Source organism: Panthera tigris, chromosome D1 (assembly GCF_018350195.1).
Source record: "Panthera tigris isolate Pti1 chromosome D1, P.tigris_Pti1_mat1.1, whole genome shotgun sequence".
In the NCBI taxonomy this organism is placed as follows: Eukaryota; Metazoa; Chordata; class Mammalia; order Carnivora; family Felidae; genus Panthera; species Panthera tigris.
The window spans coordinates 109,307,550-109,415,887 of NC_056669.1; the positions used below are offsets into that span (position 1 = coordinate 109,307,550).

The 108,338-nt window shown below is 59.4% G+C and overlaps 12 protein-coding genes across 21 annotated transcripts; 5 read left to right on the plus strand and 7 right to left on the minus strand.

Annotated features, from left to right (window-relative positions):
• Positions 1–3,011: 3,011 nt before the first annotated feature.
• POLD4 (DNA polymerase delta 4, accessory subunit) lies at positions 3,012–4,778 on the minus strand. The gene is made up of 4 exons (XM_007095348.3): positions 4,484–4,778; positions 4,143–4,232; positions 3,852–3,963; positions 3,012–3,484 (listed from the first exon to the last, which is right to left on the minus strand). The coding sequence occupies exons 1-4, from the start codon at positions 4,578–4,580 to the stop codon at positions 3,460–3,462; spliced, it is 324 nt and encodes a 107-aa protein (XP_007095410.1). The 5' UTR covers positions 4,581–4,778; the 3' UTR covers positions 3,012–3,459.
• A 7,273-nt stretch (positions 4,779–12,051) lies between these two features.
• Positions 12,052–21,998, minus strand: CLCF1 (cardiotrophin like cytokine factor 1). Of its 2 annotated transcripts, none has more exons than XM_042958521.1 (3): positions 21,346–21,998; positions 15,412–15,578; positions 12,052–13,570 (listed from the first exon to the last, which is right to left on the minus strand). In XM_042958521.1, the coding sequence occupies exons 1-3, from the start codon at positions 21,359–21,361 to the stop codon at positions 13,076–13,078; spliced, it is 678 nt and encodes a 225-aa protein (XP_042814455.1). In that variant the 5' UTR covers positions 21,362–21,998; the 3' UTR covers positions 12,052–13,075. The 2 variants fall into 2 exon arrangements, with proteins under 2 accessions (XP_042814455.1, XP_042814456.1); XM_042958522.1 differs by lacking the exon at positions 21,346–21,998 and adding an exon at positions 18,576–18,933.
• Positions 21,999–33,172: 11,174 nt separating this feature from the next.
• On the plus strand, positions 33,173–38,884 carry RAD9A (RAD9 checkpoint clamp component A). 2 transcript variants are annotated; one of them, XM_042957965.1, is made up of 11 exons: positions 33,173–33,382; positions 33,469–33,539; positions 33,945–34,073; positions 34,501–34,615; positions 34,696–34,795; positions 36,381–36,490; positions 36,606–36,715; positions 36,795–36,859; positions 36,951–37,073; positions 37,839–38,043; positions 38,133–38,884. In XM_042957965.1, exons 1-11 carry the CDS (start codon positions 33,349–33,351, stop codon positions 38,226–38,228), a joined length of 1,158 nt encoding a protein of 385 aa, XP_042813899.1. In that variant the 5' UTR covers positions 33,173–33,348; the 3' UTR covers positions 38,229–38,884. The 2 variants fall into 2 exon arrangements, with proteins under 2 accessions (XP_042813899.1, XP_042813900.1); XM_042957966.1 differs by lacking the exons at positions 33,173–33,382; positions 33,469–33,539 and having other exon boundaries at positions 33,548–34,073; positions 34,322–34,615; positions 36,381–36,486.
• Positions 38,862–42,128, minus strand: PPP1CA (protein phosphatase 1 catalytic subunit alpha). Its single transcript, XM_042957967.1, has 7 exons — positions 41,987–42,128; positions 41,310–41,441; positions 40,927–41,157; positions 40,236–40,340; positions 39,614–39,837; positions 39,396–39,530; positions 38,862–39,321 (listed from the first exon to the last, which is right to left on the minus strand). The coding sequence occupies exons 1-7, from the start codon at positions 42,039–42,041 to the stop codon at positions 39,211–39,213; spliced, it is 993 nt and encodes a 330-aa protein (XP_042813901.1). The 5' UTR covers positions 42,042–42,128; the 3' UTR covers positions 38,862–39,210.
• Positions 40,322–49,182, plus strand: TBC1D10C (TBC1 domain family member 10C). 3 transcript variants are annotated; one of them, XM_042957964.1, is made up of 10 exons: positions 40,322–40,560; positions 43,452–43,630; positions 44,362–44,461; positions 44,661–44,768; positions 44,857–44,963; positions 45,164–45,278; positions 45,899–45,964; positions 46,099–46,288; positions 48,043–48,197; positions 48,499–49,182. In XM_042957964.1, the coding sequence occupies exons 1-10, from the start codon at positions 40,426–40,428 to the stop codon at positions 48,844–48,846; spliced, it is 1,503 nt and encodes a 500-aa protein (XP_042813898.1). In that variant the 5' UTR covers positions 40,322–40,425; the 3' UTR covers positions 48,847–49,182. The 3 variants fall into 3 exon arrangements, with proteins under 3 accessions (XP_042813898.1, XP_015398957.2, XP_015398956.2); XM_015543471.2 differs by lacking the exon at positions 40,322–40,560 and adding an exon at positions 43,107–43,166; XM_015543470.2 differs by lacking the exon at positions 40,322–40,560 and adding an exon at positions 43,150–43,184.
• Positions 49,183–55,669: 6,487 nt separating this feature from the next.
• CARNS1 (carnosine synthase 1) lies at positions 55,670–63,006 on the plus strand. Its single transcript, XM_042959088.1, has 8 exons — positions 55,670–55,994; positions 56,775–56,864; positions 57,115–57,602; positions 57,835–58,009; positions 58,099–58,184; positions 58,886–59,117; positions 59,204–59,484; positions 60,800–63,006. The coding sequence occupies exons 1-8, from the start codon at positions 55,670–55,672 to the stop codon at positions 62,024–62,026; spliced, it is 2,904 nt and encodes a 967-aa protein (XP_042815022.1). The 3' UTR covers positions 62,027–63,006.
• Positions 63,007–64,090: 1,084 nt separating this feature from the next.
• Positions 64,091–69,949, plus strand: RPS6KB2 (ribosomal protein S6 kinase B2). Its single transcript, XM_042958694.1, is given in 16 exon segments — positions 64,091–64,264; positions 64,591–64,631; positions 64,735–64,781; positions 64,784–64,854; positions 65,138–65,206; positions 65,726–65,873; positions 66,943–67,000; positions 67,103–67,203; positions 67,328–67,418; positions 67,504–67,594; positions 67,718–67,825; positions 68,544–68,606; positions 68,744–68,821; positions 68,911–69,018; positions 69,123–69,235; positions 69,509–69,949. Coding segments are annotated over 16 exon segments (1,443 nt in total). The 5' UTR covers positions 64,091–64,192; the 3' UTR covers positions 69,693–69,949.
• Positions 69,950–70,038: 89 nt separating this feature from the next.
• LOC122231223 (protein tyrosine phosphatase receptor type C associated protein) lies at positions 70,039–72,269 on the minus strand. Its single transcript, XM_042958695.1, has 2 exons — positions 72,165–72,269; positions 70,039–70,902 (listed from the first exon to the last, which is right to left on the minus strand). Exons 1-2 carry the CDS (start codon positions 72,165–72,167, stop codon positions 70,279–70,281), a joined length of 627 nt encoding a protein of 208 aa, XP_042814629.1. The 5' UTR covers positions 72,168–72,269; the 3' UTR covers positions 70,039–70,278.
• A 380-nt stretch (positions 72,270–72,649) lies between these two features.
• Positions 72,650–79,456, minus strand: CORO1B (coronin 1B). The gene is made up of 12 exons (XM_042959181.1): positions 79,301–79,456; positions 77,850–77,902; positions 76,829–77,031; positions 76,449–76,571; positions 76,214–76,343; positions 75,850–76,031; positions 75,642–75,761; positions 74,871–74,975; positions 74,642–74,787; positions 74,343–74,400; positions 73,297–73,575; positions 72,650–73,113 (listed from the first exon to the last, which is right to left on the minus strand). The coding sequence occupies exons 1-12, from the start codon at positions 79,321–79,323 to the stop codon at positions 72,988–72,990; spliced, it is 1,548 nt and encodes a 515-aa protein (XP_042815115.1). The 5' UTR covers positions 79,324–79,456; the 3' UTR covers positions 72,650–72,987.
• Positions 79,457–82,304: 2,848 nt separating this feature from the next.
• Positions 82,305–83,942, minus strand: GPR152 (G protein-coupled receptor 152). The gene has a single exon (XM_042957482.1). The coding sequence runs from the start codon at positions 83,940–83,942 to the stop codon at positions 82,305–82,307; it is 1,638 nt and encodes a 545-aa protein (XP_042813416.1).
• A 2,557-nt stretch (positions 83,943–86,499) lies between these two features.
• CABP4 (calcium binding protein 4) lies at positions 86,500–89,296 on the plus strand. The gene is made up of 6 exons (XM_007095363.2): positions 86,500–86,862; positions 87,241–87,271; positions 87,355–87,498; positions 88,318–88,427; positions 88,772–88,919; positions 89,031–89,296. Exons 1-6 carry the CDS (start codon positions 86,500–86,502, stop codon positions 89,057–89,059), a joined length of 825 nt encoding a protein of 274 aa, XP_007095425.2. The 3' UTR covers positions 89,060–89,296.
• A 5,552-nt stretch (positions 89,297–94,848) lies between these two features.
• On the minus strand, positions 94,849–99,808 carry TMEM134 (transmembrane protein 134). Of its 6 annotated transcripts, XM_042958675.1 has the most exons (9): positions 99,565–99,800; positions 98,605–98,680; positions 98,037–98,126; positions 97,808–97,884; positions 96,133–96,251; positions 95,771–95,854; positions 95,561–95,605; positions 95,290–95,343; positions 94,849–95,202 (listed from the first exon to the last, which is right to left on the minus strand). In XM_042958675.1, the coding sequence occupies exons 1-9, from the start codon at positions 99,705–99,707 to the stop codon at positions 95,120–95,122; spliced, it is 771 nt and encodes a 256-aa protein (XP_042814609.1). In that variant the 5' UTR covers positions 99,708–99,800; the 3' UTR covers positions 94,849–95,119. The 6 variants fall into 6 exon arrangements, with proteins under 6 accessions (XP_042814609.1, XP_042814610.1, XP_042814611.1 ...); XM_042958676.1 differs by lacking the exon at positions 96,133–96,251 and having other exon boundaries at positions 98,616–98,680; positions 99,565–99,808; XM_042958677.1 differs by lacking the exons at positions 95,771–95,854; positions 96,133–96,251 and having other exon boundaries at positions 98,616–98,680; positions 99,565–99,808.
• Between the last annotated feature and the right edge of the window lie 8,530 nt (positions 99,809–108,338).

The following is a 108,338-nucleotide window of genomic DNA, read 5'->3' on the forward strand; positions in this document are numbered from 1 at the left end:
GGAGGTGTCTCAGGCCACCCCCCAGCTGCGGTAGGGGGTCTTCATTCATTCTGCAGCGGAAGGGGTGAGGTGCTAAAGTGAGGCAGGGACAGCCAATGTAGCGGGAGGCGGCTGTCTGTGTGCTCAGGGTCCCCACAATGAGGGTCCTTTTAAGTGCAGGGCTCTCTCCTTCCTGAAGACTCAGTGTCTATACCACTCCCAATTGCCCCAAAGTAGCCTGTATATTGTTTTCTTAACTTTCCACATGGGTAGATCTCATCTCTCCAACAGCGCCCTCAGCACCCAGGGCGCAGGCCCAGCGGGGTGCGGGTGTTGGGTGACGCGCTGCGGAAGGCAGCCCCAGGTGTGAGTCCGGCCGCGGGGTTTACTGATGGAGTAAGTTGCTTTTCTTTCCAGCCTCCTTATCTGTCAACTGTGGCTCATACTTACCTAATGAGAGTGTTTTGAGTCGCTCCAGTCAACTAGATAAGGAATGTGCAGCTTTCAGCTCAGCAGATGGCACGCAGGGCACTTAGTAAACATCAGACCCCCTCCGAGCTACGTGAGGCTCTCAGCAAACGTCGGATTCTCGAATGTTCCCACTGATAACTATACCTTCCCACCTGCATCTACACCCACATCCTTGGCCTCCCTTCCTGTCACGCTGGATGCTCCTACCTGAGGCCAGCCTCTCCCTGGGTACTCGTCCTGGCCCTTGTCGCTTTCACAAAGGCCTCATATGACTGCTGTGTCTGTCTCCTGCGGCATCAGTACCCTCCCCGTTTGCTCACTGTCTTCACTGGGTGATCATGCTGTGGTGTCACTCTCTCTAAAGCCAAAGACAAAACGACACATCGAAACCCCTCCTTTGATCCCACGTGTATTCCTCTGCTCCCTTTCCAGTAAAACTCCCTGAAAGAGTTGGCACACTCCCCTTTCCACTTCTGCCGCCCACTGCAGCACACTCTTACCTGGCATTCGTGGAAACTTCTTGTCTCTGGTGACCTCCGCATGGCCAAGTCCGGCATTCGGCCCTCAGGCTTCATTGTACCAGCCTCTCCAAAGCACCTGAGACCCTGAAATGCCTTCTGTCCAGGCCCCCTGGGCCTGCAACTCCTGATTCTCCTCCGGCCCTGCCGCCCACAGTCTCCTTCCTCGCCTCTAAGCATAGAAGTCCCAGGCCTGTCCTTGGACCACTTCTTGTCTCTTTCTGCAGTCACCGAGGTAACTTTATCCACGCTCAGGGCTTTAAATGCCACCTAAGAAACGTCCTCATTTACATCTCCGATCCAGAGCTCCCCAGAATTCCAGGCTGGCGTATCCACCGCCTACTCCCCAGCTCCGCTGGGGTGTCACCCACTTCAGGCGCGGACTCTTGGTTCCCCAGCACCCCCCACCCCCACCCCTCACACAGCCTTCCCCGTCTCAGTCACGGGAACTCTGGCTTTCCAGACGCTCAGGCCGAGGCCTTTGGAGTTCTCCTTCGCTCCTCTCTCTCTCAAGCCCACAACCGACTGACCTCCCCACCCTGGTCCAAATCTCCGTCACCTCTCTCGAGGCCGACCCCAAAAGCCTGAGCAGTTTTGCCGCCTCTTTTTCCCCCAACCCCACAATCTGTTCTCCGCCAACCGCCAGAGTCACGTTTTCAACACATAAGCTTGATTGTGTCATTTATTGGCTCAAAACCCACCACTGTCTTCCTGTCTCACTCAGAATAAAATCCAGATTCCTTATCTAGGCCTGAGAGGCCCTGTGGGACCGGCCCGCCACCTCTCTGGCCTCATTTCCCTTCGCACTCCCCTGGCACTGCCCTCGCTCCCTCTGCCCTGGCTGCGCCGGCCTCCGTGCTGGTCCAGGACCAGGCTGCAAACTCTCCTGCCTTCGGGAGTGTGCTTGCTGCTCCTTCGCTCCCAAGTACCACGGAGGTGCAAGGCTCATTCCTGTACTTCGCTCAGGTCTCCTCAAATGCCGCCCTGTCAGGGAACTTCCCTGATCAACCTCTCTAAGCACCCCTGGCATTCTTTGACCTCTGACCCTGATGTGGCCTGCCACCGACCACCACGTGGCGTAATATTTGCCTGTGGGTCTTCCTTCATCTCTCGCCACTGACAGCACCCAAGAGGACCTCTAGAGCCCGGCGTACAGAGGATGCTCAGCAAATGGGCAGGGGCACGGGTATGGATGGGTATGGATGGGAAGAGCCTGATGCACGTGGCCTCTCATCTCTGTGCCACCACGGACCTGCTGGCACTGCTGAGCAACTCCGCAGAGCCCTTCTGGGCTTCGGGCTCCTTCTCCGCAAAACGTACCCCGATGGCCCTTTAGGAACTTTAGAGATTATTCATTTAAAGAGCTTGAGGCATGGGCAGCGCCCAGTACAGTGGGGGCTGAGGGGGCCACTTGGGCTGCTCTGTAGGCCTGTCCCCAAGGAGTTATAGTAGTGTGGTGTCTGTCCGCTCAGGATGGAGTGAAGGTAAACACAGTATGAGGAGTACTGACTCCATTCCATCCCAAGGTCCCCTAAGCATTGTTTCTGCTCCACCCAGTTCCCCATCAAAGCCCATCAGATGATGCCCATCTCCAAGCAGGACCTGCAGGCTGGACTTCCCCAAGTGTACTTTGGATCCAGGTGGCCCAGTGTGGGGAAGCAGAGGTGCTTGCTAAGAATGCATAGGTCTGGGCTTTATGATGCGTGGGCCTATGGAGTCCCCTCTGACAAAGGACCCATTTTTGTGAGGTGGGCTACACTGGACAGGCCGGATGGCAGGTCAGGTAGGTCTTCTCTGGCGGCTCTTTGAAGGTGACTAAGGAGTAGTTTCCCTGTACACCACCAGGGGGCGCCAGAGGTCGCTCAGCTCTAATGAGGACTTGCCCCACCATCTATTAAGGCGTCTTTCTTCCATCTCAGATCTAGGATGGGACAACAGAGGGAAAGCATGGTGCCGGCTCTTTCCCACCTCTCAACTTGCTGATTGCTGCCAGCCCAAACAGGGCCACACTGAGGCACTGGAGGTCAAGCTTCCAGACTCTGTTCTTTATTGATAAGCATTAATGAACCCCTTGCCAGTTCTGCCCTCAGATTCCCAGCCTTAAGTGGGGAGTGTGTCTTTGCCTCTTAGACACGTGCCTGAGTCTGGCTTTGTCCAAGGCTGTGCCTCTTTGCCACGCTATTCCCCAGACCACAGCATTTAGGTCAGGGAGGTGTGTAGCAGGCATCTGAAGGGTCATGGTCAGGTCCTGGTCCTCAGAGACCACTCTCCATGTAGGAAGTGCAAACTTCAGCTGTGTTGGCTCCCAGAGGGGGCTCCAGGAGCCTGCTGGTTAGATGGAAGGCTGAGCCTCAGAGACCTCCAGATTCAGCCTCTTTCCTCTTCACAGCCAAACACTCTCATGGCAGAACTGAGCCAAGGGGGCAGCAAACTGGCTCCCGCTTGTGTCCTGAGGTCCTGGGATCGCAGGCAGGAGGCCTCGGGTGGTGCCTCAAAGGGGATAGACATGCCAGAGGCTGTGCAAGGGGAGGGGGAGGGAAAAATCAGAGCGAGTCAGTTAAGTCCTTGATCTGATTTCACCAGCCCCAATTCTTGGTCATGGCCTATAGTCCTTGGCCAAGCCCTCTGTACTAAATAGAGAGTCCCTTGGGCCCTGGGTGCACTCTTCCCCCACCATTAGCTCAGAGCTAAGAAGTATTAAAGCCATCTTCTGCCTTCCTGAGCCAGGCACCCTGTAGAGCCTTCTCACCCGTTCAGCAAAGCCCAAGAGCCTTCACCCATTTCTTCCTCAGGTCAGGGCAGCCCCCACCTGGGGCCAGCAGGCTGCTGGTGCCTGACGAAAACCCTGGCCCCCCTGAAAGCCCTCCCTGGCCTGTCTCTGACCTGTACTGGAAGCGGGGATCTCCAGGGTGGGTCTGCAGCACCTGGCGCACTTCCGGGGGGGGCTCCAAGCCCATCTGCTCGGCCCGATGCCAGCGCTGCAGCCGTGTGATCCCTGCCAGGGTGGGAAGAAGACACTGAGTCCAGGCTAGAGAATGTGTGTGGAGGGGTGTGTTGGGGCCTCCACACCCCCCAGTCTCAGTAGACCCAGGCAGGGGCTTGGCTTGCTTCAGGGATGTGTGGATGACAGGACTGTCTCCAGGATGTGCTCCTGGGGCCTGAGGGGGTTCTCACCTGTGCAGGGCCCATATTGCCAGGCCAGATCAAACTGCCTCAGCAGCTCCAGCTCTGCTTCATCCACGCTCAGAGGCTGGGGCTCTTCCCCTGCAATGACATGCTGCTTCTCAGGCCTGCCCGGGGCCTATGCCCTGCAAGGCCAGCCCCCTGCTGCTCGCTTCACAGCTGTCCCACTGCTCCCCGGCCCTCGCCACCCCTTGGCCTCTGCCGGCCGTTGCCAGGCCTGGACTAGGAAGTAGAGGACATACTGCACTTCCCCTGCCATTGCCCGCGTCCACCCACGTCCTCTCATGCCCCTCGGTGGTGTCCACTGCTCCCGTCCCCCAATCTTTAGAGACCTAGCTCTGGCGCCAGCTCCCCCTTGCTGTGCCCAGCGGGGCCCTCCCTCCTCTTCACTACAGGGTAGGAGTCAGTGATGAGCCGCTTCCGGCCCATGGCGGCCACCCAGGCAGGCAAAGAAGGAGGCGACTGCGAGGAAGGAGACAGGCCAGCGGGCACGAGAGAGACAGCTGCTGAGAGAGAGAGAGTGAGAGAGGGCTGAGGCCAGAGAGCGAGCCTGGGGCCAGCGACAGGCAGACACGGTGACCCAGACTAGCCGAGAGGAAGTCCGCTGGTTCCAGGGAATGACGCCTGTCCCCCACCCCCACAAGCACGCAAACATTAAAGACCTAAACCAATGGCTGGCCACCTCCGCGGGGCGGGGCCCGGCTTCAGCCAATGGCAGGCGGCGCAGGCAGAGGGGGCGGGGCAGCTGCTGCAGCTGTGTTCTGGGGGAGAAGGGGCGAGGCTGGGGTGGGAGACCTGTCAAGATGCCCCAGACGGCACCACCTCCTCCTGCCCCCCCTCCGCCCCATTGGTCTGCAGTGGGTCTCGGGGGACTTAATAGAGCGTTATCCTTAGCCTCTCACTTCCCGTTTGCCCTTCCTAGGCAAATGTTCTTTTCAGCCTCACTAATCCCCGTGGCCGGTTGGTAACTCCCCAGAGTCCAGCTGGAGCCTCCGCTCCCAGCCCTTGTCCCGCAGAGCTCAGTGGGGGCAGGTCTGGAGGTCCGATGAGAGTTTGGGCTAATCCAGCCCCCTCCCTGCTCCCATCCCACCCCCACTGGCCCCAGGAGACCTGGCTGGAAAAGCCCATGGGTTCCAAAGCTCCTTTCTCACAGTCTGTGCCCAAAGACCCTGCCCACTCTTAGTCCAGGCAAGCGTTGGCCTTGTCAACTCTCCCGGAGGCCTGCAGCCTGCCCCATGCCCACCCTACCAGTCAGGAAGATTCCACACTGAGCGGGAGGCCAGAGCGTATTGGTATCCCTAGTTTTTCATCAGTAAAACCTGCCATCTCACTAATATGACAGTATGAGCAGAAAATACCCACACTAAACCAAACACTTATATGGCGCTTACAGTATGCCAAAGTACTGTCCTCAGCATTTCCCCACATATTCGCTCAACTAAAATAGATGTAAAATGATTCTTTTTTTTTTTTAAGATTTTATTTTTTTAAGTAATATCTACCCCCAGCATGGGGCTTGAACTCATGACTCGGAGATCAAGAGTCACATGCCCCACTGACTGAGCCAGCCAGGCGCCCCATAAAATGGTTTTTGAAAGTAGGAAGTGCTGATAGTCACAGCATTGTGGGGCCCCAGTTAAACCACAGGCCGTGCCCTCCCCACCCCTCCCCTCCCAGGAGCGCAGAGGCTAATAGCGGAGGCAAACGGGACGCACAGTTGTCAGTGCGGGGATAAAGTTCCTAACAAGGATAGGGGAGAGGGTGGGTCAGAGATGAGTTGGACCACAGGGCTGCCTTAGCACTGGAAGACCTCCTGGAGGAGGCAGTCTGCTGTAAACAGTGTCTCTCAATTCTCCGCCCATGACCTTTGTCCCTTGGGCTCCTGTCATCGCTGAGTCACCCCTACACCCTCCTCCCCCTCACCAACTTCCTGGCAGCAGGCAACTGCGCTGGTCAGCGGGAGTCTGGGAATCGGCACAGGGACCAGCCCAGCTCTAACTGCCCTCTAGAGATCCATCTAGTTCCTCCTTCCAGGAGAGCTGGGCCTGCTCAAAGGCTTCTGCCTGCCCCCTCTTCCACTGCTCTGGGGTGCGGGTGCGCTGCGTTAGGAGTGAGGTGGGCACAAGAGAGGAAAATGGTCTGCAGAGTGGACCGCCAAAGGGGAGGAGCAGGGACAGGACATGTCTTCAGGGTCCTCCTCCTGCCTGGCTCTCCCCATCCACTTCCTTGAGGAGGGCCGAGTGGGAGTCAGAGCTCGCGAATGCACTGCACAGAGCTGGAGGGCCCTTCCCTGCTTTATTTTCTGGGCTGGGCCTGGCCTAATCCCCCATCTGCCTCGTGGACTAAGTGGGGCCCACACTGAGGGAGACAGGGGCCCTGCTGCACTGGGGAGGGGAGCAGGGAGGCCCTCTCCACCAGGCCCGGGAAGGGCTGAGGTGCGGAGTCCAGTCAGGCACTGAGCACGCCACGGAGGGATCGTGCCCGGGCTCGGTGGGACTGACCACTCTCTCCCCAGGGGGCGTCCCAGAGGTGTGTGGCACCTCACTCCTGAGTCCACAGAGCCCCGAGGGAGTAGGAAGCCATGGGCGGGGCAGACCCCTCCTCATTCCTAGTCCTTCCCACCCCTGAAAGCTGATAGCCGTGGGGCCCTGCCACCGCCCAGGGAGCGTGAAATGAGGTGTGCCGCTGGGAGGCCACAGTGGCTCCTACTGCCGCCCGAGCCCATTTCCCTCTCTCCTCTGGCACCCTGGCCGGCTCTGTGGGCACTGTCTGGGCCGTCCCCACCAGCCACCCCCGGCTCTGCCTGGCCCAGGCCCTGCTAGCCTCTCTCACCCAGCCTGGCCTGTAGCTTTCCCCCATCAAGGCAATCAGCTCAAGTGCAGGCACCCTAGGATTGTTTTTCTGGCCTGGAGTCAAGGGAACTCTCCGCAGATAGCATCGCCCTCCTGTCCTAGTCATGTAGTAGTGGGACCGAGCTCCAAGGCTCAAAGGAGCTGCCACCCAGGAGCTTTGGAGCCATCCCTGTCCAACTGGCATCCTTCTGTAACTCGGCCTACCCACCCAACAGGTCTTGTCCTTCTTCCTTCCCTTCCTGTCTGCCCCCATCTCCTTTCTTCCTGGAACCCCTGGCCCTACTCAAGCAGCCTCCCAGCCTATCCCCCAAACTGCTGTTGTGCGACCTATCACAATTTGGGCTTCAGGCTGGAGGGCCAGGCCAGAGGTCTGAGTTAGGAGCTGAGTTCTCCCTCCTTCAGGGAGGTTCCTGAGACCCAGGAGCCTGTTTCCGGGTCAGCTCTGACCCCCAGAGGATGGTTATGGGACTGGCAGGAGTGGCCGATGCATCTCAGCCTGGGAACACTCAAGGGCCTTGCTTGAGGCCAAGACCAAAGTCTTGGGGGAACCCAAGGGAAAAGGAGAGCGAAGACCGGAACAGGAGCCCAGCACCTTCCTGAAGGCTGAGGCCCACTGTCTACTGCTCCGAGGGGAAGGGGATTAGGCCTGGCTTAGCTCAGACAATGTGGCAGGGTGGGGGGGGCCTCAGCACTGCGCAGGTGCCCTAGGAGCCCCTTCTCCCTCCCCTAGTGGGGCTCACAGTGGGGCTCGTCTTGGAGAGAGTCAGCTAGAGCCGGGAAGGTGGGGGCAGGTATAGAGAAGCAGCTGCCTGGGGCCCAGCAGACTGTGGGTGTAGCCTGCTCTCCTTCCCTCTCCCCGGCATCCCCTTCCTCAGGCCCTCAGGCCCTCAGGCCCTGCCACCCACCCGGAGCTAGAGATTCTGGGCAGCCAGACTCGTATCCCTGGCCCCCCCACCCACATGCCCACACACCATGGGCCCCATTCCCCACCCTGTGGACCAGAATTCTTTCAGGCAACTCCTCCTAGTCCATCATGACCCTCCCAGACACCCCACCTCTCCCGGCTCCAGGTTCTCTGGCCTTGTGGGCTTTGAGGGGCAGGAGCCTGATGGAAGGCAAAGGTCCCCCTGCATCTGGGTTTTTCTGCCACTGGCTGGCTTTTCTGCTATGTCCCAACCGTCCCCTCGGAGCCTTCTCCCATTACTGCCCCTGTCACCTTGGCCAGCTGGCCCTGGAGAAATTCTGGGAACAGTTGAAAAGGGATCCTTCTGGCCATTTCTCACCTTGGCCACCAGGTGTCAGACTTTGTCTAGCTGGGAGGAAGGTCCTAGTTCGTTTCCACCCGGTTGGCCAGGCCTTAGAGGTCAAGGCAAGTTGGGGAGGGGCCTAGAGGTGACCTCTGCACTAGGGAGGCTAGAAGACCCTGAAGGTTGAGAGGAAGGGCTGGAACTCTGGTTCTAAAGCTCACAGCTACTTCCTCATTGTCCCCACCCCCACCCCACTGACAAGGGCTTTGTCTACTGCTGGGAACTGGGGAACCAGGCTGAGTCAGGGAGCTCAAGAACTGAAGGGACAAAGGCAGGGACAGTTGTGGCTCCAGAGAAGAAGGGGGAGCTGAGAGGGAACCACCCATCAGAGCACTCAGTCAGGGGCCCGGATCACTGGCCCTTACCCTCTAGGTTAAGGGGAACAAGGGCCTCCCTTGGCCCTTCCCCATTCGGGGTGGCTGTGGCAAGTGGGCGAATGTGTGCGCGTGTCTGTAAGACGAGCACTTGAATGAGTCTCTTCACATACTGCGAGGGCCCTGAGTCCTGGATGTTGGGTCAGTCTTTGCAAAGGCAGGAAGCTGGCAAGGCGTCACCGCCCTTTGGCCACCCTCCACCTCTTCCACACCCACTCCCACCCCTGCCCCCGAAGTTGCCTCTCCCGAGGGACCGTTCGCCAACTCGTGCCCATCCTCGCACACACGGGTGCGTTTCCAGATACCCAAGAGGATGCTGAGCTTCCTAATCCGCTCTGTGCTGTCTGGATGGAGAGGATGGGGAGGAGAGCTTCTCTCCTTCCCTCCTACTCTCCCTAGCCTTCCTGGGACAGAAGGACTTCCAGAGATAATGTCCTCCTTCCCATGGCACCGCAGGCCCCAGGCATTCCAGGTTTTTAAGCTGACCTCTGCGTACCTGGGCCCCTGACGCTAAGGCCACACTTAAGAGGTGGAACCTGAGTAACCGACACAGACTCACCACCGGTCCCGGAGCAGTGGTGGGTGGAGAACCAACAACGGGCTCATAGAAGAGCCTGATGACTTGTCATTTACCAAGAGCCACCTGCTCACGGTCCGAAGCTCCAAAACCCAAAGGACGGGCTCCTACCCCGACACCATCAGTCACCATCGGTAGGGGGCTATCTGGGGGAGAGTTCAAGAATTCAGACTCTGAGATGCCCTTTCCGGCTCAGCTGCCCCCTGTGTCCGCCTCCCCCACCTTACTCTTTATGACGCCCCCTCTGTGTCCTCAGCCGGGCGAACTTGTGTGCTTGCCCGCCCTTCCCCGGTTGCTCTCCTCCTCTGTTTCCATCTGCTGCAGGCCCGGCTCTGAGACCCCGCGTGTGCTGCAGCTCCCGGCCACTCAGAAGCACCGTTTCTAGCTCTCTGGAGTCTCTCGACCCTCGAGTCTCTGCCATTCCTGCCCCGTCAGTCCTCGGCCTTGGGAAGTGCCCTCTTTTCACCCTGTCCTCTCCTCCTGCCATCCCCGGCTTGCTAGGGGGTGTCACAATCCACGACAGAGATGTGTGTGCTGGTGTCGCCTGGCTCCGTGTGGTGTCCAGCGGCCCTTTTGATTCCCTTCCTCTGCTTGTCCGTCTCCATTCTTCTCCAGCTGCCACCCCTCCCGCAGCCATTTCACGTTCACATCTCTTCCGTTTAAAAACAACAGCAGACCAACCAACCACACAAAAAACCTTCCTTGATCCTGCCACCAAATGCCTGAGAGAATACATTCACCCCTTTTCCTTCTTTCTCACCCCCTCCTTTCATCTCACGGTTGGAGTCTACCTCCCAAATGCTCCCGCAAAGGTCACCCGTGACCTCCCAGTTTCCCAGTGGGTTTCCCCCAAATTCTTCTCTTAGCGCTTCTGGGGCATCTGACACTATTGATCAGCTGCCTCCCTAAAACTCTCTTCTCTTGGCTTCTCATACACTATTGTCTTGACTCTCTTTAAATCAGCTTATATTAAATTATCAAGTACTTTAGTTCGGTGCAGGGCATTGTGCTAAAATGCTAGAGGGATGCAAAGATGAATAAATTGTGCAACGTGCCCTCGAGATGCTCTCTGCTTCCAAGGGAGACAGACACACTGAACTGACCCTTGCCCTGCCCTTGTCCATACCCTACCCTGAGAGTCTGTGCAGAAGCACCTACTGTGTGTTGGGCACTGGAAGGACAGCGGTGGCTGCAGACACCATTGCCTCCCTGAGAGGGCTTGCAGACCGGCACCCTCGCTGAAGGGACGCAATCGCTCCTTCCCTGACTTCCAAGTATTTTGCCTGTGTCTTTCCACAGCTGATCCAATTCTGCCTTGGATTCTAGCATTTGGAGCTAGGGAGGGCGGGGGGAGTCCCAGTCCCTTCTCTAGAGTGTTTTGTTCGACACACTAACTGAACACTTTCCGTGGGCTTGAGCCTGAACTGGGATAGAGAGGTGGGGAAAACTCAGAGTCTGCCCCTAAGAAACACACAGTACAGTGGTATGGGATATACCTTCCTTCTCCCTGTATTCTGCATAGCCCCCTTGTTTGCTGCCTTGCACATTACAGGCTGCTAGGTTTTGCTGCGATGTGGAGACAGCCCGGATGCCCTCTCCTCCCTCTCTTGTTAGGCAGAAAGCAGGCCTGCAGGATATCTAGACGGGGTCCGGGCAGATATGTCCGCCTGAAGGGCCCGGACCCCTTGGCGGGGCATGTTCCCTCCCACTTGGGCCAGGTGACTCTGGGACATTCAGCAGGACCTGGCTCGCCCACAAGCAAGTCCAATAGCTCATGCACCTACACTCACGCACCTGTCAGTAGTTTCAGGTCAGCTGGTCTTCTCTTCCCAGAGAGATCGCAGGCTCCATAAGGGCAGGAGCCAAGGCGGGTCTCAGACTTCTGCTGGGTTTCCTACTCCAGTCGGCGCAGTGATGGGCAGATCTTTGCAAGGTTCGTCAACTGATTGACGTCACCATCATTTGTTACTTCCTGTGCTTAGGGCACTGTCTCGCGGAGGCCCTGGCGAAATACCTCTGTGTTACCTGGGAGCCGTTAGCCCCCTAGCTCACCCAGTGGCTCTTCACGAGAGTGTCAGTGCAGGCCAGTCTGTCACAAATAACTGGCGATCAGATCACTATTCGCTGTGGCTGCGGCTGCGGCCGGGCACCTTACCTTTATTGTCTCTCTCATCCTTCAAACAGTCTTAGAAGGGTATTTAATTATCCCCATTTCACAGATGGGGAAATCGGAGAATAGAGAGCTTTAAGTAATTTGTCCAAGGTCACTCAGCTAGGAGGCCGTGAGGCTGGGCTTGGAGCTGAGGTCATCCCTGAATCACATCTGTACCATTCGCTTTGCAGACCAGTATGAGTTTTTCTCTTACCCACCCGCCCTCCCCCCCCACCTGCTGTCGTACACTGAAAAGAGTCTACAAGAAGGGAGTAGAGTCACGCCTGACACTTGTGACGTGGCCACAGTCAGTCACGCTCCCTAGGAGATGAAGGGTATTGAGAAGGGAAGGGTCACTGCCAGGGGCCACCACAGGTGGGGGTCCCGGGGAAGCTGAGGGCCGGCCGCGCGTGGCTGACCAGGGGCGCAGGTGGACAGCTTCGCAGGGAGACAGACCTACGAGACCTTTAAAGTAATCCAGAGAGGGGAGGGGGGCTGAGCAAAGGCCGGGAGGGGGAAGACACGCGGCCAGACAAGACGTTGGAAGGACTAAAGGGACGCACCGTGGGTGGAGGAACAGAGTGTGCTGTGGGCACCACGCTCCGTGGACAGGGCAGAGCCTCTTCCCCAAGCTCTTTGCCTCTCCGAGCTCTGCCCTGGACTGCCAGGCTCCAAGCCACCAGGCACGCGGGGGCCCAGGAGGGGAAGCACCAGGCCAAGCAAAGAGATGAAGTCCTGGGGCAAGCATTTTATTTGTTAATACAAGAATAGAAATTCTGCAATAAATATCATCTAATAAATAACATCTCCAAATAAATAAATATTAATACAACAAACTTAGAGTCATGAGTGGGTGAGGCTGGGGGGCAGGGCCTGGGGGAGCTGCCCCCCGCACCCCGAAATGCTACTGCAATGTAAACTTTCAGGAAACCCTGTGGCTGTGGCTATGGTTGCCCTCCCCAGCCTGGGCAACCCACAGATACCCTGGAAAGGGGGTGGAGAGGAGGCACCATGATGCCGGCAAGAAGATGCAAGGCAAGGTCCTTTTGGCTGCCGTCCTGTGCCACCGACTGCCTTGGTGAGCCGTGGGTCCGCTCTGTCCCTGCCCCTATGCTTTTAGCATGACCTCCAATGCAGATCCCACCTCTTCCGCTTTTAAATCCCGTTTCTTCCCGTTTGGACTTGCCACCGTGTGTGTGTGTTTCCTGAATTGGATGTACTGGGCTATTTGGGGATAGGGGAACAACGCCCATCCAAGGAGAGTGGGGCAGCCAAAGGGCTCCCCCCGCCCCAGAAAGGCACATGCTGCGGTGGCCCCCCTCCCTGCCTGCGGGCATGCTTCCTGGAAGTGCCGCGCGCGAGGGGCCTGTGGGCGCCGGCAAGTGCCGGGCAGGAAGCAGGAAGCTGTGGGAGCCTTTGCACCAACTGGAACCACTGCGGCCCCCGGGAGCGCTCCTCCCTGTGGAAGAGACCTGCAGGCCTTCGGAAAGCGGGGAGGGGATAGGCCCTGTGGATCATGCCCTCTTCCGAGTCCGGAGAGGGCCAGAGGCCCATGGCTTCTGTCTCCTGGCTCAACAGATGTTGGCATACGGGTTTCTCCCTCCCAGAGTGGGAGCAGGATTTGAGGGAGGAGAGGAGAGAGGAGGCGGTAAAGGTCAGAGATCAGAAGCCATGGGCTTCCAGGTGCAGGGTGACCGCCGCCGGCGGGGGCTGCGTCTTCTTCTTGAGCCGGTTGAAATCCTTGGCCGAGCGCCACAGCCAGGTCTGCAGCTCCTTCAGCAGCCAGAAGTCGTCCATCTTCTGGAGGAAGTCGCTGTGGGCAGGGCCGGGGGCCCGGGTGGGCTCGGTTCCGGGCAGAGGCTGGGGCAGCGGGTAGCCCAGAGCTGCCATGACGCCCGCGATGCTGCCCAGCAGGCCCTGAAGGCTGGTGCAGAAGTGGGCCAGGCTGCGGCGCAGCTCGGCCGTGGCAGCCTGGCGGTCGAGGCCACGCAAGTAGCAGAGAAGGTGGCTATAGGCCTCATAGTTCTGGGTCAGCCGCAGTTTGTCATTGAGGCTCCGCCACACATCCAAGTTGACAGTGGCCCTGGGCAGGGTCTCTGCCCCCAGCCGAGGTGGGTTGAAGTCAGGCTCGTTGAAAGGGGGGCCCAGGTAGTTCAGCTGCGAAAAGGAGAGGGCGATGGAGGAGGAGGAGGAGGAGGAGGAGGAGGAGGAGGAGGAGGAGGAGGAGGGGGGCCACCGGGAGATAACCTGCTCCCAAAGCTCCTATTTCCTGTGTCCCCTGACACTGGCCCCATCTCCTCGCTAGGCCTCTCTGTGCGAGGGCCTCCCCTAAGTTTCTCCAGGGATGTCATCTGCATGGAGGTGGCGGTTGAGGCAGTGGGGGTTGATGAGAGGTGTAGGAAGAGAAAAACACGCAGGAGATGCTCGGGGAGGACGCAAGCCTTGGGAGCGTGCCCACCACGGGGCAGAGCAGAGAGGAAGAGGAGCCGGAAGGACCCAGGTGGCCAGGCCGCAGAGGTGGAAGGTGGACCAGAAGAGTGCAGAGCCAAGAAGAGGAGTTCGAGAAGGCAGGAGTGCTCGACAGTGTGGCTGCAAAACAGAGAGCAAGGGGAATGGGCCTTAGAAAACTCTGTTGGGTTTGGCGAAAAGGAGGTGCCTGCCGACCTTGGGGAGAGCCGTTTCAGTGGCCTGGAGGCCAGATTGCAGGGGGTTAAGGAGTGAGTGGGTGGAGAGGAAGCGGAGGCAGAGGGTGTAGACCACTCCTTCGAGAAATTTGGCAGGGAAGGCCAGGAGAGAAAAAGGGTCGGGAGCTAGAGGGGGTAGCAGAGTCAGGCAAAGGTTTTTGGCCAGGGAGGGAAAAGCGGGTGGGAGGGCAGAGGGGCCCGTGGGAATCAGAGCTCCATTTGCCTCCCAACACGCTTGGTCCCACCAGCAGAAGGGCAGGGGGCAGATGGTACTCACTAAGCAGCAAGTCCCCCCAAGGAAGAGCTCCTAGGAGCAGGGCTGCAGAAGGAAGAAACTGAGGCAGTCTCAAGAGTTGGGCAGGAGGAAGGGTATAGGAGGCAGTCTAGGGAAGAGGACAGAGCTTTGCCAACCCTCAAGGGAGAGGCCTGGGGCCCAGGGAAAGGGCTGAGGGGGACGTTTCAGCCGGAGAGAAAGGGAGAAGAGAGGGGCGAGGCCTGGGATAGGCAAGGGCCCAGGGGGAGGTTCACACGCTGACAAGCGCAGAGACAAACTAATTTCCTCGGTGTATCCTGGGGCTGGAGCCAGCTCCCCCGCCACCCTCCTCCCCTTTCTTTCCCTGGCTCCAGAGTAGGGTCTGGGATGTGGAAGAGGAACACGGGAAGAGGGGGCCGGTTCCCCACGGTCCTCGGCGACTCTGACCCTCTTTCCTTCTCTCCTGGGCTCTCTGAACACCTCCGGACTGCCCCCAAATCCTCATGGCACAACTTCCATCCACACCCTGAACCTCCTGCCACTACTGGCCTATCTTCCCCGCAGCCCCCTTCCCCCAAGTCCCCCCTAGGAGGCCCAGCTAGGATGGGAGAGGCAGACAGAAGGGAGGCCCATGGGTCCAGAGCAGCAGGGCCCCAGGTCCGGGGCAGAGGCGAGCTGGAACACAGGCATGGGAGGTGGGGCCCCTCCATCCCCACCCAGCCCCGCCCGTGCAAGAGACACCACAACACGGTGTAAACAGAAGAGACTTCCCCGGCCCCCAGGGGGAGGCGGGCGGCTGGGCCGGCAGCCAGTGGGGCAGTGGGCCAAGGCGGGTGCGAGGCCTGCCCACATGCCTAGTCCTGGGGCCAGGGATGGGAAGGAGGGGGGCACCTCAGAGGGAAGGGTAGGAGATAGGCCAGACATGGGGACCGTTTGGAACCAAAGGGCCCCCTGGTGACCACCGCTCACCGGGACCCCTCCACCGTTCTGTCTCTCTTCCACCCTCTTCTCTCCTCGTTCTTTGCCAGTTCCCAGACCTTTCAGCTGCCCTGGATACTCACGTAGGTCCCAGCCAAGCTGCGGAGTTGGTGTTCCAGGTAGCGGGTGAGGTCGTAGGTTTTCTGGATGGAGGGGCCAGGCCCTGGGTCCCCCGTGCGGTTGAGGGCTGGCACTGCCGGGAGGTGCCAGAGCACAGCACACAGGCAAGCTAGCATCCCCCACGAGTCCCCTGCGGGCAGGAGGGGCAAGAAACATGAGGGCGGGCCCAGGCCCCGTGGAGGATGCCCAGCTGGCAGCCCCTCAGGTGTCTGTCCCCACCTTGGGCCGGGCGCAGGGTTGGTGAGGGTGGGCCGCCAGATGGGAGGCAGGGGGGATGGAGGAGGGGAGCGTTCCTGGCCTGGGTGTGTGTGTGTGTGTATGGAGGCATCTATGTGTTTGAGGACGAGAACTTGGCCTCTGTGTGTGTATCTACCAGTATATATCGGAAAGCATATTTGTGTGTCAGCTAAGAAAGAGCCAGTATACGTATGCCGATGCGTATGTGTGTGTACGTGGAGGGACGGGGCCAGGCCTAGGGACTCTGAATCCAGACCCTCTGCAGTTTAGGGAGCCAAAGGGTGGGAAACAGCACATGTCTCTCTGCCAGCTGCCAGCAGTCAGCCCCGGGAAAGGCACGAGAGAGGCCGCCCTGAGATGAGTCCACACAGAGAGCCATAGGAGGCAAGGGGTAGGGTTAGATCACGCGGGTCAGGCTGAAGGACAGAGGGCTGGCTCATGCAGTCAGTGGTGGGTACATTCTTGAACGGGATTCCTGGGTGTGGAGCTGCGGGGTGGAGGTCTGCCCCATTCTTATCTAGGAGGTTGGATGGGGAAAAGTTTGGCCTGACTGAGGTCTTCTGATGAACCTACAGTAAAGAGGGTCGGGGTGGGGGATGTGAAAGAGAGAAAGAGGGGGAATATGATGTATCTGATGGGTTTGGCTTGTCAGCTGATGGTGCTGGAGAGTTTGGACATCCTGGGACACCAGAGGCCAGGGGCTGATAATGTGAAGATACCCATAGGCAGTTGGGAAACATGATTTTCCCAGCTTTCAGGTGTGGGCCAAGGTAAAGAGCACTAGGCCAGGAGTCAGTGGGCACCGGGACTGGGTAAAGGCAATTAGGGTTAGGATAGGGCAAGGCTATAATTGGTATGGGGCTAGGTTAGGTTTAAGGACTGGGTTACTTTTAAAGTTTCAGGTTAGTTTATTGGGATTTGGCTGACTGAGTGTGGTTGAGGTTTGAGTCCAGCTGGGGGATGTGGTGAGGTCTGGACAGGCACAGGGTTGGCTGGGGCTAAGGTTTATTAATGTGTTGATTTAGATGTCAGATGGGGTAATGCACGGCCTGTCACTAAGAGTAGGGCTGGTTTGGGTTTTAAGCTTGGGTAGGTGTTGAGCTATGAGTCGTTTCTTCCACTTTCTATTTTCGACTTTCAAATTTTTATCATGACATATGTTGCTGTGATAGTTAGAAATGAGTTGGATACGGGTTTGACAGTTTGACTGTACTGAGTTAGGGGGAGTTTGGAGTTCGTCATAACGCTGGGTCAAGGTTTTGGAGAGGGCTTAAGACTCAAACTGTACAGAATGCCTCTCACAGAGTGTAGGGGTCAGGTGGGGACTTCCGCAGCGGCCCAGGCCATCAGTCTAGACTCACTAAGATGCGTGGTGGCTGGCAACTTTACTGATAGAGCAGGGGAGTGGGTCGGGCGGGGGGAACACCAGTCTCAGAGACCCTGCTCTTAGGGACGAGGGACTTGGTCTGAGTGCATGGGTGCGTGCGTGCGTTAGGACAGAGCGCGGTGTCAGGCACATGACTGCTCCCCTGTCCTTGTCCGCATCTGCAGCCCCTGGCTTCCCTCCTGGTGCTTCTTTCCTCGTTCGGCCTTTTCCTGCTGACTCTGTGTTCCTTTCTATTTACTCTTCCTCATATTCCAAGACAACTCCAGGCCCTTCTCTGCACGAAGCCTGGGGCTACCTTTAGCCTGGATATCTGGCAGAGTCACCTCCAAGATCCTAAGGGTACAATATGGGGTGTTTTGGAGGTGGAGACCTGCCGAGGCGAGCGGCAGCCCTTCCAGGCTTGAGGTAGCTTTCGGGACTGAGCCTGGCCTCACTCACAGTTAGCAGCAATGCTGAGGGTCCCAGCTGAAGCCCACATTGGGAGCTGGGCTCACCTCTTTCCCCGACCTTGCTTTGGTCAGCCTTTCGGTCCATAGTTCTGGGACTGAGTTTTGCCTCTGCTGTGGTGGGGGGGGGGGGGCGGGGGGGGGGCGGGGGGGGGACACCAGGTCAGGAACCCAGCTCTGGGCCTTGTTTTCCCCTCCTCTTCTGGGCCCTGTGGCACATCCCTGGGGAGAACTGGCTCCCTACACAGGGACAGCAGGGGGAGAAGCCTTTGGATAAACAAGAACTAAGTCATCTGGGCAGAAAAACGGCTCATGAAATTAACCAGACGAGGCCGGTGTTTCCAGGAATATTTCAGTTCTGAGGTAACTGTGTCACTGCAGGCGGGGAAGGGGGGGCAGGGGAAGTTGCAGAAAGATCGGACTGACCGGCCCATGGAGAGAACCAGTAAGAAGGAAGGGGTCTCAGGTATCTAGAGGGAGAAGAGGCTAGGAAGGAGAAGGAGACAGGGCTCTAGTCTCTGTTACGACGGCTTCCACTCTGGGCAAGATGTCCCCATATCTCAGGCGGCAAACTGATGGCCATCTGGGGCAGAGAACACCTGTGGCTTAGTTGTGAGCCCCGGAACTCAGTGAGGCTTGGGCTCACCTGCGTCCCTAGGAGGGAGCATTAGGTGGGCATCGTGGAGCCCTCTCCCATCCTTCTCTCCAGGCTCCTGGTGTGCAGGTGGACGGGCCCCCTCCCCCAGTCCTGGCCCCTAGCCCAGCCCCCCGCCCCAGCTCTGCCTCTGGCTGCTGCCCACTGTTGTTTACATCCCGGCTTCCCTTGTGTTTATAAATCCGGCTGAGCACGTGAGGAGCTAATGAGTGCAGCTCACAGCTCACGTTTCCTGCTGGAGCCCCCCGCCCCCCCATCTTGGCCCCCCGCCCCAGCGGCCCCTAATTCCATCCAGATCCCTGGGCCCTGGGAACCTAGGCCCCCCTCATGAACACACACACACACACACTCAGCCCACGCAAGCGCACGGCCACCCTGACACGGCTGCACGGGCAGGCATACCAGGGTCCACGTGTCCTTAGCCAGCTGCCCCTCGATCCCTGGACTGTGTCCTCCAGGCTGAACTCCTCCGGCAAGGGTCGGGGGCTCGGCAGGGCACACGTGCAGGGTGGCCAGGGTGAGTCAGACAATTGTCCAGGAGACTCTGCACCTGGGATGCCCTCAGGCCAGACCAGGGCCAGCTTCCTGGCGACCTTGGAGGGATGTGTTGAGGGGAATTGGGGGAAGGAAGTGGTTTAGGGGGTGGTGTGTCCGCTGTAGTGTGAGATCCAGGCACTGAGACTGTAGGCAATGACCCTCAGGGGCTCCTCCTGACCTGCCTCCTCAGGGAAAGGCCCACGGAAATAGCCCATCTTTCCTTGTCCTCTGGCTGGCTGCCCTTCCCTCCGTCTTCTCTCCCCTTCGTCCTCTCTTTGGTTCCCTGTGCCCCAGGCCACTGAGAAGTGGCTTAGTGAGCGAGTCCACATAGGCCCAGAAGTCCGGAGACCTAGCTTTGCCACAACCCATGACTGGGCTCGCAGGAAAGGGCTGTGCTGTGCACGCTAAGGTCCCTCTCAGCCCAACTGCGTGGGGTTCCACCTCTGCTGTCATCTTCAGCAGCCCCCTCCCTGCCCTTCTCTTCCAGCCTAAATGACAGAAGAAGAAACTGAGGCCCAGGGAAAGAAGCAGGCCAGTGGGCCAGCTGCCCTGCCTTGTGAAGTCAGTACCGACAGAGGAGCTGGGCTGTCGCCGAGTGAGGGGGTTCTGGACCGGGCTCCAAGAGGACCCCAGTTGTTCCCAAGGGGCGCAGGATGAAGCCAGGGGAGCTAGGCGAGGCAGCCGCCGGAGAGCCAGGCAGGGGGACCCAGTGAAGGAAACAGTCCCGGCCGGCGTGTGGGTTGAAAGGGTGTTGTTATTCAGAGGCGTGGGAGGGGCTGGGAGGGAGCGGGCAGGAGCCAGGGTGTGAATAGGCAGGTGGGATTGTGGGGAGGAATGTGAAGTGTCACCAATAAAGTAGCTGGTGTGGCTGGGTGGTGTGCACAAGTGTGAACGGGGCAGGAGTGCAGGGCTCCGTGGAGGGGAGAGGGAGCCATTAGACCAGTCTGGAAGAGAGATGGGGGGGGGGGGCTGCTAGGTGACAGTTGCTGCCATCTGCCTGTTTCCTCCTCAGGTTGAGTGCGGGGCTCAGGGCAGTGAGGGTGCCAGAGCCAAACTGCGGGGTGGGGGGTGTCCGGTCTCTCAGAGGAATGCATCCCTGTGTCCCCAGGGAAGGGCAGTGTGTGCTCCAAGCCGGAAAGGGGGTCTGTGGGGATTGTGAAAGCCGGGAGATGTCAGCTGGTCAAGGTCAGGATCAGAGTGCCTGACAGAGGTGTGGGTCCGGCGTCCTCACCCACAACCTTTCTCCAAGGCTGGGGACTTCCAGCTTCCCCTCCCGTCCCCGGCAGCTCCCTCCTACCCCAGCGGGGAGGGCCGGGCCGGGCACCGGACGAAACCGGGACGGGGTCCTCTGGGACTGGGGATCTGGGGGGAGGGCTTCTGGAGCGCCGTGTGGAGTAACTGGGAAGGACGGTGGAAAGAGATGGGGCTCTGGCGAGGCGGGGGGAACCCGGGGTTCCCCCCGAGGGGCTCGGCCCGAGAACTCGGCGGCGGCGGCCGCTCGCTGGCCCTCCCCCTCGGCGGTGACCTCTCGCTCCCGGCCCCCTCCCCGCGGCGGCGGCGCCTTCCCCCTGTGTGGCCTCGGCGCCCCCGGCCCCGCCCCCGGCCCGCTCCCGCCCGGTCGCTCCCTTCCCGGCGGCGGGGGCGGGGGCGGGGTCCGGGGCGCCGGGCTTCGGGCTCGGCCGGGCCGCTGCCCTTTCCCGCGCGTCAACTCCCCGCCCTGCCCGTCCGCCCTCCCGCGGGCCGCCGGGGCCGAGCGGCCGCCGCCGCCGCCGCTCCCCGGCCGGTGACGGGCTTTCTCCTGCCCGGTCCGGCCGGGCTGCGCCCGTCCCCCGCACTAATCACTCCCAGGCCACGGCGGGCCGGGCCGGGGTTGGGGGGGGGGGGCTCGCTGCCTCCGCCGCCGCCGCCCGCCCCGCCGCCCGGGCCCTACCTGCCGCCGGCTCCCCGGCCGCGGGCAGCATGGTGGGCTCCGGCCGCGCAGCGCGCAGCGAGGAAGCCGCGAGTCCCGCAGCCCGGCCCGGCCCAACCAGGCTCGGCTCTGCCCTCCGCCCTCCTCTCTCCTCTCGCCCGCCCTCCTTCCCGCCCTCCCCTCCCCGGCGGGCCGGGGAGGGAGCGCGGCGGGCCCGAGGTGTCGGCCTCCCCTCGCCTCCCGCCGGCCCGGGCTCGGGCTCCCCGCCCTTCTCCCCTCTTCCTCCCCGGCCCCCTCCTCCCCGCGCGCCGCGTCTCCCTCCCGCAGCCCCGCTCCCCGCCTGGGACTCGCTCTCCCCGACTTTTCGCGCGGGGCTCTTTCCGCCGAGATTCCCGGCACCCCGCCTCGCTGGGGCTCCAGGTTGCCGGCTCCCGGGGTCAGCGGGTCGCGCGGGCTCCCGCCGCGCTCCCGGCCACCTCCTGGCCCCGGCGAGCGGACTTCAGGAATGCCGCGTCCCCGCCCGGCCCCTCTCGAGGGCGCCCGGCCGTGCCTCTCCCCCCCCCACCCCCACCCCCCCCCCCCCCCAGCCCGAGCCCTGCTGGCGGGGGTAGCTGCCGGCTCCCCCGCCCGGCCCCGGCTCGGGGCTCCCGGGGGGAAGCACGGGAACCGGATCTCGCGGCTCCCGGGCGGGGGCGGGGGCCGGGGCCTCGGACGCCAGGCTCCTACCTGCTCGGAGGTCCATGGGGCTGGGGGCCGGGCCGGCCGGGCGCGGCTCCTCTCCCGGAGGCTGGCGGAGTGGGAGGGCGAGCCGCGGCTCCGGCGAAGCTTTAATAATCCCATCCGCCAGGCCCACTCGCAGGTTTTTTTCGCTCGGTTTCGGATTTTTTTTTTTTTTCGGTGTGGGACATTCTGCAAACTTTTTTTTTTTTTTTTCTGACGTGTAAAGCTGTAACCACAAATTGTAGCGGCCCTCCCCGGGGTGGGGGGAGGAGGGGGGAGGAGGGAAGGGAGGGCTTCTGGGGCTCCTCTCCCTCCCACAACACCGAGGGGGGGTGAGGTGAGGCGAGGCTGCGGCGGTACCACCCTGGGCCTCCTGGGGGAGGGGGCGGGGAGGGCATCAGTCCGCCGGCAGACTCCCCGAGCCGGGGGGAGCGGGCCGCCCTCTCCTTTTCTTCTCCGACGGCGTCGACCTGGGGTGCGGGGTCCCTGCTCTCACCCTACCTCGGACTCCTCATCTCTAACCTTCCCTCTCCTCCCCCTCCCCCTGAGTAAATGCAATGACACATTCTCCCAAATGCCAGCGAGCTGGCCTCGTAGCAAGTGATGGTGTTTTTCCTGCTGCCCTTTGTCTGAGCTGACCGCCCCCCTGGCCTATTGTCCCGCCGCCAGTCCCATTTCCAAAAGCTGGGGCTGAGTGAGGCGCTGGGGTTGGGGCAGGTGACTAACGGCCTCACAATGCCCCCCGGGGCGGGGGGAGGGAGAGGGCACCCCGGGCCCACTGCCCAGCTCCGAGGAGAGTAGAGGGCCCTTGGCCGAGGGTTTTTCTCTCAGGTTCACTAGGTTCTTCGTTCTTCCCAGCGGCCGGGAGAGCGCACAGGGGTGGGGGAATTGTAGTTCATTAATCAGCACGAGGCACCGGACCAGTTTCAACACCAGAGGCTGCATGGGTGACTCAGCGGGAATGCTCCCATTCAAGGCGATGGACAGACCCAGAGTCCCCATTTGTGAAACGCTTCCCCATAAAGACTTTTGGCTTTCTCTCGCCTTCGGGGTTTGGGGTCGTTGGTGTTGTGGAGTGCGCTCCCTCCTTCCTTCCCCAGGCCTGGGTTGGGACTTGCTTTGTGGGATACCTGGGGGACCCTTAAGCCTAGACCCTCTCAGGAGGGTCTCCTTCCTGCCCCCTTCCTCCCCCCGCCCCCCGCCCCCGACGGAGAGCTGCCCGGGAGAGTGCAGAGGAAACAGCTCTCCCCGTCTGGGGCTTCCAGACCTCTCCTTTTGGTGACTTCTTGGGGGACAGTCATTTGGTCCCCAAGGCTTGAGTACTCTAGATCCAGACCACCAATTAGACCATTTGGTAATAAGTTGCTTCTGTCCTTTATTTGTTTTCTCAAAGTGGGAGAGGTGGTGGTGGGCCAACCCTGGAAGGTGATTCCTCCCCGCGCCCCCCAACAGCATCAGATTTTTCAGTCCACGACTCCTGCCCCGTGTCCGCGTCCCTGAAGAAAGGAGGGTGCCCCGCCAGCCCTGCCACAGCCCCTCCAGCCTGCGCGTCAGAGCAGGCGGCACGGTCAGGACCAGCGCTAGGTCCCCAGGGCGGCTCTTCCCTTTTCTGCACTGTGTGGACTGAGGTGGGGGGGTGGGGGGGTGGGGAAGAAGTTTGTTTTCAATTACCTCACTGGAGTGGGACAGACTTTGTTGTTGGGTTGTTTTTTTTTTTTTTTTTTTTTTTTTCCTCCTTTCTTTTTTCTTTCTAAACAAGGAGAAAAAGAGCTGGGAAAGGGGAGCTGGCTGGGGGTTGGGGGCAGGGGGCTTTCCGGGGCATCGGTAGCAGCTTTCAGGAAACCTGTCTTGGGGGGTGTCCTTCTGAAAAGTGCTCAGGGCCTCCCTCTCCCCCCACCCTCCCCCCCACCTCAGCCAGAACTCTGCAGTTTCAATGACATTCTTGGCGGGTGAGCCCTGAGATCTTTTGATGCCCACGCCAAGGTCAAGAAGGCAGATGTCCAGTGGGTGACTGGCACTGAGGCCGGCCATGAGGTCCTCAAGCAGCCTCCCTTTCAGAAGGAGGGAGCCACGCACGGTGGGGAAGTGGGGCGTGCAATCCGTCCTCCCCTCGTTTGTAGCCTGCTCCTTGTGGAGAGTGTCTGCACAGACAATGTGGTTTGGATTTGGCTGAGCCCCCTCAGCACCTTATAAAGCACCTTGCTGAGTCAGGGAGAAAGCAGCCCCCGCTGGGGAGAGGAGGAGGGGGCCGGGAGAGAAAGGGAAAAGAGGGAGAGGGGAGCTGAAGGAGGGAGGTGGGGGGCTGAGAGAAGGGAAGGGCAGAAAAGTAAATGGGTGGGAGTAGGAAGGAGGGAGGAGGCAGGAGCCCAGGGAGGAAGGGGAACAGACTGCACCCCCATCCCACCACACGCCCGGCAAATACTCGCCTCGGGAGGCCAGAAAACATTGCCCTGCAGTAGCTGAGGGCCTGTGGCCCCGAAACGGGGACCCAGGCCAAGGGGGGGCAGGGACAACTGGCTTCACACACAGCCACCCCCCCCCACCCACCCAGCTTGTTATGGTGACACTGCACGCTGGAGAAGTCGCCTTCTCCCTCTGCCTCTTGTCTAGACTTGCATCCCTGCCCTCTCCCCTCAACCAGGGGGTGGCCAAGCCCCCCCCCCCCATCTTCCCCACTGCCAAGGGGAAAATCAGCTCCATCTCCAAGCTGCCAGTGCCCCTCTGCCGTGTCTGGGCAAAGGCAGGAGGCTGGGAGCTGCCAGGTGGGTTGGGGTGGGGGCTGGAACAAAGACCTTGCCTTTCTGCCGCCCAATCCTAAATAGGGTGGGCTGTGGGAATTGGGGGAGAGAAGGAAGAAAGGAGAGGCAGAGCGTGATAGCTCCCCCTCCAGGATTTCTGTGGCGTGGGGGCACAGGGGGCTGCCCTCTGATTTCCAGTTGGGGCTGTCAACTTCCCACTCCCCCGTGGCTCTCAGACGGGATTCTTGTTCTGGGACTGCCGGTGAGGGCAGGGCAGAGGTTACAGGAGACTCCTGCCCCCTGAGCCCCAGAGCCATCTGTCTTGGTACACGGTGTGCAAGAAGTTTCCGAAACCCTGCTGGGTGCTAGGCGCTACGGAGACAGAAGAGGGAAGGAAAACCCACCGCTGCCTTTGAGAATTTCATGGTCTGGTGACAAGGGGCACTCATTTACACTGAGAGATCAGAGGATGGAAAGGGCAGGAGAGCTCTGGGAGGAGGTGGAGCTTCAGGGTGGGAAATACAGCTGGAGCCACAGGAAAATGCACCGAGGGAGCACTGGCCCTGGCCCACGGGGCTCCCTGCTCTGTGGAGAGTCAAGCGGGGAGTCAGGACGAGGGGCTTCCAACTGGCCAGCGGCATGGCCTCTCGTGGAATGGGGTATGACCCCTTGTGCCCTCCTCCCCAACAGGATGGTGGGAGATCGGGGAGCTCATGAGGAGGACACTGCTTTGCTGCCTCTCTGGCCTTCCAGTCTCCAGGCCTCATCCACAGGGAGTGGCAGGCCAGACCCCAAGGGATGTGGCTGGGAGGGGGGCGGGTCTGGCACGGGGCGGGGGGGGGGGGGGGGGATGCTTCAGCTGCCCTCCAAGGGGGTGGGGTGAGTCAGTTTGGGCTCAGGGACAGGCTAGACCTCTCCCTCTCACCTTCCCTCCCTACTCCCATAGCTGGTACCCCCAGGAAAGGCATTCCAGAAGCCCCCCAAATCCCATGTCCCACACAGCTGCAGAAAATTGGCACTGAAGGGGTCCTGGGCCCCAAGGATGTCGTGGATTCCTGAACTAGGGAAGCCTCTGATCCAGTCCCCTCCTGATGGGTCGGCAGGAATGAGAGTGTTGGCGAAGCCCACAGAGGTAAGTGAGGACACTCACTAATTCATTCATGTGTTGACCAAACATGTCCTGAGTACACAGACAGGAGCCCCACGGGGCCATGGGGATGAGGGGTGGAGGCTGACCTGTGTGCTGGCAGGAGAGGCAGGGGCCTGCCAGTGCCTGCTGCAATGCCTGGCATTTCTTGGTGACACTTTTACTCCTTTTAGGACTCTAAGGCTTAACTAATGACAATAGTTTAAACATACTGAGCTCTCACCACGTGTTGGGTCCTGTGCTAAGGTTTTTCGTGGACGAGACCGTTTGATTCTTGCTGTAACCCCAGAAAACAGGAGCTGTGATTTACCCATTTTGTATGTGAGGTCCCTGAGGCTTGGAAAGATGAAGTCACTTGTCTCAGGTCACACAAGTGGCGGAACCAGGACTGGCACCCAGCACTGTCTGCCCTTTGAATTACACCATTCAGATGCCAACATGGGGCACGCCGAGAGGGGAAGGGGCTGGGTGCTGGGAGCGGGCTCCAGAGGCACCAGGACTAGCCAGTGCCCCCTGGCTATGAGGTTATCTAAGCTGGGGCCAGCCTGCCGCTACGGGACACTAAGATGTCCCTTTGGACAGAAAGAGAATCTCCCTGTGCCTGGAGCGGGGGACCTGGGCCCTCCTGCTCTCTGCCCACTGCTGACGTGGACTGTGTGGCACGTGGGGGCAGGCACCTGACCTGGACCCTCCCGGGCTGGCGAGAGTCAGCCCCCTGAAAAGCGCTCCAGTCCCCTCAGCTAGAATTGTAGATTCCAGGAGCAGGCGAGTGGGTTTGAATCACGGAATGAGGACCGAACTGCGTGTTAGGTCCCCACCCACCCACAGCCAGGGAGAGGGCTTCCCTGGGCTTCCGAGGGCCCTACTATTTAGCCTGCAAAGTGAGGGCCAGGTAGGCTCAGAGGCTCTGCCTGGGCTGCCGGGGGCTCCCCCGGATCCGCATCCCTGACGGGAGGCCTCCTCTCCATCACCTCGCGCACACGCGCCACTGGCTGCAGGCCTGGGGGCCACCAGCAGGGCTGTGCACTTTCCCTTTCCCTCCAGTGGGCACGAGCCCAGAGGGCCCTGCCTCACCCTGCGCTGGCGGTGATGTCAGCGGAAACCCCAGGGTGCTGAGGACCTCCTCCTACCTCAGCCACGGCCCTACCCTGCCCTGCATCCTGCACCCACACCTGGACGGGCTCAGCCTCCCAGAGGACACCGCGCCCACCTGCCCCCCGCTTCCCCGTGAAGCTGAGGGGACCGGGCCCTGCTGCCTGCCTCTCCCCTGCCCGACCTAGGCTTCGTCTCCCCATCTGCAAGGATGTCTGGGTGATGAGTGGGTACCGGAAGGCAGGGGCAAAAGGGGTAGCCCCAGATGCTCAACTCCTCCCTTGCCTGCCAGGAGCTTTCCCCGCCATCCTCCCAGGATGTTCCATTGCCCTGGCCAACCCATGCCTCGGGCTCCGTGACTCCGTCTCCCCTGGCAGAGGAGTGGGGTTACCTCTCCCTGGGCTGGAAGATCCTTATCCTGCCCTGCTGAGTCACTGCCGGCTCCTCCCGCTCTGTCCCCTCCCTCCCTACCGGCCTCCCTCCTTCAGACTTCTCCGGCTTTCTCCAGACTGTCTGGGTTCCTCAGGGGCCCCAGGGGTCAGAGGACAGACGGCATCTCCCTGAGATGACTTGGAGTCCCACCCCGAGTGACCGCCACCCCAGCACTGTTGGGACAGTGACAAGGAGTAAGGGCGTCGCTAGCTGTGTGACCTTGGGCAAGTCACTTGGCGTTTCTACACCTCACTTTTCTCCTGCACGGAACAGGGATGATGATAATGGTACCTTCCTCGGAGTAAAAGGACGATTGAGCTAATACATGTCAAATCTCTGGCACTCAGCACTCGATAACGTTGCGTATTATTGTTACCTGCCCCGTCGGGCCCTATCCTCCTGTCTCGGCTAACGACGCCACCTCCCCCTTTCCAGTCCCCATGCCCACATGTCTGCACCTTTTCTGTTCTTTAGACCCTGCTTTCCTCCTGCAGCCTGTCCCCACAACCCCAACGGGATCTGACCGTGTGACGCTGGGCGTAGACCACAGGACACAGATACGAGACTGGAGAGTTGGGCCGTCGGTCGTTCAACCCTCCTCCCACGACGACCAGTTCGGAGCATTGGACTTTGCAACCCCGGGGGGGGCTGCGTGTATTGAGGGAGAGACAGAGGGGGAAGGGTGGACACTCAGGGCACAGGGGGCTCTGAGTGGAGTCAAGGGGTCCGGGCTGTACTGGGCGCGACTCCGTCCGGGCTTCCAGGCCATCTGTCTGCAACACTCGAGTGGTGGTTGGGTCTGTGAGGAGTTCACCCCTCCCCGGCCCCCACAGGCACCTCTCAGAGGTCCCGTCCTTCCCACCAGAGCACCCTGAGCACTCGCCAGCCGCTGCGAAATGCGTGAAGTGACAGAGGGCTCGAGAACTCAAGGCGCACAAAGGGCTGTGGTGCAGAGGAAGGAGAGGGCAGGCAGGGCTTGGAAAGGGGCCGAGGAGGGTCTGGGTGGCAAAGAGGGGAAGCCCACACCTGGCCTGGAAGCCGTGCCTGGGGCTCGGGAGGAGCTGGCACTCAGGCCGGTGGGGCGCAGCCCCCCAACAAACATTCGGGAAGCACCCCCCACATGTGCCCCGAGGAACAGCGTGGACATAGAGAGACCCACACCCTGCCCACCAGGGGCTCCGGGGCTGCTGGGACGGAGGGCCAGATGGCTCCAGAGTCGCCGGGGCCCTGCTCTTAATTAGTGGCCCCCCCCCTGCCCGACCCCGGGTGCCTGAAGTCTCCCCGCGCTCCCCCTGCCCTCTGGTGACCCCATCTCGGCCAGGGAGGACGGCTTCTCGGCCCCCTTCTCCCTGGGTGCGTAGCACCGCGTTGGGCACCCAGCTGGCACCCACAGGCGCTCGCCCAGGGCAGAGCAGCCTGGTCTCTGTTCTGGAAGCCGGGGCTGTACGCGGTGTCTGTCTCCCTCTACTGGTCCCTTAAGGGACAGCCTGGCCAGGACGCTTGGCACAGAGCTGGTGGTGTCCAGGTCTCCCAGGCAGTGGATGGGGAGCACGGAGAGGCGGCGAAGAGGGCCCGGGGACTCGGGCCCGGCTGCCGCCCTCAGGAGCACCGCCGCCTCCTGGGTCTCTGCGGCCCGAAGAAACCGGTCTCCGACAGGGGCCCCCAGGGGTGGTCTGAGGGAGGCCAGGTGGCCTCCCCGATGCCTTCCCCGCAGGCCAGCAGGCCCCTAACAGCCTCCTTCCCCTTCCAACCCGTGAATGGAACTGTCATCCATGGATTTATCTAAACCTTTTGTGCAGCTATTTATATTTCCAGCCGAGACCACATTTTGGAGTAATGAGTTCCATCGGGGTCCTCCCCTGCTGGGTGAAGCACGCTGCCTTTGATTTGTCCTAAACTTACCTCACTCGCGCTCCGAGGGGGCCCTGTAACTCCAGCATGCCAGGTTCTGGTGAACAAGCCGGAGCTTCCCCTCCGCATCCCTGCTGTGGGTTTAAAATTTCCATCCCATCTGCCTTCCACCTCTAGCCTGCAGCCTGAGGAGCCCGGGTCTCCCGCCTGCGCGCGGGGCGACCGGCAGAGCGAGGACAGCCAGCACCTCGTGCCGGCCTCTGGCAGCCTGCCAGGCCAGCGAGGACTCATTCTCCCCACGACGCCGAGGTTCCCGAGGGCCCGGGACTGCGGGGTGGCCCCTGGCGGCAGCCACAGGCTTCCAGCACCGCGCCTCTTTGCGGGGCTGACCTCTGCCTCCTCCGCCGGAGCCCCCTGACCAGTCCCGGGCCTCCAGGCCTTTCTGTGTATTGTTTCTCCGGGGGGGGGGGGCTCTCCTCCCAGGTTCCTAGTGGGATTCACCAGGGCTCCGTCCACGCTGGTTTACAAGAGGTTGAGGGCACACTCCAGAGACGGGGATGGTGAGGCACGACAGTAACAGCGGCAATGCCCACGGCGTGTACCGAGAGCTTTCACGGACGCGGACCGAGTGAACCCTCACACAGCCCTTTGAGGGAAGGACTGGTATTGCCCCTTCCCCCCGATTTCCAGGTGAGACAACTGAGGCTCAGAGGAAAGAAGCGATGTGTCCAGCCCGGGAGCAGTGGAGCCAGATCTGGGCAGACCAGGGCCTAGAATGCCATCAGTCCCCCGAGACAGACAGCCTGTCCTGCAACCTCTCCGAATGCTATACCCTTGTCGTTCAGTACATGCTTTTGTTTGTTTGTTTCGGTTTATTTTGGGAGAGAGTGTGAACAGGGCAGGGGCAGAGAGAGAGAGAGAGAGAGAGAGAGAGAGAGAGAGAGGGAGAGAATCCCAAGTAGGCTCCATACTCAGCGCAGAGCCCAATTCAGGGCTGTCTCACGACCCTGGGATCATGACCTGAGCCAAAATCAAGAGTCAGGAGCTCAACTGACTGAGCCACACAGGAACCCCATCAACAAATAATTATTTAAAAACATGTTTTTAATGTTTATTTCTTTTTGAGAGAGACAGAGAGACAAAGTGCGAGCAGGGGAGGGACAGAGAGACAGGGAGACACAGAATCCGAAGCAGGCCCCAGGCCCCGAGCCGTCAGCACAGAGCCCAACGCGGTGCTCGAACCCACAAACTGTGAGATTATGACCTGAGCCGAAATTGGACGCTTAACCCACTGAGCCACTCAGACGCCCCAACAGATAATTATTTTAAACGTTTGAAATGGTAACCACCTTCCTGCATCCACATCTGCCTTACCACACACATATTCCTACATACTTACATACTTTGGTACCTGTGGGGTGAAGATTAGGAATTTGGGGGTTGAAAGGATCCTGAGAGAGCATCTCGTGCAACCCTCTCATTTTATCAGGGAGGAAGCCGAGGCCCCAAAAAAGGCCTTGACTTGCTGGAGACTGTGAACAGGGCTGGGGCGGTCCCAGGTCTTTTCCGGCACAGACCCCAAACTGCCTTTGGGTTCCTATTCCCCTCCCAACACACGGTGCGCCTCACGGTTGCAAGGCCCTCCACCCCACCCCCCCAGCCCCCTGTGCCTCCTGCTCCATCCGGACCTGACAGGCATCGGTGCCTGTGCCAACTGCAAGCCCAGAGAGGCTGCCTGGTTTCAGACAGGAGAACATCCTTCCAGTCCCGCAGCCTAGGGGGAGCAGGACAGCCAATTACAACTCCTCCCGGAACTGCGGCCAGATGACGGGCCCAGGAAAGCCGAGGGCCCCTTCAGGATCACAACACGTCAAGGTTGGAAGGAACCTCAGTGAGCATCTCACACCGCCAGCCACGTCATACAGATGAAGACACAGCCGCAGAGACAGAGAGGGGCCTTCAAGTCACATAGCGAGTCAGTGGTGAAGCACAGACTAGAGACCCAGGACCCCTGATTCCCAGCTCCAGGCTCCTTTCTGGTCTGAGCCCTTCGGAAGGGTCAGGTGATAACTGACCTCTGGCAGGGTGTGTGTGTGTGTGTGTGTGAGTGAAAAGACTCATTAAGAATCCTAAAGAGGGGTGCCTGACTGGCTCAGTCAGAAGAGCATGCAACACTTGATCTCGAGGTTGTGAGTTCAAGCCCCACGCTGGGCATTGAGATTACTTAAAAAAAAATCCTAAAGACTTTATGTGTGTGGGTGTATGTCTGAAGATTCATTAAACATCCTGAGAGTTTATGTCTCTCTCTCCCTCCCCCAGGCCTTGCACCAAAGACCTCAAGGCCACAGGGCCCTACAGCGTCAGAGGTGTCGGGGCAGAGGCACAACTGTGTGATTATTGTGCCCCCTCCTCGCCTTCCAGGAGCTTTGACATCTGCTCCTGTCCCAGTTGGGCTGCCCAGGCGACAGGTGTGGGGCCACGGCGGAGAGTGTGTGAAGGCTAAGCTGAGTTACACTGGGGTAAAAAGAGAGTGAGGGATATGGAGAGAGGAGGAAAAGGAAGAGAATAGCTAATGCTAGGTTCTTTTGTGGGTTTTATTTTTTGACAGAATGTGGGGGGGGGGGGGGGAAGGGCAGCTACTGTCCAGGGAAGGACGGGACTGTGGGAAGAAGCTGGAAGTTCCATCACAGCACCTTAAGTAGACGTATATGAAATAATGTTGCATTATTTCAAAATGCAAGGCGGGGGGGAGCGGCACAGAGAAGGCCTCTCTGAGGTCGAGCAAGTGCAGCTGAGCCCCAGGAACAGGAGCCAGTATGTGACAAGGGGGACATTTTAGGAAGGTCACTTTGGTGCTGTATGGAGGGTAGACTGGAGAAGACAGGCTGGAGGCAGGGGAGCACTCAGAGAGCTCCCACAGGCATCCAGGTGAGAGAGAATGGTGGCCGGAGCCAGGATGGTGGCCGTGGCCGTGGCCGTGGGTGCCACCCGTTTGGAAGGTGGAGCAGTCAGGGCTTGCCGAAGGACTGTGACGTGGGATGATGGAGACTGGATGACTCCCAGAGGACTGACTTAAATGCCTGGGTAAAGGTGGTGCCCTTTGCACTGATTCCCTTGGGAGGCAAGACCAACCTCCCCCACGGGTGCCTGGGTGGCTCAGTCGGTTAAGCATCCAGCTGGATCTAGGCTCAGCTCATGATCTCACATTTCTTGACCTCCAGCCTCACAAGCGGCTCTGCGCTGACAGAGCGGAGGCTGCTTGGGATTCCCTCTCTCCTTCTCTCACTCTGCCCCTCCTCTTGTCTCTCTCTCTCTCTCTCAAAATAAATAAATAAACTTAAAAAAAAAAACAAAAAAAAAACCTCCGCCAGTGCTCTAGGGAAGACTGGTGAGAAACTGCACCTAGGGCAGGAGAGGGAGAGACAAAGGGGGATCCAGAACCGCAGGCCAGGAGCTGGAGGGCAAGGGGCAGGTAGACAAATAGATTCTTCACTGCAGACAATACCGGAGGGACAAGGCCGAGCCCCGACCCTAAGGAACTCAGCGATGCCCAAGTCCCTTCAGAGCACTAGGAACCCTGGTGCTGTGCCGGCTAGAGCTCAGAAAGTCCCTCCAAGACTTTCTTTCCACTGTGCAGCCTTGCAACCTGGGGCCCAGGGCAAGGGGGGAAACTTCCCTGGCTGCACGGTCTTAGGAGTCTTTTTTTTTTTTTTTTTTTTTAGAGAGAGAAGGTGGGGGGGGAGAGAGAGAAAGAGAGAGATCAGAGAATCTCAAGCAGGCTCCGCCCTGTCAGCGCAGAGCCAGAGGAAAGGCTCAATCTCACAAACCGTGAGATCATGACCCTAGCCAAAATCAAGTCAGACGCTTAACCGACGGAGACACCCAAGCGCCCCTTTGGGGGGGGGTCTTTTAAAAAATGGTCACACAAATGCGACTCTACGCTCGGAAAATGTTTCCAGCGCTCCCCACTGGTGTCCCTCATCATTTGGCAGCCCCCACCCCTCTGCTAGGCTCACGGAGCATTTCCTCCCGCCCCCCGCCCCGACCAGGGGCAAAGCCCACGCACCAATGACCTTTTACTCCCGCTTGCCCCTGCTGGGTACACCCTTCTACCCCTTTCAGCCCCGATAATCTGTTTTTCAAGATCAATGACGGATCCTCCAAGCCAGAACGCACAGCCACCTCCCGACCTCCCACCCTGAGATCCTGAAGCAAATTTAGTCTCTTTAGAACTGGTGGTTGCGGCTTGTGTCCGTGCGGAAGGCCCAGCTTCGACCAGGTATCCAGACGACACCCAGGAAGATCTGTACTAAGCGAGCCAGACGGGCGAGCCCGTACATCTCAGGGCTCCGAGCCCGGTGCTCGCTCCATGGCGGCCGCGGGTGCGCGGCCGCCGAGGCCCAGCCGAGCCGGCCGGCCCGCTGCCCAGGGGCGCGAAAACGCAGGGGCCGGCGCTCCCGGCTCCGGTCCCCGCGCGGCCCGCCTCCCGACCGAGGACTCCGTCACGTGACGGCGGAGCCGGCGAGCGTTTTTCTCACGTGACGGAGGCGCCGGTGTGTGGGCCAATGAGAACGCGGGGCGGGGCTTCCGGGGGGCGGTGCGCGGGAAGGGAACCCCCGGGGGCCCCGCGGCGGCGGCCGAGACCCGGGGACCAGCCGCCTCCCCGGGGTTGGGTAGGGATCCGTTGCGGGCCGGCCGCCAGTCTCAGCTCGGTCGCGGGCCAGGCCCGGCCCCGGTCCTGGGCGCAGCATGAAGTGTCTGGTCGCGGGCGGCAACGTGAAGGGTGAGTTGGGGGCGACCGGTGGGCGGGGGCACGTGGAACCGCGGGAGATGCCAGCCTAACCCCCGTTTCTTTTCTCCTCCCCGCAGTGCTCGGCAAGGCCGTCCATTCCCTGTCCCGTATCGGGGATGAGCTCTACCTGGAGCCCCTGGAAGACGGGGTGAGGGGGTGGGTGGGATTACAGCAGGGAGCCGGTTTCGCCTCCCATCAGGCCAGATGCCCTTGGGCAGATTTGTCTGCTGAGTTTGTTCCCCCCTCCCCCCACCCCGTTGTTGCGGCGTCAGTTCGGGCCCTGTCATCTTCCCTGGTCCCTGAAGTGCCCGGTGGCGGGTGGGGGGTGACTAGGGGAAAAGGCGGAGTATGTAGACCCCTTGCTGTGGGAGCAGTGCCGCCAGGGACTCAGGGAAGGCTTCGGGGAGAAGGCATCCGCTGACGGGACCGAGAGGGAGGATTTCCACAGGTGCCGGCGGAGGACAGTAGGGCAAGTGTGCGACAAAAGCCAGCCAGAGGGCAGGGCCGTCTCTGCCCCCTGACCGCATCCCTTTCCCTGCTCTTCCTGGCCCAGCTCTCTCTCCGGACGGTGAACTCCTCTCGCTCTGCCTATGCCTGCTTCCTCTTTGCCCCACTCTTCTTCCAGCAGTACCAGGCAGCCACCCCTGGTCAGGAAGCCCTGCGCTGTAAGATCTTGATGAAGGTGAGGCCCTTCCCTCATCAGCGGCCCTGTGCCGCTGCCCTGGAACGTGTCTGCTCTGGGACATTCGGTAGATACTGCCTGGGGAGGGAGAGGTACTGCAGGAGCGAGCCGGTGTCAAATGTGGTGAGGGGCACAGTAAAGACCACAGAGCGTAACGGGAGATACGGAGAGGGTGGTTGATTCTGCCGGGGTTTGGAGAGAGTGGTGATATCCAGGTTGGTCCTTGAAAGGTAAGTGGGTCTTTCAAGGCATCCCGGACAGGTGTAACAGCATGAACAAAGGCCCAGAAAGGCGTAAACGTTCTGCACGTTGTGGAGCTCCTTTCCTGCCGTGACAGTGCTGAGCCTGGGATGGCCAGGTCCTCCACGGGACGTGGAAGCTGGTCGGTGGAGGCACAGCACTGAGCCGATGGATTTGCCCCACTCAGTCGTTCCTGGCCGTCTTCCGCTCGCTGGCGACGGTGGAGAAGACTGTGGAGAGATGCTGCATCTCGCTGAATGGCAGGAACAGCCGCCTGGTGGTCCAGCTGCACTGCAGATACGGTGAGCGGGCAGCCGGCTGGCCACGGGGTCCCTGGGGTGGAGGTTAGCAGGACCCACTGAGACCCTGTCTGCCCATCCAGGGGTGAGGAAGACTCACAACCTGTCCTTCCAGGAATGCGAGTCCCTGCAGGCCGTCTTCGACCCAGCCTTGTGCTCCCATGTGCTCCGTGCCCCCGCACGGTGAGTCTGTCGGCTGGCTACAAGCTGAGCCGTGGGTCTTTTTTTCTTCTCTGGAGCTTCAAGAGTCAATTTAAGGAGATGCCTTCTTCATTTTCTCTTCTACATTTGCTGTCGGGGCCTGGTCTGGCTCTTAGGCAGAGGCTGGAATGGAGGAGGGCGGTGCCCCAGGGTCCTCAGGATCTTCAGGAGCCTGTGTTCTCCACCCCAAGGGTCCAGCTTGGCTTTCTGGCCATTCAGACCCATTCTGACTCCTCTTTTAGAAGGCAGGTCTTTGAAGCACCTGGGTGGCTCAGAGTATCCGACTCTTGATGTTGGCTCAGGTCACGATCCCAGGGTCATGGGATCAAGCCTCGTGTTGGGCTCTGTGCTGGGTGTGGCGCCTGCTTGGGATTTTCTCCCTCTCTCTCTGTCCCTCCCTCACTTGCTCTCTCTCTCTCAAAATAAACTTTAAAAAATGTTTAAAAAGAAAGAAAGAAAAAAAGCAAGCAGGCAACCAACCAAGCATGTCTTTGGTTTGCATGTAAATCCTCTCTCTGGCCTGAACAGCCTTGAACGTCCATCTTTAAGCTTTGTGGCTCAGGAGCTCAAAACCCTTCTCTGGTGGGGTCATCCTTCTGGGACCGTGTTCTTTCGAGAGCAGCCTCTTTTCCTATCTGCCTGGACTGTAGATTTGAGGAGTCCGCAGCCCAAGGAAGGAGGCTGGACAGGGAGGTCATGGTCCAGAACGGCTGCCTGAATAAGCAGCCATGGGGGTGGGGCTCTGTTCTGGGAAAATCTGAACACCCAGGGGCAGTGCAGGACCTGGCAGCTGGGGGCTCCAGTGGAGAACACTAGTGTGGAGAGGGGTAGCTCCCCTCCCACCCTCTGCTGGATGCTGCTTGTATTTGAGTAGCCCAAGGTCATGTTCATTTTGGTAGCCATAAGGTGTGGTATCTGAAGTTCCCTTTGAGTCCCTACAGTCTATTTTTCTGAGTTCTGTTGGGATAGTGCGCTCAGGACTCCTTTGGGTAAAGGAAGAGGGAAGGGTATCACCTCTAGTCTGGATTTGGGTGCTATTTTTTTCTTTTAATGAGCAATTGTTTTTCCTTGTTTCGTGGACAATTTCAAATATCTGTAAAAGCAGATGCCCACTCCCGTCTCAGTTGTCTTGAGGCCAATTCCAGACGTTGTCTCGTACGTGAATACTTGTTAACGTGTATTCTAAGAGATGAAGATTTAAGGCCTTTTTCTGAAGGCCGAGTTTATGGATGGCACCGCTGTGGTTTCCCACCCCTCGGTGGGCAGGTGCTGCCTGCCTGGTTCGGCCCATGCAACCAACAGCCCATCCTTCCTGTTACCTCCTCTGGATTCTGCTCTGGTCTGCCCCATCCCTTGCGGTGGACTTTTCTCCAACAGCCCGAGAGCTTTGGATGAGGTAGGAACCAGGTCCCCCTCACCCTGTCCTCCCTCCCAGGGCGTGCTAGGCCTGGCACATGGTAGGTGTCTGTGCGCTAATAACCCGTGCCACAGCTCTGCCTCAGCTCACCAAGAGCGAAGGCCCTGGGCAGGGCTAAGCCTTGGTGTGATGCTGTGCCCTCCTCAACAGGGTCCTGGGGGAGGCTGTTCAGCCCTTCCCCCCCACATTGGCAGAAGTGACGCTGGGCATCGGCTCTGGCCGCAGGGTCATCCTGCGCAGCTACCAGGAGGACGAGGCAGGTGAGGGAGCCAGATGCGGCCTGGGATGACTCAGGGCGGGGGGGTGGGGTGGGGGCAGCCGGGGTAAGAGGGGACAGGGCCCAGAGGCCTGGGTTCCTCCTGCTCCTGCCTCCAGACAGGACTGTCAAAGCCATGGTGACGGAGATGAGCATCGGGGAGGAGGACTTCCAGCAGCTGCAGGCCCGGGAAGGGGTGGCCATCACTTTCTGCCTCAAGGAATTCCGGGTGAGTTTCCCCCCAACACGCTCCCCACCCTGCCCTCCCGGCCCCACCCAGGCTCACCGCTCTGCCTCTCCACCCCCAGGGACTCCTGACTTTCGCAGAGTCCGCAAACTTGTCTCTTAGCATTCACTTCGATGTGCCAGGCAGGTAATTCCCAGCCTCAGGTGTGGGAGGGGAGGCTCTGGGCTGCCGGGAGCTGAAAAGCCCTGACCCGGCCCGGGACCTGTCATCTGCCTAGGCCAGCCATCTTTGCCATCAAGGACTCCCTGCTGGACGGACACTTCGTCCTGGCCACAATGTCCGAGTCGGACCTGCGCTCCCCAGAGCGACACAGGCTGGCGCCTCCGCTCCAGGCTGACAGGTGAGGATGCCCACCCGCCTGCCCACGCCTCCCCACTGCCACCTCTGTACCCTGGCCTGAGCCTGCCGCCCGCGTGCCACCCCCAGCGCACACACTTCCTGTCAGGCCCCAGCCCCTACAGCCCTCACAGCCCCTTCCAGCCCCGCAGGCTCAGCCTTCCCGATCAGCTGTGCTCAGAGATCCCTCCCACCCAGGGAAGTGTCCCCAAGGTCGGGCTGGTTTCCTTCTCTGGCTGAGTCCTCCCCTCTGAGCCTCTTCCCAGGCCAAGGAGGGAACAGGCTGCTGGGAGGCAGGGAGCTGCCTGGGGCTGGGGAAAGCAGGTGGCTGGAAGGGCAGGTGGGATGGGGAGGATGGGCCCAGTGTAGCCGAAACAGAGGAAGTTTAGTCTGGCCCCCCGCCCAGCACGTCCCTGGGCCCCAGTGCTCTCCAGCTCTGTCTCCCGGGAAGGTGGAGGCTTTGGCCCCAGGTGGTCTAGCTCAGAGGATTTGATGCTCCCCTACCCAAACTGAGCTAAACTCACTCCCAGGATGCCTCCCTCAGGCCCTGATCTGAACTCTCATCAAACGGATTCCAGGTCCACTCCCTGCAGGAAGCCTCCACTTAACCACTACGTCTTTTCCCCTCCAACTAAGTGAGAAGGTAGTGAAGCCAAGGGATCATCACTGGTCACAAGGCTTTTACAGCCCCCTCTGAGTCCTCTAAGGAGAGGCCCTGCCTCTGTACCCGATTTTCTCCCTGTTCCTGACACCGTGTTCCTGCCTACAGCACACCCCACCTGGATGACTTTGCCAATGACGACATTGACTCTTACATGATCGCCATGGAAACTACTGCAGACATCGAGGGCTCCCGGGCAGTACCCTCTATGTCCTTTTCACCTGGCCACCAGCCCCCTTCTAGCCCTGGCCCCTACTCAGAGGACAACGACACTGAGCCCAGTATAGAGCCTGGGACTCCCCCCCCCAAGAAGGTAGGGGCTGGAGATGGAGGCAGGGGTGGGTGGGAGGCAAGGAGGGAGCAGCCTCCAGAACTCACCCTGCTTCCTCTGCTCCCTTCCAGTTCCGCTCGCTGTTCTTTGGCTCCGTCCTCGCCCCTGCACGCTCCCCTCCCGGCCCCAGCCCTGTGCTGGCTGAAGATAGTGAGGGTGAAGGCTGAACTGAGAAACAAGGCCATGTCCAGAGGCCCTGGACTAGACGAAGCCACGGCCTCCCCCTTCCCCCAGAGGGCTGATCTCTGCCCTGGTGGGTGGTAAAGGCGGGCTGTGCTGGAGTGGAGCTGGTTGGTCTTGTCCCCACCTCAGACCCCTCCCAGCTGTCTGTGACTAGCCTGGGTCCTGTCTTCTCTCACCAACTCCCAACCAATCATGTCTGTTCCCAGGTTTGGCACTGAGCTGCCACCTGATGGGAGGTCCCTCACCTGTTCCTCCCCGTAGGCCTTCAGGCCAGACTCCTAACTACGTAGCCAGGGTGGACACCTGCCTTCCCTAAGACAAAAGTCACAAAGGGGCTCTTGGCCCCTGCTACTCTCCCGGCTTTGCCAATCATGACGTGTCCCTTCCTTAAAACCCTGGGCACGCCCCTGGGATCCCTTGAGCCGGCAGACTATTTTTCTTGCTTTCTCTATGCTGTCTGGCCCTGGTTTGGAATTCTAAGCCCCTGTGGACCCGAGCCTGTGGCTGGGGTTGCCTTGGCTGGCGCCCCATGCCCAGCAAGCCTGTCCTCCCAAGCGGCTCTGGGCAGAAGGGCTGCCAGGCTCAGTATTTGGGACAAGGGAGACAGAGGCCGTGGCGAGAATCCAGCTTTGACCTTTATTCAAGAGACCAGATGGGTCGCCCCAGGATCTGTCTGCTGGCCCTGAGGCCAAGCGAGGCTGGAAACCCACATCTGGCCCTGCTTTGCCCTGAGCTGCAGCCTCAGCCCCAGGGTCCTGCTTGTCACCACCGCCGGTGCAGGCGGAAGGAGCCCTGGGGGACTGGACGCTGCTATCGATTCATTAAAAAAAAAGAAAAAGAAAAATATACCAAGGCTCCGTGCTCCCCGTGACAGGTGGGCCTGGGGGGAGCCAGCACGAACCCCCCCAACGGCCACATAATTTCTGTACAATCCACCATCTGGGGCAGAGTGCGGGCACGTGGAGGCTATTTCTTGGCTTTGGCGGAGTTGCGGGGTGGGGTGATGGGCCGGCCTCCAGGGTTCAGGCCGCTGAACTGCCCGTATTTCCCCTTGTTCTTGTCAGCGGGCTTGAGGATCTAAAAGAGACAAAGCTGGTCAGGCTCGCGGGCTAAGCCGTGGGGTCACGGGCCCCGTCCTTCCCCATCCCCACCTGGAAGGAGCACATGAGCGTCTCATCCACACTCATCATGGCGCCTGCGTTGTCAAACTCGCCACAGTAGTTGGGAGCTGAGAAGAGTGTCACCAGCTGCCGCTTGGCAAAGAACTCATAGCCGTCTTCCACCACCTGGAGGAGGATGGGGGCAGTTGGCTCAGTAGGTGCTAGCTACCGGGCCCCGGCTCCCCCCCGGCCCAGGGCGGCCAGCCCACCTGGTGCGCCCGGCAGATGAGGTCCAAGTCGTGTTTGTGTAGGAACTTGGCCACTACCTCGGCCCCAAAGGTAAAGGAGACACCACGGTCATTCTCCCCCCAGCCCTGCACGTCCTTGTCAGGGTCAGACCACAGCAGGTCACATAGCAAGCCCTGGTCAGGCACGTCTGTCGGCCGCATGATACGCCGAATCTGCTCCATGGACTGCAGGTCCGGGGACAGGCCTGGGGCGCGTGGGGGGAAGGGGGACACAGGTCACTTTTCTCAAACCAGCCTCGAAGCCCTCCTGCTCCAGAAAGCCTTTGCCGGCCGGTCTCCCCTCACCCACCACCACCTGGCTCTCTCCCAGAGTCCCAGGAGGCCAGGCGGGCAGAAGTCATCGCCTTCTGCCTCTTCAGGTTCCTGCCCTCAAGGACCAAAGAGCTCTCTGAACAAAGGAGACAAAGTACATTCACGATGCCAAGGCCAAAATGGGGGTGAGTGCGACCTAACACCGGGGCGGGGGGCGGGGGGCGGGGGGCTTTCTGGAAGATGCGACATGCAAACCAAGACCCCTGGGATGTGGCCTGGGGCTCTTCCTTCCCAGACATTCCTTCCACACGTGCCTCAGAGCCACCCTCACCTCCGTGGCAGCAGAAGATTTTCTCGTCCACAATGGCAGCAATGGGCAGGCAGTTGAAGCAGTCGGTAAAGGTTTTCCACAGTTTAATGTTGTAGCGCCTCTTGCCTGCCAGGAGGGAGATGCCTCGTGAGGCCCAGCTGCCCCCCACCCGGCACACTTTGTGGGCCGCTCAGACACAGCTGGGGGAAGGATGGAAGGCAAGAGAAGCCCCCTTCCCTGCCCCCCTTCCCCGACTCCACTGCCTACCAGCCGTCCTGGAAGAATTCTAAAGCAGCGGAGTCCACAGGAACCTGAGTTCCAATATGGAACAACCCGCCCCCACCCGGTGAGCAGGGCCAGGCCAAGACTAGGTCTGGTTTATCTCAGCTTCTGGTAGACAGAACCCAGTCCAAATAGGCATCCTAAGTGCTTAATGGATGTACTGGAGGGGAGTGTCCTCAGGCAGGGCCCCACATTAGAATATATACGGTCCTCAGTCAACAGCCATTCACCAGACCCCTCCTGAGTGCCAGGCCCCATGCCAGGAGGGCAGGGTGGAGAGCCATGAACTGACGTGCACCCTTCATAGAGCTCATACTCTGCAGGTACCTGTCACACACTAATACGTCTACTGCCAGGCCAATGTGAGGGTCCCACTGAGTAGCGGAGTCCCTCACGGACTTGGGCAACCCCAGATACTCTGCCTACTCACACTCATCATAGAAGCCATAGATGCGGTTGATGCTGGCACACTCGTGGTTCCCACGGAGCAGGAAGAAGTTCTCCGGGTACTTGATCTTATAGGCCAGCAGCAGGCAGATGGTCTCCAAAGACTGCTTGCCCCGGTCCACGTAGTCCCCCAGGAAGAGGTAGTTGCTCTCTGGAGGGAAGCCGCCGTACTCGAAGAGCCGCAAAAGGTCGTAGTACTGGCCATGGATGTCACCTGTGACCCAGAGAACCTGTTCAGCGCTAGGTGCAGGGGTTACACTTGAACCCAGGACCAAGTCTGGGCTCCAGGGAGGAGCAATCCAAGGACTTGGAGGGGAGGAAGATTCCACTTTCAGAAAGCAAAAGGGGCCTGGGCAGGGGGCTCACCGCAGATCTTGAGGGGTGCCTCCAGCTCCAGAAGAATGGGCTGGCTCAGGAAAATCTCCCGTGATTTGAGGCACAGACCACGGATCTCGTTTTCTGTTAGCTGTACATTCTTTCCAGGCCGCGAGCCCTGCACTGGGGACGGAATGGGGCATCAAGACTCTGGTCCCTCAGGCAGGAGGAAGGTGGACGACGCAAGTGGCCCTATGGGCACATCTGGGGGCTCATGGGCTTTCTGGGCCCCTCCTTGCCCCAGGGGCAGCTGTCGCTGTTGAGCCTCCCAGGACCTCCGCCTCGGGCCTCCCAGGTCGGGACCCCTCCAGGAGGGGGGTCTGCTGTGCCCAGGGGCCTGCCATCCAACACCCCACCCTACGGCGCAGGACCCCTGGGAGGGGTGGAGCTAGGTTTCTCAGGTTTCTTCCTCGCCCCGAGAGCGCAGGTCGACCCGTGCGCCCCGGGCCCAGGAGAGGGGGCTGTCCCCTCGAGCCAGGGGGTCCCTGGAGCCCCCCCCCCCCCAGGGCGCGCTGCGACTGGGGGGCAGCCGCAGCGGCGGGACCTCGCGGCCCGTCCCCGCCCAATCTAAGCTGGCCCTGGGAGGGGCAGGCCCGCCCGCGCACCACTTCCGGGCCAGGCAGGGGGCCCGGGCGCGGCGGGCGCCGACCTCCCCCGCCCCGGCCAACCTTCCAGCAGGCGCCCGATGATAGAGTCCAGGTTGAGCTTCTCGCTGTCGGACATGGCGGCGCCGCCGCTCCGGCCCAGCAGCTCCGGGGCCACTCCTGCCGCCCGCCCTCCCGCTGCCTCCTTCCGGCCTGGCGCTCCTTCCGCCCGCCCCAGCCCGCCCCGGCCTGCCGCCCCGCCTCCTCGGCCTGCCGCCCCGCCCCGCGCGCGCTGCCCCCGCGCTCTAGCGCCCCCGCCGGACGCCGGGAGCAGCGGCCGCGGCGGTCCGGAGGCGGGGCATAGGTGACGGGGCGGGGCGGGGCGGGGCGGGGCGGGGCGTGCGCTGAGTTTGGGTGTGTGTCCAGGACGGAGCCCGGCCAGTGGGGTGGGGCTTGGTGGGGCGGGGTCGAGTCTGGTCCCTCCCCTGACGAATGACCGAGTCCAGTTCCGAGGGTATGGGACCGGAAATACTGTGGAAGTTGTTTTTCTCTATCAAAGGCTGACCAGTCTTTCCCACCCACCCTGGGCGGGAGTGTGGTGTGAGTACGTTAATAACTGTCTCCCCATACACCACGGATTAAGTCCTCAAGGTGCAGAAAAAGAAACTGAGGCTCAGAGATAGCAAGGGGCTGGGCCAAAACCCCAGCTTCACATTCATGGAGGACCTTTACCTCCTGAGTCTTTGTGGCCCCCAGGCAGCTGGCCAGACTCAGACACCCACCGCGTTTTGGTCCACACTGTGGTGCGCGCTATTTTTTTTATGGTCCACACTGTGGTGCGCGCTAAGTTAATATTTTTTTTATAAGTTCCGTCATTGCTTCTTGAGTGCATAATAACACTGCATTACGTGCGTGTCCAAAGCATTACTTTGTAAAGAGCAAAACTATAATAAACCCTAATTCTCACTGGAATCCTGAACTGCTTTATGCGCCGGTAACCTCAAAACTGGAGGTGGCCTGGCCTCTGTACCTCCGGTGGGCCCTGACCCGTCACACCCATGGCGGAAACCTAAGCCTGCCGCCATCCAGCCCACGGGGGCCCACGGAGAGCCCACGGGAAGGGTGGGAGGAGCCCACAGCACTGGGGCAGACCGGAAGAGCCTCGGGGAGGAAGGGGTGACCCCCCCCCACACTCGGGAGGGTAGTGTGGGAGGGGCCCCCAGCGGGTTGCTGTCTGCTACTGAGGAGGAAGTGAGAGGAGGAGGTGAGGTGCAGCAGGGAGGTAAGCTGGGCTGGGGGGGGCAGGGGCAGGGGCTGGGCCTGGGGCTGGGCCTCTATGCAGAGGTCTGGCTTTTCTGCCACTTCAGGGCCCACCCTCCCCTCCCCCAATAAAAGTGGGGACAGAAGGAGCTTGGTGAGATACCCCGAAGCCTCTTCTCTCTGAACCTCACACAGTCAGGTCCTCGGGCTGGGGACCGGCTAGATGGGAGCCCAGGCCCCAGGCCGATCAGGAGTTGCCTCTCACCCTGGCTCTCCCCACATCTTGCAGCCTGTTGTAGCAGGGGTCTGGGGCACCATGGCCCAGGCCCTAGGGGAGGACCTGGTGCAAACTTCAGAGCTGCAGGATGACTCCAGCTCTTTGGGATCTGACTCCGAGCTGAGTGGGCCTGGCCCATATCGCCAGGCTGACCGCTATGGCTTCATTGGGGGCAGCTCAGCAGAGCCAGGGTAAGTGGGGGAGAGATGGGGGGCAGCGGGGTGCTGGGGCTGAGGATGGGGGCTGAGGGATGAATTTTAGAGTGAGGCTCAACCGCGAGGGTCCTGGAGGGTCTGGGGACTCAGCCAGTGTCACCCCTTCTCACACTCCAGGTAGAATCCTAAAGCCAGCGGGGCTGAGACAAGAGTGTCTCTGATCTGTCTCTTTTACCCTGAACCTCCAATGCTTTGCACCTATCCTCAAGGCCAAACATCCTTCCCCTTTTAATCTCTGCCCCAATAATCCCAGAACCTAACCAAAGAACCCACACCTCTTCCCTCACCCTCTCCCGTTCCCAATACACAGACAGGAAAACAAGTGCAGATAGGAACTTGCCCGAGGTCACGCCGGCGACCAAATAGAACTACATTCAAACTCAGGACTCCTGGCTTCTAGTCCGGGGCTCTGTCCACTTAGCTTCTCTTACCCTGGGGGACGGCCAACCAGCCCCTCCCCCAGCACACTCCTACACACCCCCTTCAGCCTCTCCTGCTTCTGCCCACATCAGAGCCACATCCTTTCCTGTCCCCATGACAACGATTGGCAACTCCTGGGTGACAGGTCACCCCCCCCCCCGCCCCAGGGCTCCCCAGAGATCTCCAGGGCCAGGAGCTGAGTTTCCCTGGGTAGCATGAAGGGTGGCAGATGTGGGCTCTAGGTAACAGCTGGCCCACACCTCGACACCTGTGTCATGTGCCCTCAGGCCCGGTCACCCTCCTGCAGACCTTATCCGCCAGCGAGAGATGAAGTGGGTAGAGATGACCTCACACTGGGAGAAAACCATGTCTCGGCGATACAAGAAGGTGAGGGGACGATGGTCCCATTGCCTCTGCCCGTGCCCTGGCAAAATTTACCCCTCCCGCATCCCGGGACCTCCTGCCTTTTTCCCCTACCGCCCAAAGTGACCCTTGCCCCACGACAGGCTGGGGCTTGGGACCTGCCAACAGAAGCAGGAGAGGCTGGCCTAGCTGTTCTAACGGGACCCCTTGGCCTCGCCCACAGGTAAAAATTCAGTGCCGGAAAGGCATCCCCTCGGCTCTGCGGGCCCGGTGCTGGCCTCTGTTGTGCGGGGCCCACGTGTGTCAAAAGAACAGCCCCGACACCTATAAGGTAATAGAGTTGGCAGGGGTCCTGCCTGCCCTTCTCAGAGCCCCTCGCCACTCTGAGCCCTCACCCCCACCTTCCTGTCCACCCACAGGAACTGGCCAAGGCCCCTGGAGACCCGCATTGGATGGAGACCATCAGCAGGGACCTGCACCGCCAGTTCCCTCTGCACGAGATGTTTGTGTCACCTCAGGGTCATGGGTAGGAGGCCAGGGACCCCCAGAGACCTCCGGCCCCACGATCCCCAGGGCACATCGGCCCAGGCCCCCACCTCAGCTTTATATCCTTCCATCTCAGGGGACCCAGTGAGGCCCAGGGGGGCTGAGGCCTGGGGAGGGGCCGCCAGCGGGTGGGGAAGGGGTGCCTGGAGGACTGACCCCTAACGGGGTCTTCTGGTACAGGCAGCAGGGGCTCCTGCAGGTACTCAAGGCCTACACGCTGCATCGGCCCGAACAGGGCTACTGTCAGGCCCAGGGCCCTGTGGCTGCTGTGCTGCTCATGCACCTGCCCCCAGAGGTGAGTGCCCTAGACCCTACCTCAGGGATTCGAGACCCTGACACCCCGACCCCAGTGATCCGTGACCCCCAAACCCAGGAACTCTGGACTCAGGGACCTGGGATCCTTGACTCCCAGATCCTGTGCTAGTGACCTGGGGCCTCATGACCACCAACCTCCGTGACCTTCAAGGCCAACGATCTTGACTCCAGAAACCTGGGACCCTTGGTCCCTGACCCCTGTCCCGGTGATCTGAGAACCTGGATGTCATCACCTTGACTTCACAACTCCTGATTTTGAGCCCCGTGACCATGACTTCTGACCCTTATGACCCCCCACGAACCCAGGACTTGAACTCTGGGAGCCTCCCAACCCTTGACCAGTGAGCCCCAACTCTGTGACTCTGAAAATCGATACTGTGAGCCCTGTGACTTCCACCTTCCTAAACCCATCGTCGGCCTCTACCTGGGCAGTGAGGAGTCTTTCGGTCAGAGCCTGAGTTTAGGCCGCGTTTAGGCTCCAGGCTCCAGAGCCACCCCCGGATGATGCCCAGGCCCTCCCCCGTGCTCTTTTCCCCTGCCCTGTGCTTCCCTCTGTGGTCCCCTCGGGGCGGGCATTCACGGCCTGTGCCCCTCCCGCAGGAGGCCTTCTGGTGCCTGGTGCAGATTTGCGAGGTGTACCTCCCCGGCTACTACGGGCCCCACATGGTGAGAGGCTGGAGGGGGTCGGAGGGCACAGGGGAGGGGCTGGGCAGGCAGGCAGGCAGGCAGGGGCCTAGGGACTGAGAGGGGCAGCCCGGGGTTTGCGAGTCGTGCTGACGGACGGACGGACGTGGCTGCAGGAGGCTGTGCAGCTGGACGCTGAAGTGTTCGCGGCCCTGCTCCGGCGGCTGCTCCCGCGCGTGCACAAGCACCTGCAGCAGGTGGGCGTCGGGCCTCTGCTGTACCTGCCCGAGTGGTTCCTGTGCCTCTTCGCCCGCTCCCTGCCCTTCCCCACGGTGCTGCGCGTCTGGGATGCCTTCCTCAGCGAGGGTGAGTAGGCAGCTGGAGGCGGGGCGTGGCCAGGGCCGGGAGCCTGGGGTGCGCACGGGGACGGGCGCACCAGCCGTGCCTGGCCCCACCTGCCGCTGCCAATCCCGGCCTGGGTGGGGGTGCCAGAGTGTGTTCAGGGTGATGGCGTCGGGTTGGCGCTGGGGTAACGGCGCAGCCCCTGGCTGCACGTCACCAGTGTCATCCCCAGCTTTGCGCCTGTGGTGAGACCCCCCCCTTAGGGAGGGCAGGCTCTGCCTGGAGGCGGGCTGGGGGCAGAGGTGGGGAGATCGATCGCGGCAGTGGAGCTGTTCAGGGACCGGGCTCAGTAGGCACGGCCAGCGGCAGGGACGCGGCCAGTAGGAGCGGAACGGCGCTCATCCCCGGAGCCCACAGGCACTGGGTGCCAGGCACTGCTGTAGACACTGGGATCACCAGCATGAAGGACACCTACATTCTGGTGGGGGGGGGGGGGGCGGGGAGACAGCAGTAACCATATAACAAGATATTTATAGAGGTGCCTGGCTGGCTCCGTCGTAGAGCATGCGACTTTTGATCTCGGGGACGTGAGTTCAAGCCCCATGGTGAGCATAGAGCTTAAAAAAAAAAGAGCAGGTATTTATAGATTGTCCTAAGTGCCACGAAGAAAATAAAACAAGGGATGTGACCGAGTGTTAGGGGCGCAGTGGGAGGAGAGTGCTGTTTTCAAGATGCTTTTGGCCTCTGCATGGGGGGAGGCATAAACTGGCAGGGCCCGTGTGGAGGCCGCGAGGCCAGGAGAGACACTGTCCGCAGGGTCGCGGCTACAGACGACTTGGCGGGCACGGGCGTGGAGAAAGATGAAGCCAGAGAGGTCGGGCCGAGAGTGAGTGGAGTCGGGGCCCAGCTGAGCCGGACGTTTCAGGACGTGGGGGCTCTGCCTCGGGACCCCCATGGGCAACCCACCTGCGTCCTGTTCTGTGCGGGTTGTCTGGCAGTTGCAACTAAAAGCTGGTAGACGTCGATCGGTACATTTATTGAGCACCTGCTGTGTGCCCCATCGGCTCCAGGCCCCCTTGGAGTTCTGGCCGCAGGTGTTCAAGTTGTCACGTACGCGTCACCGCCTCTCCAGCCTCGACCTCTGGGGCCCGGCAGGGCAGGGCTGGATCAGTTGGCTGAGCCCTCTTCCTCCCTCTCCGCTGAGGACAGGACGGGCACTGTGAGGGGCTCCTTTCATCGTGATGGTGACATGACTGGTGGCTCTCATCTCTTTATGAGTCAGAGTTGTCACCGGGCCTCATTGGTCCCCGAGGCTGCCCGGAAGGGATTCTGAGGCCCCGGGAGCAGCCCGAGGTCACACCGGAGTGTGCCTGAGAGCGTGCAGGCGTGTGCGTGTGCCCGTGTGCACTGTGCTCTTGGCTCAGGGGTGAAGAGCTCTGGCTGGAATCTCTCCAGAACAAGAAGGTCACGGGTCTTAACTGGCACCCACTTGGCCCTTCCTCGTAAGGACGAGTTGCTGAGGCCCAGAGAACAGGCTTGGGTGAAGCGGGGGCAGCCCCCGGCTCCTGGCGGGCTGCTTTGCTCCGACGTGTCTGCGGCTGCAGAGACTTACTCATCAGTGCCCCCAGTTGCAGCCCCACCGTCGCTCGTTGCTCCTGGTCTGAGTCAAGGCCGCAGAGCTGCAGGAGGGTGGAAGGAGTGTGGCCAAGAGCAGGTTCGGGTGCAGGACTGAGGAGGGGCGGGGCTGGCCCTGCACTGAGTGAGCCCCTGGCCTGCAGGTGTGAAGGTGCTGTTCCGTGTGGGGCTGACGCTGGTGCGCCTGGCGTTGGGCACCACAGAACAGCGCCTGGCCTGCCCGGGCCTCCTGGAGACGCTCGGTGCCCTACGAGCCATCCCCCCCACCCAGCTGCAGGAGGAGGTCTTCATGTCTCAGGTGGGTGCCCCCTGCCTGCCTTCCACAATGGCCCAGCTCCTGCTGCTCAACTGGGGAAACCGAGTCTCACGGCAGGAAGTCAGAGTGAGACCCCAGAGCTCAGTTCCTGTCCTCTGAGCAGCAGAGAATGTGAAAACCCCAGGCTTCAAGCGGCTTTCTATGGTTCCCTTAGCGAGTCTGGCTGTCAGTCCCTCAGCCCTCAGCCGCTTCCTGGGGCTGGGTCCTGCCCGCCCTGTGGGGACCTGACGGTTTCCTGCCCTCCCCCGGTCCGGGCACACTCAGCGCCAACCGCCCCTCACAGGTGCACAGCGTGGCCCTGTCTGAGCGTGACCTTCAGCGGGAGATCAGGGCCCAGCTGGCCCAGCTGCCTCAGTCAACGTCCGGGCCACCCCCAAGGCCGCAGGCCCGCCTGCCTGGGGCCCAGGCCATCTTCGAGGCCCAGCAGCTGGCAGGAGCGCGGGGAGGCGCCAGACCCGAGGTGCCCCGAATAGTGGTGCAGCCCCCGGAGGAGCCCAGGCCACCACGGCGCAAGCCCCAGACCCGAGGCAAGACTTTCCACGGGCTCCTGACTCGGTCCCGGGGCCCTCCTGTTGAGGGCCCCTCCAGGTCTCATCGAAGCTCCACCTCCTTCCTGGATACCCGATTCTGAAGGTCTCGCTTCTGAGGTACCATGGACTCGGCGTCCCCTAACCCCAAGTGCCCGGTTGCCTGATGCCTGCCCCACAAATGGGCACCGCACTTTACTGCCGGGATTTGGCAAATCAGCTCCCTTCCCGCAGACCCTGTCGGACACAAGGGTGAAGGAAGGTCACACGGTGTGGTTTCAGGGGCCCAGACCTGCCGTTCTCCCGCGGAGCTGTCCCGGTGCTGGGCCCTTGCAAGAATGGAAGCTGAAGGACTGTGGTTGGTTAAGGGCAGCTGGCTGGGCGAGGGGCCCCCGCGGGGCTCCTGGGGAGGCCTAGAATAAAGTCTGACTGAGCAGAAACCTGGCTGGAGTTGGACTGAGTGCTCTCCACCCCCAATTGGAGACCAGCTGCCCCTCCACTCCCACCCTCACCCCCTCACAGCCCGGCCTCTCCTAGACCAGCCCCGGTTTGCGTGCAACAGGATACACTGAGGCTGCCCATTGGCTGATGAAAGGTGGTTGCCAGCAACAGGAGCCAATGGGAAGCCGCCTTGCCCGGCCTCTGGTGGGGGGCGGGGCAGGTAAGGCTCTGGCACCTGTGGAAGGAAGGTTCTCCCAGTGGATGCTGGGCCCAGGAGGGGGCTCTGTCCTCTATTCCTCCCCTCCCCCCCGCCAGGCTGGTTCAGGACCCCCAAGGATGGGGGTACTCTAACCCAAGCCCGCCCCCCACCCATGGTCCTGGTCTGGTCCTCGGAGACAGCTGGGCAAGAACAAAAGCCTACTGTGCCAGGACAAAGGCCCCTTGCCCCCTTCCAAAGCCTTGGCTGCACCCCCTCGGGACTGCCGCCATGGAAACTCCCTCCCACATTCGATAATTGCCCCTGTGGGTGCCTGGGGTGCCTGGGACACGAGCTATCGCCAGGACAACGGGGCCGGTTCCGATGCAGGCTGTGTCCCTACAGTGCCCATTCCCGGGTGCCCTGCCTCCCTGGAGGCCCGCCCCTGCAGGGTGGAGGGTGGAGAGTGGAGGGTGGAGGGTGGCAGGGCATGGTGGGACTCTGGAGTACTGGGACAAAGCATCTGGACTCCTACTTAGATGGTGGAGAATTCAATCTGTTCCTCCCAATGGCTGTGCTGGAACACTGGCCTGGCCACTGGTCAGACCCCTGATTTGGAATGTTCTGGTGACAGGGCCACCAGCTGTAGGTACGCACCTGTTCTTACATATGTTCATATAGTGCTTCTTATGTGCCTGGCCAGGCCCTGGCTCTGGGGCCAACCATCCTGCACCCAAGGAGCCTATGGCCCGGAAGAGAGAACACAGAGGTCCGGATCCAGATCTGCGGAGTTTCCTGGGGGAAACCGAGGCTCAGAAAGGGAGGGAACTTGGTCAAGACCTCGCTGCCCATGGCAGACCCAAGGTTTATCCCTGCCTCCGTACCGGCAGCCATGAACCTGTCCCCCCTATAGCTGGGCACCCACCCAGGTCTGTCCTGGGGGATATTTTCTCTCCTGCTCCCACCCACTCCCTAGCCCTGCCCCAGCCCCTTGGAATGTGGGGCAGCGGCTGGGCCCCTGTGAGTTAAAGAGAGCTTCCAGGGCCTTCCCTTCCTCCTCCCCACCCCACTAAAGTACCTGTCTGTAGCTTAACAATAACCTAGTCATCTGCAGTTCCCAGAATACTTTCTCAGAGCCCCCCCCCCCACACCCCGCAGGTAGCACTGATAGCCTCATTACAAAAGGGGGAAGTGGAGGCTGGCAAAGCTGAGTGCCCAGCCCAAGATCACAGTGAGGGGCAGAGCCACTAGGGTACAGGGCTCAGTGAGTTCTAGACACCTTAGGCTTAAGGCATAGCATGCAGTCTTTGTAGCAGATAGAGTGGGGGGATCTGCTCCTAGAGTCTGCTCGTAAACTCCCTACCCTCCATGGGCTCAGCTCCTCTGCTGGGAGAGTAGGGAAGCAGGAAAGCAGCAATCTCGGCCCTGGGCCCGGGAATCTGTCGTGAGGCTGGGAGGGAGGCCATGGTGACAGTGGGTCCCACTGGCTAGAGACCCTAGGGGCAAATGGTCTCCGTCAGGACTCCTCCAGCTAGGGCTGAGTCACTGTGTTTTCTACTCAGGGAAGCATTTTCTGGGCAGGTGCCATTATCAGCCATCTACGTGGGGAGCCCGAGCCAGGCGGGGTGTGGGGGGCGTCCAACCAGAAGAGAACTAGCTCCCTCCTCATGTAAACCCTTACCTGCGCACGTCATCCTCACAAGACTATGCTAGCCTCTAGGACACCTGCATGCTACTTGGGAAACGATCTGTCTCCTCCAGGCACATGCAGCTCCATGTGGCAGAGGGAAGGTCACCACTGAGCTGGGTACCTTTGTGCAGTGAGCAACCTGCACAACCACACTCAGTAAACCTGGCAGCCCCGGCTCCCGACAAACCTGCTCGGAAGGGGGTTCAGGGAAGGCAAGCCATACTTCTGACAGCACTCAGCCTGCAGGGACTGAAGCTGGGATGGCGCCCGGCGATGTCCATTGGCCTGGGACGGCCCAAGGGACAGGAGTAGGGACCAAGCAAAAAAGTGGAAGGGCAGGGGAGCCTGGCTGGCTCGGTCGGAAGAGCATGTGACTCTTGATCTCGGGGTCATGAGTTTGAGTTCCACATTGGGTGGAGAGATTACTTAAAAATAAATAAATAAACGGGGGCGCCTGGGTGGCTCAGTCTGTTGAGCGGCCGACTTCAGCTCGGGTCACGATCTCATGATTTGTGAGTTTGAGCCCCCATGTCGGGCTTGCTGCTGTCAGCGAGGAGCCTGCTTCAGATCTTCTGTCCCCCCCTCCCCCACTCCTCCCCCACTCCTCCCCCACTTGCCTGCTGTCTCTCAAAATAACCGAACATTTGAAATAAACAAACAAACTTACTCGTGGAAGGCAGTTGGATCCCCGCCAGCCATGGCCCCCATCTTGGGCCGCCACCCACCCCAGGGGTCCCCGCATCCCCACACCGTCCGGAAGCCAAACTTGGGCTCCCTGCAGTCCCCACACAGGAAATGCCCTCTAACCCTCTGAGCCTCGCTTGCCTCATCTGTAAGCGGCAGAGACTCGTAACTGCCACCTCACAGGGTGAAGGGAGATACAGCACGCAAAGCCCTCCGCACGGCACAAAGTCAAGACAGGCTACAGGGGAGCGCTTACCTTCTGCTAGGTGCCCCCTGCCCGGCCAAGCCTGGGCTAACGTTTGCATCATAATCCCCACTCGAGGATGAAAAACCTGAGCCCGCAGAGGCTGCATGGCTTGTGTTGAAAACAAGAGGCTCGGGGTGCCTGGGTGGCTCAGTCGACTTGAGCTCAGGTCATGATCTCGCGGTCTGTGAGTTCGAGCCCCGCGTGGGGCCCTGTGCTGACAGCTCAGAGCCCGGAGCCTGCTTCAGGTTCTGTGTCTCCCTCTGTCTCTGCCCCTCCCCTGCTCACACTCTGTCTCTCTCTCTAAAAAATAAATAAATAAACATTAAAAATTAAAAACAAAAACAAAACAAAAAACCCCCAGAGGCTCAAAATGGAGATGCTTATGCTTAGTCCCACTTTGCCAAACCCAGTCTCAGCTCTCCCAGAAATGAATTTTTTTTTAATGTGTATTTATTTTTGAGAGAGACAACATGTGCACAAGCAGGGGAGAGGTGGAGGGGGGCGTCCCAGAGGATCCGAAAGCAGGCTCCACGCTGACAACCGAAAGCCGAGAGCCTGATGCGGGGCTCCACCTCGAGAACTGCGAGATCATAACCTGAGCCCAAGTCAGACACACAACCGACTGAGCCCCCCGGGCGCCCCTCAGAAATGGATTCTTAAACCAGGATCGGGAATCACCCGTCAGCACTAGTTGGGCAACGTGCTTGATAGACTTCTGCCGTTCCCTAAAGGAAAGTGATCTTACAAGAACCCACTTTTTTTTGCCCAGTGCAACTTCTTTGCCCTTGCTCCCCTCTGCCTATAAGTCTTCCACTCTGCACAGCCTCTCAGAGCTCCTTTCTATCTGCTAGATGGGATGTTGCCAATTTATGCATCGTTGGATAAAGCCAATAGAATATTTCAAATTTACTCGGTTGAGTTTCAGTTTTTAACTCTTGTTAACTGCCAAGGCTCGTGCTCCTTGGTGACATCCGTGCCCCACCCCTGCACCCACCAGTGGGATCACAGTGGAGCTCGGGCTACCCGCGCAGCAAGAGAACGGACTTCTCGAGAAGTTCTTGAGGTGTTCTTCTGTGGGTGCTTGGGTGAGTGCACCCGGGCGTCATGTTGTTTGCCTTGGGGAGACTGGGTGTGACCGCTGGCGTCCAGCAGACTTGGGCGAAGCGGATCCTATACATCCCCCCCCCTTCCCGTGCTCAGATCCACTGGGAACCCCACAGCTTGGGCACCCCTTCCCTCTTGGCCTCTTGCAGGGCAGAGGGTACCCCATGAAACCGGGACTGCCCCGCTCCTGGGGTCATCTTACTGATTGGTGCCTACTCTGGCAGGGGCCAGGAGAGGTGAGGCAGGAACCCCACAGATGTATGGGGACCCCTGCCTAACAGGGGCTTCTGAGACAGTCTGCCCTAGGCCAGAGTGCTCTGGCTGAGACACATTGCCGTGGGCCGGATGCGCTAGGGAGCCCAGGACTCTATCCAAGAGCAGGACTCCAGACTGTGTGCCCCGACTGCTCTCCTGGCCACCCCACCCCCAAAGGCCAAGGGCAGCCCGGCCACCGGTCTCTGCCCTCTCGGGCTTCTCCCTCTCCCTCGGCGCCTCCCTCCCCCTTTCTTCCATCCCTCCTTCATTCCCGGACTTTCTCTCCCTCTGTCCCTCTCTCGGGCTCTCTCTGCCCCTGTCCCGGTTGTGCCTTCTCTTCCCCACAGCCTCGTGTCTGTGACCCTCTCTTCTGACCATCCCGTCCGTTGGCACCTGGCCGGCTGTTCCACTTTGTCCGTCTCTCCCCGGCTCCACCCTGGAGCCCAGGTCTCGGGCTGGGTCGCGGGCGGCGAGGCGGTGGGGGGTGGGGTGCTGGCTGGGGCCCCGCGCCGCCCCCGCCCCGCACTGGGCACTCCCTCCCCTCCCGGGGACTGCTATATAAAGCGGCGCCACCCGCTCCCGCCGTGCTGCCACCGCCGCCGCGCTGCCCGCCAGCCCCGCCGCCGCCGCCCTCCAGGTACCCCGGCTCCTGCCCGCGCCCCGGGGAGAGTCAGGGAGCCCTCCAGGTACCCCGGCTCCTGCCCGCGCCCAGGGGAGAGCCAGGGAGCGGGGGATGCGGGGGCGGGGGCAGGGGCCTCGGGGACCCAGCGCGCCGCCCGCTGGAAGGGCCCAGCGCCGCCTGGCTCAGCCCGCGATGTGTGAGCTCAGGGGTGCGGGATCCGAGGGGTCCCGGAGGCCGAAATCTCACCGCCTCCTTGGGGTGGAGGTGGGGCAGGCTTGGACACCTGTTGTCAGGGACGGGGTGAGGGGGAGGCACCCTGGCGGCCACCTCTCTTCCCGCGTCTTAGGGGTTGGGCAGTGGGGTACAGACCCCGCTGCCCTGACTCCCGCCTTGGTCTCTCTCCCCTTGTCTCTGCCATTAGCCTGCCAGCCACCCCACCTGTAAGATGGTGAGTATCCTCCGGTCGTTCCCCCCAAAGGCCCAAGCCCCCGGCCAGAGGGAGGGCTCAGAGGGCAGAGTTTGGCATCCAACAGCCTAACCCTGGGGGCACCCCCGTGCAGACGACACCGACCTGCGACCAGCTGCACACACCCCCTGCTGCCTCCCAGCTCTGTGTGCCAGGCGCTCCCCCAGCAGCCCTGGGGATGGGCACCGTTGGTCCCCTTTGGCACGCACCCATTCATCCTGCAACATTTATCGTGCACGTACGTCTGTGCACACCATTCTGGGGGTGGGGATGTATCAGTGAACACACAGTCTGGGCTCTCAGGGAGCACACCTTCCAAGAGAAGGCACGAGGCTCCGAATGTGGCACTGGTTAGCTCTGATTCAAGCCCAGGTCTCGGGCCCAGACCTGCCCTCCGGGGCCACAGCACGCGGTCTCCCCACGACTGTAGTCCAAGCCTCACTGGCATCCTGGGGTGGGACAGGGCAGATGCCAGGCCCCCACAGAGCCCAAAGGAACCTCACAGGTAGCCCAGCCTGTCCCCCGGAGGACAGGCCCACCTGTGTCCCCCACTGTGTTCACACTGAGCCTCTGAGCAGCCTCCTGTGGGAGTCAGCCAGACTCAGAGAGGGGCAGGGGTGTAAAATTTCACCCAAAGAAAGCATTTCCATGACTCAGAACATCTGTAAAAAGGGCACCGGCTTTTTCCCCTGCCAATGCCTAGCACGGGGTTGGGCACACAGTAGGTCCTCAAGACCTACTTTGATGGCAGTGGACCAGATCCATCTACGTATTTAGGCCTCAGCAGAACTCTGTGATGGCAGGTTACGGACAAGCAGAGAGAAATGAGCAGCTCAAGAGTGATCGCTCGGCTCGTTTGTTCATTTCTTCTTCAGTCAACATTCGTTGAGAAGCTATGGCGTGCCAGACACTGTTTTATGCACCAGGACTGCCTTGATGAACAAACAGACCAAAACCTCTGGTCCTGTGAACCAAGCTAGGGCAGACCTTGGCGTGGGATGGAGGGCAGTGGTCCAGCCAGCAGCACGTTGCTTTCTACCCACCCCTCCCTCCCCGGGGCACTGCACCTACGGTTTACAAAGCACTCCCACCTGCCTGCTCCTGGGGACAGGCCTTCATCCCCTAATCCGACTCCATCCTCTCCTGGTTCTTAGGACAGTGTCTGCCCCAAACATCACCCACGGTCAGGAGCGTGGCGGGCTTGTAACCCTTGGGTGACTTAATGTGTCCTTTGCCCACTCTGCCCAAGACCCACCACTTCTGCCCCTCTCAGCTCTCTCTGGATCCACTGGGTCCCGCGTGGGACTGCCCGCTGGCCTCCAAGGACCTGGAGGAAGAGGAGGGCCCATGGGGAGGAGGCGCTGGCCTGCCACCCCCAGGCTGCTTCTCTGGCTCCTGGCGCCATGACGTGGGCCTGGACTGCAAGGGCTCCCTCGAGGGAGCGGAGGCCCGGGCGTGGACCGTCTACCACTATAGCCTCCTCCAGAGCTGTCTGCAGCAAGCTGGCCTGCCGGAGACCCAGGACCGCAGCCAGGTGCCCCGCACAGGTATCCGAGGGCTCCGTGGAGGGGTGTATCCCTGGGAGGGGGAGGGAGGCACCCTCAGCCCGGCCTGCTTCCCATCCCTGTCAAGGTCAGCCCCTTCCCCCAGGCTCTGTCTGGATCTGCAGCCAGGGAAGCAAGGCCAGTAGACTTTGGGCAGGCAAGTATTGTTTCAAAGGGCATCTGGCACCAGTAAAGCAGAGATCCAGACTTCCCTCGTATCCCAGAAGACCCAGCCATGGGATTTGTAATCCATGTTCTGTGGAGCGAAACCTTCTATAGAAGTGCCTTGGGAGCTGCTAACAGTTGGGACTCAAGACTCCTCCCCTGCTTTATCTGTTTTATATACTAGATGGCCACAAAGGTTTTGTGTGGACAGAGGGGTTCACAGGCAGAAGACATGAAAATCACAGACTGGGCTCTCCTGGGGATCACACACTGGGAAACTGAGACATAGGGACTCCTCCCCACACTGCATGGGGGCCCTGGGTCACAGAGAAAGTCAGTGTCAGAGCTCAGGCTAGAACCCAGGTCTCCGGTCACCCAGCCTCCAGTATCTTCCAGGCCAGCTGCAGAGAGAAGGGAGCCACCCTCATGGGGTGGGATGGGCAGGCAGCGCCCCTTCTCTCTCCAGTCTCTTCTCTGTCCTCTCTACTCTTCTCATCCCACTCTGGGAAGGACCTGGGGGCCTAAGAAGAGGGCAGGGCTATGGAACAGGGAAGGGTAGGCAGAAAGATATCGGGGGGAGCCCCTGTTGAGCTTGGCCACATTCTTTCCCCTCCCGAGGCTGCCCTGGTGCGGAGGTGACCTTATGCATTCTGGGATCCCCCAGCACCTTTCTGTCCGTGCTGCTGGAAGGAGGGGTCCAGAGCCCGGGTGAGTGTGTGCCCAAGTTCCCCCACCCCCTCCTGCAGAAAGGGCAGCCCTGCCCTGGCCCGGCCACATCCCAAAATACCCACTGACCCTGGCAACTGCCTGCATTCCACTGGGCCAGCTGCCATGCTCTGAGTGGGGGTGGGTTCTGGGAGCAGCTGCCCCCTACTACCCGGGGTCCCCGGGCTGGAGGTGGAGGGCTTGGGGGCATTAAGCCTTCCCTGGCCAGCAGCCGTCCTCTTTCTGCCCACAGGAAACATGCTCCTTTGCCTGTCCCCTGCTTGGCTGATGAAGGTGCCGGCACCTGGGCAGCCGGGCGAGTCGGCCCTGCTGGTCTCCAAGGCCGTGAGCTTCTACCCGGGGGGCTTGACATTCCTGGATGACTTTGTCCCCCCACGCCGAGCCACCTACTTCCTGGCGGGCCTGGGGCTGGGACCTGGCCGGGGTCGAGAGGCGGCTGAACTTGCCCGTGACCTGACCTGCCCCACAGGAGCCTCAGCTGAGCTGGCCCGGCTGCTGGAGGACAGGCTGCTGACCAGGAGATTGCTGGCTCAGCAGGGTGGCGTGGCTGTGCCAGCTACCCTGGCTTTCACCTACAAGCCACCAGCACTGCTGCGGGTAGGGGATGCCAGCCCAGGACTCCGGCTGGTGGAGCTGAGTGGCAAAGAGGGCCAGGAGACACTGGTGAAGGAGGAAGTAGAGGCCTTTCTGCGCTCCGAGGCCTTGGGTGATGCCCTGCAGGTAACAGGTTCCTGCCTCCGAGGTCTGTGCAGATGCCAGCAGGATGGGACCCACAGATGGTTACCAAGTCCTGCTGGGAAGCTGTCCCCAGCTTGGGGTCCTGCTGTTGGCCTATCTCTGTGGCGACCCCTTGCCTTCTTACTTCAGTTTACACATTGGATCCTACGTGTGAGCATCCCACCCCATACGTACGTGGGGTGGTAAGGAGGCCCCCCTCCCCTCCCTGTTGCAGGTGGCCGTGAAGCTCAGTGGCTGGCGCTGGCGGGGGCGGCAGGCACTGCGTCTGTACTCGCGAAAGGAGCTGGGCACAGTGGTCGACATGGTGCTGGCATTGCTGGAGAAACTGGAGGAGGAGGAGAGTGTCCTGGTGGAGGCTCTGTGCCCACCTGCCCGGCTGCCCTTCCCAGGTGAGAGCCAGCTGGGCCAGCCAGGAGTGGGTGCCGGCTCAGCCTCCTGGCTGCTCTGTGCTGGGCTCAGGCTTCATGTCTTTCCCCAGGCAGTCCCCCACCTGGCCCTGAGCTGGCTGTGCGGATCTGTGCTGTGGTATGTCGGACACAGGGTGACAGGCCCTTGCTGAGCAAGGTGAGTGTGGCCCAGGTTCAGGTCCTGACCCTGCTGCCACAGCCCAGGCCAGCCCAACCCAGCCCAGCTCCAATGAGCTGCTGAGGGCCCCTGGGTAGAGAGAGGACAAAATCTTTGGGGGGAATCCTGGTGGTGTCCTGGAGGACTCCTGGGTCTGAAGCTTTTTCCCTCCCCTTCCTGCACCCTTCCTCCATCAGGAGCTCTGATACTCCATACTAGGCACCAGGGCCCAGGGCTGAATCCTATTCCCAAGGAGCTCTTGCCCACAGAAGGGGCTGACCGAGGGTCCCTGAACCTCCAGTGTCCAGGGCCCTTTAGGAGGGGGCCTCCAAGCTGGGGAACTTAGGGCAGCTTGAGGACCCTCTGGGGAGCATAGCTCTGAGCCAAGCGGGGTGGCACTGGCCCCCGGGGCTCGCAGCAGCAAGTAGGCTTGGAGCCTTCAGGGAACAGAGACCCTAGCTGGGCCCGGAAGCCTGGGTAGACGCCCCTCAGGGTGTAAAGGACCAGATGGGCAGTGGCAGGGGAAAGTGGCTTGTGCAGCGTGAGTCACAAAGGAGGACTGGGCTACTTGAATGCGCAGTGAGAGGTCTGGCCTGGATCTCCCGGCACCGGGGTAGGAGTGCAGGGGCGGGGGTGGGGGGGCAGTGTCAGTCCTTGGAGGGCTGCTCTCGGACCGACACCCTCAGCCACACCCTGCCCAGGTGGTGTGCAGTGTGGGCCGTGAGGACCGGCCTCTGCGGCACCAGAGCTCCTTGCCACAGACGCTGGAGGTGGCACTGGCCCGGTGCGGCCTGGGTGAGGCGACGCAGGTGGCGGTCGTGCGGCGGCGCGTCAAGGCAGCGGCCGAGGCCGCGCTGGCCGCCGTGCTGGCCCTGGAGGCCGGCCTGAGCGCTGAGCAGCGCGGCGGGCGCCGGGCCCGCACTGACTTCCTCGGTGAGCGCGGGCGGCCCGGGCCGGGGGCGGGGGCCGAGGCCGGAGGGCAGGCGGCGCTGAGCCCGCGCCCTCCCGCCCCGGCCCAGGCGTAGACTTCGCGCTGACTGTGGCAGACCGCGCGCTGACCCCCGTAGCCCTGGAGCTGAACGGCGGCCTGTGTCTGGAGGCGTGCGGTGCGCTCGAGGGGCTGTGGGCCGCGCAGCGCCCGCAGCCGGCGGCCCGGGAGGCCGCGGCCGCGCCGCTCGTGGAGACCATGCTGCGACGCTCGGCGCACTGCCTCATGGAGGGCAAGCAGCTGCTGCTGATCGGCGCGGGCGGCGTCAGCAAGAAGTTCGTGTGGGAGGCGGCGCGCGACTACGGGCTCAAGGTGGGCGGGGCCGGGCCTGACCCCCGGGCCTCAGTGGAGGTGGAGGCGGTGCCCTGGGCGCGGGGGCGGAGTGAGCTCTGGGGGCGGGGCCAGCACCGCTAGGGGCGGGGCCTGAGCTGGGCGTGTCCGCTGGGGGCTTTAGAGCCCAGGAGTAGGGGTGGGGCCCGCCGCCCCGCCCAAGGTCAGAAGTCTAAACTTTTTGGCTTCTGGCCACGTTCTGCTCCAGCCGGGTGTAAGAGAGGTCCCCGGGGAGGGCATAGAGCCCTTCGGGGCAAAAAGAAACCAGCGTTGAAGGGCCGGAGGGGTGGGGGGAGGGGGTCATTCAGTGTTAGTATCAGAACCGGGACCCCGAATGCCAGCCTGAGGAGCCCGGCCCTATGCTGCAGGAAGGGCAGACCCTTCGAGGATGAATTCCTGAGGGCGTGAGGAGAGTGCTGGGGAGCAGCTTACACATCCCGAACCAGATTCAGAGCAGCGGCCTCACATCACAGAATCCGGGGCCATGCAGGCGGCACAGACATTCTTATCTACACTGAACAGATAAAACAGAGGCCAAATGTCTAGGTTCTTTGTGGCCCTAATCTACCACAGTGGCCTCCTCTTCCCTCTTCCGCAGTACAACGCCCCCTAGGAAATTCTCCCCCCAGCCACTCCCACGTCTTTTCACTCCCTGCCTTGCACACGGTGGTCTCCACTTGGAATGTCCACTCCTCCCGCCGCCTAGTGTTACTGTGCAGACAGCCACCCTCCCCTCTCTTCAGGAGCTGTCTCTGCCCTGGTTACCCGCTGCTTTGTGTCTGTGTTCCCCCAGCGGGCAGTGAGATTTGGGGCACAGGGCCCCACTGGATTCCTTTGTGGGCACCCCCTGAGGGTCAGAACTCTTTGGGTGAATGATGGCCAAGAACATGATGCCCAAAGCCACCAGACCGCCTGTCCCAAACCCTAACCCTGGTGGTTCCCCTACAAGCTCTGGTCAGAGTGAGAATGAGCCCAGCAGCCCTCTCTCTCTCTCTCTCTCTCTTTGCTCCAGCCCCTGCCCACTCAGATCACACCCTTTCCCTCTGGCTGATTCTTACTCAGCTCCCGACCGAAGTATTGCCTCCTTTGAGATGCCTTCCTTCCCCTTCAGGCTGGGTTAAGTGTGTTATCTCTGCACCTTCCGTTTAGTCAGTCATCAACAGATGTTTTTTTGAGCACTTAGAACCGGTGATTCCGTCGCCTCTGAGGGCCAGAACCTCGTTCGTGGCCCCATCCTATCTCCCCAGCGTCCAGCAGAGGCTGACCTGGGTGTGTTGCCCTCTGGTGGTTTCTGCAGCTGCACCTAGTGGAGTCGGATCCCAACCACTTTGCATCCCAACTGGTGCAGACTTTCATCCACTTTGATGTGACAGAGCACCGGAGGGACGAAGAGAATGCGCGGCTGCTGGCGGAACTGGTGCGGGCACGTGGCCTGCAGCTCGATGGCTGCTTCTCCTACTGGGACGACTGCCTAGTACTCACGGCCTTGCTCTGCCAGGAGCTGGGTCTGCCCTGCAGCCCCCCGGCTGCCATGCGCCTGGCCAAGCAGAAGAGCTGCACCCAGCTGCACCTGTTGCGCTGCCATGGCCCACCCTGGCCCGCGCCCTCCCTCCATGCCGTGCCCTGCTGCCCGCTGGAGAGTGAGGCCGATGTGGAGAGGGCCGTCCACCAGGTGCCCCTGCCGGGTGTCATGAAGCTGGAGTTTGGGGCAGGCGCAGTGGGTGTGCGGCTGGTGGAGGACGCACCGCAGTGCCACGAACACTTTTCCCGGATCACCCGCGACCTGCAGGGTGAGGCCGACCACCCCGGCATTGGGCTGGGCTGGGGGAATGCCATGCTGCTGATGGAGTTCATTGAAGGCACCGAGCACGACGTGGACCTGGTGGTCTATGGTGGGCGACTGTTGGCCGCCTTCGTCTCCGACAATGGCCCCACGAGGCTGCCTGGCTTCACTGAGACGGCGGCCTGCATGCCCACTGGGCTGGCACCGGAGCAGGAGGCACAGCTGGTGCAGGCAGCCTTCCGCTGTTGCCTGGGCTGCGGGCTGCTGGATGGGGTCTTCAACGTGGAGCTCAAGCTCACCAGGGCCGGGCCGAAACTCATCGAGATCAACCCTCGGATGGGTGGCTTCTACCTGAGAGACTGGATCCTGGAGCTCTATGGTGTGGACCTGCTGCTGGCTGCAGCTATGGTGGCCTGCGGCCTGCGGCCTGCCTTGCCCACCCACCCACGCGCCCGTGGCCACCTGGTGGGCGTCATGTGCCTGGCTTCCCAGCACCTTCAGGCTCTGAGTTCCACCGCCAGCCGTGAGACCCTGCAGGCTCTTCATGACCAAGGCCTGCTGCGCTTCAATTTGCTGGAGGAGGTCCTGGTGCCTGGTGAATACGAGGAGCCCTACTGCAGTGTGGCTTGTGCTGGGCCCAGCCTGGCTGAGGCTCGTCTCCGCCTGCTGGGCCTCTGCCAGGGTCTGGGCATCGATGGGCCCCACTACCCTGTTGCCCACTTCCTGTCCCACTTCAAATAGTGCCTCTCTCCTTATAGCCCTGCCCCAATTCTGGCCTGGCTCACTCGGAGGCCTCAGGTCCGTTCCAGAGTGGCAGGGCCGTTTGACATTAAGAAATCCTGGCTTGAGGGCCACAAAAGTATCTTGCGGGGGCCGCTGGCCCCTTTTGCTGTTAGTCCATCCCAAAGGCCCCAATCCTGTCCCAAGACTCTAGCCGTGGAGAAGCAACAGCAGCTGCACACACACACACACACGCACACCTGCCCCAGGGAGGTGAGAGCGGCCCAAACTTAGCCCATCCTTGTCATCCCTCCAGGTCTGCCTCTCTTCCTGCAGCCTACAGGAAGACAGACGCTGGCTGGCCCCTGGCCTTGGACAAATCCTATGAAAACCTGAGACTAAACCCTGTCCTCTTCCTCTCACCCCTCATTTAGCCAATTCCAGGATCTCTCTAGAGCCTGCTGACAACTTTCGGCAGTGCCCGGCCTGCCTCATTTGGCCTGAGCGGTAGAGGCAGGTGGCCTGGGGTCAGCAGTAACCATCTCCTCTCCAGGCAGACACTATTGCCCCATTCTACAGATGAGGAAACAGGCCCAAGGAGGAACAACCATTGCCACAAGGTCATACCACCGTAGATAGAGGATCAAGGGACGAGATACAGATTCAGGTTTCCACTTCTACTAAGCCTCATGTGCCCACTCGGCTTCTAAACCCCACTCACCTCCCCGCCCTCACTCGTACGTGGCCTTCAGACGAGTGAACGCCTTCTCCCATGCAGCATGCACCTTCTCCACCAAGCTCTGGTGCTTTGGCCTCTGGCATAACTAACATTGGCAGAGGAGAGTCTACACTCCCTTCCTAATTCAGGGGAGGCTGTTCTAATAACTCTGCCTCTGTGCAGCACAGGAGCTGTGGCCAGCTCCACAAGCATCCCTCTCCAAATAAAGGCTTCTAGACTAATGAAATATCCGGTATCTGGTTCTTGTGACTTGGACAACACCTCTCAGGTTCAGCTGGATGGGAGGTGGGGAGGGGAGGAGGGAGAGGTGGCTACGGGATACCTGTAGCACCTGGAGCTAAGGATAAAACACCACACTGGCCGGGCCTCTGGGTTGACGGTGAGCAGGGGCCTGCCATGGTCACCCACAACGGGACCCAAACCTGAGAGTCTGTGGAGGGTGGGATTTCAACAGAGGGTCACATCCAACCAGGTAAAACCTCCTCCAGCCTGGAGACTCCTGAGTTCTGTCCATCTGAGTTCATATTTCACCTCCCCATCCCCCTGGAATGCACATCCGGACAGCCTCCAGCAATCAGACCTCCAGCAATCCGGGACCTGGTGGGGCCCAAATTCACGCCCCACCCCCCCTCCCATCCCCCAGCCCAGAACCCCAACAAGAATCCATGCCCAAATCTAAAGTCACAGACCCGGTTTGGTGTATTCATTCATTCATGCATTCATTCTTTTAACCAAGTTTTATTAAGCACCTATTCTGTACCAGTAGCGAAATTAAGAAACGTACTTAAATTGGCATGGGAGCACACTTCAACACAAGCCCGTATTTACGGGTGGATCAATGAGACCCAAATCCTTTCTGGCAAGAAGCTGGCAAAAAAGCCCAGCCTGACCTGGGCGTGGAGCCGTCGTCACCCAGTATATGCTTTGACTTGCAGGCTCCTCGAGTCAGGTGGCACGTTAAGGAGACTGAGACGCAGCTACCTCTCTTTCAGGACCGAACAGAGAGACGCGACCTGCCTTTCGCCACCCAGCCAGCGCCCAGCCACCCAGCCACGCAGCCAGCGCACGGCTTGAACGGGGCTGGGAGTTAAGTTTACAGCCATACCTGCCTGTGCCTCTGTCCCAGGCACACTCAAACTCTCCCCAGAACCAAGATGAGCGCCTTCCAGGTAGCCCTTGTCCGGTGCCGCCCCGGGGGAACAGTGCTGGCAAGACTGAGAAGATCCCGCCCAAGAGGGTTAAGCCGCTTCCCGAGAGGCCTTGCGCTGGGCGCCATCTTTTCTCCCCTCCTTGACGAAGCGGGCCTGGGGGTGGGCCCTACGTCATCGGCGCGCGCCGCCGCGGCCTCGGTCGCGGAGTGATGACGTACAGACTACCCTCCGCCCCCCGGACTGTCAGTCCGAGCGCGGCCGAGCAAGGGCCGAGGGGCCCGCCGGGCCGGCGCCGCTATGGCGGCCGTGTTTGACCTGGACCTGGAGACGGAGGAAGGCAGCGAGGGCGAGCCAGAGTTCAGCCCCTCGGTGAGTGGTCCTCCTGGGCGCGGCTCGATCCCGGAGCCGATCCCACCCCCTAGGCGGTGGAATGGCGCTGGCTTCCCCCCAGCCGGTGTCTCAGATCCCGGCCCCCGTTAAGTTCTGACCCATCCTCACCCACCCCGACCTGTCTTCCAGGTCCCCAGCCCTTCCCCTGGTTCTCCCTTTTCTGCCCTCGGCCTCTCCTCCCCAGTGCTGGCCCATCGCCCCCTAGCTCCCATTCCTGACCCCCTCCTCTCCCGGGCCAAGTAGTCCAGCTTGAGGGGGAGGGCTCCTGGTACTTTCCTTGGCTCTTACCCCTCGGTTTCTCACAGGACGTGTGGCCCCACGGAGAGTTGAGGGCGGCTGGCCTGGAGTGAGTGCGGGTTGTGTTGGGAGGGGGGGGGGGGCGGTGTGCAGGGAGGGAATGGGCTGGGGCGAACTGGAGCCTTGCCCCCATTAACCTCTTGCGTCAATAGGCCTGTGGGACACTGCGAGGAGGTGGAGTTAACGGAGACCAGTGTGAACCTGGGCCCGAGCGCATCGGGCCCCACTGCTTTGAGCTGCTGCGTGTGCTGGGCAAGGGGGGCTATGGCAAGGTACTGGCCCTTCTCCCCTGCTGGTCTCCCTGCCTCAGTCTTGCAGCAGCAGAGGGTCTCAAAACAAATTAGACTTGTAGATCACTAGAGCCTCTGTAGATCTCTGGGGTAAAAACATAAAGGAGGGAAAGGCAAATCCTCTCAGAGTCCGCCCCCGACATCTTTCCTGCCCCACCCTTGGGTGGGCCTAGGCCTCTCGGTCTCAAGGCCGGAGCTTTAGGGTGGAGCTTTGTGAAGGTAGGCTATGGAGAGGGAGGTTAATCCTGTCTCCCCTGCCCTACAGGTGTTCCAAGTGCGAAAGGTGCAGGGCACCAATTTGGGAAAAATATATGCCATGAAAGTCCTGAGGAAGGTGAGTCATTTGTTCAGCCAGCAAATCCTTACTCGGTGGCTGCCATTCCCCAAGCACTCTTCCAGGCTTTGGGAAGACACTAGTGAACGTGATGGTGGAAACGGTGCCAGTCTTGGGCATTTGCTGGTTTATTGTCCATTGCGGTTATATTATTGTATGGTAGTTCTCGCCTATGGGCTGTTTTGCCTCCCAGGGGACATGTGGCAACTTCCACATTTTTGAGTCACAGCTGGAGAGGGTGCTCCTGGCATCCAGTAGGTAGAGGCCCGGGACGCTGTTAAACATCCTCCGATGTACAAGACGGCGCCCACGGCAAAGAATTACCTGCCCCAAATGCCATCCGTGCCAAAGTGGAGATATACCTCTAGAGGATAAATCAGTCCTTGAGAAGGATGACCGTCGTTAGCGGGATTGTGAAAAAATACAATGGAGTGAGACAGGGTGGCGGAAGGGTAATGGCTGGAGGGACTAAAGGAGCCCGAGGCACCTACCTTCTGACTGTGATCCCCGCCTCTTCAGGCCAAAATTGTGCGCAACGCCAAGGACACAGCACACACGCGGGCTGAACGGAACATTCTAGAGTCAGTGAAGCACCCCTTCATTGTGGAACTGGCCTATGCCTTCCAGACTGGTGGCAAACTCTACCTCATCCTCGAGTGCCTGAGTGGTATGAGCGCGGGCCCAGCGGGGGAACCAGGGCCAGGGAACCAGCCAGGAAGCACTGGGAACTCTGGGGAAGCTCGGAGAGATGTGGTGTGTAGAATGGCTAGGGGGCCCCCACACTCATCCATCCGTCTGTCCATCCATCCCTTCATCCACCCGTCCGTCCATCCATCCATTCGTTCAGCAAACGTCTGTCCGGCACCTCTTGTGTCCCTCACCTGTACTGGGGGTGGACGGGAACAGTGGGAGTTCGTACAGAAACCCAGGGGCTTGTTTTGTCCACATGCACCACCCCTTCATGTCCTGCTCCTCTCTCCTGGGTGCCCTGTGTCCGATCAGGTCCCAGATCCAGCTGGTTCATTCTTGGCAGTGTCCTCCATCATCTCCACTCTCTTGAGGGGAGGGCACGAGTCACAGTTGTTTCCAAACCGGGCCTGAGGCCTTCAGCTCACCCTCTTCCTAGTGTCTCCTCCACGAACTCCCAGGGTGGTCGTCGTGTGGCGTGGAATTGTCCCCGACACTCACAGTCATGGCTCCTTGTAACTGCTCGGATAAGCCTGGCCTCCTTGGCCTGGTGCCCCCTGCTGGCCACGAAGTGGTGGGGCCTGCCCCCTCCCCCTGTCCCATCTGCACCAGATGGGCCCTGTGAGCTCCAGTATCTGTGTCTGTCTCAGCGCCCCCTTAATTCTCATTGCTACCATGGGCTGTGTCCCCTCACATTGGGAGTAATTTTGCCGCCTCTGTGAGATTTTTTGGGTTAAGCTCTTGGAGCTGTTGCCTCAGTCTGGCATGTTAGAGCACCTGTGTGCATGTCTGTCTCCCCATTAGACTGAGCGTCCTGAGGGCAATGGCTGGGTCTCTTCGTCTCTGTGTCCCCAGCTTCACCCAGCACAGGGCCAGACACCGAGTAGGCGTCGGTAGATGTTTGCTGAATTGAATTGAATCCCCACGGCAGCTCTGTGAGGCAGGTAGGGCCGGAATTACGAGTCCCACTCTCCCCAAGAAGAAACCAAGATTCAGAGCGCAAAGGCACTTGCTCCCAGCACACGGCTGCTGACGTGTTTGTGTCGCAGGCGGTGAGCTCTTCACGCATCTGGAGCGAGAGGGCATCTTCCTGGAAGACACGGCCTGGTAGGTATTACTTCTTGCCTCTCCTGAGGGGCTCCAGGGATCCCCTCTCCCCAGAGCAAGCCCCACCCCTACCCTTGCCTTCACCCTGTCCTGTCTCTGCAGTTTCTACCTGGCAGAGATCACGCTGGCCCTGGGCCATCTGCACTCCCAAGGCATCATCTACCGGGACCTCAAACCTGAGAACATCATGCTCAGCAGCCAGGGTGCGCATGCGCGCGTGCACCCTGCCCCCCGCAGCTGCGAGGCGGGTCAGAATCTGCCGGGAGGGCCGAGGAGCACCGTGCAGTGAGCCAGGGCCCTGACCACCCTCTCCAACATCTTCCCCAGGCCACATCAAACTGACAGACTTTGGACTCTGCAAGGAGTCGATCCATGAGGGCGCCGTCACCCACACCTTCTGTGGCACCATTGAGTACATGTAAGTGGTAGCTGGCTGGGACCAGGGGTGGGGAGAACTGCCAGGAAAGGCCTGGCCGGGCTGATGGTTTCACCCGTCCCCTCAGGGCCCCTGAGATTCTGGTGCGCAGTGGCCACAACCGGGCGGTGGACTGGTGGAGCCTGGGGGCCCTGATGTACGACATGCTCACTGGATCGGCAAGTCCAGCCTCCTGGGGAGGAGGGGAGGGGGGAGAGGGGTGGGAGGGGGTCCCCATCCCGGCCAGGGGCAGGGCCTGGGGTGAAGCCCGCAAGTCTCCTCTCACCGTCTGCTTTCTCCAGCCACCCTTCACTGCGGAGAACCGGAAGAAAACCATGGACAAGATCATCAAAGGGAAGCTGATACTGCCCCCCTACCTCACCCCGGATGCCCGGGACCTCGTCAAAAAGGTGGGCTCCGGGGGCGCCTGGGGGCGCTCAGTCAGTTAAGCGTCCAGACTCTTGATTTCAGCTCAGGTCATGATCTTACAGTTCATGAGTTCGAGCCCCAGTGCAGAGCCTGCTTGGGATTCTCTTTCTCTCTCTCAGAATAAATGAATAAACTTAAAAAAAAAAGGGGGGGAGGGCGGTTGGGCTCCCTCCTGCCCCTGGTCCAGCCCCCATGTCTTCTAGGCCCCGTACGGGGTCCTCTGGGCTGTGCGACATCCCCACTTGTGCAGTATGCCTTTGGGATGAAGCGGCACCTGCTTTGGGTTCCAAGACACCGAGCTTGTGCCTTAGCTCTGTTGTAGACCAGCTGCTGACCCTGTCCCCATTTGTAGTCCCAAGTTCTCATCAGCCAAAGAAAACGTTCATGATGAGCTAGCCGCTCTCCCATCACGAAGGCAATCATTAGGGATAAAAGTGGGAAGGGTGGGTTTGGAGACCGGATCCCTGCTGGAGTGCCCTGGAGTGATCCCGGTGACCAGGTGCCTTTACGAAGTCTTCATGGCAGAGGGCCCATTGGACCAAGTTTGGAAGTCCTAGGGTGGCCCGTAGGTGGAGACCCAACTCCAGAGGCCTTCTCCCTCCTCCACCCTTCCCCGCCCCAGCCAGCCCCCAGGAACACAGGGGAACACACAGTCAGTGTCTGTCCCCCAGACCCTCACCCTCTGCCCTCGCCCCGCAGTTTCTGAAGCGGAATCCCAGCCAACGGATGGGTGGCGGCCCAGGAGACGCTGCTGATGTGCAGGTGGGCCTGGGACCATCAGGAGAGGGCGGGGCTGAGCCCCCAAAGGACAGGGGGCAGGCAGGGCCTTAGGGCAGAGGGAGTTACTGAGGGAGCCGAAGAGGGTGAAATGGTGGTGTTTGGGGGCACTCTACCCACAGAGACACCCCTTCTTCCGACACATTAATTGGGATGACCTCCTGGCTCGCCGCGTAGACCCCCCTTTCAGGCCTTGTCTGGTGAGTGGAGGTCCCACCGGACTGGGGGCAGGTGGAGGGCCCATCTTGGACGCCCCCTGACCCCTCCTCCCCATTCGGGTCGCTCACAGCAGTCAGAGGAGGACGTGAGCCAGTTTGACATCCACTTCACACGGCAGACGCCAGTGGACAGTCCAGATGATACGGCCCTCAGTGAGAGCGCCAACCAGGCCTTCCTGGTGAGGTCCTTTGTGGCCCGAGGGTTATGGGGACACGGGAAGGATTGTGGCTAAGGAGTGGGGGATGCTGAGCGTTGCCCAGCCCTGCCTCACCTCCTTCCCAGGGCTTCACGTACGTGGCACCCTCCGTCCTGGACAGCAGCAAGGAGGGCTTCTCCTTCCAGCCCAAGCTACGCTCCCCCAGGCGCCTGAACAGCAGCCCCCGGACCCCGGTCAGGTACCACAGGGCAGAAGGGAATATGTAGCTGGAGCGGGAGGCCAGTTCTAGCTTTGGCTCTGCCCCGTCCACCCCAGGGCTGCCTTGGTTGAATCTCAGTGCTAGCCTCTACCGCTGGGGACCCCTTTGTCATCTACCACTGGGGACCCCTCGTGGCACAGGCTGCCTGGCTGGGCACCTGACCTCATAGTCTGTGTGCCCAGGCAGGTGGGGAAGTCGGCCCTCTGACCCCAGTGCCAGTAGGTGCTGACTCAGCCTTGGTTTTCCCTGCAGCCCCCTGAAATTCTCACCCTTTGAGGGATTCCGGCCCAGCCCTGGCCCATTGGAGCCCACGGAGTCCCCTCTACCTCCTCTCCTGCCACCACCACCGCCACCCTCGAGCTCTGCCCCCCTCCCCATCCGACCCCCCTCGGGGACCAAGAAGTCTAAGAGGGGCCGTGGGCGCCCTGGGCGCTAGGAGGACGGATGGCTGTGAGGGCAAGCGGGACCCTGGGCCAGTTCCAGAGGCCTGGAGGTGTGTCCACGAGTACAGGAGTGAGTGTGTGTGAGGGTGTGTCTCTGTTGGGGGTGGCTGTGCCCCTGGACCATGCCCACAGAGGGCCACAGGCTGTGGCTGTCAGTGGAGTGGCCTTGCCGCCCAGCTGGCCTCCTGCAGTTGAGCTGTGCCCTTAGCGAATTAAAATATTGAATCATGGCACTGACCTGGCTCTTGAACTTGGATTTCTGGGGGCAGGAGCGGGTGGGGTGGCGCCGGGAGGAGCCCCTGCTGAGAGATGGAAAGGGTCGCTACGGGACCACAGAGCCACAGGGCTGGAGGGCTTTTATTTCAGGCGGCTGCCCAGTGCCCATAGGGATGGGTGGCCTCCCCGATGGGGACGGGGATGCACGGCTCTGGGGACCGAATGGGTAAGGGAGTGATAGTCTTGAGACTCTCCGTCTGGGGATGTGGGCGACAGTGGGTCCAGGGCAGGCTGTGTCCAAGCGGCCGTGGCGGCTTTGGGAAGCAGAGGCACGGTGACGGGGATGTGGCACCACGCGGGCTCCTACAGTGCGGTGACGTGGAGGCCCTGGCCCTCGGGCGCTTCAGCGCTGTCATCCCAGGCCGCGCTGCCAGCGAAGGCGTGGAGGTCACTCAGCAGGGCCTCGGCGCTGCCCCCTGAGCCCGCCGGCCCCTGGGAGCTGAGGCCCAGGCCCCCGTCGGCGTCACTGTCACGTGCTTCCTCAGCGGGCTCTGCCGCCTGCCGTGGGCCGGGCGCCTCTCCGCGTCGCTGGCCCTCGTCCCGGGCCTGTGTCTCCCCCAGGCCTCCAACCAGGTGGTAGTCCTCTTCCTCGTCCTGCTCGTCCTGCTGCTGCTCTGGGTCCTCGCCGGGTGACCCCGGCTCAACCCGGGCCCGGAGCCAGCGGCCTGGGGGGCTGGCCCAGAGCAGGCGGCGCGTGCGGCCCCACAGGGCGGCGCCCAGGCGGGCCGGGTGGTAGTAGCCCCCCGAGTCGCGGCTGAGGCGGCGCCAGGCCAGCGCCAGGCCGGCGACCAGCAGGAGCAGCAGCAGCAGCAGCAGCAGCACGACCGCGCCAGAGCCGGGGGCCTCACCATCCGGGGCGCCGCTGCCCGAGCACAGGACCCCCGGCAGGGCCAGCAGCATCCCAAGCCCTAGGGCACAGGGCGGGTCCTGCGGGGAGACGGGCGGGGGAGGAGGGGGTAGGTGGTGCCCGGGTCCTCGACTGCCTCTTGGGCAGAATGGGGACAGCCAAGCAGAAGAGCCCAAGTCCCTAGGGCCCCGGTCCTTTGACATCCGGCCGCGGAGCCTCGGATGCCCTGCCCTCGCCACCCCGCCTGCGCCGTACGGGCCTGCGCCTGCCAGGGGACCGTGTGCCGCCTGGTCCCTCCGGCCAGATGCCCCATCCCCGAGGGCCACACGGCTGCCGGCTCGCCTTGGCTCAGACCGTCTCCGTGAGGCCCGATCTGACCCGGAGTACTGCCCTGCCGCTTCCCCCCCCCGCCCCCCCACGCCTGGCCGAGCCTGGCTCTGTTTTCCTCTCCCTTGTGCTCCTCACACAGCCGGCAGGTGCTTGCCGTTTACCCTGTCTCTGCCCCAGCGGCGTAAGCAGCAGGGAGACAGGGATCCTTACGGCTCCAGCACTGAATTCCCAGCACGCATAGCAGGTGCTCAGTTAATACTGGTTGAAAGTGTCCAGACTGCCCGTGGGGTGGGGGTGGGGTGTTGAAGGAGAGAGGTGGCCTGCGAGGCTGGTTGTCGGGGCTGGCTCCTCCCGAGGCCCGGGATGGAGGGACCACCTCCGGGACAACTGTTTACCCTCCACCCGGCCAGGCCTCAGGATGGGGGCCCCTGAAGCCCCTCTTCCCTCCCACACGCGGGACTGCCCCAGCTGCACCGCTTCCGCTCAACTCCCCGTCCCCTGGGGGCCTTAGGTTCGCAGGGCCAGGGGCTGGGAGAGGCTGGTGCCGCTAACAGAGGAAGCCTGCGGTTGGAAAAAGGCAGATGGGGGAGGTGGCAGAGGGGGGGAGGGGTGCCGAGGTTTCAAGCAAGCCTCCTCTTCGCGCGCCCCAGGCCCTCTCTCTGCCTGGGCTCCAGGGATGCAGGCAGGCTCTGCCCAGGTCCCAGGTCCCAAGCAGAGCAGGTGAGAGAGAGAGTCTAGCAAAGGTTCTCGAAGGGGGTCTAGGCCCGGAGTGGGGTGCTAGGGGCACACTCTGAATCCCAGGGAGGCCCAGCTTGGCGGTAAGGGGAGAGGAGGGCCCAGCTTCTGCCCCACGCTCGCCCGGGGTCTCCCGCCTCTGCCCTTGACTGGCTGCTTCTGCCCGTGGGCCCCAGTGGGGCGCGGGGGAGAAATCCTCACTTAGCTCCCAGGGCCCAGACATTCCAGCCCCGACCTGTCACCCCCACTGCAGGGCCCAGTGGGCTCCTGGGCTCACCATCAGTCCGCCGGCCTCAGTGCTCAGGCGCCCACCGCCAGCTCTGACTGTGCTGAGTGGAAGTGAGCTCTGGTGCGCTCAGCTGCAGCTGGGGGTTACTCGACGCTTCCGCTTCCTGCCCACAATACCCCACCCAACACTCCCTGCCGTATCCCCTGGTGGGGGGCCTTGGGCCTCTCGGGACCACCCTGACCCACACCGGAGCCTCATAGGTCTCTCGCCGGGTGACGCTTGGGCTGTGGGGCCTGTGACCAGGCCTCCAAAAGGAGGAATGGCACCGGCTCAAAGCAGGACGCCGTCCCGGGTCTCCACAGGTCCGCGACCTCAGTTTCTCTACTCGGCAGAATTCAGGGAAGCGCTGGCTGTGGGGGATGCTCATGGCCCCCAGACCTCCCTCAGATCTGGGATCCCCGTGGGCCTCATTTGTCCCCAGCCTTCCAGACTTCCTTTCCCAGCCCCACCCTTTGCAGAATGGCAAACCTGGCTTTTAGAAAGAGAATTTTATTTGGAATGAAAATATAGAGCCTGTGCCTCCCGCTTACTCTGCGGAAGGAGCAGGGAACTGGGGGGGGAGATGGTCCCTCAGAGTATAAGCTTGCCTTGGTACAAAAACCCTCCACAGTAACAATGACAAGAGCCAGGTGGTGGCTCTAGCCTGGGCCCACAGGATGGGACAGGGTGTGGACTGCCCCCGAACCTGCCCCAGAGGCCCTGGGCAGGGGCAGGAGGCAGCCAGCCGGCGGTGGGACTTGCCAACAGAGGCTGGGTGAGAAGGGAGTGGAGGAGGAGGTGAGGGGGAGTGGCACCCCCTGGGCCTACGGTCCTAAGCGTCCCCATTCTCTACTCGGCCAAGCTGTTCTTCCAGGCGGCCAATGCGCTCCCCCTGCTCCTTGACCAGCGCCCTCAGTGCCCGGAGCTCCTGCATCACCTCCTCCAGCTTCCCAGCCTCCTGCAGGGACGGGGGGGGGGGGGGGGGGATAGGCGGTCAGGTGTCGTGGAGCTGCAGCCCTCCCCAGATCTACCAGGCAGGGGCCTGAGCCCGGCAGACAGGCGGCGAATGGTTCGGGTGCACACAGCAGACCAGGGTGACACCTGGGGCTTCCCGACACCGCCCCGACTGTGAGGCACGTACCCCGGCTCCGGCGAGGCTGCCGCTGGGGGCGGTAGTGTGAGTGGCGACAGCGGATGTGGAGGCTCCTAGGCGGGCCGAGCTGGGGGCCACGGCAGGCCGGCTATCGGATAACACGTTGCGCCGGCTGACCTTCAGGTCCCGCTGTTTGCTGGGCACGTAGGCCTCCCGCAGGGAGATGAGAATGGGGTTGGCATCCCGCCCGCTCACCCACTCCTCTGCCTCCAGGGCCGCCTCAGGCCCAGCCGTGTCAGGGTACAGATCGTCCTGGAAGAGGTCCGACTGGGCAGGGGGTGGGGGAGGTCGGGGTCAGTCAGGGGCCCAGTGTCAGGGTCCTCTCGTCGGGACCCTGGGCAGCCGCCCTCTCATCACTGCCTTGGCCTCCAGGCCTGTACCCTGCCAACCCATCCTCCGATGGCCTGGCCTCCAGCGGCCTCTCTCAAGCACAAATCTGTCATTTCACTTCCCCTCGGGACACGCCAGCAACCCCCTCAGAAGCCTTCCCAACACTCCTAAGCAGGGGCCAGCTACGTGGTTTCACGGGATCCTGGGAGCCGTGTAAGTCAGCCTCCCTCACAGCTCTGCTCCCTGGGACGTGCCCGGCTTGCACAACAGCCCACTCAGTGGAGAACGAAGCTCGTCCAAGGCTCTTGGCTGGACATCTGAGGCTAGGCCACACGGGACTGATGCCCTCCTCATGGGAGTCTCCCCTACAGCCAGACTCCCGTCCGCTCTCCATTCTCACCTCTGTTCCCCCTGCCTGGCTTATGCCCACCCTAGCCATGCTGTCGGTCCTGTGTCGCCTACTACAGGGAGCCCTCCACGGCTGCCCGGCTCCTGTCCATCTCCTGTGGCTCTTCCGGAGCAGGGCCTCAGCTCAACCTGTCCCATCCCTGCCTGTCTTGTCTGGCAAAGCCCAACACCCGGCTGGGTGTGACCAGCCCACTGACCACATCCGTACTCCACCGTGTCCCATTCACAGACCTCACGCCTGCCTGGCCTGTCTGCTGGAGAAGGGAGTGGGTGGGCGGGGGACCGGGTGGCCTCACCTTTCTTGGCACGGTCATGACAATGGGCTCACACTTGCGTTCGTGCAGTTTGTAGAACCTGGGAAAGGCGGGGGAGGGAGGAGCCATGGGTGGAGCCTCCCCCTCACTGGCTCCCTTGGCTCCCTGCACTCTCCACTCCCAGGCCTCGCCCCAGCCCCTCCACACTCTGACCTCTGACCCTGGCCCTGCTGTGGGCTGGTTCCTGCTCTGAGCAGCCTCCGAAGATCTGACCTTTCACCCTGGACGGCCATGGCCTGGCCTCTGCCGCTGGAGCCAGCCACCTGGGAGGCCCTTCTTACCGGGCAATCTCACACTTGCTGACCTCCAAGCCCCTCTTAGGCATGCTGCCCATGCCCCTCTGGGGCTCTTTGCTGGTAAACGTGTTCAGGAAGTGGATGTAGGGGGGCTCATCTGTGATCTCAAAGTACCGGATGCTGGAGTCACCCTGTGGCGGGGGAGGGGGCAGGGGTCAGCGCTCAGGCAGGCAGCCTTCTTCCCTGCTCCCCCGTCAGGCCTGCCCAGCCCCACCTTGCCACACACGTAGACCACGCTGGTGTCCGGGTCGTAGAAGGGCAGCAGGGCCCCATTGCTGGAGTCCAGCTCCTGCAGGGCCATGGGCTCCTCGAGGTTCTCCTGGCACATGGGGTGGGGGGCAGTCAGGCCAGAGTCTTTCCCCCACCTCTCCTCACCTTCCCAGCCCCTCATCAGGACTGGCCCCAAGCAGCCTCACATGCCAGCTGGCACTGCCCCCACCACACCAGACGGGGTCTCTCCCACCCTCCTGGATCCCCTCCACTCCCAGGATCTCACTTTCCTAGCCTACTGCGGGCCACTGAGCCAGTGCTGAGAAAGTCCCTACCACGTGGCAGCTGGGGGCACCAGGCAGCACCAGCTCTGTCTCAGAGGGACTTGTGCAGGTCACCATACAGAAGCACGGGGCTGTGGGACAGAGCACTTCAGGGGAAGGGCTGGGAGGCCTCCTGGAGGAGGGGGCCTCTGCACGGAGTCCTGAAGGGCAGCCGGATGGGAACAGGCAAGCAAAGGAGGGAAGGGCCTTTCGGTTGGCAAGAATAATGTGGGCTGAGACTCGGAGGAAGCTGGAGGCAGTCGGGGAGGCTGGAGAGCAAGGGGCAAGGACAGAAGAGGTTGGCAGGGTTCCAGGTCCCGGGAGCCTCAGGTGCTAGGCTGAGAACCTGGGAACCACAGGCCTCTCTCCGGGGTGACTCCTGCCCTCCTTGCCCAGGGTGGGGCCCAAGTCTCGATCAAGCCTGTCCCCTCGGGCTGGCCACGGCCACTCACCGGGTCCCACAGTGCCAGCTGCCGCTCGCTCATGCGGCTGAAGCCCGTGGTGAACACCTTGCCGTCCGCCAGGAAGATGGCCCGCATGGGACGGGCCCCCTCGTGAGCCCTCTCCCTCTCCTGTCCGGGGGACACAGTGGTCAGTACGGCACCCCGACAGAGCCCCTGGGCCTGTCCACTATCATCCTAGCCCTCCAGGGCCACGTACCGCCACCAGGGTGCCCCGGCGGGGGTCGATGATGCGCACGCTCTTGTCCTTGCACGCAGAGCAGAAGAGGCTGCCGTTGTGGTTCCAGCTGACGTTGTAGATGAGGTCGGGGTGCAGGCCGTCCAGGCGGTACAGTTCCTCCGCCGTGCCCACGTTCCAGACGAGCACCACGTTGTCACAGCCTGCCGGGCAGGGGGCCATCAGCCTACCAGGCTGGCTTGGACCACCCTCCTGGGGCCAGACCCGGCCTCTCGACCTCTGCGGTCAAGCTTTACCACCCGTCACATGGGCCCGGGCGAGGGTTTGGGGCTCCGGAACCATGCGTAGAGAGGGGCGGGGGGGTGGGGGGGCGGGCGGCGCAGACCTGCACTGAGTAGCACGTTGCGGGCGGTCGGGTGCCAGGTGACAATGCCCACTCGCTTGGTGTGCCCCTCCAGGACCACTACCGGCTCCGTCAGCGGGGAGGCCAGCCCGTTCTCCGGGATCTGCCACACCTGTGGGAGGGGTGGGGATGCCAGTGGAGGCCTCTGCTCGGCCCCGCTGCCCGCAGCCTCGAGCCACACCTGTGACCCGGGCCCAACCACAGCCCCGTGCCTCACCATGACTGTACAGTCCTCTGAGCCGCTGGCAATGACTTCGTCATTGTGGGGACACCAGTCGATATCCAGGACGGGTCCCGTGTGTCCACACACCGTCGGGTAGGCCTTGTCGATGCGGCCCGTCTGCGGGCATGAGAGGGGCAGTCAAGGGTGAGCAGGAAATGTTTGTTGCCTCTGCCTCTGCCTCTGGCCCTGACTCTGCCTCGGTGGCAATAAAAAACTTTCTCCATCTGTGCTAATACCACCTGGGCAATAAATGTAGATTATGACACCTGTCCAACAGTGTGGGGATGGGCGAGATACAGAATGTGAAGTGAGCAGATAGGCCTGGCAGGTGTGGCCGAGTCTCCAGTCCTTCCCCCAGCCCTGAGGGGGCCCACCTTGCTCAGGGGAAGCACCAGGAAGGCACCCCCACCGCTGGCCTCCACGATCACCGCCAGGAACTTGGGGTTGACTGCGCAGAAGGTGCTGTCCCAGGTGACACGGGACACTCGAATATCTTCGTAGCACTGGTCATTCTTGACCGGCTGTCCGAACACATGCCGGAATTTGCTCTGCCGGACCACTTTGCGGAAGGACATGTCTGCAGGGTGGAGAGGCCTGGATCAGCCCTCACCCACCCCAACAACCCCCATCCCTCCCAGGGGCTGCATGAAGGGAGGCGGGGAGGATGCAACCAGGGGCCTGGTCGTGGTAACCCTCTTGGCTTTCAGTTTCTCCAGTTACAGAATGGGGTCACAGGGACAGACCCTGGCTGCCACCCCTCTAAGGTGGCGTCTGGGGGTGGGGGGGTAAATGCACTGACCCACGGCCCACACTGCTGAGTGGGGAGGGTCTTTGCGGGACCCTACCCAGGCCCCTCTCTGACTCTGGTATGTGTGGGGGAAGTGGGAGGTGCCAGAGCAGGACAAGCTCCTCGGAGGGTCCTGGTCAGTTGCAAGCAGGCTCCTTCCTGCCCAGGATTTGGAAGTTGGCTGATGGGTTGGACAGCCACAAGAGGCAGGAAAGGACTCCTCTGTGGAGCCGCACTCAGCCCCAGTTCCGAGCCCCAGGGAATGTGCAGTGCCTGCAGGAATGTGCAGGGAGCTGCCGAGAGCCCCAGGCCGGCCCAGGGGGCCTGGCAGGACTGGGCGGGGGGGGGGGGGGGAGGTGGGGGGAGGGGGGTGGTCAGGACGCCGCTCCCGGCCGCAGAGCATCCCAGGGCGCCTTCGGAGCGGGGTCCAAGGTGAACCAAGAGGGGACAGGCTGGGTGGCCACAGGGAGTGGGCACAGAGGGTGGGGCGCCGCGGAGGGGAAGGGCTCCTCGGACTCGCGACCCCCACCCCAGCCTCCTGCGGCCCCGCCCCCGCAGCCCAGCCGGGTCCCCCGCCCGCGACCCCAGTCCCGGCCCGCCGCGCTCACCGGGGACGCCGGGGACTGCGGCACCGGCCTCGGGCGGCTCCGGATCCCGGCCTCTGGGAAGCAGGAAGCGGGAATCAGGAAGTGACAGAGGAGCCGGGGGCAGGGGGCGGGGGGGCGGGGCGGGGGCTCGCGGGGGCGGGGCCGAGGTCACGCGCGGAGGGGCGGGGCGGGAGACTGCGAGCCGCCCCAGGAGGCCAGGAGCCCGGGGGCCAAGGGGGCGCAGGGGCGGGGCCTGGGCGAGCCCTGCCCCTCAGGCACCCGGGCCCCTCTAGGGCAAAGGAGCAGGGGTGGGGCCAGAAGGGCTGCAGGTGCGAGGCGCTGCCCGCCCGCAGACCGCTGCCCCTTCGCCATCCTCTCCTCTGGCGGAGCCCTCGGGAGTACGGGCATTGGGTGCAGCCCGCCGTCCCAGTCCCCATCCCCATCCCGGTGCATTCTTCCGGGTCCCCCAGCCCACCCCCCACCCACTCCAAAAATACAGTATCTAGTCTGACAGCCCGTGTGTTCACGTGCCTCTTTTTAAGGGTTACAAAAGTACACGCTCTTGATGAACAGTGTAAATGCACCAGCGGTGCGGTGTTTTAAGGGATGAGCGGAAGGCCCCAGCCAACCCCTTCTTTCCCCTGAGCACCCCCGGGGTCTGCCGGGCCTCCTTATTAAAAATAGAAATGGGGACATGCCCTCTGCCAGATCGCTCACACCTTCCTTTCTCTTCCCGACCATCTCCCACGGAGGCCTAGTGGTCTGTCTGCAGATGTCTCCCTCCTAGCTAGCTCCTGTGACGGGGCCCAGACTGGCCTCCCTAGATCTACCCTATCTCTGTCCGTGTCCCGCCCCGGGGGGGGGGGGGGACTTAGGTGTCTCTGTAGGTCCGACAGGCAGATCTGCTCCCTCTGCCCCGGGCTGGTGTCCCCAGGGCACTGGCCGCCTCCCTCAGGCCTTCCTTGAGACCCTGACCATCACCCCTTGGTCACCTTTTTCTTTTTTCCCAGAAAAAGTGGGGTAGGTGGGAAGAGGAAGGAAGAGCAAAGCTGGAAGGGGGCTTATCTGGGGCTGCAGGAGGCCCCACTGTGTGTCTGACACAGGCTGGGGCTCGTACCCTACTCACTGCTTTCCTCCCCTGATGAGGAAACAACTCAGAGAGAGGGGTGCCTGCCCCAGGTCACCCCGCCGAGATTTAGTTCCCATCTGTTTGGCTCCAAAGTCCTTGCTTTTCCCTTTGTTCCATAAACCCTGGGGCAGGCAGACCCTTCCAAAAAAGGACAGGAATGAGGGTGCTTTGGAAGAGGGAGTGTCACATTAGCCTCTCTCTCCGTTGCGCCCTCCAGGCAACAGCCAGAGGTCTGTCTAAAGCCCAGATAAGACACCCCCTACCCTAAGCCCTCCCTTCCCTCCTCCTTGTCACACTTGAAATAACATGCGCCGTCATTGCATACCCCTCCCCCGTTTGTTACCTTCCTCTGCCCTGTCCCTGCATGTGGCCCAGTGACACTGATCCTCTTGTCCCCGAAACAAACCACCTTCCTTCCCACTGCGGGGCCTGGGTACATCCTGTTCACTCCATCTGGAAACGCTTCCCTCTGATTGTGAAAAGGCTCCAACCCTCACTTCCTCCAGGGCTCTGCCCAAATGTTGCCTTCTCAAAGGGCCCTCCCCAACCAACCCCTCGCTGGTCACTCTCTGGCCCTGACTTGTTCCCCCCATATCCTTCTTGATCACGATCTGACGTCGTCTTGTGTAACCATTGTGTATTTGCTTTTTGTCTGCCTCGCCCCGCTAGAATGTCAGCAAGTAGAGGGTAGCACCCGGTCTTTGGTCTTGTTCCCCACTGTGTCGAAGCACCTAGAATGAGACCTACCGCTCAGCATGCATTCAATTCGTGTACGTTGAGTGAAAGAATGAACAGCAGTCCTGAATGTAGGATCGACGATGTTCGTATTCACAGCTCTCAGAATGAGTCTCTCCGTGAGGGGTACCTCTCACCTGGAGAAGGCGTGAGTCTCCCAGAAGGCAACAGGAGTCCAGCCCCATGGGGTGTGTTAGGGGTGAGGTAGATGGACTGAGGAACGTCAGGGATGAGCCCTCCTTTCAACCTCTGTGGCCTCGGGTGTGCATGTTTCCTCCAAAACAAAACTCTGTGGGTCACCAGGAGAACTCCTCTTTATCCCACAAAGCCCTTCATGGCACTGCCCTCTCTCCTGGGTCGCGATTACCCATTATGGGTGAGATTCCCCCTCAGGGACCTTGGAGATGGGGCTGCCCCACTCTCCGAAATGCTGGGTTTGGAGTGGGGACCAGAGTTGATGGCAGGTGGCTGGCGCTGGGGTTTGAGTGCCTGATCTGCCCGCCATGTTGAAAAAGCTTTGGGACCGCTATCTGGGAGAAAGGGGAGGGACACTGCAAGACCAGTCCCTGCCTCCAGGGAGGGTGCACCCAATGGGGTGGGCCAGGGTGAAAGCATTTCTTGCAGAGGGGGAGGCAGTGTGGTGGAGCAGACAAAGCCTAGCGGGCAGGATGCTCCCCCGTGGGCTCTGGCCCGTGGGTCAGTCCTGCTCCCAGGCCCGGCCCGGGAACCATTGTTATCACCCCCATTTTACAGACGCGGAAACTGAGTCCCAAAGGAGCCAAGAGCCTTCCTGAAGATCACACAGCTGGTGAGCGGTGGAGCTGGGATTCAAAAGACCGCCGAGGGACACCAGCGGCCATGCCCCTAACCCCACCCGTGTGTCTCCAGAATGGAAGGCTGGCTGGAGAGTCGCCTAGCAAGTGCTCGATAAACATTTGCTGAAGGACCGAATTCAACAAATTCGTGCCTGTGCAGAAATCGCTGAACGGCGTCCGTAGTTCGGCCTCGGTGTCCACAGTTCCACCACCAGGACATGCCCTAATTATGCCCTTGGCCTTGCCACCGCCACCAACACCGCCCCCGCCACCATTCGGCACCCCCGGGCTCAGTTCATGATAGCAGCAGCCTTTGCAAGGGGAACATGACCACCCCATTGTACAGAGGAGGAAATCGAGGCGAAGCGGCAGCTGACAGCCAGAACCCAGATCTGCCCGCCCCTCTCCGGGCCGTCCGCACAGCCTGCTGCCTTTTTAAGATGGAAACGCCCTGGAAGCATAGCACTTAAGTGTCTGCCGTAGGGGCGTCTCTCAGCTGCTGCAGGTCACAACACTGCGCTACTGGGAAAGGACTGGGGGAGGGGGGTAAAGGGGAAGAGGCTCGCGATTTTGGAACACAGGGTGGGTGGAGGGCAAGCGAGCAGGGGGTTGGTGTAGAAGAGTGAAAGGGAAGAGGGGAAGTAGGGTGGGGGGTTCAGAATTAGACCTTCGGCACTTCCCCGTTTTTCTTGCAGTGTCTGCGCCTTGAGAGGGAAGAGGTTGGCTCTGCCCCAGAGATGCTGTGTGATGGGGGCCTGTACCCTTTTTGGAGCCACTGGTCCCCAGGGCTCTCTGTCTGGACGTCTTCCCATCTCTGCGCGTGGGCTGAGTGCGTAGGAGGGGTTCAGATGGAGGCAGGACTGAGCACTCTATACCTGCAGCCCCCCGTGGTGGGGGCGGGGGGGGGGCAGGTGGACACTAGTTGAACCCTTAAGTGGAGCAGACGCTCTCTCAGGCCCCCTGGGCATCCGTGGCCCAGAACTGTCATGGGCACAGCCGATCTGCCCCAAAGCTCACAAGACCCCAGATGCCCAGGCCAAGGTGGCGCCTCCTCTCCTCCATCTCCAGCCCCTGCAGGGACTTCCCTGGATGCCGGCGAATGGAGAACATTTGTTCACTGAGCCCCTACTGTGTGCCAGGCTCCTGCCGTCACCGGAGCCCGATTTGAATCCAGGCTCGGTGGCTCTCATCGCCTCCGCTCCCGCTGCCTTGCTGAGGGAGGTCCTGCGCCAGGCTCACTGCCTGTGGGGGGCAGGGGGCTGGTGGACAGGGTTCGGCCAGCCTGCGTGGGCTCCCAGGACCCCAGGTTCCTTCCGGCTCTTAAATGCCTCCTTTTCTGCAGAGATTTCTTCCTTCATCCTCCTCACGCCCGAGTTAGAGGGTGAGACAGGGAGGAGAGGGTGGAGGAAGGATTCCGGGGAGATCGGCACAAGCTCAGGGAAGTCACCCCTGCTGTCTTTCTCCCGCAGGACTGAGACTTGGGAGGGGGGTGGGCAGTGCGGTCCAGGGGTGCTGGAGGACAGAGCCCAGCAGCACCCTGTCGGCTGTGACTGTTGGGCCACTGTGTGTGTGGGGGGGGCAAGCATGGAGAAACTGAGGGGGACCTGGGTAGGGGCGAGACGATCACGACAAACTGCCTGGGACTTTTGGTGGTTCATTTTCACTTCCCCCAAGTCCTCCTGCCAGCCCCAAGGGACTTGAGGGGGGTTTCTTTGATGACTTCCTCCACGGCTCCCCTCGTCTCTGACTGGCTCTGGCTCTTCCACTGCCTTGATGGGCCTGAGCTTTCCCAGACCCTCAGGTGGGGCCTGCTCCGGGGGCTTCCTCTGGGGGGACGCTGCTGGGACTTTCTCCCTCAGAGTCAGCAGGCACCGCTGGGTTCTCAGGGGCTTCGGGGGTGGGATCTGCGGATGGGGCAGAAGACGCTTCATCACAGGGGCTGAGAGCTGGGCCGGAGGCAGGTCCGGGGGTCTCGGGGCTCACTTGTGGCTGGGCCACAAAGTCCAAATGGGGCTGGGACTCAAGGTTCACCTGTGGCTGAACTGAGGCGTTCAGCTGAGGCTGCATCACAAGATCTGCCTGTGGCTGGGCCACTGAATCTGCCCGTGGCTGGGCCGGCGAATCCGACCGTGGCTGTGCTGTGGGCTCTGCCTGTGGCTGGGCCACTGAATCCGACCGTGGCTGTGCCGCGGGGTTCCCCCGAGGCTGGGACACAGCGTCCGACCGTGGCTGTGCTACGGGGTTCACCTGGGGCTGGGCCCCAGCCACTGGCCCAGGAAGAGTCTGACTCCCAGGGTCCACTTGGGTCTGTGGCTCCGCTGGCGTGAAGCTTCCAGGCCGTTCTTCACAGAGAGCTGCCGCGAAGGAGGAGAGGACGGCGCGCAGCAGGGCCCGGAGGTCGGCGCTGGCCAGGAGGCAGAGGAAGGGACTGAGGCAGCTGTTGAGCAGGGTCAGGTAGTCGGAGTAGACCAGCGCTTCCCAGAGCAGGTAGCCGGGGTAGACGTCCCACAGGAAGGCCAGGTACAGCAGCTGCGCCAGGTGGTAGGGCAGCCGCAAGACCACGTAGGCTGACAGAACGGCCTCGGCCACACGGGCGAAGCCCCGGCAGGCCGTGGGCCTTGGCCGGCGGCGGCGGCAGGTCCGGGAGGCAGCAGCCTGCGTGAGCACGTGGCAGACGAGAAGCAGGAGGAAAGGCAGGAACCCCCCCAGGATCTCGAGCATCCTCAGCGGCAGCTCCTCGCCGTCCCAGAAGTCCAGGCAGATGACCAGGTCGTACCACCAGACGGCGGCCTCGGGGAAGACCAGCCAGGGCACGCTGAAGAGCGTGGCCAGCACCCAGACCCCGGCGCAGACCCAGAGGGGCAGGCGGGCCGGGCGGCGCCCAGGGTACCAGTGCGGGCACAGGGCCAGCAGGCAGCGGTCCACGCTGAGGGCCGCCAGCAGGAAGAGGCCGGAGGAGTAGGACACACCCCACAGGAAGTAGTAGAAGCGGCAGGCGGCCGTCCCCAGCGGCCAGTGGCCTCCGTGCTGGATCTCCAGGATCTGGAAGGCCGCTGCCGCCAGGAACAGAAAATCAGAGAGGGCCAGGCTGAGCAGCAGCAGGGCGAGCCGCGTGCCCGCTCCCTGCCGGGCCTGTGAGCCGGCCAGCCATGCCATGAGCCCATTGGCCGGCAGCCCCAGGAGCAGAAGGGCCACCAGGAAGACCGTGTCCCAGCCACCCTGGGGGTAGTCGTCTTCATCGTCCGGCTCCGTGCGGGGCCCGCGGCCAGCGGCACCCAGGTTGGCTTCCATAGCAGCGTCCGTCCGAGGTCCCCAGTGTGCTGTTGGCCACGGAGCGGGTGCCTGATGAACCAATGAAATCATGAGGGACCGAGTATGAGAGGGGGTGCTGTGTACCTCCAGGCAAGTCACTGTCCCTCTCTGAGCCATCGTCATCACCTTTGGGGCGGTTAGCCTCTGCCAGGGCCTTTACACAGATTACCTCGCGTAGTCCGCAGACACTCCATTTTACAGGTGAGGAGAGGAAGGTTCGGAGGATAAGTGACTTGCCCAAGGTCAGAGACAGGACGAGAGGCGCCAGGACTGAGACTCAGACCTAAGCCTTCTGCCACGCGGAATCCCAGTGTGCCCAAGTAGACTGGACCGAGGCTTTTAAATATATATATACATGTATATACATATGTATTTTACATTTTTTTCTTTTTTCTTTATTTAGTTTTAATTTTTTAAATGCTTTTCTATAAAGATGTCATATCCACATCCTTTAAAAACAATTTTTTTAATGTTTATTTATTTTTGAGAGAGGGAGAGAGAGACAGAGCATGAGTGGGGGAGGGACAGAGAGAGAAGGAGACACAGAATCTAAAGCAGGCTCCAAGCTCTGAGCTGTCACGGGGCTAGAACTCATGAACCGCGAGATCATGACCTGAGCCGAAGTCGGTCACTTAACCAAGTGAACCACCCAGGTGCCCCTTAAATTTTTGTTTTAACGTTCATTTATTTTTGAGAGACACAGAGAGAGAAACAGAGTGCGAGTGGAGGAGGGGCAGAGAGAGAGAGGGAGACGCAGAATCCGAAGCAGGCTCCAGGCTCTGAGCTGTCCGCACAGAGCCCGACGTGGGACTCGAACTCATAAGCTATGAGATCGTGACCCGAGCTGAAGTCGGACGCTTAACCGACTGAGCTACTGAGGTGCCCCAGTTTTTTCTCTTTAAAAAAAAAAAATGTTTATTTTTGAGAGAGAGAGAGAGAGAGAGAGAGGCAGAGGATCCAAAGCAGGCTCTCTGCTCATAGCAGACAGCCCGACGCGGGGCTTGAACTCACAAACCGCGAGATCATGACTTGAACTGAATTCAGGCACTTAACTGACTGAGCCACCCAAGTGCCCCTCAAACATATTTTTAAAGCTGGTGAATCTTCAAATAAAATATTACAGTGGAGCCCCGGGGATGCTCTAGGGAAGACAATTTGAAAACCACTCGGTCGGATCATCGGATCATCGCAAGCCCCTTTCCTTCTGGTATCCTGGAGTTCAAGTGTTTAAGATTCCAAGAAGGGGAGGCTCAGAGTCCCGTGGGCCTGTAGGAGGCCAAGGGTGAGCAGGAGCCTGGGCCAGAGGAGGCTCTTCCCCACAGCAAGTGCAGCTCATGAACTCAGGGTGAGGTCTGCAACTCAGGGCCCGGCAGCCTGGGGCCAGAAGGGCCGTCCTGGAAGCAGCTGGAGCCCCTTCCTCATCCTCCACCCCCCCCTGTGGCCCCGTCCTCATTCTCACAGCTCAGGCAGGTGGCCCCCGAGGCCACCTACAGAAGGAGAAGGGGGCTCAGCAGTGTGATGATAGGGGCCTGCTACCCCTCCCCCCCCCCACTCCACCCGCCTTCCCTCACTGGCCCAGGGGGTTTCCCTTGGAACACGGAGAAAGTCCTCATGGCAGCGCTGAGCCAGGGGAGGAAGTAGGTGCCCCAGAAAGGCTGGATCCTGCCCGTGGCCCATAGCTCCAGCCCCTTGGCCTCCAGCCCAGTGGCTTCCTCTCCCGTAGTGCTCAGGCAGACCCCACTCTGCAACCTCCAGCCTCTACTGGATCAGAGCCCTGGGCTCCCCCGAGCCCCAGCAGGTGAGGCCTGGCTTACCTGTGAGGTGCAGGCCGCTGGCCGGAAGGAGCAGGGGCGTGCCTGCCTGCCCAGTGGTCCAGCCATCTGCCGGGCCCCACGCCGGGGCCTGGGACATGGCGCCTGGCGGCGCTAAGGCGGCCGACGTGAAACCCAAGCTGAGAAGACATCAAACATTCATGGGCATGGGGCTGCTCCCTGGGAAACCCTAACCCCCGCTCAGCAGGGCCGAGTGACCAGCCAGGCCACCCCATCCCTGACAGAGCCACGTGGTTAAAACCTCCTCGCCCAGGGCCCCTCTGCCTCAGGGCAGGCTCTGGGTCCCCCGGAGGCCACCTCCTCCGAAATCACCCCCATGTCCCTCAGTCTCTGTGATCTGGCCTCGCTTCCTCAATTTCACAGACCCTCTGCCCCAGCCACGATGTCCCCGTGAGGGGCAACTCTCCTATCCCTTCCCACACTCTTTCTCCTGAGATGACTTCCCTCGTCCTTGCTTAGCTGAGTCCTGCTCGTGTCACACAACCCGACTGAGTCCTTGACTCCAGCAATATTGCCCCCATTTTATAGATCGGGTGACTGAGGCTCAGGGAGGTGAAATGGTTGCGTGTCCCAGCTCCTGAGGCCACTTAGGAGCCGGAGTCCGAAGCTCACCATGTCCCGGCACCCTTGTCGCTGAGGGCAGTTCTCTTGACCCATCTGTCTCTGCCCTCAGGCAGAGGGCCGGGATTAGGGCCCGGAGCTGCCTGCCTCACTTACCCTAATCCCCCTCAAGGCTCGATCCCAGGCAATCAGCTCTCAGGGTAGGGGTGCGTAAGCAGCTTTATGGTCCCTGAGAACCAAGGGTGCTCCCTGGTGCTGCATCTCAGAGTTCTGTCGCCCCTCTCCACATGGCCACAGAACAGGCGAAGGGGCAGCGTGGCCCAGACCCCCAGAAGCCTCCTGTGGAGGCTGTGGCTTCCGGGAGTGGTGCTGAGGGCCTGCCCTTGACCAGGAGGAGGAGCAAGAAGGACGGGGGACTCCGAGGGTCCCGGAAGGGTGCTGGTGGCTCCGAGGAGCAGACCCCCATCCCTGGCCCCGAGGCCCCAGGGAGCAGCAAGAACCTCTCTGGGAATGGAGAAGGGCAGGAGGGGACAGGCCCTGCAGCCCCCAGGCCAGCCGGTCGTCGCCAGTCTCACCGACACCGCTCTGGCACCCGGCACGATGCCGCCCAGAAGACATACGGGCCCCTGCTCAACCGCATCTTTGGGAAGGTCAGGTGGGGCCCGGGCTGGGGAGGAGGGGGACACACTTGTGCCCTTGGACTCCGCCCACCCTGCCCCTAGTACTCGGGCCTCCTAGCGCCTCTGCTCCAGACCCGGGAGCCTGAGCTGTAGAAGCAGGGTTTGGGGAAGGGTTGGTCTTGGGCCTGGCTGCGAGGCGGGCGGGGCTAGTCTTCAAACCCAGGATTCTGGGAGAGCTCTGGGCCCCAGGAGCCGGAAGTGGGGGGGGGGTCATCTTTTCTCTGGGGGTCGTGGGACTTCAGCTGCCTTCTCCTGCCCTTGTGAGACTGGCCCTACCCAGGCCATCGTGGGCTAGGGCTGGAGGAGGCAGGATGGCCCCCAGGGACATGCTGGACTGTGCCTCTGCAGGACCGCGAGCTGGGCCCCGAGGAGCTGGATGGTGAGTGGCCCTTGCTGGCAGCAGTGGTGGGTGGGAGGTGCCCCTGAGCCGGGCTGCCCGGGCCTGACCTCCCTCCCCTGCAGAGCTTCAGGCCGCCTTTGAAGAGTTTGACACTGACCGTGACGGCTACATCGGCTACCGAGAGCTGGGCACCTGCATGCGGACGCTGGGCTACATGCCCACTGAGATGGAACTCATCGAGGTCTCCCAGCACGTCAAGATGCGAAGTCAGTGGCTGACCCCCACCGGCCCGGGGCGGGGCGAGGCGGCAGCCATCTGGCTCTCTGTCTCTCTGACCCTCCTGAGTCTCCTGAAAAGAGCCTCCTGAGGTTCAGTGAGACCGACTGTGACAGAACCCGGGCCGCTCCTGGCGATTAAATGTCGGATGGGCGTGCGCTTGTGTGATTATCATTAGCTAAATTGTCAAATATCAGATTCCCTTCATTCCAGGACACCTGCATGTGCTCTGTGGTTTGCAAAATGGGATGTGGCTTACACTTGATGTGAACATTTAGCGCAATGCTTTTCTTTTCCCCAAAGCTGTTATTTGACCACCGGTGCTTTTCGTAATCGATGGCGTCTTAGAACGGCGGGACTACGTGGGCATACTCCTTAAGAGGCATTTATGGCTGCCCACGGGGTCCCAGCATGTGAGAGCCACCAACTGCACACCCCCGGAAGCACCTAAGAGTGGGTTCTCTCACCCTTGCCCCGGGATGAGGAAGGAGGTTTAGTAAGTCGCCCAAGGCCGTCGGCACCCAAGGTCACCCATGCCCCATCGACAGCACAGCCAGGGTTTAACTTTAGGGCTGCCTGGTTCCAAACCTTGGCCTCTTTCCCCCTTGACACAGGTGCTTCACTGAGAGCACTCAGGCACCTGGCCCTGTCATCTCTGTGGAGAACGGGGCTCCGACCTCCTACCCCCGTCCCCGAGGGCATGGATGCTGGGTGTTCCTTCCTGGAAGTAGAGCTGGGGAGAGGCTGGCACCTGGGAAGTCCTTTCTCGGGGCCCCAGCCTTCTCCATTGTGACACTCTGCCTCCGCAGTGGGTGGCCGTGTGGACTTCGAGGAGTTTGTGGAATTGATGGGCCCAAAGCTGAGGGAGGAGACAGCACACATGTTGGGGGTGCGGGAGCTGCGCATCGCCTTCCGAGAGGTGTGGAGCGTGGTCGAGTCGGGCGCTGGGTGGGCAGCTGGGCAGTGGACCTACTGGCTTCCCATCTGGGCCAGAGAGACGGTGGGGGGCGGGGCCCAGCCTCTGGAGGCCCAGAGCCCTGCAGATGGTGGGACTGGGCCAGGGAGGGATTGCTGGAGGATCCACCCAAGGAGACTTCCTGGGGGAGGGGCCTATTGTCTCAGCCTGGGAGGAGGAGGAGGAGGAGGAGGAGGGTTTCGGTGGGTGAAGGTGGGGACATCCAGGCACAGGATGTGGCAAGGTGGAAACGGGTCTGGGCAGAGCCAGCTTTGGGTGGGAGGGACTGAGCCCTGCCGGGATCCTAGTTTGACAGGGACAGAGATGGACGAATTACAGTGGCAGAGCTGCGGCAGGCAGCACCTGCTCTGCTGGGGGAGCCGCTGGCGGGTCCTGAGCTGGACGAGATGCTCCGAGAAGTGGACCTCAACGGGGATGGCACCGTAGACTTTGACGGTGAGTCTCCTTCCCAGACAACCCCCCACCCCTCCAGCTCCCAGGATGATCCCAGCGCGTCCTGGGATCCCCGACCAGGACTGGCCCGAGCCCTGCCCTTCTCTCCCCCAGAGTTTGTGATGATGCTTTTCACCCACTGAAGTTCTAGAAGGGAGAATGCGTTACCCCGCTGGCCCCAGGCCAGCAGGGTTCATGCTGTACGCCCTCCCCCTGAGGCCTCAGAATGGAAGACCACCCAGCAGCCCTCAGGCTTCTTCAGTCCTACACCTGGCTGGAGAGCGGGCTCGATGTCACCCACCCCCCTTCATTCTCACCTTCCTCCCACCTGAGCTGCCTGGAGGGAACCTGCACTCCGCCATCCATCATTCTCCAGGGTGAGCAAGATTTGGATCTCTCCACACCCTCGGTGGGTAGCAAGCTCCCTGGCACCGCAGTATTCAAAGACAGGGGCGGGGCGTGGAGTTGGGGGGATTCTGGAAACATGGTGAATTGAGAGCGTGGCTGGATGCCTCCCACTACCCGTGTAAAAATGTTAAAAAGACAAAAACTGAACTTGAAAGAAAGCCAGGGATGACCCCAGTACTAAAGACAAAGCAAGAACTCAGAGCCGGGTGGCGGGAGAGAGGGGACAGCATGGGGGCTTCAGACATGGAGAGAGGTTCAGAAGCCTGGGCTCTGACACCCATGGATGACAGAAGACCTGTAAGAGGCTGGGGAACAGGATAGGACCCTGAGCACCTTCCCGGGTCTCAGAGGGCTACCCTGTTCTTGAAAAGGGGACCAAAAGATACCTCCATCTACCAGCGTGAGGAAGTAGCAAGGGTACGGATGTCTAGGGCCTTGAGTGGACAAAGCTACCCTAAGGAACCTGGGACTCAGGCTGGCACATTAGGCAGGAGTGTGGTCTATCTCCACAGTATGGGAAGCTGAAGAAATAGGGAGAAGCTACCGGAAGATTACTCTTCAACCCAGAGCACATGGGACTTAACAAACAACAGCCCTGTCACTTCTGAAGATGAACTCATGACAAAGAATTACAGATCACATGGGAAAACAAGTCCCCGTGAGGGAGACGAGGCAGATGCAACAAACAGGAAAATCAGCACCCCCAAGTGTAAGTAACAGAAAAATCTGAAAGAGGCCACAAAGTCAATGCAAACGGAAATGATATAAAAGAAGGGAGAGAGGCCAATAGGTAGTAACGGGATGGCATGAAACAGAATAGGAAGATTAAAAAGAATAAAAGAATTTCTGAAAATAAAGGAGATAGCCATTGGACTAAAAAAAAAAAATCAACGGGTTGGTTACACAGCAGATTAGACACCATTTGAGAGAAGATTAGTGAACGGGAAGCTACATCTGAGGAATCACCTATAAGGTAACCCTGAGGGATAAACAGGTGGCAAATATTAAAGAGTAGTTAAAAATCATCAGGAGTCTCAGGAGAAAATACAAAGAATGGACACGAGGCAACCCTCAAAGACGTGACGGCTGAAACCCTTCCATAAAGACTTCCACAAAGACAAATGCCCAGATGGAAGGAACACAGTGGAGCCTCAGAAGGATGAACAGAAACAAATGTATATCTAGATGCATTCCAGCAGAACTCAGAACACAGAAGAAAACCTTATATACAATTCAACTGGAGACAAAAGTCAGATTACTTACCGAGGCGCAGAAATTAGGCCCTACGAAGGCTTCTTCTTCTTCCTTTTTTTTAAAAATGTTTTATTATTTATTTCTGAGAGAGAGAGAGAGAGAGAATGCGAATGAGGAAGAGGCAGAGAGAAAGAGGGAGACACAGAATCCGAAGCAGGCTCCAGGCTCCGAGCTGTGAGCACAGAGCCAGATGCGGGGTTTGAACTCATGAACCGTGAGGTCATGACCTGAGCCGAAGTCGGTAACCGACTGAGCCACCTAGGAGCCCCTCTACAAAGACTTTTCATTGGTTACAATAAATGCCAGAAGACAGTGGAATAAATTGTTCAGCATGCAGAGGAAAACGATTGCCAGCCAAGAAGACTTTACCTCATTCAATCGTTATTCAAGAAGGAAGGTGAAATATCAACTTTTTTCAGGAAACAGAGGCTGATAAGAGTTTCCTACCCGTGTGCTCTCACGGAAGGGAATTTCCTTCAGTAAGAAGGAAATTGAGACCAGAAGAAAGGCGGGTATGTACTAAAGTATGGTCAGGAAAGAGATCAGTAAACATATTGGTGGAGCTAAAGAGGCAGTAACGATAAAAAAGTTAAGTTGGGGGATTTTAAAAATAAGGAGGGACTAAAATAGACAAAATAAAACAGAAGACGGGAGGGAATACTTTAGATATGCTAAAATCTTTTTCTCATCTTTCCTAGAGGAGAATAGATGCATTGGTCAGCTTTAGACTTTGTTAACCATTTAAGAATAGCCATCAATACAGGGCGCCTGGGTGGCTCAGTCGGTCAAGCGCCTGACTTTGGCTCAGGTCGCGATCTCACGGTTCCTGAGGTGGAGCCCCACATCGGGCTCTCCGCTGTCAGCGCGGAGCCTGCTTCGGATCCTCTGTCCCCCTCTTTCTGCCCCTCCCCCGCAATAAACTTCAAAACAGTGCAAATCTTCATCTTTTATTTTGAAGCCATTAATATAACAGAAATAGAGATAGAATGTTCCCTTCAATGGTCCAATCCATAGAGGAAGAAAAGAGGGAAAGTGGATAATTCTTGATTAAACCAGAAGACTAGACAGCGGGCGGGGGGAGGAAGTAAAGAAAAACCTCATGAAAACATTAAAACAGAAAGTAAAACAGAGGGTAGGAGTAATCCCTAAACATATCAAAATTACAATAATTATAAGCAGATTACGTTTTTTGGTTAAAAGAGAGTCTCAGTCCCAGAAGAAAGTTTCAATGTTCGATTGGGTTCCCTGTGACTGACAGAGACACCAAATAGCAATGCCTTAAACTGGAGAGAAGTTTATTTCTTAGGTGAAATCCAGCCGTATGGTCTTCAGGAACCCAAGCTCCTTGCACCAGGTGCTGGGGTATGCCCAAGTTTGTATGTTTTCCAGGTGGCACGATGGAGGCAGGAACAAGGAACAAAGAGGGACAAAGAGCGTGAACCACTTATACTCTATTAGGGAGGGCTCCTCACCTGGTACAGGGGGCTGCAAAGGATGCTGGGAAATGCAGTCTTTATTTGGGGTGGCCACGTGCCCAGCTAAAAACCAAAGGTTCTTCTACTGGGGGGCAGAGAGCAGCCTCTTCCCCACAGCGGAGTGTAGGATCTAAGGCACATTCGAGCAGCATAGTGAGAATCAAAAGGCTGAACGTGATGGCTTGCAACACAGATTTACTAGGAGAAAATGAACCAAAGAAAACTCATAAAAGTACAGGCATAGCAGACAGAAATGGGCTAGGAGGCAAAAAGCATTAGGGATAAAATGAGTCACAATTCACTAAAGAAATCCAACGTTCCTCGTCTGGACACAACTATCGATGTATTTTTCAACTGAAAAAGAAGCTGCATTTAGAGTTTAGATATTCATGATCCCCTGAGGATAGTGTTACTGTCAACCCAGTTTGGATTTCAAACATTAACCAGCAAAAATCAAGCACTTTAAATTCTTTTTTTTTAAATTTTTAAGACAGAGAGAGACAGAGCATGAGTGGGGATGGGGCAGAGAGAGAGGGAGACACAGAATCCGAAGCAGGCTCCAGGCTCTGAGCCGCAAGCACAGAGCCCGACGCGGGGCTCGAACTCACGAGCTGTGAGATCATGACCTGAGCCAAAGCAGGAGGGTCAACCAACTGAGCCACCCAGGCGCCCCTCGTGAAAACCTTAAATGTTGTGATTCAGTGTTCTGTCGAACACGTTCATATGGACTAAGGGTTGGCAAACTTTTTCTGTAAAAAGCCAGATAGTGTAAAGATTTTAGGCTTTGAGGACCCTACGGTTTCTGTCACAACTGCTCAGCTCTGTGGTTGTAGTTAAAATTGCCAAGCAGCCCCAGTCCACATGCAAACAGGGATGGCTGGGGTGGAAATTTGGTAATTAACTGATTAAACTTGATTTATTGACACTGCAATTTGAATTTTGTAAACTTTGTTGTCTCAAGAAATCTTACTATTCTTTGACTTTTCCCCCAACTGTTACTAAAATATAAACGCCATTTTTATCTTGGGGACTGTATTGGGCCTGTGGGCTATAGCTTGCTTATACCTGCCGTAGTCTTATATGGAGACTACTTCTGGAATAACTTGGTGTTAAGATTGTGGAATGACAGAGGCACCTGGGTGGTTCAGTTGGTTAAGCATCCAACTTTGGCTCAGGCCATGATCTCATGGTTCATGAGTTTGAGCCACGCATCGGGCTCGCTGCTGTCAGCACAGAGCCCTCTTTGGATCCCCTGTCCCCCGCCCCCTTGTCTGCCCCTCCCCTTCTTGCACTCGTTCTCTCTCTCTCAAAAATAAAAAAAAAAAAAATAAACTTAAAGATTGTGAAATGATAAAAAGTTATGAGCACAGTAGCAACTCTATTAATTACCTATTTGCTCACAATGAATAGTTTTCATAATTTTCCTTCTTTCCTGTTTGTTCTGATTATATTCACTGAAATGTAATTTTAGGTCTGGTTAATCTGGGAACACAAATTGTGGGCTTATGTTCTGAACGTCATTGTTATCTCACTTTTCCAATTGTTATTTGATCTCACCACAGTATTGGTCCATGATGGATTAGAAAGGAACACTGATTCTTTACTACAGCTATTTTGAGAACCACTGATTTAGAAATTCCTGTATCCGACTGGTGCCCCCAAAAGTGCCCAGATTGGGGGCTGAGGTTGGGAAGTCTGGGTGGGCCCGGAGAACAGGAGTGGGAACAGGAGTCTGGGTGTTAACTCTTTCAGCAAAGTCACAGAAACGCAAAGACATTCTCCTGGCTGCTGCGGCACAGCCCATGTCTCTTCTCATCGCCATTCGTGTTTCACTCGGAAGACAGAGTATAAACCTCTAAGTGTATGAACAGGATCTCCTCAGTCAGCCCTCCCTCCCTGGGGTGGTCAGCTGGGGACCACACAGGCTGGGTGCCCTCACCTCTCCCTCCCACCCCCAGGTGTCTTGGAAGCCTTGGGTTATGTTCCCAACCCTGCCCTTGGGCGAATCAGTCCCTCTGGATCTTGGCTTCCTCATCTGTAAAATGGGACCGAGGTGGTGATTATCAGAAATAACCTGTGCGAAGTGCTCAACGCAGGACCCGCTGCCTTCTAAGACTTTGATAAATGGTAGCTATTATGATCTCAGATTTCAGGGTTCTCAAAGATTGTTTCCTGGCTCGTGAGATTCTGAGATGCTTTGGTTTCCCAAGATTCTGAGTTGGTTTGTTTCCACTGTTCTGTGGAGAGTCCTCGATCACGGAGGTTCTGTTACACGCGCCCTGCCTCTCATTGTCTTCACCCCTACCTCTCCCAACCCTTGAGCCCGGAAGTAGGGCAATGGGCGGAGAGGGCTGGGCTGCTGCCTTGTCGTGGCCCACATTCAGAGCTGTGGCAGCCCAGGGCCCCAGAGCCACGTTGCAACCGGGATACCAGCCTCCAGGCCCCAGGCCTGCGTCATCCCAGTGCCCTTGGCCAGGGCCCCCTGGGCAGGCACCAAGGCTGCTGCGCCTCCAGGTAGAGAAATGGGCAGGGCCAGCTCTGCTAAGGGCTGGGTGGTGACGGGAGGCTGCTCCAGGCTTGCGGGATAGAGTCCCTGGCCCAGCTCCGCACCTAAAACGGAGGAGCAAGTCTTAGAGGATCAGGACCGTCGCGGGTACAACGGGCGGAGACGGGGGGGAGACGGGTGGTCCTGGAGCCTTCAGCTGCAGCCAGCGCTTCCCTCAGGTTTTGCGGGAGGGGCTGTGGCCAGGCCGACGGGCTGGGCAGGGTTGGCGGGAAAGGAAGATCAAGGTCTCTCCTGGAGTGAAGTACATTCTTTTATTAGCACAAAACAACAACGAAGCAACCCCCAGGCTCGAGAATAAGTTAAGGCACAGAACAGGCAAGGGACGAGTTTCCCGGGCCTGGGTAGTGGGCAAACTTCCTGAGCAAACTTCGAGGGGGCTGGGGGCTCGAGGGTCCTGCAGTCCTTCCCTTGAGATGAGGAAACCAGAGCGGGGCGGGGCCGAGGAGCGCCCCCTGGGGCCGCTCGCAGGCGAGGCTGGATCCCCGCGGTCCGCCCGCGGCTCACTTCTCGAAATAGGGCAAGTAGAAGAACTGGAAGCCCCGGTGGCCCTTGACGGCGCAGTAGATGAAGATCACGTGGTAGACTGCGGGGGCGGGGCCGGTCAGCGCCGAGACCCGCCCCCGGCCCGCCCCCCAGCTCCGCCCCGCCCCTGCCCGGAGCCCTTCCGCACCTCCCGGGACCAACAGCAGGAAGCCGGGCACGAAGAAGATGGCGCTGGAGACACCTGCAGGAGGAGGGGCCGAGTCAAGGCTGGGAGGCACCGGGCGGGACCGAGGGGGGGCGGGTCACTGTCTGGTCAAGTCTCGCTGCGGTGAAAGGGGTCCTTTCCTGCTATGAGGGTGGAAGCAAACTTCCGAGGGGGTTGGGGGCTCGCGGGTCCTGGAGGGGTTTTTCTCTTGTGGGGAAGCCCGCTGCCTGCGGAGGTAGGAGGGGGCGCTCACCTGGCGAGGGGGCCACCTCCAGTCCCACGGCGATCAGGATCAGCGCTGCACACAGATGGATCCCCGAGGGTGAGGGGGGGAGGCGGGGGCAGGGGCTGGCGGCAGGGCGGGGAACTCCACCCACCACCCCCAGCAAGGCTTAGGCCCCAGGAGTGTCCCCAATCTGAACTGAAGGTTCCCTAGCCAGAGGACCCTTCCTGGGAAGCTCACCAAGCTCTGTGTTTTCAGAGCAGGGCACCTGGCAGGGCCTGGGAAATGTCTGAAGTGAGATTTTCCTCTGCTCCGTGGTGTGGCCTTTAGTCAATCGACAAACATTTATGGAACACCTGCTGTGTGCCTGGGACTGGGAATCCCACAGGGAAAAGCGAATGAGGTCCCTGCCCTCATGGCCCTTCCCTAGTGGTGCAACCAACAAGAAACTCCAAGCTACAATCCAGTGATGGGGGTGTGGCAGCCCAGAGCAGGCGGCAGGGGGAGCCTGGGGGATCGGGAGGGGCTTCCTGGAGGCGGTAGCAATGACGCTGAGCAGGGGTGGTGACAGCTATAGCAGCTAACATTTAGTTGTTACTTACCAGGTGCTGCCAGGCACTGGGCTAAGCTTGTTACCTGCACTGCTTTATTGTCACCGTGACTGAATGAAACAGGTATTATCATCCCCATTTCACAGAAGATGAAACTGAGACGCAGGGAGCTGCATGTGGAAGGAGGAGGCGCTTGGACTCTGGAGGCTTTGCTATGGGCTTGGTGCAGGCAGAAAAGAACTGGAATGCTCCGGGCGGAGGGGGCAGCATGGCAAAGGCCTAGAGTCTGGAAGGAACTTGGGGCCTTCCAGGAGCTTCCAGAGTGGAAGACTGGAGAGGCAAGAGCCCGGGCTGGAGGAGTCTGGCAGGGCCTGTAGACCCCAACGAGGGATGTGAACTTTGGCTGAGAACAGTGGGTTTGGGGAAGTCATGGCTGGATCAACTTTTCAGACCTACAGAGTCCTGGGTCCCCGCTTAGAGGATGGGATTGGGGGCGGTGGGGGAGCTGGGCTTTCCAGCAAGGGAGCGATATGGCATGAAGGCTCGAGGGGCCACCATGGACTGTTAGGTGACTTGTGCCCCGTATAGAGCACCTGAAAAAAGGAATGGTGGGGGCTGAAACACTACCTGCCACCCTGGCTTAGGGCTGGGGGCCCTGCCCACTCAGAGGAGGTGTCTTCTAAGTCCTACAAAGGCCCTTTATAGGCCTGGTGATGTCACTGATGTGGGTTTAAATCCCAGCTCATCTACCTCACAGCTGAGGTCTGAGCAAGTCCCTTTACCTGGCTGAGCCTCTGTCCTTATTTCTGGACTGGGATGGTAATAATGCTTGCCCTTGTGGGTGCTGGGAGAGAGAATGAAATGGGATAAGGCAGGTGGCCTGTCTGACCAGTGCCCAGCTTGCAGCGGGGACTGGAGAAGTTGGTGGCTCCCTCCCCCCACACATAGACACTCAGAGCCGAGGCGAGGACGCTGCTCAGCTTTCTGGCTAGGAACTTTGACCGTGCTGGGAGATGGAGAGCAGCTGCCACAGCTGGGCTGTCCTCACGAGCCCCTCTTGATCTCGACCCTAGGTCCCTGCTGGGGATGCTGATTCCTCAGCCCCGTAGAATGAGTCAGAAAACATCTGGCTGGGAGATCTGTCTGCTCTGGTCTTCGCTTTCCCCATCTGGGCAATAGGTGTACCCGGTGAGGGCCAGGGAGGGGTCCTCCTCAGCTCTCAGACTCCAGGGATGGGGACACGACAGGTGCTCCGTGGGTCGGGCCGGCAGGGTGCTCAGCATCCCTGTCGACGGGGATGGGCATATCCCTGAGCACTTGTCTCTGTACTGGTTCTGGGTCACGGTCCCACCTCTCACTTTCTGTGTAACCTCCGTAAGGCCGGAAATAAGCCTACCCTGCGGCTGGCTTGAAATAGCCACAGAATAAATGGTAGCTGTTGTTCTTTTGCTCCCTGAGGGATTAAATGGCTAATTTAAAAAAAAGAAAAGTTTGGAGCATGGGACCAGGCTCCATTTTCCACTACGTGTGATTTCCTGGCCGTGTGTCCAGGAGACCGGGCCTGCTCCCCTTAAGGCCTCAGTTTCCTCACCTGTAAAATGGGGGTGGGGTGATGGCAGTCAGCTGGATGTAGGGAGGCTCCGTGTGCCAAGGGGGACCCGGACCCTGCACGAAGGGAGGACGGCGCCCTCACGGGGGTAGGCAGGGGACCCACAGGGGCACTCACCCAGCCCCAGCAGCAGGAGTAGGAAGGAGGCCAGCACTACCCGGCGGTTCTTCTGGATCAAAGGGTGTTGCGTCCAGCTGGGGGGCAGGACAGCAGGATGAGTGTGAGAAGCGACAAGGGCCCCACCCTCTCCCATCACTCTTCCCCACCCAGAGGACTGAGGGGGAAAGCCAGGGCTGCCTGTTCGGGGTCACAGACTGCAGGTGGCTTAAGCAGGGCAGGCTCTCACCTGCAGCAGGCATGGTAGGATCGCTGGGTGCTGTTGCTGATGGTGCTGAAGGACCACTGGGAGCTGCGGATGGACGTTCGGCCGGAATCCCTGCTGGCCAGGTGGGCCCAGGGAGAGGCAGGGCAAGTGATGAAGGGGTCATAATGACGTGGTGGGGCTTGGTACAGGGATTAGGATGGGTGTCCCTGCGGGATAGGGGGCACTGAGAGGGGACAAAGTGAGGAGGATTCAAGGGCTGGGGTCTCTGCAGGACCGAGGATGGAAAAAACCTGCAGATTCGAGCTAGGGATTCCTGCAGGACAGATGACCTGGGGGAAGGTAGGGGCTAGACCAGGCTAGGGGTTTTCTGCAGGAGAAAGAGCCTGGTGGGGGTGGGGGGGGGGTGAGGCTGGCACTGGGGTAGGGTGACCCTGCAGGACAGGGGAGCCCATGAGGGGCGTGGGGATCAGGCTAGGAATCCTTGTAGGACAGGATGTGACAGAGCTGAGTAGTGTGAGGTGGGAAACTGGCCAGGGACCTTGGGGAAAGGAGCCAGGAGCAGGGTTAGAGGCGTAGGCCGGGTCCCCACCTGGCCCTGACCTGATGCTGACTCCCCCATCCGGCTCCGGAGAGGCTTGGGCTGCATCCTCATCATTCTCCAGGTTCTATTCCAGAACACAGGGCTCAGAGGGGTTACTGGGCCCAGGCCCTTCCTCCTCCCTTCTCAGGGAGAGGAGAGCAAGCCCACACAGCTGTTTGCCTGGCCGCTTGACAGCTGCTCACCTGGCCCTCCACCCTCCCAGCAAAACGGGTTTGATGATTCACAGAAACTAAAACCCAGGTAGGAGGGGGGGGGGGGTGCTGGTTGAGGGCTCCCAGCATGGTCCCAGGGCCAGGAGCGCCCCAAGTTTGGGAGTCAGGGTGGAGCTTTCAGAATGGTATTTCAGGGGCCCAGTATGGAGGCTCCGGATTTGGAGTGCCACAGGGCAAAAGTCCCGGTTTTCAGGTTTGGGGCGCAGAAATCTGATACAGGCTCGAATAAAAGGATCTTGGGGGAAGTCCCTCAGGGAGATTGGAGATTCCCAGTTTAGTGGGAGTCAAGGCATGGGTAAGGACTCATCAGGTGAGTGAGGGCCTCCAGCTCTGGGGTAGGGGAGTGGGGGCGGGGGCAGGATGGGGTGGGGACTTCCAGAACAGAAGCGGGAGAGTGGAAGGCTCGAGGGTCTGCTCCGGAGTTTGGGCAAGATCTGGTTCAGGGACAAGAAGAGCTCTCTAGCCCAGCGGGGAAAGAGGGCGTTGGGTCCCGACCCAGGATAAGTGGGGACACCGGGTGGGGTTTCCAGCTGGGGCTAGGGGAAGAACTCCCGGGTTCGGTGGCTGGGGACCAAAATCAGAATTGGGAGGGTCTGGGCAGGGCCTTGAATCAGTGGCTACGTAGGTAGGGGCGTCTAGACAGATTTTCCCTTGAGTTGGGGTTCTCCAAGGTCCGGCCTCGGCCTGGGGTACCCCCCGGACCCGGGCTGGGGTTGAGGTGGGCCGGGCCGTTCACCTGGTAGCGCAGCCGGGACTGCTTGTCCTCGTCGGCCACCTCGAACCGGGCTCGGCGCTCGAAGTGCAGCGGCCCGAAGCGGGCGACCCCGCTGAATTCGGGCCCCGGGCCCGCGTCCTCCAGGGACAGCTCGAAGGCGTCATCGATGCTGAACTGGGGCCGGGCGGCACTCATGGCCCCGGCCCGCTCAGGAGCCCTGCGCCGCCGCCATCCGAGCCCGCCAGCCCAGAGCGCCGCGGCCCCGCCCCCGCACGCAGGCCCCGCCCCGTGCTGTAGGCTTAGGACTGCGACTCTCCGGCGCCCCGGCCGAGGCCCCGCCCCCACGTAACGGCCCCGCCCCTGCTCGCCCTCGGCAGGCCGGAGCTGCCGAGCGCCGAGCGGGCCAGTGGGCGGGCCCTCCTTTGGGGACGGCGCAGAGTTTCCGGCGCCTCCCAGCGGCCGCCTACGCGAGCCACAGCGGGTGCAGCGCTCGCTCGCTTGCAATTCGTAGGTCTGTGTCTTGGGCTTGGAGGGGCACCCCAGGCCCGAGATGGAGCGTTGCGCGTCCCAGCCTGCGCCTCGAGTGCCAAGGAGACTCCTAGGACCAGACTGTGTTCCCACCTTGACTCACCGCGGCTCTGCACCGGTTGGGTATTGTCACCATAGCAGGTGTGGGTTCTGAGGCTCAGAAAGCTTATGTGGCTTCCACTCCGATCCAGTCTCCACTCAGCAGCCAAAGTGATCTTTTAAAATATATCTCATCTTTTTCTCTGTGTATCACTATTAAGGAAAACAATGTTTTGTTTTGTTTTTAAAGTATGCTGCTAAGTCACTCTGTACGAAACTGTCTCTTGGTTTTCCATTGTGTTTAGAATAATATCTGAGCTCTTTTTGACTAAGGCCTACAAAGCTGTGAATGATCTGTTCCTCGCCTACATCTTCAATCTCCTCAAGCCCCCTCTGCCCCTCTTTCACCTACCCAGCCACACAGGCCAAACTCATTGTCACCTCAGGGCCTTTGCACATGCTGTTCCCTATGCCTGGAAAGCACTTAACCTTGCTCTTTCACAACTGGGTCCTTTCATCATCTGCATCCCTGCTGGAAAGTCAGGTGTCAGAGATGCCATCCGTGATGATGCAATCTAAAGTCAGTATCACATTACACGGCACTTATCGGAGGGTAACTTATGTTACACTGTTTTATTCACCAGCGTGTCCACAGTGCCCAGAACAGTGTTTGGCCCTGAGGAGATGCTCGTTAAATATGTGTGGACGAAATGAATGAATGCTTTGCCCAAATCCCCAGTGCTTACAGGTGGTAGAACTGGGGCTGGAACCCAAGCTCCCCTGGTTCCAGGGATGCTCGTCCCCCACCCACCACACTTCATTGTATGACCTCATGGGCAGAGTTGACTCTTGCCTCCTCCTCGGTTTGTGACGCATCACCACTGTAAACAAGGCCCCTCTCGGTGTCCTCAGGCAGCTTCCTTGAATCCTGTCTGGTTCTCTTCTATACATGGCTTGGCTCCTATATGGATGCTTGCAATTTACAAACATGCTGTCGTGTGTAAGACTCATCCTGTTTACGGTTTTACACTCAACACTAATGTTTTCCACATGCATCTCATTTGTTACTTCTGCCAGTTGCATGTAATATGCCACGCCGAGCATCCAGTACTCTTAGTATGCCCCACACCCTTCAGTGATGCACCCCTTAGCTTGGCCTCAGTGCCCCTGTCACATACGTCACTGCTGCGAACACCTGTCTTCAACTGTCTCCTTATGGACGGTGGGAGAATTCTCCTCGAAGTGGGACTTCCAGGCCACAGGGTACACGCACCCTCGGCTTCACAAAGCACCGACGGTGCTCTCCTGGGTGGCTGTTGGAACTTCCACACTTACCGCGAGGGTTCTGGTTTGCCATCAGCACTTGGCTTTCCAGTTTTCTGATGCCTGCTAATCTGACGAATCTGAAGCGGCTCCTAACTTCCATCTGGGTTCTCTTGATGACTAGGGAATTTGAATAGCTCTTCGTGCACTTGGCAGTCACGGTGGTTCCCTCTTCTGTGAATTGTCTCTTTGGGGAGCCTTTGTCTATCTTTTCTATTGGGTTTCTAGCCTTCTTTCTACTGATTTGCATGTCTACACACAGCTAAGTATCAGTGCTTTGGTGTTGCACATATCTCTTCTCTTTGTCTCCTTACTTTGTCCGAGTTTCCCTTCGTTAACAATGCTCGGAGTCCTGGGGTGGAGTGCAGGCTTGGGCCCATGTCCCACGGGGGCGTTCTCCGTGAGCGCAGCCTTGGCTCCCGCCGGACCCCCCACCGATGGATGATGGGGGCTCTGGATGCCAGCACTGCCCTGGAGTGGCTCCAGGATGGGGCCACACCCCTGCGGCAGGATCCACACCCCTGCCACCCTCCACTTGAATTCCAGTTCTCTCCACATTTCTATTTGAGGACTTCTCTAAAGCCAGTGGTGTCAAAGGATGAGGGCCTAAGACTTTCCACGAATAGCTGACCCTTCTATGTCTCCCGCTTTCTCATCCTTCTACTTCTGCTTTTTGCGTTGCAGAGCCCCTCCTACAAGTATGAGAAGAAAAGAAAGAAAAGTGAAAGAAAGAAAAAAGAGAGAGAGAAATACCACTGGCCCAGGGTAGAGACGCCCACGGACAGGTTCCTGGCGGACCCAGAGTGAGGACGGCTGCTCAGAACCCGTGTCTCCAGTCGCATTGCAAACGCCCCGGCAGCAACACGCAGGAGGAAGACTCTGGCAGCGACCACAGCAAACCCTTGCCTGCTACGGACACTGGAACAAACAGGCAAATCCCCCAAGGATGGATTGGGTCCACGGGATGCGGACTAGGTTATAGGAAAGTGGTGCTAAATATCTCACTGTGTTCCCAGCTTCCATTGAGGGCAGGACCAGACCAGAAACTGTGTAAACTTCCAAGAACGTGGCCTTGCTTGGCGTGTTCACGGGTCGTTTGACCCATGATATACATGGGACTAAACTCTCGACTCATGATTTTCTACAGCATATCACTAATCAGCAAAATAAAGAACAAGAGTTTTCAGGCCACTTTCAGCCTTGAAAGTGTGCTGCTTTTTTTTTTTTTTAAGTTTATTTACTTATTTTGAGAGAGACAGAGGCAGCACAAGCGGGGGAGGGGCAGAGAGAGAGGGAGAGAGAAGTCTTAGCAGGCTCCCTGCTGTCAGCTTAGAGTCCGATGTGGGACTCGAACTCACGAAGCGTGGGATCGTGACCTGAGTTGAAACCGAGAGTCAGATGCTCAACTGAGTGAGCCACCCAGGTGCCCCGAAATTATTCCTCTTTAACATTCGTTAAAAATGACATCATGTTTTCTTGCCCCCCACCCACGGGTGCAAGAGGTTTTGTGTATTTTTTTTAACTAATTCATTAATTCCTTTTAAAGATTTTATTTTTAAGTAATTTGTACACCCAACACGAGGCTGGAACTCACAACCCCAAGATCAAGGGGTCACATGTTGTACTGACTGAGCCAGACAGATGCCCCTGTGAGAGGTTTGAACTTACTTTTTCTCAAGGGTCAGCCCTGCTTTGACTTTTGGTCAGAAACGGGTTAAACTGGGAGGTGTTTTTTTCTGTCTTAAACAGGTCATCCCAGAAGAGCTTTTTTTTTGGTTTGTTTTTAATGTTTATTTTTGAGAGAAAGAGAAAGAGAGAGCACAAGAGGGAGAGGGACAGAGAGAGGGGGACAGAGGATCTGAAGAAGGATCTGTGCTGATAGCAGTGAGCCCGATGCGAGGCTTGAACTCACAAACCGTGAGATCATGACCTGAGCCAAAGTTGGATGCTCAACGGACTGAGCCACCGAGGCGCCCCAGAAGAGCTTTTATTTAATGTCCATTTATTTTTTGAGAGAGACAGAGACAGAGCACGAGTGGGGGAGGGGCAGAGAGAGAGAGAGAGAGAGAGACAGACAGACAGACAGACAGAATCCAAAGCAGACTCCAGGCTCTGAGCTGTCAGCACAGAGCCCGACACGGGGCTTGAACCCACGAATTACGAGATCATGACCTGAGCTGAAGTCGGACACTTGCCCGACTGAGCCACCCAGGTGCCCCTGGAAGAGCTTTTTATTTTTTTATTTTTTTATTTTTTATTTTATTTTATTATTTTTTTTATTTTTGGGACAGAGAGAGACAGAGCATGAACGGGGGAGGGGCAGAGAGAGAGGGAGACACAGAATCGGAAACAGGCTCCAGGCTCCGAGCCATCAGCCCAGAGCCCGACGCGGGGTTCGAACTCACGGACCGCGAGATCGTGACCTGGCTGAAGTCAGACGCCTAGCCGACTGCGCCACCCAGGCGCCCCTGGAAGAGCTTTTTAAAAAAACAGTGCTTGTTTATTCTTTCCATACCTTAGTCTAGTATGTTTTCATGGACCACCTGCCAGAAGTCCCTTTACTCCCGGTGTCTCAAACCTGATCCGGAAGTCTGCTTCCTGAGGGATAACTTCACCCTTCCCGATAGTTTCATCATCTTTCCGGGCTTGTTCTCGGTCGAAGCAGAGGGGCAGCTGGCACGCCCCTCCCATTGTGGATCTAGGATCTCTTCATGGTAGCACTTGGTATATTCCTTAGCTTTCTCTAAACTCGTACTCCAGGCCAACTCAAAACACAAAAACCTGTGGACATACGTGGAAAATGATAACTGGTCCTGTTTGGTTCCCTCTTTTCGTCTGTTTTGCTCACAAGCCATATAGGTCTGATTGTTGGCAGTATCGTCGGAGTCGGGTGTCTGGGTCCAAATAAAGGTAGCTGCTGACCGCTGCCTGGTTTGTTTTGTGGACTAGGACCTAGAGGACCCAGGATTGTCTCACAAGAGTTCAACGTCCACTTCAAAGGCACCAGGAAAAGAGGTAGATCAAGCCATTTGCAAACAAAAATTCACTGCGTTTCCTTCCAAGGCTTTGTGAATCTGTAAAAGAAGAAAGGAAGGAAGGGGGGAGGGAGGTTAAGCGGCTGACTTTGGCTCAGGTTATGATCTCGCGGTTTGTGAGTTCGAGCCCCGCATCAGGCTCTGTGCTGACAGCTCAGATCCCGGAGCCTGCTTTGGATTCTGTGTCTCCCCCTCTCTCTGCCCCTCCTCTGCTTGCACACGCTCTCTCTCTCTCAAAAAATAAACATTAAAAAAAATTTTTTTAATATTCAGTTCATTTTTGAAAAAGAAATCGGACAATATATTCATTTTGTTCTGCTTCTACTTTACACAAACCTTCATTAAAAGAAAGAAAAACAATCCTCCGTTTTATATATTCAAGTCCATCAGGTTTGTGTTCTTTGAGTTTTGTTTGAAGTGTTTCCCCATCCCAAGATTATAAAGATATTCTCCAGTGTCGTATTCTAGTGGCCTGATAGTTTTGTTTTTTTTAAAGTTTATTTATTTTGACAGAGAGGGAGGAAGGGAGGGGCAGAGAGAAGAGAGAGAGAGAGAATCCCAAGAAGCCTCAGCTCTATCAGTGCAGAGATCCATGCGGGGCTGAGTCCATGCGGAACTCATGAACTTCGAGACCATGACCTGAGGAAAAATCAAGAATCAGAGGCTTAACCGGCTGAGCCACCCAGGCGCCCCTGGCCCGATAGTTTTACTAAGTGTCACAATAAGATAGTTCACGGAATCTGGAGCCAGACCACTGGAATACTGGTCTTCTTACCAGTGTTGGGATTTGGAGGGCCAGGACTAGTGTAAAAAAATTAAGTGGATACCAAAAGATCCGGTAAGCAAGGTCAATAATACTTCAATGCATTGTTTTTCAAAGTCAGATTTAAGGCGAAAACACACGATGAACAAAATATCAACAATTCAAATAAAGATACAAATTGACTTTGCACGGCTCACATCCTTCACCTCACCCTCATCCAGCCGTGAGGAAGTTACATAAATTCTCTGTGCCTTCGGTTCCTCATTTGTCAGATGGAGGTAATAATAGTATTTCCTTCATAGCATTCATTTAGCATTAAATGATTTCCTGCACAGTAACGGGCACGGCACATATGAGCACTCGATCAATGGTAGGTATCACAATTTATATTAAGATCCTTAAGGCCACAGATTCTGTCTCTGGATGTGGTGCAAGAAGGGATCCAGATGTGTTTCAACGTAGAGTGAGCCAGTTTTCCCAGCATCGCCGACCAATCAGTTCTTTCTCCCTCGGAACTGTGGTCCTACTTTTATCATACAAGTATGCAGTTGTTAGCATACATACATATTTTAAGCTCTCCTTTGGTTCCTTTCATCTGCTTGACTAATTCTCAGTCGGTATCACATGCTATTGATTATTATGGTTTACAGTGGTTTTTGTTTGTTTCAGAGAGAGAGAGAGAGAGAGAGAGCATGAGTGGGGGAGAGGGGCAGAGGGAGAGAGACAGGATTTCGAGCAGACCTCGTGCTCAGCTCGGAACCTGATTCGGAGCTCGATCTCATGACTGCGAGATCGTGACCTGAGCTGAAATCAAGAGTGGGACGCTTAACTGACCGAGCCACCCAGGCGCCCCATACGGTGTGGTTTAATAGGACAGGGCAAGCCCCTCCCCCTCCCACCTTTGGTCATCTTTTGCAAACTTGACCTAACTTTTTATGAACCTTTATTCTTCTAGAGAAATATTGTAAAAGTGTTTTCCAAGTTCTTCAGAAACCATCTTAATTTTCACTGGGATTTCAATTAAATTTCTAGATTGATATCAGAAGAAATCACAGCTTCAAATGTTAAGCTCTTCTAATCATTAAAAAAGTATGTCACTTCAGTTATTCTTGTCTTCTTTTATGTCCTTAAATTTTTTCGCTCCGCAAAGCTCAAGGCTGTGTTTTTACTTCTGAAATGCTTTCTGACTTTTATTGCTCTCGTGAGTGGCATCTTACGTTCTATTACATGTTTTAGTGAGTTATTGTTGGTTTGAAGAGTGTTGTTAACTTTTGGTAGCTTTATTTTATATCCCTGCAACACTGAAGAATTCTCTAATTTATTAAAAAAGTCTGCCCATAGATCCTGTTGGATTTTCTATGTAGATAGAATCACTCTCACAATTTCTTTTTCTTGATTTATTGCTTTGGCCAGAACTTCTTTTTTTTTTTTTAATTAAAACAATTTTTTTTAACATTTATTTATTTTTGAGAGACAGAGAGAGGCAGAGTATGAGCAGGGGAGGGGCAGAGAGAGAGGGAGACACAGAATTCAAAGCAGGCTGCAGGCTCCGGGCTGGCAGCACAGAGCCTGAGGCGGCCCGAACTCACAAACCATGAGATCGTGACCTGAGCGGAAGTTAGGCACTTAACTGACTGAGCCGCCCAGGCGCCCCTGGCCAGGACTTCTAATACTATGCTGAACAGTATTGTTGGTAGAGAGCATTCCTTGCCTTGTTCCTGATATTGAAAGGAATGTGGGGCTAAATGGGTGATGGGTATTAAAGAAGGCACTTGTTATGATGGGCACTGGGTGTGAATCCCTAAATTCTACTCCTGAAACCAGTATTACACTGTAAGTTAACTAGAATTTAAGTAAAAATTTGAAACAAAAAAAAGTGTGAATACTTATTCCATCATACTTAATCACATATGGCTTTTTATCATTCTGAGAAAGCTCCTCTTTTTTCCTAACTGTAAGTTTTTATCATAAATAGTCACAGAACTTCATCAAATGCCTTTCCTGAATATTTTGAGATAGCCATATGAGTTTTCTCCTTCAGGTCGCTGATGTGATGAATTGCAATGATAGATACTCCTAATGTTAAACCATTCCTTTGTCACTGGAATGAGCTGTACTTGATCTTGATGCTTTTAATTTTTTTTCTGAAAAAAATTAATTTTTAATTGTGAGGAAATACACATAACATAAAATTTGCTATTTTAAACTTTTGTTTTGTTTTGTTTTAGAGACAGAGAGAGTGCGCACACAAGCGGGAGAGGAGCAGGGAGGGAGAGGGAGAATGAGAATCTTAAGAATCTGAAGTAGGCTCCAGGCCCAGTGATGAGCCTGACTTGGGGCTTGATCACAGGGCTTGTGAGATCACGAACTGAGCTGAAATCAAGAGTCCAGAGCTTAACAGACTGAGCCATCCAGGCGCTATCTGAAACATTCTTAAATGCACAGTTAAGTAGTGTTAAGTATATTCACACTGTTATACGACCAATCTCTAGGACTTTTGCATATTGTGAAACAAGTTCTATATTCATAAAACAACAATTCTCCATTTTCCCTTCCCCCAGCCAACCACTGTTCAACGTTGTATGAATTCCACTACTCTAGGTACCTTATATAAATGGAATTATATTGTAGTTGTATTTTTTTTTTAAGTTTATTTACTTATTTTGAGAGAGAGGGAGCAGGCAAGGGGCAGGAAGAGAGAGAGCGAGAATCCCAAGCAGGCTGCACACTGTCAGCACGAGCCTGATGTGGCGCTTGAACTCAGGAGCCATGAGATCATGACCTGAGCGGAAACCAGGAATCCGAGGAGGACGCTTAACCCACTGAGCCACGCAGACGCCCCCACCTCCCCCGCTCCCCTGGCCCCTAACTTGTCTTTTTGAGAATGACTTTCACTTAGCATATTGATGCCTTTTTATATACACTAGTGGATTCAATTAGCCTAATATCTCAATTAGTCTTTTCCACATCTATGCTTATCAGTAAAAATACTTTCCTTGTCTTGTATCCTTACCTGGTTCAGGAACAATCAAGGTTAAACTCAGCTCATAAAATATATTGGTCACCTTTTCCACTTTTTCTATTTTCTGTAACAATGTGTATAAAAT

Coding starts and splice junctions, on each gene's coding strand:
- POLD4 (XM_007095348.3), bottom strand. CDS start 4,580: ATGGGCCGGAAGCGGCTCATCACTGACTCCTACCCTGTAGTGAAGAGG. Junction 4,233..4,483: donor GGAGCTGGCGCCAGAGCTAG/GTCTCTAAAGAT, acceptor ATGTCATTGCAG/GGGAAGAGCCCCAGCCTCTG. Junction 3,964..4,142: donor GCAATATGGGCCCTGCACAG/GTGAGAACCCCC, acceptor CCACCCTGGCAG/GGATCACACGGCTGCAGCGC.
- CLCF1 (XM_042958521.1), bottom strand. Junction 13,571..15,411: donor GCAGCTTGGCTGGGACCTAC/GTGAGTATCCAG, acceptor TCCTTTTCGCAG/CTGAACTACCTGGGCCCCCC.
- RAD9A (XM_042957965.1), top strand. CDS start 33,349: ATGAAGTGTCTGGTCGCGGGCGGCAACGTGAAGG. Junction 36,491..36,605: donor CTACCAGGAGGACGAGGCAG/GTGAGGGAGCCA, acceptor TCCTGCCTCCAG/ACAGGACTGTCAAAGCCATG. Junction 36,716..36,794: donor TCTGCCTCAAGGAATTCCGG/GTGAGTTTCCCC, acceptor CTCCACCCCCAG/GGACTCCTGACTTTCGCAGA.
- TBC1D10C (XM_042957964.1), top strand. CDS start 40,426: ATGGAAGGCAAGAGAAGCCCCCTTCCCTGCCCCCCTTCCCCGACTCCA. Junction 44,964..45,163: donor GTGTCACCTCAGGGTCATGG/GTAGGAGGCCAG, acceptor CTTCTGGTACAG/GCAGCAGGGGCTCCTGCAGG. Junction 45,279..45,898: donor TCATGCACCTGCCCCCAGAG/GTGAGTGCCCTA, acceptor CCCCTCCCGCAG/GAGGCCTTCTGGTGCCTGGT.
- PPP1CA (XM_042957967.1), bottom strand. CDS start 42,041: ATGTCCGACAGCGAGAAGCTCAACCTGGACTCTATCATCGGGCGCCTG. Junction 41,442..41,986: donor CATCGGGCGCCTGCTGGAAG/GTTGGCCGGGGC, acceptor TTCCGTCCCCAG/TGCAGGGCTCGCGGCCTGGA. Junction 39,322..39,395: donor CGCTCATGTGCTCCTTCCAG/GTGGGGATGGGG, acceptor TGTCTCTTTTAG/ATCCTCAAGCCCGCTGACAA.
- CARNS1 (XM_042959088.1), top strand. CDS start 55,670: ATGTGTCCTTTGCCCACTCTGCCCAAGACCCACCACTTCTGCCCCTCT. Junction 57,603..57,834: donor CCTTGGGTGATGCCCTGCAG/GTAACAGGTTCC, acceptor TCCCTGTTGCAG/GTGGCCGTGAAGCTCAGTGG. Junction 58,185..58,885: donor ACAGGCCCTTGCTGAGCAAG/GTGAGTGTGGCC, acceptor CACCCTGCCCAG/GTGGTGTGCAGTGTGGGCCG.
- CORO1B (XM_042959181.1), bottom strand. CDS start 79,323: ATGCAGGGACAGGGCAGAGGAAG. Junction 75,762..75,849: donor GCCGGGGCACCCTGGTGGCG/GTACGTGGCCCT, acceptor TCCCCCGGACAG/GAGAGGGAGAGGGCTCACGA. Junction 74,976..75,641: donor AGCTGGCACTGTGGGACCCG/GTGAGTGGCCGT, acceptor CCCATGTGCCAG/GAGAACCTCGAGGAGCCCAT.
- GPR152 (XM_042957482.1), bottom strand. CDS start 83,942: ATGACGATGGCTCAGAGAGGGACAGTGACTTGCCTGGAGGTACACAGC.
- CABP4 (XM_007095363.2), top strand. CDS start 86,500: ATGGCCACAGAACAGGCGAAGGGGCAGCGTGGCCCAGACCCCCAGAAG. Junction 88,428..88,771: donor TGCGCATCGCCTTCCGAGAG/GTGTGGAGCGTG, acceptor CCGGGATCCTAG/TTTGACAGGGACAGAGATGG. Junction 88,920..89,030: donor TGGCACCGTAGACTTTGACG/GTGAGTCTCCTT, acceptor TCTCTCCCCCAG/AGTTTGTGATGATGCTTTTC.
- TMEM134 (XM_042958675.1), bottom strand. CDS start 99,707: ATGACGCCTTCGAGCTGTCCCTGGAGGACGCGGGCCCGGGGCCCGAAT. Junction 98,127..98,604: donor CAGCATCAGGTCAGGGCCAG/GTGGGGACCCGG, acceptor CCTGGCCAGCAG/GGATTCCGGCCGAACGTCCA. Junction 95,606..95,770: donor CTCTGAAAACACAGAGCTTG/GTGAGCTTCCCA, acceptor ATCTGTGTGCAG/CGCTGATCCTGATCGCCGTG.